The 144,179-nt window shown below is 42.0% G+C and overlaps 1 protein-coding gene and 1 long non-coding RNA gene across 2 annotated transcripts; one reads left to right on the top strand and one right to left on the bottom strand.

Annotated features, from left to right (window-relative positions):
* The first annotated feature begins 55,806 nt into the window (after positions 1 to 55,806).
* Positions 55,807 to 109,195, top strand: STMN2 (stathmin 2). Its single transcript, XM_038392928.2, has 5 exons — positions 55,807 to 56,129; positions 92,029 to 92,124; positions 92,801 to 92,973; positions 105,746 to 105,937; positions 108,979 to 109,195. The coding sequence occupies exons 1-5, from the start codon at positions 56,111 to 56,113 to the stop codon at positions 109,036 to 109,038; spliced, it is 540 nt and encodes a 179-aa protein (XP_038248856.1). The 5' UTR covers positions 55,807 to 56,110; the 3' UTR covers positions 109,039 to 109,195.
* Positions 57,308 to 92,806, bottom strand: LOC122458645. The gene is made up of 3 exons (XR_006278750.1): positions 92,660 to 92,806; positions 78,801 to 78,805; positions 57,308 to 57,357 (listed from the first exon to the last, which is right to left on the bottom strand). It is a non-coding gene; the product is annotated as an uncharacterized LOC122458645 (long non-coding RNA).
* Positions 109,196 to 144,179: the final 34,984 nt, after the last annotated feature.

Genomic DNA, 144,179 nt, shown 5'->3' with positions numbered 1-144,179 from the left:
CTTCCTTAGAGGTTTTTAAGGTCAGGCTTGACAAAGCCCTGGCTGGGATGATTTAACTGGGACTTGGTCCTGCTTTGAGCAGGGGGTTGGACTAGATGACCTTCTGGGGTCCCTTCCAACCCTGATATTCTATGATTCTATGATTCTATGATTCTAAGGCAAGAATCCAGTTGACCCTCAGGGTATGTCTAGACAGCAATTAAACACCCATGGCTGGCTCAGGTCAGCTGACTCTGGCTCATGGGGCTCAAATTGCAGGGCTGTAAAACTGCTATGTAGACTTTCAAACTCGGGCTGGGGCCCAAGCTCTGGGATCCCACAAGGGGGAAGGGTCCCTGAGCCCAAACCTCTACACAGCAATTTTTAGCCCTGCAGCTAAGTCCCATGAGCCAAAGTCAGCTGACTGGGGCCAGCCACAGCCATGTAGTGGGTCTTTCATTCCTATGTAGATGTACCCGCCAAGTCCAGGGTAATTTTACAGAATGGACTTATGGGAAAACCATCCCTTTCTTTGTAAAGTGAGCACATCTGCTGAGAGACATAAGAAATAGGGATTTAGCCAAACCATATTTTAATTTCTCCAATCTACACCTCATGTCCCCATCTGTGAACTGAGAATAAGAATACTTATTCTTACTGCTATGCAGGTCTGTGGTGTAGCTCAATGAATGGATCTTTGTAAAGCTTTGAGATCCTCAGATAGAATCAAACTGATCCTCAGGTTTTGTGTTTCACCCTGAACTAATTAACAGTAAGCTTATTGTGAGGTTCTTCAAAGATTCTTCAAATACTAATTTAGCTTCTAATTATCTTAAATAATCTTTCTCTCACTTAATATACTCCAAATACATTAAGGTACTAATTCAGTAAACTGATGATTCAGTAAGCTGTGCATGCTTAATATAGCTTATATCTTTCTACTAATTTTTAGTCTATTATTCAGACAATATTGGACTAAATTTTAATTCTCTTCCCGCTGTTAACTAGCTATTTCAACAGGGAAAGGTCATGTGACTTAGAAATGTGTGAATTTGACCCACTCTTTCAGCCCATGTCTCTAAGCCCCTAATTTTTAGTTCCACATCATCTCTTTTGAGAGATTCTATCCCATCAGTAGCTTTCTCAGCAAACTCAGTCTTGCTTTGCAGAGCCCCTTAAAGATATACACTATCCACCCAACCCCCAAAACTTAGAGCTCAAGCTGCAATATCCACATTGCTATTTTTAGCATGCAAGCTGGAGCCACACTAGAATGAATCTGTCTACCCCGGCTAGAAGGCTCATTCCCAGCTGCACTGTGGACATACCCTTAATATACAGCAGAGTAACCGGAGTCCAATTCTCTGTTGCTCTGCACCTGTTGTAGTCATTAACACCAGGATACAGTGTAAAGGGGGTGCAAAACCACTACTAGATCAGAACAGTGGTGTTTTCTGCTGCTTTGCACTAGCATAAATGACTATACAAGCAGGGCATTTGAAAATAAGACAGAATTTTGCCGACACAAGTTAGGCTGACGATCAAAACCTCGTATAATAACATCACTTGTACATGTTCACACAATGCTCCTTTTGTAGGCAGAGCGCATCCATGGTTTGGTGCTCTAGCATCGACAGAGAAAGCAGTGCACTGTGCATAGCTATCCCACTGTGCTACTCGGCACCTTCTGCAGCTAGGAGTTTGGGGAAGAAGAGTGGGTCGCAGTGCATTATGGGTGCATGCTCAACATCCCATGATGCAGTTTTTTCCATCCCATCATTTCCAGGGGCTGCATTTTTCAATGGCCCCTGTTTACTGTGTGCCTGCCCTCTCTGTCTGAAAGGACAAGATCCTGCATTGCTCTCTACTGTTGTGGTCACTGTTATGAACACATCATGGCTGGTCATGCTGTATATCATAAGCACCCAATCTGAACAGGAATCAGAGGTGTCTGACCTGCTGCGTCATGGAAAGAAACAACACCAGATTATTTTTAGCATTCACAGAGCAGCTGCACATGCTGGACTTTTGCTTCTAGGCTCAGGAAACAAGCACTGAGTGGTGGGATCACATGGTTATGCAGGTCTGGGATAATGAGTAGTGGCTGCAGAACTTTGGCTGCAGAAAGCCACCTTCCTGGAACTGTGTGCAGAGCTTGCCCCAGCACTGCAGCACAAGGACACCAAAATGAGAGCTGCACTTTTTGTGGAGAAGTGTGTGGTGATCACTGTGTGGAAGCTAGCAACTCCAGACTGCTACTGGTCAGTCGTGAATCAGTTTCGAGTTGGGAAGTCCACCGCTGGGGCTGCGTTAATGCAAGGGTGCAGGGCTATTAATCGCATCCTGCTACAAAGGTCTGTGACTCTTGGAAATGTGAGTAAAATAGTGGATGGCTTTGCAGCAATGGGATTCCGTAACTGTGGTGGAGTGATAGATGGCATGCATATCCCAATTTTGGCCCCAGCCTACCTTGCGACAGAGTACATCAATAGAAAGGGGTACTTCTCTATAGTATTGCAAGTGCTTGTGAATCACTGTGGGCATTTCACTGACATCAACACAGGGTGGTCCGGGAAGGTGTATGATGCACGCATCTTCAGGAACACTGGCCTGTGCAGAAAGCTTCAAGCAGGGACAGTCTTTTCAGACCAGAAGATTCCGGTGGGGAATGTTGAAATGCCCATAGTGCTCCTGGGCAACCCAGCGTACCCCTCACTCCCATGGCTCATGAAGACTTACACAGGAAAGCAGCAAGGAGCTCTTCAATGATAGGCTAAGCAGGTGCAGAATGATCATAGAATATGTCTTTGGCAGATTAAAAGCACGCTGGTGCTGTCTTTATGGCAGGTTAGATCTAAATGAGGAAAATATTCCAGTGGTTATAGCAGCCTGCTGTGCACTCCATAATATTTGTGAGGCTAAGGTGAAAAGTTTCCTCTGGGGTCGAGCACAGAGACAGATCGCCTGGTGGCTGATTTTGAGAAGCCAGATACCAGGGCCATTCGAAGGGCACAACTGGGGACTATTCGAAACAGAGAGGCTTTGAGGCACCATTTTGACAATGAGCTCCAGTAACGTATCTTTCTATATAGCACTCTGCCATGCTTTGTTAATTTGCTGCCTTGTCTGAATATTTTGATGATCCTAAACTGTACTCAGCAAATGATAAAATTGCCACTGTGTATTAATTCTAGCAGCAACCACCATGTGTAGGAGACAAATAAAGATTGGTTATTTTTCAGAGAGTATATTTTTATTAAATACCAATTAACAACACACACAAAAGGCTTGGTTGGAAGGGAGATAACAATGAAGGGCTGTGTGATAGCTCTGTGTAAGTCCAGCTATAATTTTTGAAGCTGTCCAAAGGGATGGAGTGAACAGGGTACTGAGATGGGTGAGGAAGTTGCAAGGAATGTGTGGGAGGGCATGGAAAACAGTTCCATATTGGCTGGGGTGGGAGGGAGCAACCACACATGAATTCAGCTGGCAGTGTAATTAGAGACTTCAACATCTGCGTTTGCTCCTCTATCACTTTTATCATTGGCTCCTGGCCATTAAAATTCACTCCTGGCTCTCTTTTCTGTCCAGACTATCTATTTTATCATTTTATTTTAAAGTCCCTCTCCATGCCCTGCAGTCTTGTTTTTTGGCCTCTGAGGATTGTAGCAAAACATGTCCTCCCTGCTCCTCCTTGTAGGAGCCAATCCACCAGTGTGTAAGGGGGTTCCCCTGAAGGCCACATATGAAGAAGCACAAGAAACAATAAACAGAAGCATGATTGTTAGTGCACACACAGCATTGAATCAATATAATAAAATGCACCTCTTTTTAAATATGAATCAGTTTCTCACTGTCCCTTGGCAAGCATACAACTTGATGAAAGCCTTAAACATGATGAGAACGGCCCATGTGGGGGTTGGGCGCAAAGGGTCAAGGTGTTTTTTAAGGGGATCAGTACAGGCGAGTAGGGACAATATTGTAAATTCTGCCACCATTTTCCAAAGGTGGGGGATCACTGAAGCCGATATCTCACTCCTGAGGGTAAGCAAGGATGCAAGGATGCATTTTCTGCATGTGTGCAGCTTCAGAAAGGATTCCTATGCTGCTCGCCTGTGTGCTGCTTTGGTCCCTGCACAAGTGATTGCTGATTGGCACAGGAAATTCCTACAACGAGGGAAGGAACAAAGCAGTTTTGCCAAGGAACCTTCGGCAGAGGATTGGCGAGTCCCTCTAGGAAAGTTTCCTAGTCTTGTACATTTCTATCCCTTCATCCCCTTCTAGCATATACAAAGCAAAGGACAGCTCTACCTCATATAACTGAGCAGCATCAACTCAAAAAGGTCACTTTCCAGAGCTCTCCTCTCCTGCATCATGCACATCAGAGACAGACTGCTTGGATTGACTAGACCCCTCTGGAGTGGAAAAGAAGTCCTGCCTTGCCATGCCACTGGACAACCCTGCTGTGTCCTCCACATCATTCTCAACTTGACCTCCTCATTAACAACTTCATCCTCGGGGCTGATTGCACTGTCCACTGTCTCCAATCCTGCCAAAGTAACCATGGGGCTCTTGGCAGTGGAGGTGGGGTTGCCGCCACAGATGGCATCCATCCTTTGCCTTCAGGTATGCCTGACTCAGCTCCTTTATTTTCACATGGCACTGATGTGTGTCCTGTTTGTAGCCCTTATCCAACATGCCATGAGAAATCTGACCGAAGGTATGAAAGTTTCTACAGCTGCAGTGGAGCTGGGATTGCTAAGACTCCTCTCCCCACAGTGCCAGCAGATTCAACAACTGTGCTCCAAGTGGGAGAGCGTTTGCTGTGTAGAGATGCCATGGTCAGCTGGGAAGATGAGATGTGAGCTGTCCATGCTGAGCAAACAGGAAGTGGAATTTCAAAAATTCCCAGGCCTTTAAAGGGGGAGGGGGAATGCCTGTGTACCTGGGTGCAGGACAGTGGAATTCAAACTGCTGACCACAGCAGTCTGAATGGGCATTGTGGGACACCTCCTGGAAGCCATTTACAGTGACATAACCAACCATGTTTTCTATACTGACACTTTGACAATCTAACTTTTCTGCAAAAAGCTCTATGCCTCTCATTGAGGGGGTTTTATTCCTTCAGCAAAGCAGGAGAGTTCTGTCAGCGGAAGGATTATTGTAGTATATATATACCTCCACTGTTTTGTCGATGAAAGCTGACTTTTGTCGACAAAACTCTGTAGTATAGACATGGTCTTAGTCTCCAAGGGTGACATCCTGGCTCCATTTAAGTCAGTTGCAAAACTCCTCCTGGCTTCAACAGGATTAGGGTTACCATAATTCAGGTTCCCAAAAAGAGGACACCACCAGGGAGCAGAGGGCTGGAAAGGGGTACAGTTGAGGGTGTTGGAGGGGGTACCTACAGTGGGGGTACTCACTGGAGGTGAGGGGCAATGTCGCTGCCTGTCATGGTGGCAGGGCAGCCAGTGCAAGCCCAGGATGCAGCACCAGCCCATCAGCCAGTACCTTGCTGCAGGACCCCCCTCCCCAGGGCTGTGAGCCAGGGTCGGGGGGGTGGGGGGAGGGATCTGGCAGCTGTGGGAATGGACCAATTAGCTGCAGATGCAGGGGAGGGACCAATCAGGAAGCGGACCAATTGGGGCTCTTTCTGAGCTGTAATGTCTGCTCTGCAGGCCATTTCCTGTTATTTAAAAAATCCCCCCAGACAGAACATGGAGACTCAAAAAAGAGGCAATGTTTGGGAAAACCTAGACATGTGGTAACCCTGAACACTTCACCCCAAGTGTTTAGTGCTAAGATTTTTCACTATATATCCTCTCAGTGCTGCATCCTCCATTACAAGTGATAAATCTGTGTGTGCCAAGGGAAATGGCAATCACAAAGGTTAAAACAGTCTCTTGCAATCAAATTTCAAACTCATTACATTACCTAACGTTGAATTCAATTACTGTGTACAAAACTGAAATTCCAAAGCATCCTACAGAAATTTTACATGAGCCATTTTAATAGAAATTTGAGCCATTAACTTTCAGAGGGGTCTAAAACTCAAGCTGTTATCTGTTATCTGTCAAGAAGCACTGAGGAAGGGAGAGCACAGGTGAGATGAACAATATTGGTAAGTAGGAAATGGATCAGATAGCAAATGGATCACAAATTAAAAATCATGAGAAATGTTGGACAGACTATCCTGCAAAGAGACTGCCCAGAGAGAAGGATTATCTCTAATGAGATTATTCATTTGTGAATTTATGCTGTGAAGGTTAGACCTGAAAGACAATTTTAAAAATAATATAATAAAGGTTAAATTATAGAGATGGGTCTCCTCTCTCTACTTGCTTTTCAGATATTGTAGCGATCAAGAGGGGGTTGGTAAGAAAGTGTTCGTACAAAACAACTGCATCAGAATTCAAAGCAAAGTAGAACCTCAGAGTTATGAATATCAGAGTTACGAACTGACCTGTCAACCATACACCTCATTTGGAACTGGAAGTACACAATCAGGCAGCAGCAGAGACAAATAAAAAAAGCAAATACAGTACAGTACTGTGTTAAATGTAAACTACTAAAAATAGACAGATTTTAACAAAAGATTTGACAAGGTAAGGAAACTGTTTCTGTGCTTGTTTCATTTAAATTAAGATGATTAAAAGTAGCATTTTTCTTCTGCATAGTAAAGTTTCAAAGCTGTATTAAGTCAATGTTCAGTTGTAAACTTCTGAAAAAACAACCGTAACATTTTGTTCAGAGTGATAAACCTTTCACAGTTATGAACAACCTCCATTCCTGAGATATTCAAAACTCTGAGGCTGTACTGTAAACCTACAATTAATTCAAATTTATTATCTTTCTGTTTTCTGAAGACAATTTTTAAAGCTTCCTACCCATCTATAAATGATTTTTTGTGGGATTCACAAAATGACATGAGGTTAGGCTGCAGTTGACAATATTACTAGTTGATCAAACATAGTGACTGTAGTACAGTGTGTTGATCTGATGCATGTGATATAAATAATTACTTTCTTTATTCATTTAGGCCCCAGTTTGGCAAGTTTCTTAAGAACATGCCTAAATGTAAGCATCTGAATAGTTCTGGTGCAGCAATATGCAGAAGGTGTAGCAATCATTTCAAGGTTTAATATACAGCACTTGTGAGAACTTTAGTTTTATATGGCAGGAGAATGCTAGTTCCTCAGAATCAGAAGTAGGTCTTGGACAACAGGTGTCTCAAAGGATTGGCAGCCAATAGTCTAGGGTTTCTCAACCAGCGGGTCGTGACCACCAACAAGGTCATGAAAGGCAATCAGGAGAGTGGGAGGGAGGTCATAAAGCAGTGAAAATGTTATAACCTAAAGCAAAGAAAATTCCACTGCCCACACTCTCTTACCCTTCAAGGTCAATTGTTGTAATTGATATAATTTTTACTCTTACTTTATAGTTAATGTAAGCTGGGGAGGTCACAAAACAGGTTGACTTTGAATAAAAGGTGACCAACCTGAAAAGGTTGAGAAATACTGTTCTACCCAGTGTCTGGCATCAGTATAATCTGATGATCTAAGAACTACCTAGCAAGTCATTACATAGAATAATTTTTTTATAGCTTGGCATTTGTGTTCTCTCATGAACAGAGAGGTTTAGATAGTCTGAATAACATCTTACAATCAACCCACAGCAGCAAGTGTCTTTACAGTATTTTTAAATATAAAATTAAACTATTCCATATTAAACATTGTCACTTCAATAAACACAAATCTTAGTTATAAATCAATTTAGGACCAGATTTCAGAGTACCCACACCTCCTACTGACTTTTGTGTTTATTTGCTTTTACTGTTAAGGAGGACTACCATAAGTAGATTTGTCTATGTAAGTGGTAAATGTCCAGTTTTCAATGCTTTATTCTGTTTGTACAGATATCGTCTCCTTAATCCGCACAACATTTCTGTGAGGTAAGCAGGTATTATTAATGCCATTTCACCCACAGTGAAACCAGGAGAGAAAGGTCAAGCAATTTACCCATGACCACACAGAAATGCACTGGCAGAACCAGGATTAGAAAACAGGACTTCCTCTCTTCCAACCTTGTACTCATTTCTCCAAGCACAGAGCAGGCTAGTGCTCTGCCACCTTCTTCCAGCTAAATGCTAGTGACCCTCATGGGGCCAACTACTCACTGTTTGAGACCTGGGACACTACTTTATAATGGAAACATTATTCTTAGCTGAAACTGTTCAACACACTTTTACTCTGTGTTTATTCTCTGCTACCCATTTTTTACTCTAATCTATAGAAAAAGACGTGCAATTATTTGGCTGATTTGTCTATATTCTGAAATCCAAATCTTGACTCCTTCTACAGGTATATAAAGCTCTAAACACAACAGAAATGGTATGGTTCTACTGGAGGGGAGATCAGAGTTTGGAGAAGTAGTGCAGGGGAACTCCACACTCACTGGAGCAGCACGAATGGGAATTTAAGGGGTGAAACAAAGAGGGGCTGGGTGGGGTCAATGGGTTTGCTGAGATGGGAAGGATCAGTCAAAACTCCGATGAGGGAAGGGATGAGCAGTCATCACATCTGCTACTTCTTATAGGCTGTACTACACATCTGAAGTAACTGCCGGTGTCCCGTGGTCCAACAAGGGAAGGTCAGGCATATTCTTCTAGACCCCATGGAGTTACTATGCTCACCGCCTGTTTATTCTAGTCCTAGAACATATGTGGCTGGGCCATGGGCCAGGTGAGACAGGTTTGTATCTCAGTGAGGGCCATGTGGCTCTGATTCTTGGGTCTTTTGATCTGCCCAGGCATTTGAAGTTTCTGAATGGTTAATCACTCCCTGTTGGTGAGGGGGTAGAGACGAGCAGTGAGGCTTAGTATGTAAGTCAGTTGACAGGTGAACTCATGAGTAGAAACATGAGCAGCAAACTGGGGAGTTTCAGAGAGAGTTCAGATAGGGTATGTGTGACGCTCTCTTTCTATGTACCATTCTACACTTAATACAATGATGGAACAGGGTTGTGTCCTACAACGTATTTCCCATGTTTTCTTTCCTAATGGAAGTCAAAAGGGATTTCCTCTGTATGAAGTGCAAGCTGGTAGCTATGCTTGAAGAAAAGATTCATGGTCTGGAAGGCCAAGTGCAGACATCTCAGAGAATCAGAGAGGCTGAGGAGTTCTTGGACCACCAGATTTGGGAAGCATCACCCTCCCAGATTCAAGAAAGAAAGGAAGGAACTGGCCGCCAAGGGACAAAAGAGCAATTGAAACAGAGAGGAGGCATGGCAAAACATGCTTGGAATTTCTAAAAATTATAGATGACAATTTTCTAACTCAAAGGTGCTGCAACCAATGTGGGGGAACACTATGTTAGACCTCATCTTGAAAGATGAAGAGAAATTGATCACAGAACTATATGGTAGTGCTTGCTTAAGTGCATGGGTGATGTTATCCCCGAGGTGCAACCTGCACTGTGGAACAGCTGATCCCTCTATCTCACCAACTTGGGGCATCCTTCTCACTCTGTGATACTGATGCCAAGCTACAAACTCTGATGGGTGCTGCACTTACACAGCCATCCACAGGCAGGGACACATCCAACTGAGTTACATGAATGCTTTTCCAGCCACTCATGAACCAACATTAGAGAGGCTCCAGCTCCCCAGCCTTGCACCCCAGAACTGTACCGTCTAGCCATGGTCAGAAGCCTGACAAGTGTAAGTTCATTACCCATACCACCCCTTTCTCGATGTACAGTGGACACACACTAGCCTTTGTAAACTGAGCTGAAATTTCCCAAGCACTTCAACCAAAATGTTTTAGGTAAAATATAAAACAGATTTATTATCTACAGAAAGATAGATTATAAGTGATTATAAGTAGCAAGGGTAGAAATCAAAGTTGGGTACCTAAGAAACAAAAATAAATTTACAGTCTGAGTTCTATAAACTAAACAGGATTTGAATCAAGTAGTGTCTCACTCTGACAGATGGTTTAGTTCCTCAGTACACAGGCTGGGACTCTCCACCCTCCCCAGTTCAAGGTCTTTGTCCTCCAGATGGTTCTTTCAGGTGTTGAGTTGGGGGGCAGGGAGAGAGGCCAAATCATAATGTCACTTCCCCTCTTTTATAGTTTCTTCCAACTTCCTTTGAAGATATTTTGCTATGACATGGGTCGAGCAGTCTCCATTGTATTTGTGCTTTCTCTGAGAACTCTCCATTGTATGCTGTTCTGGAAGAGTGGAACATTTCTTTGATGGGTCTTGATGAGCCATTAATGCTGTCTGGCTACTCCATTGTTGTATCTGAAAGGCTGGTTGTGGGTGTTCCCAACCTCACGACATATTTCAGTAATACACACACATAGCAAAACTTTATAACTTGGAATACAATTATAGCACATATAATCCAACAGGATATTAATGTTCAACAGATCAAGACGTTTAAAATAATACCTCACAAGACATACTTTGTACAAAACATATCATAATTATATGATAGTGGTGAATATGGAGATTCCATGGTGCCTTGAGGTACAGAGTGCCACAGTGTGTAATCATGACTTGTTTACATTTGTTGTGTACAAACATAATAAAGTACAAACCAGTAATACTTATAGTTGCTGCTTTAAAAGGGCCAATTTTACAAAGCTGAAAACAATTATGAAAAAAGACAGTTGATAAAAAAAAGACAGTTGATAGCAATGAATATAAATTATAAGCTAAGAATCACAGTAAATTGATAAGGGAAAGAAAAGGACACAAGGAGAACTCAATGGTCAGCAAAGTTAAAGACAATCAGAGGAGGTATGATAAGTATGTTAGACACAAAATGATTTTGTTCCTATTTAAATAGGAGAGGGTTCAGAGAAGAAACTTGAATAATTGAATAATTAAAAGACGGGAAGACATGTCGCATAGTAAAAGACTCAAGGAGCTCAATGTATTTAGCTTATCAAAGATAAGGTTAAATAATTACTTGATCATGGTCTATAAGTACCTACATGGGGAACACAAATTAATAAGAGAGGGCTCTTCAATCTCGCAGACAAAGGTATAACAAGATTGAATGGCTTGAAGTTGAAAGTAGACGGATTCAAATTCAAAATCAGGTGCAAATTTGGGGGTAATTAGCCATTGGAATAATTTACCAGAGGTTGTGATTGATTCTCCATCACTGTACATTTTAAAATCAAGATTAGATGTTTTTCTAAAAGATATGCTCTAGTTCAAACAAGAATGAATTCAGGGATTATCCTGTGACCTGTGCTTACATGGGAGATCAGACTAGATGATGACAGTAGTCCCTTATGACTTTTTAATCTATGAAAGGCTGGTTAGGGTTTTTCCCTAACACACTGTGCCAAAGTTTGTGCAAGGGATTTCAGGATATCATTGTAATCAACTACAAAGATGAGTTCAATTGATTTAAATTTATTTTCTATTATATTACACCACAAATGAGGAAGTAGATTTCCCTTTCAATAAGCTCTTTAGAATAGTTGTTGATATACTCAGGAAACCCAAATGCATTATAAAAAGACTTCTTGAATTTCTTGGAAACTGTACAAAAAATGGCACTCAGGTGTGTTTTTAAAGAGCACACATGAAACCAGCCCATGCTCCAAAGCTAAATTGGAGTAATTGACATCTTACAAAATGGTCACATGTTTACGTTTTGATTAAAACACAATAGGCATGATTTTTCCCAAACTAAGAATGAATGAAGCCCTGAACCAAGGAGATGCTTGGCATTTCCTGTGGCATCCTGAGTATCCACAATTCCCAATGATATTAGCGGTTGCTGAGGACACATAGCGCCTAGCAGCTGGGAGAAAGTCAGCATGCTGCAGGATCAGGTCCTAAATGCAGCACTACGAAAGCAGTAAATGACAGATACTGACTGAAACTCTCTATGATTCAGTGGAGCTACATGTATGAATTTATGCCACCATCCACATCAAAAAGAAAGAAAAAGAGGATAGGGAAACAAAACTTCTGTGTAGGCCCTTGAAAATGTTTCAAAGCAGGTTTGAAAGTAATCTTCAAAGCCTTTTGTTAGGATTACTTTATAAAGTCAACAAAGATGAAATAATGGACACTGTGCTGTCAGATTAACAGAAAAGTCTAAGTACACCAGGGGAATAATGAAAAGATAAGACTAGAATCTGACTGAAAGACGTTCCAATACATGCCTTCTTACACAACCATTTAACAAAGATCACGCTGGCAATGGTAAACTTTAGATTTCCTCCTTTCCTTTGTTACCTCTCTTTCTAACACTTCTTTTGTTTTGCAGCAACAAAGTTGTTATTATTCAAGATCATCTCTATAGCACCATAAATTTACCTTTAAGTTTGCAGTCATAGATAAAGGCACATTCCTTGCCTCAAAGTCAAGCTGAGCAAATCACTGATTTTTTGGTTCTGTGGCTGAACTGAAAAATCTGAAAAAAATCAGTTCACTTTGAACTGAAACTGAATTATTTGTTGGTGGTGTTTTTCTTGCCAAAATGAAAAACTGAAAAAATATTGTCAGATCAAACCAAGTGTTATCAAAAAAAGTCATTTCAAATCAACATTTCAAAAATGTTGTTTTGAAGCAAAATGTTGAAATGTTTCATTTCAATATATGCTCATTTTGATAATACCAGAGGCTCATTTTTCCAGCCACAACTACTTGCTGACTTTGACCTGAATTAGTGCAGTGTTTCAGTGACCCCCAATTCTCAAAATGCATATTTTGGGAAATTTACTATTTGTCAAAAAAAAACAAATCACCCAGCTCTACCTCAAAGATCTTATAGTTTAAGGACCACATACACGAGCGAGGACATCCCTATGTGCACTGTAGAGACAATGGACCAGCTGCTTTGAAAACCTGCCTGTGAATAGGATGGTGCAGGATGAGGGTGGGGTAGTCACAGTGAGAGAAGACAGTGCTAAAAGACCTTGGAATGCAGGCAAAAGTCCAGGGTGAGGTATACTTACCGGAGGAGAAAAAGGAATAATTTACCAAGAGTTTAGTAAATGTCAGGGCTTCAGTGAAAGCCAAAGTTTAACCATAAAAAGCCTTGAAAATTTCTACAAAACACCAGATAAAAAGGATCTGTTTTAAAGAGACTGTAATTGTTCAAAGGAAAAAAAATCGGCTAATGGGATTAATTCTAAATCCAGCAGTCCAAGGGTGAGTCCCAGTAGAATGCAAAAGGAAAGCAATCATGTCAGACTAAAGGCAACTTGTAGGAGAAAAATAATCTGCTGGGTCCCATCAAGCCAATTGTGGACTAATGCACATCTCTCATTTCTGTCAATAATTTAACAAATCAATCATTGTTATTATGTTATCTTTTTTAGAGGAAGGTCGAGCATACAGACAGAGGAAGAATTTGCCATTTTTCTTCTGTGTGATTACTGCTGTGGTGAGTGGAAAAGCTGTTGCCTCTAAATTTGGTTTATAATGTTGTGACTATACTGTTCACTAGACAATTTTTAGCAGTTGGATTTTAGGTACCTGAACAAAATAAAAAAATCAGTTCAGCGAGCCTCAGTCTATATTTATTTATTAAGGACTCTATTCAGCAAGGTACTAAAACACATGTATAACACTGACTGACGTAAAGGGAACAACTCACGTGCTTCAAGTTATGTACAGGTTTATGTATCTTGCTATATCAGGACCTTACTCATTGTTAATTGGAAATAACTATGGCTCCTATGTTACTGTCTCAGGTAAAAATGCAGAAGGGAAAAAACTAGTAAAAACCCCTGTTGTGTTCCATTTCTCCCAACTCCGCACTACACATTATGGACACAGTCTGAAAAAAATCACAGAAGAGCGTAATCTATAAAAAACCCCAATCCCAACTGCATGGCTCCATAGCAAGGCATGAGGATGGTCTTGCCACTCATCCCTCCTGCCTTAAATTCCCCATCTTCTTGCCCCATTTTCAGACATCTTGAATGTTAGGAGTTAAGTATCAGGAATCAGGGGCCAAGGAACAGATCTCCTCAGATACCTGTCATTTGATTATGTCCTATAATGGACACTGTACTGATGGATGTGCCATTGACTACTTAACTATTATTCAGTAATTATTCTGTATTTTTTCAGTCTAAGTCATATTGGACTATTTTGTTGATCTAAATAGCATCAATTAATCTGTTTTTTTCTGTGTGTGTGTCATCACCCCCCCCACACACACATACACATTTTTATTTTAAACAGAGAGGACATTGATGGATGGGAAAATAGCCACACAGCTGTCTTTTCCCCTGCAGCATTTTGCACTGTTTTGCTCCTTTGCATGCCATGAAGTAGGAGGGGAAACACGTAGTCTTGTATCAACATCCTTAAAACAATAGGGGATCTGGATAGGCCTAAAAGTGAATGTGTTTTAATGAGAGTGGCCTTTCCAAGGAAATGTGAGGAAGTAAAATGAGAAAAGGAGTAGGATATGAAAAAGAGAACCAGTTAAAAAATACATACATGAAGTGTACATAATATTTTAACCTCTTTTCATATCTAAAACTAAAAATTTCAGAGCATGATATTAAAAAAATAATGCTGACCGAGCATGTTGCTTGGATGTACATTTCAAATTATTACAATATACTAATTCATTTATGGGGAGATATACCTCAATATGTCAAATAATGTATTCAAGCATAAAATAAATAAATGCTCAGGCTTCCGCTGCCTCCTGCAGTGCAACCTGGAGTATATTACTGTGTATGACAACCCCAATAGTGTATGTGTTATATGTTTTGCAGCAAAATAGTGTAATAAATTTTAGGACACTTAGGACTCCTGGCCTGTTACTATGCTGCATATCACAGCCACTTGTAACTTCCTGGAAACAGGAGGGATAGAACTCAATCTTTCCTTGCCATCCGAGCTACAAAAGAATCTGCTTTATCTCTTTACAGTATAGGGGATATGATATGAAAGATAATGGAGCAAATAATTAAGCAATCAATTTGCAAACACCTAGAAGATAATAACGTGATGAGTAACAGTCAGCATGGATTTGTCAAGAACAAATTGTGACAAACCAACCTAACAGCTTTTTTGACAGGATAGCTAGTCTTTTGGATATTGAGGAAGTGGTAGATGTGGTATAGCTTGAATTTAGTAAGCTTTTGATACTGTCTCACATGATCATCTCATAAACAAAATAGGGAAATAAAACCAAGATGGAGCTACTATAAGGTGGGTGCATAACGTTTTGGAAAACCATTCCCAGAGAGTAGTTATCAGTGGTTCCCAGTCAAACTGGAAGAGCATATCAAGTGGAGTCCCATAGGAATCGGTTCTGTTCAATATCTTCATCAATGATTTAGATAATGGCATAGAGAGTACACTTACAGAGTTTGTGAACGATACTAATCTGGGAAGGGTTACAAGTGCTTTGGATGACAGGATTAAAATTCAAAATGATCTGGACAAACTGGAAAATGATCTGAAGTAAATAGGATGAAATTAAATAAGGACAAATGCAAAGTACTCCACTTAGGAAGGAACAATCAATTGCACATACACAAAATGGGAAATGACTGCCTAGGAAGGAGTACTGTGGAAAGGGATTTGGGGGTCATAGTGGATCACAATCTAAATATGAGTCAACAGTGTAACACTGTTGAAAAAAAAAGCAAACGTAATTCTGGGATGTATTAGCAGGAGTGCTGCAAGCAAGACTCAAGAAGTAATTCTTCCCTTCTACTCCGCGCTGATACGACCTCAAGTGGAGTATTGTATCCAGTACTGGGTGCCACATTTCAGGAAAGATATGGACAAACTGGAGATAGTCTGGAGGAGAATAACAAAAATGATTAAAGCTCTAGAAAACATAATCTATGAGAATCTGGGTTTGTTTAGTTTGGAGATGAGAAGACTGAGGGCTGGTCTACACTACCGTGGTAAATCGATCTAACTTATGGAACTTCAGTTATGTTGAATAACGTAACGGATGTTGACGTAGTTAGATCCACTTACTGCAGTGGCTACACTGTGCTGTGTCAAAAAGAGAGCATCTCCCATCGACTTCCCTTATGCTTCTCAGGGAGGTGGAGTACACAAATCGATGGGAGAGTGCTCTCCCATCAATTTAGCATGTCTTTACCAGACCCGTTACATCGACACTTGCTGCATCGATTGCAGCAGTGCCGATCTCCCGGTAAGTGTAGACATGCCCTGACTGGGGACATGATAACAGTTTTCAGGTACATAAAAGGTTGTTACAAGGAGGAGAGTGAAAAATTATTCTCTTTAACCTCTGAGGCTAGGACAAGAAGCAATGGGTTTACATTGAGGCAAGGGAGGTTTAGATTGGACATTAGGAAAAACTTCCTAACTGTCAGAGTAGTTAAGCACTGGAACACATTGCCTAGGGAGGTTGAGGAATCTCCATCATCGGAGATTTTTAAGAGCATGTTAGACAAACACCTGTCAGGGATGGTCTATATCAGTGGTTCTAAAACCACAGCCCACAGGCTGCTTGCGGCCCAATCAGCAAACAGGTGCAGTCCATGTGACATGCTCAGGGCCATACAGGAAGCATATATATATTGTATGGATCCAGCCCACATAACACATAGAGAGCCACATATGCAGCCCACAATGGTAAGTAGATTGAGAACCACTGATCTAGATAATACTTAGACCTGCCTTGAGTGCTGGGGACTGGACTAGAAGATCTTTCAAGGTCCCTTCCAATCCTACGATTCTATGATACACACTTTTTCAGTTCTGATTCCATTTAATAGGGAGCACCAGACACTCCATTACAATAGATTAACCATGACTAATTATTAAATATAATTAAACATTGGCAGGACCAATCCCCAATTTTTGCCCCAGATCTCTAAATAGCCCCTTCAAGGATTGAATTCACAACCTGGGTTTAGCAGGCCAATGCTCAAACCACTGAGCTATCCCTCCCCTCCAAAGAGGTAGCAATGAAACAAGTAAACTTTGTACAATAAGCATCAGTAATTGCTCACCAACCCAAGGAGGATATAGAACTAATGCCCTACTGTATGATTGTTTTGCCCCAGTGAGATATCACCTCATTGAGTTACAACAATGCGCAAGGCTGTCAATATACAAATCAGTGCACACAATATTATCGTGATTTTGCATTTAAAATAGTCACATTGTTGTATTTTTTTAATTAGGGGGCCCAGTCCCTGCACCAGTTGATGTTTTCACTATTTGCTATTACTTCAAGGATATTTACATAATGGTTTGCTTGAGTTGTACATATTACTGTAGCAGCAGAAGTACTGTATGCCATGGTAACAGAAGCACAATTACTTTTGTAACCCTTGACAGCACTGCAAAAATCACAGGAGAAGCATCATGCCAGAATGGAGAAGAATCAAGTGAACCTCTTTGTGAATAATGTGAGCAGATTTACTGTCAATTTATAGGAGAAAATATGGAGAATGATGGTATAAATACACAGTGTGCTTTTCTGTCTTAAATTCAGAAGCATCAGAGATTAACCATACATTGTAGTAGGTATTTGGAACATGTGAAAACACTGAGTTCGGGACACTGGCAATATGAAAATAGATATTTTTGGCATTACACAGTACACAAAGATGCTACCCTAGCAGAACTGTACTATAAAATGTATCACAAAGGCAGCTTGCTGAGTGCCTCTTGAGAAATGTTAAGTGGCCTCAACTATCATTGAGTCAATGAGAGCAGAACTGACTTCTAAACACCCAATCTGGAAGATGCTGATCACCCTCAACTTCCACTGAAGTTACTTTAACACTCATCTCCCAGACCATCTCAGTCTCCTTGTAGTCCCAGGTTGCTCCTATTAAAGCTAAGACTTATATCAGTGACAAACTCACTGGATTCACTTTGTAGACATTCCTATGAGCATTTTCCTTGGCCCATTCCACCTAGGTTTTCAAATAAACCCAAAATCTCTAAATGAAACTCAGTGGAAATCATTGACTTTCACCCAGTTCTGCATTAAAACGAAGCAAAGCTATGACTCAATGCAAGACCATAAATCAGCCCAGGTGAACATCACAAAAAGTTCACAAATTCAAGCAATCCTTTCAGTGGATCTGTCCAAATTTCAAGTTAGGCATGTTCCACGTGCTTCTGGAAATTAGTGTGAACATTTCACAGCGCTAATATATATCACAGCGGTTTAACTCAAGACTAAAAATACCATAGTCAAATTAAAATCTTTGGTCTAAAACTATGGTAAGTACTAATCATAGGTGTAACATGAGGCCTTACAGCTCAGTCTAACAAAAAGGCTGATGAGGGCATTGAGAAGGCAATGCTAAGCTACCAGTGTAACTGCTGAGCATGGCAATTAATTACTCACAATTCATTAAATTGAGGAGGGAACACTGCAGGCTGGTGAATGCTGGGTTGGCATATCTCATGAGACATTGAACAGCCAACTATGAGGAATGCTGTTGTCTCAGCATCCCCAAACACATTTCCAAGTCAGTGTTGGCCCTCGAGGTTCTTCAAGGTTCATCTCTGAAGCACTGTCAAGTCAGCCATTACCTCTGCTTAGCAACAGGAATCAATTAAAATCTTAACTATGGTCACTACTCACATCATATACAATGAGTGAATTGCATTATGTCCTGGTCACTCCCTATTTCTGCCTCCCATCAGACCCACTGTCACCTGCTCACTAATGTTCATTTCAGTGAGAAGGAAGAGGGTTGCTCAAGTTGCTGATTTCTCTGCACAGAGCAGAAGCCTGGCTCCACATGTGTTCAGCACTAGGGCTATGGCTCTCTGCATTTATTTCAGTGGCCCCCTGCAGGATCGACCCCTCGTATGGGGCTCTTCACTGTCGTTGTGAATAAGGCTCTACAACTAGCCCCACAAGCCCTGGAGTGAGGTGCTATTTGACATGAGTAAGGGCAGCAGAATCAGGAATCATATCCTACTCCCATTGAAGACAATGAATTCAGTGGGAGCAAGAGTGGGCTTCTCCAGAGTAATATTAAAATCAAATTAGAGGAGAAAAAATACTAATATAAGAAAATGCATTGACATGTAGCTCTACATTAGCCTCTATATAACTGTAATGTTACAACAGAGACTATTATTCAAATATGGTTTCACCATAAAAACGATCGTTTTAAGTTGTGTCTTGGATTGTGACATTTGATAACAATGTGATATATTTTATTACATATGTTTTTAATCAGGTGTTAATCTGCAAAACCCCAGGAATGCAACATAATACAATAAAACTTTTGACCTGAGATATTAATTAGGTGATTAAACTGTCATGCAAGGTAAGTTTATCATTTGTAAACTGTTAGTCCAATCCTAACCATTTGTAATTAGAGCAAATCATAAAATAAAAGACTTGCTTCACAAAAACTACCTCTAAGCTTTTGCACGAGGCCCAAGAAGCCATGGAAAATTGATTTATCACAGCTTCTTTAGCTATGAATAGGCTCTGCATTGCAGCAGACTTTTAGTGAGTCAAGCCAAAATTCATAATAAATAAGATCCTCTGTGAAAGATGTGTTTGCTCTGTTTATGTGAAAGGACACATAAAAGGAGGGAGAACACAAAGTTGTTTTAAAAATTTACCACCAAGTAGTAAAATGCTGCCAGGCCTAATCCAACACACACTGAAGTCAAATAGGAAGATTCCCTCTAGTTTCAGTGGTCATTGGATTGGGCCTTAAATTGGACTGGGTCAGTTAATTTTACCAAGTTTTTATAAAAGGAATCTTTTTTAAAAATAAATGGTTATTATTAAAACACAGAATCACAGAAATGTAGAGTTGGAAGTGACCTTGAGAGATCATCTAGTCCAGCCCCCTGTACTGAGGCAGGACCAAGTATACCTAGAACTTCCTTGTCAGTTGTTTGTCTAATCTTTTCCTATAAACCTCCAATAACAGGGATTCCACAGCCTCCCTTGGCAATCTAGTCCAGTACTTAACTATCCTTATAGTTAGAACATTTTTCCCTAATAGCTAACCAAAATCTCCCTTGCATTGGATTAAGCTGATTACTTCTTGTCCTATCTCTAGTGGACATGGAGAATAATCAATCACCATTCTCTTTAGAACATACTTGAAAACTTATCAGGTCCTGCCTCAGTCTTCTTTTCTCAAGACTAAACATGCCCAGTTTTTTAACCTTTTCTCATGGGTCTAGTTTTCTAAACCTTTTATCATTTTTGTTGCTCTCCCCTGGACTCTTCCATTTGTGCACATCTTTCTTAAAGTGTGGCATCTCAAACTGGACACAATTTTCCAGCTGAAGCCTCACCAATAATGAGGAGAGCAGAACAATTACCTCCCCTGTTTTATGGTGTACAGAGTTGAACCTTGCACAAAAAATTAGCAACCTCTCCCCATCTCTCAGAAAAGATTTCACAGCAGATGCAGTAGTGAGATCTCATAGATTCATAGAGTCTAAGACCAGAAGGAACCACTAGCTCATCTGTACATCACAGGCCTTTACAGTTCACTTAAGTTACCCCTGTATTGAGCCCAGTAACTTTTGTTTGATTGAAGCATATGTTGTGTTTGGCTAAGCATTTCTTCCAGAAAGGTATACAATCTTGATCTGAAGACACCAAGAGATGGAAAAATCCACCACTTCCCTTTGTTCCAATGGTCAATCACCCTCTGTTTAAAAATTGTGCCTAATTTCTCATTTTAATTTTTCTGGCTTTGGCATCCAGCCATTCGTTCTTGTTATGTCTCTCTCTGCTAGAACACTTTAGTACCTGGTATTTGCTCCCCAGGAAAGTATTTATGCACTGTAATCAAGTGGCATCTCAATCTTCTTTTTGATAAGATAAACAGATTGAGTTTCTCACTGTAAAGCATTTTTTCCAGCCCTCAGATAATTTTTGTAGTTCTTTTCTGCACCTTCTGGCATGATGCTTCTCCTGTGATTGTTGCAGTGCTGTCAAGGTTACAAAAATAATTGTGCTTCTGTTACCATGGCATACAATACTTTTGATGCTATGATAATACATACAACTCAAGCAAACCATTATCTAAATATCCTTGAAGTAATAGCAAATAGTGAAAACATCAACTGGTGCAGGGACTGGTCCCACTAATTAAAAAAAATACACCAATGTGATTATTTTAAATGCAAAATCACAATAATATTGTGTGCACTGATTTGTATATTGACAGCCTTGCGCATTGTTGTAACTCAATGAGGGGATATCTCACTTGGGCAAAACAATTATTCAGTAGGGCATTAGTTCTATATCCTCCAACCTGCTTCAGTTTCCCCTCTTGGACTCTTCAAATAAAACTTCCATTCAGGCTTTCTCTTGGTCAAAAATACCCCTCCTTGGGGGCTGTAAATAAAACTCACAATCCCAGAATGAAGTCCATTCCTAAATTCACACAACACAAGGTTTCCTTTTCCTCCTCCTAAGCCTTCCTGCTTGGGGCCTTTGCCATCTCTTATCTTCTTGTTTAGGGTCTCTTCCAGGCATCCCTGCCTGGGGCAACTCCCCTGGCTCAGGATCTTCCCTGCAGGAGCCTTTTCTCACTCTCTGCAGACTCTGACACAGTTTCCTGAGCTTCCCATGTAACCACAGCCACCTTCTGCCCTTTATAGGGAATTACCTGACTCAGCCTAGGGTCTGTAATCAAGGCAGGCAAGCCCCAGCCCTCAAAGGATGAGCCACCCTGTTGCCATGACACTGTCTTCTGCATCCCTTGTGATGAGTAACCTCATATTATAGCCACAGAGCCACATTTCCCTTGTCGTTTTATGCTCACTATGTGTGATGAGATGCACATATAGCTTTTCAAAGAACTGCAAGCTTTTTCTGATAGCATGGCAATTCTGTAAGCATAGTCTGTCCATCCAGTGTAAATGATTTTATGGAACGTTATTGAAAGTTTGCTGCTTCTAGTGCAATGTGTTTCACGAATACCAAGAATGTCCATGTGAAAGGACACGTATAGCGTTTGTGGACGATACCCATCTGGGAAGGGTTATAAGTGCTTTGGATGATACAATTAAAATTCAGAATTATCTGGACAAACTGGAAAATGATCTGAAGAAAATGATCTAAAGGATGAAATTCAATACAGACCAATGCAAAAAGGCTATAGCTCTAGTTTCTAGTTCATCAATTAACATTCTGGGATTCATATAGCATTCTCATATTCTATGTTCCAAGGTGCCACAAGTACTCCTTTTCTTTTTGAGTGACACCAGAGATTGAAAACCTGTCAAGAAGAAAAAAAGGAAGTGATTCAAGAACATCTGAAAGCTGAGAATTGCCCTGAGCAGAAAAACAAATACAGACAACTCAACAAGAAACTAAAAAGATTGGTTACAAAGACTAAGAAAGAAAGGCTGAAGACAGAAGGCAAAGCACTTGAACAAAGTGATGTGAGAGTGCTTTTTCAGAAAGTCAGATTACTATCAAAGAATTTCACACCAGTAACAAGTCAGCTACGCAATGCTCAAGGGAACTATATAGCAGATGAAGATCAAATGCTTAAAGGATGGGATGAATATTTTTATTGTCTATTGAACATGAATAGTCAAGTTGACTTAGCTGTCCTTGAGAATATTAACCGAAAAGTCAACCACAGAAAGAAGAAAACCACATAATGGAAACAGAAATTGAAGCTGCAATGAGGTCCCTGAAAAACAAGGCACCTGGCCCAGATGTTATGCTGCTGAAGTGTTAAAACATGGTGGTAGAGGCATGGTCATGCTCCTTTGAAAACTATTTAACCTCATTTGGATGAAGGGTGAAGTCCCTGCAGACTGGCAATGCTCATTCATTGCACCACTCTTTAAGAAAGGTGACCTGACAGATTGTGACAACTACATAGGAATGAGGCTTATAAACATTCCTAGCAAGGTATTCTACAAAGTGATTATCACCTGAATGAAAAGAGTAGAGGAAATCCCTTCTGAGACACAAGCTGGCTTTAGGCCTGGACATTCCACCATAGATCAAATATTTGTTTTTCATTAAATCTTGGAGAAACAAAGTTCTACAAACTCCTATTTTGCACTTTATTGACTTTAAGAAAGCATTCAACTCTTTTAACAGAGAGGCTCTGTGAAAAGTTATCAAGTAGTATGGTTTAGTAACAAGTTGGTTCAAATACTGCAGAGTCTCTATAGGATAGCTTGGCATGGAGTACAAGTCAGTGCTTAGTTAACAGAGTGGTTTGAAGTGAAAACTGGAGTCAAAAAGGGGTGCATACTCAGTCCAATACTTTTTGTTTTATAGTTAGAAAACATCTGGTCTGACTCCCGTAGTAATATTGACGGAGGCTGTATGATACTGGGGCAAATTATAAATCACCTTGACTTTGCAGATGATATCATAATAATAATGTCTATGAAGGAATACGATCAAGAAGCAGCAACTAATCTGTACACAACAGACAGAGAATGGGGATTAAAAATAAATGAGCAAATAACCAAACTAATCAAGAGACAGGCTAAACTAGTCATTAACAATGTAGACAGCAAATAAGTAGATCGTTTCTGCTACTTGGCCTCCATCATAACATATATGACAAGCACTATGAAGATGACATCAACAAGCGGATAGCTACAACCAGCAGAATGTTCATATCCCTGAATAAAAACATTTGGAACCTTAAATCAGTGTCTATGACAGCTAAAACCAGATTATATACAACACTCATTGTACCCACATTACTTTATGGGTACTGATAAAGCATCAGGAGCAAAAGCTGCACATTTTAAATGTGGCACTTGTTCTATATCCTAGGTGTCACAAGGCTAGATAGAAGAAGAAATGACAACATCCATAGAAGACTGAAAGTTCAGTGTGTGACTATAGTCAGCAAAAGGCACCTACTACAAGGGTTTGGTCATGTTGGTAGAATGGCCCCATACCAACTGCCTAAAATTTTTTTCTATGGAAGAGTACTTGGTGAGAGAGACCATGGACATCCAAGAAGACAGTTGTATAATACAGCATATAACAACCCCATCAGGCTGAAATGGCAGTTGCAAACAGACATAGATAGAATCTGCTCATAACTTTAGCCCTACCCAACCTTGGCACTTTGGAAAAAGTAGATGATGATTGAAGGTGTAGTAAACACGGCATTCAACAGTAAGTTTTTAATCAATTCATGGATATTAGTCCAGTAAGGATCATCTAGTCATTATTTATCATGCTATCATTTTTTGTGTCATCTGTGCATTTTACCAACAATGATTTTATATTTTCTTCCATATAATTGGATATTAGATAGAATTGGTCCCAGAACAACTCCCTGTGGGACCCCACGAGAAACACCCCACCACTGGATGATAATACCTCATTTACAATTGCTATCTGAGATCTTTCAGCTAACTAGGTTTTTTATTCATTTAATATGGACTGAACTGATGTAGTATAGTGCTAATTTTGTTTAATCAAAACGTCGTTTGGGTCTAAGTCAAATTACAGACTTACAGAAGTCTAAGTAATAATATTATTACTTAAATTTCTTAGAGATGTTAAAAGTAACAAAAAGGGTTTCTTCAGGTGTGTTAGTAACAAGAGGAAAGTCAAGAAAAGTGTGGGCCCCTTACTGAATGAGGGAGGCAACCTAGTGACAGAGGATGTGGAAAAAGCTAATGTACTAAATGCTTTTTTTGCCTCTGTCTTCACAAACAAGATCAGCACCTAGATTACTGCATTGGGCAGCACAGCATGGGGAGGAGGTGACCAGCCCTTTGTGGAGAAAGAAGTGGTTCAGGACTATTTAGAAAAGCTGGACAAGCACAAGTCCATGTGGCCAGATGTGCTGCATCAGAGAGTGCTAAAGGAGTTGGCGGTTATGATTGCAGAGCCATTGGCCATTATCTTTTAAAACTCATGGTGATCGGGGGAGGTCCTGGATGACTGGAAAAAGGCTAATGTAGTGCCCATCTTTAAAAAAGGGAAGAAGGAGGATCCGGGGAACTACAGGCCAGTCAGCCTCACCTCAGTCCCTGGAAAAATCATGGAGCAGGTCCTCAAGGAATCAATTCTGAAGCACTAGAGGAGAGAAAAGTGATCAGGAACAGTCAGCATGGATTCACCAAGGACAAGTCATGCCTGACTAACGTAATTGCCTTCTTTAATGAGATAACTGGTTCTGTGGATGAGGGGAAAGCAGTGGACATATTATTCCTTGACTTTAGCAAACCTTTTGATATGGTCTCCCACAGTATTCTTGCCAGCAAGTTAAAGAAGTATGGGCTCAATGAATGGACTATAAGGTGGATAGAAAGCTGACAGATCATCGGGCTCAAAGGATAGTGATCAATGGCTCCATGTCTAGTTGGCAGCCAGTATCAAACGGAGTGCCAAGGGTTGGTCCTGGGGCCAGTTTTGTTCAATATCTTCATTAATGATCTGGAGGATGGTGTGGACTGCACCTGCAGCAAGTTTGCAGATGACACTAAACTGGGAGGAGTGCTTGATATGCTGAAGGGTAGGGAGAGGATACAGAGGGACCTAGACAAATTAGAAGATTGGGCCAAAAGAAATCTGATGAGGTTCAACAAGGACAAGTGCAGAGTCCTGCACTTAGGACGGACGAATCCCATGCACCGCTACAGACTAGGGACCGAATGGCTAGACAGCAGTTCCGCAGAAAAGGACCTAGGGATTACAGTGGACGAGACGCTGGATATGAGTCAACAGTGTGCCCTTGTTGCCAAGAAGGCTAATGGCATTTGGGGCTGTATAAGTAGAGGCATTGCCAGCAGATCGAGGAACGTGATCATTCCCCTCTATTCAACATTAGTGAGACCTCATCTGGAGTACTGTGTCCAGTTTTGGGCCCCACACTACAAGAAGAATGTGGAAAAATTGGAAAGAGTCCAGTGGAGGGCAACAAAAATGATTAGGGGACTGGAACACATGACTTATGAGGAGAGGCTGAGGGAACTGGGATTATCTAGTCTGCAGAATAGAAGAATGAGGGGTGAGCTGCTTTCAACTACCTGAAAGGGGGTTCCAAAGAGGATGGATCTAGACTGTTCTCAGTGGTAGAAGATGACAGAACAAGGAGTAATGGTCTCAAGTTGCAGTAGGGGAGGTTTTAGGTTGGATATTAGGAAAAACTTTTTTACTAGGAGGCTGGTGAAGCACTGGAATGCGTTACCTAGGGAGGTGGTGGACTCTCCTTCCTTTGAGGTTTTTAAGGTCAGGCTTGACAAAGCCCTGGCTGGGCTGATTTAGTTGGGAATTGTCCTGCTTTGAGCAGGGGATTGGACTAGATGACCTCCTGAGGTCCCTTCCAACCCTCATATTCTATGGTTCTATGATTATGTCAGCACAGTTACTTTTGTCAACCAAATTTGTAATTTCACTGAAAAATGATAACCAGTTGGTCTAAGAAGACTTGTTTTCCTTAAAACCATGCTGATTGGCACTAATTGGCCTCCTTTAATTCCTAATTGATTACATCCCATACATTTCCATGATTTTGCCCAGGGTCTAATTCTCAAAATTCAACAAATACCATAATTCACAATGGGTCTCCCAGATATTAGTATGGATCAGTGAAGTACTCTTATATTGAAAAAAGAATATTAAACCCAATCTCAGGACCCAATCCAGCAGTTCTTACTCTGACAAATATATTTTACAGGTGGAAGAATTTGAATGGTCTGATAAGATTTCTGAGCAGTGACTGAAATGCAGAATAATTCACTGCTCAGAAAGCACATCTCATTACTTAGAAGTAATCATTTCAAAGTAAATACAGCACTTTTGGAGAGCATAGAATATACTACGTTTCAGTTCAGTAATATATTTTAAATAGCATTATGAAATAGTGGTAATGCATTCTAAAATGAGAATTATGTCAGATCAATGTCTGCAAAGTTTCACTAGGTGTGAATTAATACAACACATGCTGTGTTTTGTCTATGTGCTTAAATACATTGTCCTTATACCAATGGAATAATACAGTTTACCCTGTCTACAAGGCAGTTCTGAGAGCTAAGGATTTGGTTTGTGTAGTTTATGTTATACAGAAGGGAGAGACTATAGTGTAAAATTAAATTTACAGTGAACTCAAATATTATAATTACCTGAATACGTCAAGAATAATGAAAAGCTCTGTTGCTATAGTACTACCAACCATTTTAAGGCATTAATTGCCTCTCTCTCAAGCGTACTGAAGGTTAATTACATTTTGTTTCAATATTACAGATAGGGAGACTGAGGCCAGGAAATTAAATGACTATCCTGAGGCCATAGTCTAACAGTCAGCATGTAGCATGCATGAATTCCTGGCTCTCACTTCTCTCATCTAAAACTCTGTATTTCTGGGATTTTCTTGTTCAATAATTAGGGCCCTACCAAATTCACAGCTATGAAAAACGCATCACGGACCATGAAATATGGTCTTCCCATGTGAAATCTGGTCTTTTGTGTACTTTTGCCCTATATTATACGGATTTCATGGGGGAGACCAGTGGTTCTCAAATTGGGGGTCCTTACCCAAAAGGGAGTAGTGGGGGGGCACAGGGTTATTTTAAGGGGGCACGGTATTGCCACTCTTACTTCTGCACTGCCTTCAGAGATGGGCGGCTGGAGAGCAGTGACCATTGGCCAGGTGCCCATCTCTGAAGGCCGCACCCCACTAGCAGCAGCACAGAAGTAAGGGTGGCAATACCGTACCATGCCACCCTTACTTCTGCACTGCTGCCTTCAGAGCTTAGCAGCCAGAGAGTGGCAGTTGCTGATTGAGGGCCCAGCTCTGCAGGCAGTAGCACAGAAGTAAGGATGGCAAGACAATACCATGCTATCCTTCTGCACTGCTGCTGTCAGTGGCTCTGCCTTCAAGCTGGGATCCCAGCCAGCAGCTGCTGTTCTCCAGAACTAAAGGTAGCAATACCACAACCCCCGCTACAATAACCTTGCAACCCCTCCTCCTGCCACTACTCCTTTTTGGTCAGGACCCCTACCCCAACACCATGAAATTTCAGATTTAAATAGCTGAAATCATGAAATTTACTATTTTTAAAATCCTATGACTGTGAAATTGACCAAAATGGACCATGAATTTGGTAGGGCCCTAACAATAACCTCCAATCCTCTAATTCAAAAACCCCTATACAAAAACCCAGGAGTGGTCAGTTCAGGCATGTAAGTCAGTTCAATCATGAACTGTAAGTTTAGTCATGGCCCTGGACATGGTCAGTGGTAGTGGAAGAAAGGTAAAACGCAGGGGGTGAAATCCTGGTTCCATTGAAGTCCTGAGAGGGGAGTAGCGATGTCTGTATACAGTATTGGGGAGACTGACACTGGAATACTGTTTACAGTTCTGGTGTCCACATTTTTAAAAGGATGTTGAAAAACTGAAGAGCGTGCAGAAAAGAGCCACAGAAATTATTCAAGGGCTTCAGAAAATACCTTACAGTGAGAGATTTAGATGGCTCAATCTGCTTCGTTTATCAAAAAGAAGATTGAGAAGTGACTTGCTTACAGGATATAAATACCTTTGCAGAGAGAAAATAGGAGATACTAACTGCTCGTTAATCTAGCAGAGAAAGGAATAACAAGAACCAATGGCTGGAAGCTGAAGCCAAATTCAATTTGGAAATAAAGCACAAATTTTAACAATGAGGGTGATTAACCTTTGGAACAAACTATCAAGGGAAGTGGTGGATTTTCCATGTCTTGATGTTTTCCATCTATTGATGTTTTCAAATCAAGATTGGAAGCCTTTCTGGAAGATATGCTTTAGCCAAACCCAAGTTATTTGGCCCCATACAGGAGTCAGACTAGATGATCGAATGGTTCCTTCAGGTCTCAAGCTCTTCGAATCTATGATCATCAGCGGGGCCAGGATTTCACCAAGGGAGAATTACAGTTGTCTGAATGAATCTCTTGTGTCAAAAACAGAATGCTGAACAGGTCTGTCAGCTCAATCAGGCATCTAATTAATGACGCATATGAAAAGCAAGCCCACAAGAACATCATTAAGGGCTGGAACTCAATCCCTCCCAGTCTACGGACTCCAGACTGTTAGTCTACCAAGGGTATTATGGCTGACTGAAACTGACAGAAACTGACAGAAGCAAGGAATTTTACAGTTGTCTTCCTGAAACTGTTATTGATATATTTGCAGTGTACTCCCCATATTGCATGATCCCATTTAAGATATGGTGGGCTGCAGTATCTTAATGTAACAGCACCAGTTGAGATGAAGTCAGTCTTCGTTTCCTTGCCTACATCATTTTGAGACGGCACCAAAATGTTAGTTAAATTTTATTTTATGCGTTAAGACCCATGTTGATTGTAAAGGGCCTTGGGAGAATATGATTGTGACAGAATGTTCCCTGTGTCCACAGCCTACACGCTGTTGTAATAATCTTGGTACAAAGTATGCCTCATGAGGTATCAGCTGAAAACTCATAATTTGCTGGTCATTATTGTCCTGGTAAAATATGTGTGGCAACACTGTATATGAAATTATAAGATTTCCCTGAATGATGTTATTAATTCATGTTCCAAACCACAGCCCTACCCAAGCAGAAGTTGGCAACCAGGTCTGTCCTAAACAAAGGAATGTGTACTCTGCTTAACTTGCATTTAAGCAGTAAACAGAGTCAATAAGCCATACAGGGAGACAAAGAAAGCTCAAACAAGTGAGAAAAAAGCAGCAAGGAACATCCTTCCACATAGACTTTTTGTCTCCTGGTATCCAGCTGGAAATGTTTTTTCAAAAGGGGGACTGAAACTATCAAAAACAGGGGCAAACACACCAAGACACCACTTCTTTCTCTCCCTGCCCATCCCATTCATAACACCTTTAGCAACAAAGGAATCATTGGTTGGATTCTGGGAGAAGGGGTCCTGACCTAAGAAGTCTGGTCAGTAAGACTGCTAACAGCATATGGTGAGAAATCTTTGTTTTGAATTTAACATAGTTAGGGCTCCATGACTTCTGCAGTGGCCAGTGTGGCTGACCCCAGGGCCACCCAAGCAGCTGGCCCTGGGGACTGCCTGAGGAGAGGCTAGTGCGACTGGCCCCGGAGACCAGAGCAACCGCTGCTCAGCAGCCCCTGGTAGCTGGTGCCACTGGCACTGCCCCCCCTACCAGTGGGCCACCCTGAGCAGCAGTCGCCCACCCCCCCCTCCAGCAGCAGCCCCCCGGGGTGGCCGGAGCAACCGCTGCTCGGAGCCCCCAGCAGCTGGTGCCGCTGGCTGTGGGCCCCCCACAAGCAGTGCCCCTTCCCAGGGTGACTCCCCAGCAGCACCCCCACTAGATTTAGTCAGGGATATTTATAGTATAAGTCATGGACAGGTCACAAGCCATGAATTTTTGTTTATTGCCTGTGACCTGCACAGGACTTTTACTAAAAATACCCATCACTAGATCGTAGCCTTAAACATAGTTTGTTAAGTTAGGCACCAGTTGCATTTTATCTTTACTTTGCTTGTAATCATTTCTGACTTTTATGCCTCATTACTTGTACTCACTTAAAATCTCTCTCTTTGTAGTCAATAAACTTATTTTACTGTTTTATCTAATCCAGTGTGTTTAAACTGAAATGTTTGGGAAACTCCATTTGGGGTGTCAAGTTGTGTGCAAATTATTTCTATTAAAGAAATAACGGACTTTATATAAACTTGTATAAACCAGTCCAGGAAAGGGCTGGGCACTACATCACACTTTTCTGGAGGGAAATCTAAGACTGGAAGTGTGTTGAGGTCACCCTGCAGGACTATGAGTCAAGGTATTGCTGGATGGCTGCAGCTCACATACAGCTGTGAGTGACTTGCATTCTGGAGGCTATTTGTGAGCTGGAGGCTACAGCAGCATAGCATCATAAAGGCCACCCCACATTAGAAGATCGGGGTGACACAGCTATTCAGTCTAAATTGTACCAAGGCACATAGGTGCCAACTCCTTTATAAACTCTGGGGTTGGAGCACCCATGGGGAAAAATTAGTGGGTGCTCTGCACCCACTGGCAGCCAAGCTTCCCTCTCCATCCCACCTCACCTCACCTCCCCTCCCCTCCGCCTCCTTCCCTGAGCGTGCCGCGTCCTTGCTTCTCCGCCTACCTCCCAGTGCTTGTCGCCGCAAAACAGCTGTTTCGTGGCATAACAAGCTCCAGGAGGGAGGGGGGTGAGCGGGAATGTGGCGCACTCAGGGGAGGAGGAGAGGAAAAGGCGGGGCCAGGGCAGGGATTTGGAGAAGGGGTTGGAATAGGGGCAGGGAGGGGACGGAGTTGAGGTGGGGACTTTGGGGAAGGAGTTGGAATGGGGGAGGGGCAGGGGATGGGGCGGGGTGGAGGCAGGTCGGGGCCGGGGGCAGAGGTGGGGGTCAAGGGGGGGTCGAGCACCCGCCAGTGCCAGCAGAAGTCGGCACCTATGCCATGGCATATCACAGTGATGTCAGTTTATCAACTGTATTTCCTGCTGCATCCCAAAAAGGAATCCAAACATTTTGAGAAATAGGATGCATACCATGTCTTAAATGTTGAAATATAACATTTGGAGGTGATACTTGTATTTCTAAAATATCAGTGTGAATAATGCTATGCAAACAAAAACAACTTTTCTTATGCCAAAATTTTTAAAACTGGGTTAAAGTTAGGCACCCAAGTCCAAGTTTAGGCACCTAAATAAATGGCCTGATTTTCAAGTGTGCTGAACATCAGGTAGTTTCCATTAAAGTCAATGGAAGCACTTTAGAAAATCAGGCCAATTATTTAGGCAGGTAATATGGTTTTAGGAACCTCACATTATGCACCCAAGTTTTTGGAAATCTTGGCCAAATATTTTTCTGAAAACTTATAAATCCAACATTTCATATCACATCAACATGATTAGAGCTGGTTGGAACATTTTTGAGAAAGTGGCTTAGTTTCGTCAAAATATGCTGTTTTGTCAAAGCCAAAACATTTCATGAAAAACTATCGATTTTGGCAAAGTTTTCAACACAAAGGTTTCTGAGATCCAGGGAGGACTCTCCAGTCACTAACAGAGAAAGAGAGAGAGAGAGATCCCAATTGTAAACCTGACTTTTTAAATCCAAAAATGCATGTTTCTACACAATTCGGTTTCATGAAAATGTCCAGAAGGTTTTGCCTTCTTATAGACATAAAGGTCAGAAGGGACCATCCTAATCATCTAGTCCAAGGGTTCTCAAACTGTGGATCGGGACCCCAAATGGGTCACAACCCCATTTTAATGGGGTCACCAGGGCTGGTGTTATACTTGCTAGGGCCAAAACCGAAGCCCAGGCCCCACCATCTGGGGCTTTGGCTTTCCCATACACACACGCTAGGCAGAGGGGTTTGGGCTTTGGCTTTGCTCTCCCCTCCCCGCCCCCCCCAGGGCAGCAGAGCTCGGGCATGTTCACGCTTTGGTCCCCCCTCTTGAGGTCATGTAATAATTTTTGTTGTCAGAAGGGGTTGCAGTGCAATGAAGTGTGAGAACCGATGATCTAGTCTCACCTCGGCACACCACAGGCCATAGAGCTTCATCTATTCATTCCTGTAACAGGCCTATAACCTCTGGCTGAATTACTGCAGTCCTCAAATTTTGATTTAAAGACTTCAAGTTACAGAGAATCTACCATTTACTCTAGTTCGAACCAGCAAATGGCCCACAGTCCATGTTGCAAAGGTGGAAAAACCTTGGCCAATCTGACCTGGGCAGCAAAACAAATTTTGAAACCTTGAAAGTTGCCATGAATTGTCTTCCAGACAGCTCTAAATATGATACAAGGTTTACCTAATATCATAACAGGCCCCTGAGACTCAAAGACCTGGGAAGCCTTCTTGCCTATCAAGCATACTTTTTGTAATTGCTTATGAAATTTGTCAGACTGAGAGTTGGGGAAACTGATGTCTTGCATTCATCCACAGAAAAGGAATGATTCAGGCAACAGAAGTGCAAATTCTTCTTCCAATATGTCTCTTCTTCAGATATGAGCTGGTTCGACTATCTATAAAGGCAATAGGATGCTTCATTCTTCATGCTCATTATGTTCTCAGTCTAGGAGATGTAGACACCTGTTCACTAGGAACTGCTCTGAGACCTCCTCTCTACTTGTGTTCCTATGATAATGACTTTATACTTCTACTGCCCTGAGGTGGATTAGAACCGGTAATCTGTAAATTTCCAATCAATGACCCATCCAGGCATCTATTTTTGCCAGTATCACTGAAGGAGCACAAATAAATTAAATCACAAAAGTCTGTTTTCAGAGAAAATTTAGGATATTACTTGCACCCAGAGAATAAAGTTGCAGAATTCAGAATAAAATTCATGCCTTCCCAACCCCGCTCAGCCAATGAATTGCCAGGATCACCAAGCACATCATCATTTTACAGGTTTGAATGTTACAAGCACCATGGAGTAGATGTTTGAGGAAGGCAGCTTTTGCCCTTTTTACTTTCAGGCTAAAGTCAGAGTGCTTACATGATCAGAATTTAATATTATTTGACTGAATATAAAATCAGAAGTTGATCAGGAATTTTTTAGCACCAGAAAAAGATAAAAGTGAGTTACTGCTTTAATTGGCTTGTTGAATTAGCTCACATGAATAATAGCTCATGATCTTTTCAAGTTCTGTGGTTTAATAAGACTCTCTTTTGCATCTTTTCTGATGATTTACTGGAGCAGGTTCACTCCTTCTGGCCATAAAGATGACACTGATATTCCAGACTTGAATTCTAGATTTCAAAAAGGATGCAGCCATGCAATAGAGAAAACTGTGTACATTATAGGCTGATCGTAACACTGGTCATTCTGGCCACTTCTCCATGGTGGGAAAATTCCATTATGATTCCATTAGGACAGGGGGATAAAAGCAGAATTTGGGGTGAGCACCCATTGTACAGCATGGAGCACAGCTCCATGAGGGAATCATACAGAGCTGCATGCAAAGAATGTTGAGAAATGGGCACAAGGCAGTCAAAAAAAGGGCAGAACAAACACACACCACTAGGCAGGAGCCTTGTCTCTGGATGCCATAGAGTTGTTACACAGACAACATGGGCTACTGCAGGGTCAGAGCTTCACTAGCAGACATGGGATAGCTCTTTCACAGCTCCACCAACTGGGGAGATGGGATGTCTTCCCTCCCTACATAGATAGAACCAGCACACAGCCCACTCCTTGGCACCTAGTGCATGCGATACAGCATTCAAATTGCAATGCAAGCCTTCAATACTTAAAGCAATTACTTTTTGCTTTTGAACAATTATTTGTCAAAATGCAATAAGCCAGTTGCTTTTTTCAGCAATGCTTTGCATATACCTTTCAGGCCAATGACTCCTTGGCACAAATTGCATCCATTGATCAAACAAATTAGAACAACTTGCTCATTTGCACAGAGATGGAATGTTTCCCCAGTAAATATAATTCAGAAATAACATAGTGCTCCAGGGCTTAAGAGAGGAGATCAATCATATTGTTACAGCTTCAACAATAAAAATGTACCTATTTCTTCCCATAGCCAGCTTCTGGAGATCTCCAAAGTCTGTGACTGAAGGCGTCCAATTTGTGTGTGACCCACTAATGTGCAAGACAGGCCTAGGTGGAATGTGAGACTGGAGTGTTATATTACCTTCAGTGGGCTCGAAGCCTTTGAGTCAGGCCTTTAGTGCATTAAATTTAGCTAGCTTTGCCTACTCTTAATGTTATAGACCATCATGGTCATCAGCTTTCTGCCCATGTGACCCTCATCTGGGAGTGTATTACTGAAGGAAATGGGAAAGGAGAGAGGAGATTAAGGGACAAGGAGAATAGATAGGGAGTGCCCCGAAATGCAAAAGCTGGCACTTATGGTCTACATAGCCTCCTCCCAATTTAAATCTGTGTGAAGAGAAGGAAATCTCTATGAGGTTCTCCACACGGAGGTTCCCCTCCATATTGTTCCATCAGGGACTGGAGTTACCTGTCATGGAACAGGCCATTGGATCCTACCCCAATGGCTGCTGGTCCCCATGAATCAGCATGGATCGTGGGGAATCAATGGTAAACCTGTTACCTTCACAGCTGGTATATGCCCCACACCTCACCCCATTAGAGCAGCAATACTAGGCATTCTCCTTGGCCACAGCTATCCCAATAGTACCTCCCTTAAAGGAGAATGCCTACCAGGCATGAGGCTTAGCAGGAAGATAACACAGTCCCAAGATAGTTTGTAATATTTTTCCTTGTAAACTTGGGTGATATAAAGGCCCATCCATCCCGCAACCCAACCACAGGACCCTAAAGCAGTTTAACCACCATCTTCCATGGCCACTAATCAAGCGTAAGGACTCTTTACTCTTCACCAGATACTAGCAGACCACCAGGAGGCAGAGTCTGCTCGGGGCCAATCCCAGGACATGGAATGAGGTCCCATAGGAACTAAGAACCATCACAACCCTCATCACCCTTTTCTCCAAATGCAGCAGCCTTTGTCGCCTCTGCCTTCTCTAATATAAACACATAGCAAGGGGTCCATAAAAAAATTAAATTAAACAAAAACCCTCTGCTAAACCAAAACATTACACATACAGTTCTCCCCCTGGGGAGAGGATGAGAGATAGAATGAAACACATGGGACAAATGTTAGCAAAGTTGCTTAAGGCCCCACTGGAAGGTACTTAGACTTTATCATGATGCGAGCAGTATAAGAACCTATATAGAGCACTACACACAAAAAATGCTTTAAAAGAGCATTTGTCAGGAGTAGTGTAAAGACTCTCTTTGTGGTATGGTCATATCCTGTTAAATAGAGAGATCAGATGATTATATTAGTGTATAATGTTTCTCTAAACAAAAGCTCACTGTGATAATGATTATGATTTTGTCTCTGATATTTGCATGACAAGGATTTGTAAACCCATTAAAACATCCCAAATAAATAAATAGTTTTTTTAAAAAAGCATTGTTAAGGTTGCAAAGTCAAGCACTCAAAAGTTAGGAATAGCCAGAATTAAGGTGAACCTGAATTCCGTCCCTCTGTGTGCATTCATTATGGTACAGTCTTTAATTACACAATCACATACTATTTTTTCCCACAGGACCCACATCTTATTCGGTGCACATGACGGACAGGTCTCACTTAATGGGCAACTACTCAATATTTTGTCTTATCCTTACTGTTCAATATCTGGCCCTATGCTTTATTTACTGCACGCTATTCAAACCCTGATCTGAAGACAGAAGTAATAATTTCCTCCTGGGTGTATATGTGGCAGTCATCACTATAGCATTTACATGATTCACAAACATTAATTAATTTATTTTCACAACACCCCTGTGAAAGAGGGGGCATTATTATCTTCATTTTACACATGGGGAGCTGAAGAACAGCAAAATTAAGGTAAAAAGTCTCCACTACTTCTGGGTGCCCAAGAACCTGAACCTAGAACCTGATTTTTCAGATTACTTAGCATTAGATAGCACTCTCTATATTAAACATATTGCATCCCTTGACTCACTTGCAGTTGTGAGATCTCAGCATTTCTGCAAATCAGGCTCCAGGGTGTCAAGATGGGCACCCAAAAAATGAGGAGCATACAGCTAATGGCCACTTCTGAAAAGTTTGGTGTAACTGATTTGCCTACCATAGCACAGACACTCTGTGGCAAAGGCAAGGATAGAATCCAGCTTTCTGAGGTGGCATTCAACTGCCTTAACTAGGACACCACCCTTTTCTCTTCCTGAAATCCACTGTCTCATTCACTAAACACCTTCTACTTCTTCAACAAATGCTTCAGAGTTCCACAAACAACAACAACCTTTACGACACAACCCTAATTCTACCCCAAGATGGTCCATCTGGTGCACTGAATGAAACAGGTGTAGGTTATGCTCGTGGTAACCATCCAAAAATAAGGGATTTACTTAGACCTCTATTTTGTCCTTTTCAGAAGAATAAAAAGGACAAAAGAGCATTCCTCCTGAGCATTTGCTTAAATAAGACTAAATTCCAAAGTATCTGACTAAAGCAACAAAATTTGCCCTCAGTAAAACATTGCAATCAAATTAAGAGATTAAGGACCAATCCAAAACCCTGTGAAGTCAGTGAGAGTTTTTCAATGGGCTTTGAATCCGGCTTTAAATGAAGAAAACGGAAATGTCATAGGCATACTGGGGATTAAGGGTTACTTGGATAGTATCTTTGAGGATATTCTAAACTCTTAGCTTGGCCCTGAAGAAAAAATATCCCCAAAATAATTTGTTCTATTTCACACTACTACAAGGTGTTAAACCTGAACAATAAGATTGCTGGTTTTCATTTAGAAACCAGAGTTCAAAATGGATGCTCTGAAATAACATGAATGCTTAAAACAATGGAATCTAAAACAATAACTGCTCACTGTCCTGAAATGGAAAAGTTATTTTTCTCGCACAGAAATCATGTTTATGGAAACAGACCTACATATTGAAAATGGCATATAATATATGTGTAGGATCAGCAAATGTGCAGTCAGTTTGAAAGTCTGCCTCACATACCACATGTAGAGACAAATATTCTCATTTTATTGTTAAACCATCATCTCCATATATCCAGAAGAAATAAATAGTAACTGTATAAGACTATTATTCAGCTTCCTGACAGTGTCACTTTTAACTGTATGGAGGCCACTATGTACAACATTGGCAGTATAAAAGCTTAACATGACCCAAATTCCATCCTGCTTTACTAGCGGTTTAATAACAAAACCTCAACATTCCAGCCTCTGACATTAACGCCAAGTGGGACAGCTAATGGTGATACCTTTTGGGGCTGGCTTATCTAACTATCTTCTAGATATAACAGGAAGGTTTTTTGATTCTCTGTGCCAAGTCAAGTGGGTGATTTAAGAAGTGGAGTGATGCTAGTAAAAATATAAAAGCACACAACCATTCCATTGCTGCAATGTTGCATAAGTAAATGAAAGGAGCACATGATTATATTTCCAAAGTCAAACTGTGATCACGGTTCATTTATAACACAGTGTTACGAATGTATTCCTATACTTTCTCCAACCTTAGAAATGCTGACAGCATGCACCTGAGATTTTTACCTCCCTATGTTTGTTATTTGGACAGTAAGGGTTGATTTATCAGGAAAGATGAAAAGAAATTATATATGGACTTAACAATTAGCCCATTTTATTTTATTTATTTATAAAATGAATTCTTCTCTTTTCTTGGTTTTTATGTCTATATTATAGGCAAGACTGGTAAAACAACCTATTATTAAGGTTGCCTCATACTTTCTATGATAAGACCCTGTTTCAAATGCTTATGACTTTAGTCAACTTAGCTGTTTTGGCTGAAATATTTTATAAAAATTCAGACTGAGGAAGACACCTAGCTTGAAAAATTTCAGCCCAAATGTTTCAGCCATTTCTGAGAACAAGTCTTGGGGGAAAAAAGCATTGTTTTGCTCCTCTTAAAAAATTCTGGCATCCTTTACTTATTTTGAAAATCTCTATCACCCATATGCTTTGAAAGAGGAACTTGAAATAGGCATGGGGTGGTCTTTGTGTCATGACTGTACTTTTGTCATTCCTGTGAAAATCTGCCCAAATTTGGTCAAGTTATAAATCTTTGAGAAATCAAAGTTCATACTTGTCCAGTGGTCAATACTTAGATTTTAGTATCTAAATTCCCCCAAGATTCCATCTGCAAAGGGTATGCTCCAGCCTGGGGCTAAAGGAGTGAAGTTGGACTTTCTCTGTAATTACAGCTCCAGGCTGCTGTGGGCTGTGTCAGGGCCAGGCACCTGAACTGACAGCAGGGACTTGTCTCTTCTGTGTTCTCAATGACCTCCCCCACTCCGCTGGGGGCAGGAGGCAAAACAAATCTAATGAGGAGCAAAACAAATCTAATGAGTGAATGGGGAGTGTGACATTCTGCTCAGGACACCCAGAACTGTAAGCCACTGTGTTACCCCTCTGCCTCAGCAAGTGAGAGCTTTGGTGCTGCTACACTGTCATTCCCTGACACTCCAGTTTATCTGCCGTGCCAGAAAACACCTCAAGACTCTGCCAGTCTAAACCTTGCCTTGCAGGTTAACAATCAGACGTCTCTCTGCAGTATCCAGTCCCTCTCACTGGACACTCACAGAAATTAAATTTGCTGCCTCCAAAGAGGGAGAGCACACACCAGACTGCTTGTCTAACTGAGGACTCACACTTATTTCAATATAACAGCACTGAGACGGTTTATGTAAAACTAAGAGTAAGTTCATTAACAAAGAACAGAGATGTAAGTGATACTAAGCAAGAGAAAAATTTACAGGTATGGTTATAAACAAAACAAAAGAAACATGCTTTCTAGTGCCTAAAACTTAATGTGAGCAAGTTACAATCTTTGGCTAAGCAAGTCTCTTACCTACATCAAGTTACTATCATTTCTAGACCTCAGGACTAGAGGATCCAACTTTCACAGTATCAGAGGGTGCTGTACCTTATGTTCCCAAGGTGACAGATAAGTCTTTTTGCTCCCTTTATGTTACCCAAAGTCTACTGTGTCTTCCTCAAGAGCCAGGAAGACTTCCTGGGGTGCAGATTCTGATCCCCTTTGAGCAACCTTAACTCTTTCCTCCATTGCCTGTTAGCTTGATTGTTTTGTTTTCCTTATATGTAACTGTGTTTCCATTGTCCTCTGTTTGTAATCAAGCCAGTTAGATAGGGTAATCAACATTCCTGGGTCTAGGGCATGCTCAATGTATGCACTGCTACCTAAACTTATTTTAAGACCATATTTCCAGCACACACACATATAACTCTTTGTGCACAACCTGTACTTACATCATTCAATGATTTTCAGGACCAGTATGTCACCAGTTTACATATGATACCTTACAAGACGTCATTTAGATATATATTATGACAACCATGTGTTGACAGTAGTAAGTGTGTCAGGCCTGATATGAGCTACAGTATAGTGGGCCAGTGCACACTGAGAGGGTCCCAAAGAGAACTGGGACTGGCTGGGCACAGAATCTGGGAACAAGGAGCTGGATCCCAGGGAATAGCTGGACAATGAGACTAAGACTGGAAGTGAAGGAGAGAGAGGAACTTGCTAGACAAGGATACTGGGATTGGGATGAGAATCCTGAGGAGTGGAGACTGGGACTGGCTAGGTGAAGAGAATATGACTGGGACAAGGAGCCATGGATGGGGAAGAGACAGGACTGGGACAAGTTGTGGGGAACAGGGCAGAAGGTATCAAGCACGGGGGCAATGGGCAGAAGAGTCTGTGCCCACTAGAACATACTCCTCTTCAGAGCCTGGAATGGAACTCAAGATTCCTGCATGCCACCATTCTTCTGGTATCAGCAGATATCTGTGAAACCACTGGCAAGGTATCCCATCCCTCTCTATCACCGGTCCATATAGTGGATGACAAACTACTACTACTCTTATCAGTTACTCCATTACCTCAAGTGGCAGAGGTCTGTGCAGTGGATCTAAAGGTTCCAGCCCTGCAGATGCCCCAGGTATCAGTGGGTATCGGTATGATGCCACATGATGGAATTTCTGGGTTTTTTCAGTTTTCTTTTTTTAAAAAGATAGGAAAATACATTTTAAAAAAACAACAAAAGAACATTATTAAGGCTACAAAATCAAGCACTCAAAAGTCAGGAAATGCCAAAATTCAGATTGCCTGTGTGACCTTGTTTTTGGAGAGAGCAAATTGAGCAGCAGAGTACCTTATAGGTCTGGCCACTTCACGTCATCTCTCTTCTAGGTCTAACTGAGTTGAGTTTGTTGAGCTAAGTGGTAATGTAGGTTTCTGTAACAGCTTTGTTTTTGTTTTTTTATTTTTAACAGGAATGGGTCATTAGCCCACTCCCACCCCTAACAGGAGGACCAGTGGACTGCCTTTGGTCTGGCTCCTACACTTTGACATGTCTGGTATGCTTGGTCCTAATATTTATACTCCAGTAAGCACAGCTCCAGCACAGGGTCATGACAGCACACAAACTTTCCCATCACATAAAGGTACAGTCCATGGGGAAGGATAAATGAATGAATTTGCTCTCTCCTAAATCCATAACTAAAATTGATATGTGGAATGTGCAGACACTACATGAGTCTGGTAAAATGACCCAAGTAACAAAAAAAATGGACAGATATAAACTAGATACACTAGGCCAATATGAAGTAAGATGAGTAACAACAGAACAAATAATTTTGTCAGCTGGACACATCCTATTATACTCTGGGCTAATAAATGTCAGTGATGTACACAGAAAGGGTGTGGGCACAGCTAAAATTTGATAGGATGGGCACCAGTTTTGAAATGGATTATAATGGCATGATTTACATCCAAGTTCCAGAAAATGTCCATTATTCAGTGCTATGCCCTAACAAATCAATCTCACCAAGAGGAAAAGAAAACTATGAACAGCTATAAAGAGTAGTAGACAAAGTCCCAAAAAGGGATGTCCTCCTATTAACTGCAGACATGAATTCTCAAGTATGAAGCAATCGCACTGGCAGGAAAATAATTATGGGGAAACAAGGCCTCAGTAAAATGAATGAAAATGGTGAAATGTTTACTGATTTTTGTGGAATCAATGACCTATTCATTGGAGGAACAATCTTCCCTCACCATACTATTCACCAGATAACTTGGAGGTCACCAGATCACAGAACCAAATTGATTGTGTTACAATTTGGCACAAATGGAGAAGAACTTTAGAGAATGTAAGTAGCAGAAATATGGCAGATGTGGGAATGGCCCATGAATTAGTGGTATCTTAAGTGAGAATAAAAATAAGAACAAAAAAGAAAGCTGAACAACAGAGATGCCCACATTAGATTATCATCAAGCTAAAACAGATGACAACATAACAAGAGTTTAGAATTGCACAAACAGATACTAGGCACTTGAAGATGTAGAAAATGGACCAGTAGAAGGCAAATGGAAATGTGGAAAGGAAACTTGCATCAAAACCTGCAAAGTGGTGATTCAGAAAAAAACACCACAATGAATGGTTGTCTGAGGATACATTGCAGAAAATAGAAGACATAAAACTAACTCTGTCCAGAACAAGAACAGCGATCTGAGGAGGATTATGCCACAAAGAACAAGAAGATCAAAAAAGTGAAAGGAAAGACAAACAAGATTCTATAGATAAAATGGCAACATATGCACAGAGTTCTGCAGCACAAAATGACATGAAGACACTATACAACATCACTAGACAGTTGTCAGAAAAAGAACAAACACAAGTCCATTACAATGAGGATAATTTAACAGCAAAGACAACAGAACAAATATATGAAATAGTATTTAAGTCAGTTACTGAGCCAGTGGACAACACTCCAGACATAGAGGAAAAAGAATATCTGGATGTTGAATTAGGACCTATCACTAGAGTAGAAGTAGAGAGGGCAGTCAATTGGTTAAAAAGTGGAATGGCACCAGATCCAGACCAAATCCCAATGTAGGACTTTAAGGCAGACTCAAACAACATTGTAGGCATTTTGGTAGGCCTCTTACAAAAGTTATGGGAAAAAGAAATTACTAAATGAGTGGGGAAATGGTCATATAGTGAAACTGCCAAACAAAGAAGACTAAAGAGACATGGTGGATGTGGTAATATCTTTTATTGGACCAACTTATGTTGGTGAGACAGACAAGCAGTCAGTGAAAAAATTGGGAAGTCAATTGCTGTCCATCCCAAGCAAAATACTTATATTCTTTACCCTAGACAAACTAAAGAAAGCAGTAGATTGAAGGCTACAACAAGAACAGGCAGAGTTCAGACCGAAGAAATCATGTATAGATTTAATAGTAACCCTAAGTGTCATCATAGAACTGTCAATCAAATTTTAATCACCACTGTACATGAATTTCATAGATTTCCAAAAAGCCTTTCACACAGTGACTAGAACAGTCTTATTAGAGAGGTGGGTGAGATAATATATTTTATTAGACCAAATATAGTGAGTCTCTAGTATCCTGGGACCAACACAGCTACAAGAACACTGCAAAGAACAGTCTTCTGGAAGTTGCTACACCACTGTGGAATCCCCCCAAAATGTATGAATATTATTCAAAGCATCTATGAAAATATAACATGCCAAGTAATACATAACAGTGAACTGACTAAACCATTCAAAGAACCTACTGGCATCAGACAAGGATGTCTTAAGTCACCCATAAATTCCTCCTGGTAAAGGATTGGGTAATGAGAAAGACCACACAACATCCATATACAATGGACTTCCACACAAAAGCTAGAAGATCTCAACTTTTCAGACAACATGAACCAGCTGTCCCATACCCACAAAGATATGCAAGATAAAACAAATGATCTCCAGAACTAGGTACAGTTAGCAGGGTTGAAAATCAACACTGAAAAAACTAAAACCATGAGAATTATGAAACTAAAACAATGAGAAACGTCAATAACACTTTCTGGAATTGGCATAGAAAAGCTCCAACACTTCCTATATCTTGGCAGCATCATAACCAAAACAAGTGGAACAGTCAAAGACAGTGAGTCAGAACACTAAAAGCCAGACATGCCTTTGCAACCCTACAGCCAATGTGGAGAAACAGAAACCTTGCTCTCCAAACTAAACTTTGAATATTTAACACCATTGTAAAGTTAGTCTTACTATATGGTACTAAAACTTGGAGATTTATAAATACTTTATTATCCAAACTCCATTTTATTTTTTAATAAACAGCTGCTTTAAACAAATCCTCAGCATCAGGTGGCCAGAAAAAAATTACCAATAAAAAGCTTTGGTGGAGGATGAAATAAAAACACATAGGACAGGAAATTTTGGAATGAAAATGGAGATGGCTAGGACACACATGCAGGAAAGAATTGAATGATATAACAAGCCAGAAGTTGGATTGGAATCCCTGAGAGTCAGGGGGAGGCCCCTTTAGAAAGCAATAATTTATGTGAAGGACTAATCCCAGGGGAGAAAAGAAAGAAATCATGGCTGTGTTACAAAGCTAAAAAAGGGGGGGGGGGAATGTTGTTTAACAAACCTGGTCTAACTCAAGAGATCCCCTGAAAGTGGAAGCTATTTTGAATGGGCCTGTTCCTAAAACATGTCCAACCTCTCATAGGTTTCATAGCAAATTTGTGGGAGGTTTCAGTGACATTATCGTTTCTATCGGCAGACTATGCCAGAAAACAAAACCAGAAAAAGAGTTTTGGTCAGATGCCTGTCAAAAGGGCGATGACAGAGTGAAGCAAATTTCAAACTCTCATAATTATTTTATGTGCTAACGAAAATCCTTTTTACATTTCGTATCAATTTATTTAGTACCCTGTATCTATGCAAACTAAAACGTTAATTGTCCTTCAATTGAACATAATGGGTAAACGAAAATTGAAATCAGTAATGGAATGTGTGTGACCTTTTAACCCTGCTTTTTACTCTGACTTTACTAATATAGTCCAAGTGTCCAGGGAAAAGACCCCTCCAACTAATGAAAAATATCTATACATGTATGTTATAAACAAAATTAGGTGATTGACAAGGGATACTTATTACTGCAGATGGGTTCTGAAAAGGATGAAATAATAACCCATTGAAAGATGTTTTAACTCATTAAGAACTGTCAGTTGCCACAGATGTTAGTAATAAAGACCAGATTAGAGATTCCTTTTTGCTTATCAATCAAGTAAACTGAGAACTACAAAAGAAATTCTATTATTAATTAGGAAAACAGAACACTTGGTAAAATTGATCATGGAAAAGTATTTTTCCCTCCAAAAAGGAGTTTCTTCAAGAAAAGATATATGGGAATTGGAAAAGGTACAGAAATGGACAACAAAAATTATTAGGGGGTCTGGAACAGCTTCCATATGAGGAGAGATTAATAAGATTGGGACTTTTCAGCTTGGAAAAGAGACAACTAAGGGGGGATATGCTAGAGGTCTATGAAATCATGACTTGTGTGGAAAAAGTAAATAAGGAAGTGTTATTTACTCCTTCTCATAACACAAGAACTAGGGGTCACCAAATGAAATTAATAGGCAGCAGGTTGAAAACAAACAAAAGGGAGTATTTCTTCACACAAAGCACGGTCAACCTGTGGAACTCTTTGCCAGAAGATATTGTGAAGGCCAACACTATAATAGAGTTCAAAAAGAACTAGATAAGTTCATGAAGGGTAGGTCCATCAATGACTATTAGCCAGGATGGGCAGGGATACAAAACCATGCTCTGAAGTGTCCTTGGTCTCTGTTTGTCAGACACTGGGAATGGGCAATGGGATGGATCACTTCATGATTACCTGTTCTATTTATTCCCTCTGAAGCAGCTGGCATTGGCCACTGTCAGAAAACAGGATACTGGGCTAGATGGACTATTGGTCTGACCCAGTATGATCGTTCTTATGTTCTTATATTCTTTGTCTCATGCCCTATAAAAGGACAGGAAAGTTTGTAAATTATTTTGGGGAGTGCAGGGTTCCAGCATCCTGCCAGTTACAGAGAAGAGATACAGAGCCCAGCTCTTTACCTTACACAAAGGGTGATAATGTATCTATTCTTTCTGTATTCTGTATAGTGCTATATTACTCTCTGATTGACAATCTTTGATTAAATAATTCCATTCAAGTTTGTTATTTGACAATCTCAAATCATTATTAAATTCAAACAAGTTACAACACTGAGACAAATCGAAATTGAAAAGCACATCAAATCAGGAAGGAATTTCTCTACTTTGATCAACAATGAGTCATGCTGTACTGAGAGGGAGAAAAAGGAAAAAGCCAGCAGACTCGGAATTGACTTTGTTTTTAATCCAGAAGTTGGGAGGCAGTCTTGAGACAGGAGGCTACCATGAATGTTGGATCCCTCCTATCACTAAGGGGTGTGCTGCGATACTGATTAAGGCAATAGGTATCTCTTATAGAAAAGGGATGTTATCTAATATGAAAGTGTAATGGTTGTGCTTTATGGGGGTTTTTTGTGTAACTTGTATGTGTTTGCTTTCCTTACTATTTAGTCTTTGAATCTGTTTTTTTCTCAATTAAATACACTTTTTTGTTTATTTTTATCCCACAGAGATCTGTAGTGTGCACACTATACTATCTGTAGTGTGAAAACTATGTGGAGTGTATATGCCAAAATAAGCTGCTTTTACAGCTCTGGGGATGATGAACTGGAAGGGTCCGAGTGTCTGTTAATCAAGAACTCAAGGAGGCTGTATTTGGGGAGACTCAGAATGGCCAGGTCTGTTTGTGTTACCCTGCAAGGTGTAACTAGGCTGATGAGAGCCAGGGTGAGATCCTATGCTTGCAGGCAGGTTACTGGTGTTGGGGAATTGAACCACAACTGCACAGCATTAAGGCCTCCAATGTAACAGGGCAGGTGGTGACAGAACCCTTTACTGGTCTGGGTGGACCCCAAAACATTACACAGACAAATGAGAACATGGAAACACACAACAGAAGCAGAACTGAAAGCCGTTAAAATGATATGGGAAGAAGCTAAGACTACAGCAAGAGACCAACAAAGATGGTAGGCAGTGATGAAGGCTCTGTATGGAATAGAGTCAAGTAAAGTGCTATCTTGTGTGTACACATTATGATACACTTTTAAATGCACGATCACACACTGGTTTTTCCACAGGACCCCTGCCTCATTCAGTGCTCTGGGGAGGAAAGACTGCAGAAATTGGAAGAATGAATGATACAGGCGATTGTGGGAAGAGAAAGGACAGTTTCATAATGAAAGCAGTTGAATGCTGACCTGGAGAATTGGATTCTAGCCCCCCACCGAGATCCTATGTGAAGGTGGGCAAGACACTTAAACCATACTTTTAAGACATAATCACTACTTGTATGCTTTTAATTTTCTAGATGCCTACTTGAGGTGCTGGGGTCTGATTTGTAGAAGTGCTGAGCACTCATAGCTGCAAATGAAGTCAATGAGAGTTGCGCTTTGAACATATAAAGTTCTATCTAATGTTAAGTATTGTGAAAAATCAGGACCTAGACATCTGAGATTTTGTGTCCAAAATGAGTGGATGCTTTTGACCTTAATCTTTCTGTGCCTTAGTTCAGTTAGGGATAACACTCCTTCCCCTTACCTCACAGAGGTGTTGTGAAAATAAATTCAGTGTGAAGTAAGTGATGAGTGCCAAAGAAAAGCCCATGAGAAAATTATTAATTCTGTCCTCAGAATAGGTTTGAATGGTCTGCAGCAAATAAAGCCTGGGGCCACACATGGGGAGAAAACAAAATATTGAAAAGCTGCTCATTAAGTGAGCACTGTCCATCCTATGCACTGAAGCAGGCAGGGGTCCTGTGGGAAAAAATAGCATGTGATCACATAATGAAAGACTGTATCATAGTGCATATGCACAAGGGAATTGAATTAAAGCTGTACTAGCAAACTTAATTCTGGCATCTCCTATCTTTTGAGTTTTTGACTTTTCAACTTTTACAATGTTCTTTTAACTTCATTGTGTGTATAACATATAAATGAGGAGGGAGTCTCCCGTTGAGTTTGACAGATGAGCTACAGTCACTTATTGGGGGTCCTGAGATGAGACCAAAGACCAATTTTGAATCTGCAATCCTGTTGTGATGCTGTATAATTGAAAATGACCATTTGTGTCAATTATACCACTGTTATACAATTGCAACAAATGTTATACAAAGCACATCATGTAAGGTGTGGATGGAAAAGTTACAATCTATCACGTATGATTATCCTAGTTAAAATCATGTATCTTCTAAGTATCTGAAGTGATGGATATTGGCTATGTATCTGTATCTCAAACATATGTTTTATGCCAGGGTGACACCCCCCAGATAGTTTTACATCAGAGCTAGACAGCTATGTGATGATGGCCCATTAAGGACTCTCAGCTCACAATAGGCCATAGATGCCTCAGAAAGAATAAGGGCAATGGCTGCCCTTGTGAGTCAGCAAAGTATGTAAGGACATGGGGTAAGAACATGTGACCCTAGATTCCATCTTGGGTCAGTAACTTTCCATAGACAGGAACTAGTGGCTTTGTTTGGGACAGTAAATTTCCATGCACATGGCAAAGGATGTAAAAGACACGTGAGACATCTCCATTTTGCCTCTTTCCTGCTCCAATTTGCTGGACTATGGATTTACAACCAAAAGGAGTTTTTTGAACTATGGACAGAGGACCTTTCAATCATCTGGAAGTTACCAGAGAAACATTTGAAAGCCAACAGTCTATTCCATCACTGCTATGATCCAGATCTATGAACACTGAAAATCACTTATATGTATATGATTCCTTAACCATTCAAGAACTCTCTAGTTTTCTTTTATTAATAAATCTTTAGTTAGTTTATTAAGGATTGGCTGACAGCATAATATTTGGGTAAGATCTGAGATACATATTGAGCTGGGGGTAAGTGTCTGATCGTTTGGGATTAGTAGAACCTCACATATGGTGAATTGGGTTTTCAGTATAAAATTAGATTGAATATATATTATTAGACCTGTTTGTCTGGATTGGAGCCAAGGGCTGGAATGCCTAAAGGGTACTGTGTTAAGCTTCTAGGTGCTGCAGAAGCTATTTTGTTTGGTTTGGTGAATCTAATTATAGAATAAATCACCAGTTTGGGGGGATTGTCTGCCCTGTCTCTTGCAGTCTGCCCTGAGGTGGCATTTTCAGTGTAGTCCATCCCAGGCACCCAGTTACACCTGTCCACAAAGGCCACAGGTTAACAAAATTGTAGATGGATGTGCACTGCTTTTAGCTGTACACCTCACATATCTCTCCTTGATTATAGCAATCCATGAGCTCTCAAAGTCTCTCAAACTGAGCTGACAGAGCTTGTCATGACCTTGTCATGGGCTAGGAGCTCCCAGGTGTTGAGGTTAATATCACAAGAATGGAAGTTGGCCTTGAGAGTGTCTTTATAATGTTTTCTTGATTTAATGACTGCACAAGGGGGGAAGCAATTCTTGATTTAGTCCTAAGTGGTGCACAGAATCTGATCCAAGAGATGAATATAGCTGAACCACTCAGTAATAGCAACCATAATGTACTTAAATTTAAAAATTTTTGTACAGGAGGAAATACCAAAGAAACCCACCACTATAGCATTTAACTTCAAAGGGGGGAACTACACAAAAATGAGGAAGCTAGTTAAACAGAAATTAAGAGAAACAGTCACAATTGTGAAATGTCTGTAAGCTACACAGAAACTTTTTTAAAACACCATAAGAAGGGGTATACCTTTAGTTTGAGCCTAACCAAAAAAAAAACAGACCAAAAAATGCCACCATTGCTAAACAGTGTAAAAGAGGCTGTTAGAGGCAAAAAGGCATCCTTTAAAAACTGGAAGACAAATCCTGCTGAGGAAAATAGAAAGAAGCATAAACTCTGCAAGTCATGTGTAAAAATAATTAGACAGGCCAAAAAGAATTTGAAGAGCAACTAGTTTAAGACAAAGAGTCCTGTGGCACCTTATAGCTCTCTGAAAACATCCGATCAGTGTGCAGTGGCTGTCAAAAGAGTGAACAGAATGTTAGGAGACATTAGGAAATGGATGGATAAGAAGACACAAAAACATCATAATGCCACTATATAAATCCCTGGTGCATAGGCCCCAACTTCTTCTGGTGCCAGTGAGTGCTTGAACCCACTCTTCCCCAGTCCCGCCCCGACTCCACCCCTGCCCCCCCCCTCCTGCCCCCATTCCACCTCCTTCCCCAAAGTCCCCACCCCAATTTCACCCCCTTCCTGCCCCTATTTGACTCCTATTCAAATCCCCACCCCGGCCCCACCTCTTCCCTGAGCTCACCACGTTCCCACTCCTACCCCGTCCCTCCCAGAGCTTGCTACAGCTGTTTGGCAGCAGCAAGTGCTGGGAGGAAGGGAGGAGCAGAGACGCGGCATGCTCAGGGAAGGAGGTGAAGGTGGAGGAGGAGGTGAGGTGAGGCAGGGGGCGGGGAACTTGGCTGCTGGGAGGTGCAGAGCACCCACTAATTTTTCCCTGTGAGTGCTCCAGCCCCAGAACACCCCCAGAGTAAGCACCTATGCCATGGTGTGACAAAACCTGGAATATTGCATGCAGTTCTGGTCACCCCATTTCAAAAAGGGTATATTAGAATTGGAAAAGGTATGGAGAAGGGCATCAAAACTGATGAGGGGGATGGAACAGGTTCATCTTAGAAAAGAGACAACTAAAGGAGGTTATGATAGAAGTCTATAAAATCATGAATGGTGTGGAGTAACAGTCTTATTTACCTCTTCACAAGAACCAGGGTCACCCAGCGACATTATTTCTTCACACAAAGCATAGTTAACCTGTGGAATTTATTGCCAGAGGGTGTTGTGAAGGCCAAAAGTACAACTGAGTTCAAAAAAGGATTAGATAAGTTCATGAAGGATAGGTTCATCAATGGCTATTAGCAACCCCATGCTCTGGGGGCCCCTAAATCTCTGATTGCCCAAAGTTGGAACTGGATGACAAAGGATGGATCACTCAATAATTGCCCTGTCCTGTTCATTCCCTCTGAAGCATTTGGCACTGGCCACTGTTGGAAGACAGGATACTGTTTTAGATGGATCATTGGTCTGACCCATTCTTATGTTCTTATACCCCTGAGCTCTACTCTGCATTTTTCTGTAAAAGATGGCATTCAGTGTTCTGTCAGGCATATGGACCACATGATCACATAATCTCAGCTGTGCTCTCACTATAAAAACTTCAATGCCTTTGATGTTGCAGCACTCAAGGACCTCATTTTTGGAACCAAATATTGCCATTTAATTTCCGTTATCTGTCACAGACATCATAGATGGAATTGGTCCATGGTTTTATGTGGTATCAATAAGTAGTCAATATACTGCAGCCATAGAGCAATGTGGTGATGACGACAGCATGGTAAACATCAATTTTTGTTTGCAATTTGACACCCTGCTTGTTCCAGAAACAACACTGGAGTTTTCCTAAGGCATCACTGGCTGCACCAATGTGCTTCATATTGTCATTGTCAAACACTGCATCTTGAGAAATGACACTGCCTAGGTAGCAAAACTTGTCAACAATCTTGAGTGGTTTATTATTAATGGACACAACTGGAGTAGTTGCACTACTTCCTGTCTTCTTTAGTCTGATCATTAAGCCAAAATGTTTTGCTGCACATTCAAAGCAGTCAGTGAATGTCCCTGAGGTTATGGGCCAATAAAGCACAATCATCAGCAAACAGTAATTCGCTAATAATTGTCTTCATAACTCCTGTCATCACATGCTGATGATGCAGCCTCAAGACATCTTCATCCATACAATACTGCATATAAATGCTACAGTCAATGTTTCTGAATGCATCAATTAGAAAGCTGCAACATGATGCTAACTAATGCCAGAGCAAGAACACAGCCTTGTTGGTGAGAGAAAAGGGAACTGAGAAGCAGCCTTGGTCAAGGACACAAACCTGTGATAATTAATTAATAATAATGTTCTGATATCAATTAGATATAAAAACCATGAAGAGAGAATTATTGGTTGGAGTTGTCAAAGGGCTTGGAAGTGGCCAAAGGTAAATTTAAAATGTTTTAAATGAGGCCTAACACATTTTCTACTGGTGATGCCTATTAGGCTGTATAAAAGTCTTCTAAAAGTATGTAGTGGGAGTCCCAGATTTGGAGTTATTTAAACTAGGTGAGGAAACTCTGAAGAATATGCCACAGGGAATCACCAAGCACTGGCAGGACAATGGACAGGATGCCCTAATATAAGTCTCTTCCATTTCTTAGCACTTCTCTAGCACCAATATTCTTCAAAGTGCTGTGTAAACATTCACCCGCTCAACACCACCCAGGGGCACAATTACTATTAGTGCAGCTGACAACTGGGGAAACTGAGGCAAGAGGTTCAAAGACTTGGCCAAGGTCACAGAAGAACCAGGACCAGAGTTCCTCCTTCAGCCCATGCCTCTCCAGCCATTTGGAGGTAATTAAGAATAACAATGTACACTCGGAAATCAAGATGCAGGCATAGTTTCAAACAACACACTCATATGCTGCAACGTCAAACAAGAGCTTTAGAAATCCACAACCTTTGGCCCACATATGAGAGAAATTTCCCGACAGAGAAGGACAAGCTTGGCTTTGCTAGGAAAATCCCATTTTCCTCTAAAATGCATGCTGAACTCACCATAAAAGGGCTTTGGATCCGAAATGATATATGGAGTGTCTGATCACTACTCCCCAGGGATAATTGTCTTGTCAAGTGCTAGAGGTGACATTGATTGTCATGTAATTTCTTGGGCCACTTTCTGGGCAAAGAAATCTCTTTAGGGCCCAGTGCCCAACCCCCTGTCCTCTGGGGAGAGCCAGCTTTCCTCCCCTGCCTGACAGCACAATAAGGGGACCTGCTATTCTGCAACATGTATTGGCTCAGAAATAGAAAGGGGGAGAAAAAGCTTCCCCGATTTGGCTCCGGTCTCCTCATCTCTCCCTGTCAGGTGTTGGGGGGTGGGGGAAGGGGAGCGGCAGGGGCTGTCTCTGAGCTCTCTCGCTCTGTCTCCCCTGATGGTGGCCGGAGAAGAAAAGAGACCAGCAGCCCCACCCTCAGACAGACGCAGGAGTGTCCGTGATTCCGCCCGTTCGGGCAGCCTGCCCAGCTGCCCATCAGCTGCACGACTCAGCGCCTCCTTTGCAAGTCACAGCGCGGGGGGGTCGCTCTCTTCTGGGAGCGGCGCGGGGGGAAGCTTTGGGGTGCGGATGGACTAGGGGCAGCAGACAGGGTTCCCCCGGGTGTGTCCATTGCAGCCTGGAGTCACTGGGGCGGGAGGGGGCTGTCTGGAAGGGAAAGCGGCTTCCAAGCGGCACGGTAACAAGCCAGCGGCAATCGGATGATCGCTGCTGTCCTTGGTAGGAGGACTGCAAGAAAAAGCCTCCGCCCGAAGCCCAGACACTGGCAGCTCCTCTGAGGAGCCATTAACCTTCCGTTTTCCCCTTACAAACGAGAACTCCCCTTCCCCCTGCTCTGCTTGGTGACCCGGCTGCTCTGCTTAAAAACAAAAATAAAAACCCTTTTCTGGGAATGGGAAAGGGTCAGGCTATTGCAAAACGCAAGCGGAGCTTGTTTTCGGATGCTGTGCGGACCGCCCAGGGGTTGCTGGGTGCTGCAAGCCGGGGGCAGTTCATTAGAGTCAAGGTGCATCAGGGCAATGCAGCCCCCAGCCCTTCCACCCCAGCTGAGCATTGGAGACAACACCCCGGGCTCCCTGCTGCAGCCAGAGAGCTGAGAGCGGCTGGATGCCCTGGCTGGGGGGCGGGAGTAGGCTGCAGGCTTATCCCAGCACGCATGTGACCTAGGGGGTGCCTCGCTATTGCTTCTTAATTATAATTATAAAATGACAATAGGAAGAAGCAAATCCAGATTTATCCGGGCCCCCTATTCAGCATCCGTTCGCTCTGGGACTGTCCCCGCTGTGGTGACACGGGCGCTTTTAGGGCAGGAGCTGCTAACCAGCGTGGGGATCTGCAGAGCGCCCTGCCTTTCCTCCCTCCCCGTTGGACAGAGCGGGTCGGAACTGCGCTGGTTCTAGCGGTCTCTGTAATATGGGGGGGAAGGGGAGAGGTTGCCAGGGGCTATTCCACAGTCCTTTCGAGGCCTAGGGAAGTTTCAGCACCCAGGAGAGCTCCATCCGGGAAAAAGAAAAGGGGGACTTGTGGCACCTTAGAGACTAACCAATTTATTTGAGCCTAAGCTTTCGTGAGCTACAGCTCACTTCATGGGATGCATTCAGTGGAAAATACAGTGGGGAGATTTTATATACACAGAGAACATGAAACAATGGGTGTCACCATACACACTGTAACCAGAGTGATCACTTAAGGTGAGCTATTACCAGCCAGGGGAGGGGGGGACCTTTTGTAGTGATAAAGGGGTTTCTATAGGAAACAGCTCGTTGATGGCCCAGTTGAAGGCCTCGAAGAATACAAAATAAGCCCCTGCAGACTAGAACTAGACACGGCTGCATTAGTACTGCGCGGGGGGGGCCTGCCCTGTGGGAAGCTAAAGCGGGAGTGTCTGGCTTTCTGGGTAGGTCCCTCCATGAGTTTCTACAGCTCAGGACAGCGCCCTTCCCCTAACTCCAGCCCTCCCAGGCCCTCCGTAGGAGCAGCAACCCCGGGCAGACCAATCCCAGCTTCTCCTCACCCCAGCAGCACCCCCGATTTCACTCACTACCCGCCCCCACCAATTCTCCCCACCTCCCAAGACCGCCCCCTGCCTTCTAAATGCCTCAACCCACCTCATAACGGAAAAGATGGCCCTCTGACCCAAACCTCTGCACTCACAGAGGATGGTTGGCCCTGGGAGCCTAGGGACCGTTTTCCTACCATATGTGTGGTTGAGTGGTCCTGGATCTGGCACGCTGGGAAATAAGCTCTTCACCACATCCCAGCAAGCTACCTCATCTTCCCACCATCAGTAGGCTAATAGACTAACGCTGTCTTGACAGCTCACCTCAAACAGCCCTGACGCTGCAATATGTCCACACTGAGGAGTTTATATACAACTCACACCCTTCAGCCTGTATTTTTCTACCCGTGGGAGGTTTCCTCTCCCCCAGCCTACTTCCAGCCTTCTGCTTTCATTAACAAAAACCAACCACCCTGCAGATCGAAACTGACAAATGCGAGGACAAGGGGGAAAGTGGCCACAGCTTCACCTCACCCTATGAGCCAGAGGGGATGCTGCATTTCTTAGCATAATCAACCGCACTGAATAATGACACGGGGCTATTGTCCAGCACAAGGAACACCACTAAGCTGTGGCAAATGTGATAGTGAACGGTACATCTGGAGGAAAGAGAAGAGTGCTGTTGGCCCAAACATGTTCTGGAACCCTATAGAGAGAGAGAGAGACTTTGGTCCTTCCTCCCCAAAATTCGTTACCCCAACTAGAAATTTTCCAGGTGCCTACATCTATGTATGCCAGTGCTGTAATACTTACCACTGTTATTTTCTTATGCTGGGTAGAGCTGAGGATACATAAGTGCAGTAAAGGATGATGGGACAACCTAACCGTCACTTAATCCCATACCATACTTTGTTCACTGTTTATACCTGGACAGTGACTTTCTCCCAACTAAAACATATATTAAGGTTACACCTTATTTCCATCCATAGCTTCAGATCACTACCCAGATTTTTCTTAAATTGTTTGTAGACACATCACTGGCTTTCCCCTGAATACAATGAAGGAAAACGTTTTCCCCTTTGATTCTTTCTTTTCCTCCCTCTCCCTTGCCCACAAAACAGGTTTTTCTTCATCATGTTCCAAAACTGATAAATATCTTATAATTTCTCAAATCCCAGGAAATCCTCTTTCAGGTGATGTTTTTAAACATTCACTCATATTCCACACTCTTTTCCCAAGCTGGTCAGGTTACCCAAATTTCCATTGTTGTTTTGATGGTACGTCAAGGAGGTGGCTAGTGCGATACTGAAATAATAATAATTTTCACATTGAGACAGCTTTGCATTTTCTAGAGCACTTTGCAGACATTAATTAGTATCCCTGCCGTCCTGTAGGTTATGCACTGAATGCATAATTGATGGATGAGCCTGGGAAACATAAAATAAATATTGAAAAGCAAGAACTTGCAGGACAAGCATTTGTGTGTGTTGCAACAGCCAATATACAGTAATGCAATGTACAGAGGTAAAATAATGTAAACCACTGTTATTGCTGAAACGGCTCAGAAAACCTTTGAATTATTTCTCCCTTTGTCATATCAGTGTTCAATTGTGTTAAAAATGCATGTGTGCGTATTTTCCAGATAGCAACAGGAGAGCTTTCAACCCCAATAGGCTTTTCATGTAAGACATAAAACATTTGACATGGACTGTACTATTAAAACTAAAAAGAGGGGGGGAGAGGCATTCAAGGACTGATTTCCATTTCAAACTCCATTCTAGCACTTTGTACTCCAGCACCATTGGTGGATCAATATTTAATGCTTGGAGATTCTAGCTCCGCAGGAGTCATGTCAGGGGACCTCTAGAGCCAATCTGCTTGGGTAGAGGAGTGATAATTATTCATGGGCTCCTGCCTCTTGCTCCTTCTCTTGCACAGCCCCACGCTGCTGACTCAGTGCCTTATTCAGTCTTCTCTCTCCCTCTCCACTGCTGTAGCTGGACCCCTTTGCCTTCACAGCCTCTGAGAATCTGCACATCCATCCCACCATGGCTAAAACAGCAATGGGTAAGAAATCGCGTCTCTTTTTCTTCAGCCAATGCAACAGCCGCCATATCCTAGGACCACCGGCTCTCCTGGGCGCTCCCTTAAGAGGCCTTAATGTTTAGAAAAAGCCAAGACCATGTTAAATCTTTTTGTTTAGTTTTTTTTTTAAATCAAAAAGCAGGGAAGAGGGTTGGGAGCCCGGGGTTCTTTGGAAATCTTAGCCTGAGATCTGATGGCAGATTGCTCTTGGGTGATTAAGGCAAATAAGTTGAACACTCATTTCCAGGAGATATATTTGGTTTTAAAGGGAGTTTTTTGTGAGTGGCACCCAAAAACGTGCCCTTACCTATTCTGAAATGTAGCGTGTGCGTGTTTTTATAACGCCCCTTATCGCCAGGTCTCAAGATACCGCTCGCTCTTCATTTCAGCTATTTCTTAGCGATGATCTGTTACAAGCAAAACACTTGCACGATGAAACTGATCAGTTTCGTGGCTGAAAATGAAAGACACCTTCATCTCCCCAGCGCCGGGATTTAGAGGGGGACTTTTCTCTTGTGCTAATTCGATACATAGCCCGATCGCCTTGCAAAGAGCAGGGTCCGCCCTTTGTTTTAAGGAGGGAGGGGGTGGGGGGCTGACATTGGGTTTCTTTGTGTACCGCTCTGCGCCGCTCCTCCCGGAGATCCTGAGGCGAGGGTACCTGCAGAGCCCAGCCCCACAGACTCCAGCTGCCCAGCACAATGCGGGCAGACAGACCCCACCCATACGGCTGCTGCAGCCGTCTCCTCCCCGGCACGCCCAGCGGCCAGTCACCTCCCCGGGCCCCGGTAGACGTTGAGAAGTGGGGCGGAGGGAGGGACAGCAACGCAAAGGCTGGGTGCACAAACCCAAACTGCTGTGGAAAGAGCCACCTCGCTCCTGCTCCAGAGCCTGGGATCTTGTACCCCTGCAGTCTGACTGCTCACACAAAAAGTAGGTCATTGGATAAGAAAGGGTATCCTCCTACCGGGAGGGTTTTTTTTTTTTTCCTAGATAACGCAGCAGCTTCTCTCTCCACCCCCGTCCTGTTTTGTCGGGAGTGACCTGCTTTATTTATTTATTTCACTTTACTTGGTCGCACTAGAGCGAACGCAAACTGTGTGTATGGACTCAGCAGCCCCGCCCCATCCATCCCCACTCACTCCTTCGGGGTGTGGGTGTGGGTGTGGGGTGTAGCTAGCGCGCGTGGCTTTGCCTAATCTCTGCTTCCCTTTGGAAGGCGAGATGTCCAATGATCGCAGGGGCTCGGAGCCACGATTGCGGGTTTATTTAACCTTCTGGGGAATCGCCACGGTCTAGGGCTAAAATTCAGAGGCCCAAGCAGGACATCCTCCCCCGACTCCTTTTGTTTCACTGACTGCGGTTAAGTGCTTTGTGGTGCGAATGGGTGGAAACCGAGGTCGCAGTGGAGGGAGTGGAAAGGAGCGAAATGCATTAGCCACCAGACCAGTCTTTTAAAGGATCTCCATTATCATCAAATTCCTTTCTGCTTCCTTTGGAAAGGGGGAACATGTGGGTGATGCCTTAGAAATCAAAGTGTTTCAAAATACTTCCCTATCAAACTCCCCCCACGCTCACAACAGCCACCCAGAATAAGGAAAGCAAGGTTTAAACGCCGTTATCTGGTTCTCAGAAAGAAACTAAGCCCACGTACTCATTACTGAATTTCTGTGGCAATAATAATCCTGTTTCATTCTTGATCATTTGTCCAAAGTTAACATGAATCCTCCAGACACTAGCTCTGCATTTAAAAACAACACTGGGGTTCTCTTTCTTTGATCTGAGAAATGATCCCTGTGGGTGGAAACCATTCTAACCTGGCATTGTCACCTGTAGGGAAAAGGCATGAGACAGCTGTATATGCAAACAGACGGAGACACAAGCTGTGGGAGTCTGGCCAGCCCTGCAGTGCTGAGCAAGCCATCCCCTCCCCATTGCAGCAAACTGGTAATCAGTATTGATAATTTGTAGTCAGTTGGAGACTAATCACTGCAGAAGGCCCCTGTTAAGAATTCTGTCGCCATAGAAGAAAGGGCTCTTCAGTCTTTGATTAATGATCTTGGCCTTCTTCAACTATAAAGGTTTCTGCAGCAGGTTGAAATCATTAGATTTACCCAGAGACAGACTGACTGACTAAATCTCCCCAGCTTGCCTATTAATTAGGTCCCGATTAGCAAGCCTCTTATTTGCTCTCCTAAAGATATATAGCTACATATTTTTAAAAACTTCTTTAAAATATTAATTGCATTGCAATCTTTGAAGAGTTGGTTTTTTAACTATTTGATTAAGGATTAAATAGCTTCTTTCTATAAACTCCCAAAGGAGTAATGGCTCTATTGTCCACTTCTCTAGTCTTTACTTTTACAGAGATTTGACTTTAGAAGGTACTTCAAGTGCTAAAATATAACAGGACCTTTTTGTCTATTCCAAGGCTTTGCTTCTATAGAAATGTAATGAAAAAAGAATGTGTTTTCTTCAGAAAATAAGCTTTAGTTCTACCTGGGGAAAAAAAGGGTTATTTCCAATCTTGCAAATCTCCCATTGCTGGTTAAATAAGCCACATTGGTTCTGGACCAGCACATGTCGCTTTTACTCACTTGTCCATTGAGGGGAATCACAGTGGTTTAATTCATTTCCTACTGTACACTGTATTATTACAAAGCACTAAATAAGGGTTAGATCATGTCAGCACTGGAGTCAATAGCAAAACTCTCATCAACTTAAGTTGTGCAGGATCAGGCTCCCCATAATGCTTATGGCCTGAGTCCAGCAAAGTATTTAATCACATGCCTAATTTTAAGCATGTGAATAGTCCTATTGACTTCAATGGAATTAAACATGCTCAGATAGACACATGCTTAATATTCTGCAACATTCAAGTAACACAGGGCCTAAATCTGAACTTCTTATTCAAGCAAAATTTCCTTTAGACTTCAACAGGGATTTTGTCAGAATGAAAAATCTAGGCCTCAATATGCTTTTATTAATGGCCAATTAGGTTTTAGTTGTTGTTTTTGTTCTATATGTGTGTGCATTATTCACTAGATTTCATATAACCTGACTGCACATGGGATTGCCATTTTTTTAAATTTTACCCGAAATCTTCTGAGTTTCTGTGCAGTATGTGCCTCAGGTGGCACATGACCAGGATTCATCACCGGATTTGGTCCGCTGGTTGGATCACTGTCTTCCCTGGCTTGAGCTGGATACTGATGGGGAGTGCAACATGAAAGCTGATCCATGCCCCCCTTTACTCTAAATGATACATAACTTTTGACATTTTGTTCTAAATAAAATCTGAATACATTTGATGTGTTTATTCATATACCCACAATTCATTATATATATCTGAATGACCAGGGTGGAGGAGACACCAGAGAAACAATGGACTATCCATATCCCACAGTTCTTCTGGCATCCTGGTAATGAGAGGTTGAAGCTCAGGTGGTGTGTAATGTCATTAGAACTCAGAAATGAGTTTGAAAAGCCTAATCTAGTTTCCCTATATTATGTCTTGTACATTTAAAGGCTATTTTAACATGAAAACATGTTCAGACAAAAATCTTACACAAAACTGTCCTTTTATCCCAGTCCTCCTATCTGCTTAATTTCGATAAGATTCTGTCTAATAGAACTACACTGACAAATTGTATATAATACTTTAAAGTATTGTTCAGTTTAATTTCAAGATTGTATTGAACAGTGGAAGGGTGACAGGAAAGGTGGGCAGGATTGTGAAGCTCAACCAATCATACTTTAGCTCATTTGCATATTATAGTCTTATTGATTAAAATGCAATAAAAGTGGTTCAGAGTTTTTCTTCTATTAAAAAAAAACCTAATTTCTTAGCTATTGACTCAGAATTGGATAGACATCCTGAAGAATATATAATAGCTGTTAAATATGTGTTCCCCAAATACCAGCATACAGCATTATTGTTATATCCAGTAAATAAATATAGATGTGAAGCTATTAATCTGTGTATTGTTATTTAATGTAACTGTTTACATCATATTGTATAACATTTTAATAACTAAGTGTTTGATCCTACAAAGTGCTGAGCACTGTGGCCCTCAGCCAGCAAAGCACTTAAGTGGGTGCTTAACTCTAAGCATGAGTAGTCCTATTGATGTAAATGGGACTATTTATGTGTATAAAGTTAGATATGTGGTTAAGTACCATGCTGAACTAGAGCCAAAGATATGTTCCTATCCATTATTATTCAGCTTCAGATTGTACAAACCTACTAAACCTTCATGTTCTTCTTCCTTCTTATAAAAGTGAATCCAACTTTTTAATAACCTTTAATGTCAGAAAATTAAAATTAATGTTCAAAGTAGCAGATCAAGTCAATGGGAAATTACCTTTAAATAGTAAGAAAAATAAGAGAGCCTAGGGTCTAGTGAAGTTAAGCGTTTAGCTTGAATTGGGCAGGAGCAGATCCTATGATTCTAAACTTTTGTTGAAGTCCAGCATTAGAAACACTTTCAAGTTCTATTATTATCAGAATCAAATTAGTGGAGATTTTTGGTCACCAATAGCACAGACTGAGATTTTAAAAATCCCATTTTATATGGAAACTTGGATTCAGGATATTCCATAGGATATTTTAAACAAAAGACTTCCCATCAGTTTGGGGAAAAAAAGAAAAAAGATTAGTTTGGATGCTTGCGTACACTTCCAACTGTCATATGTAAGTGGTATATTTAAGTGATAAAATATATGTATTATTATTATTTAATAATTGTATTTTAAATGTGTATGCCAGAAGAAAATAATTAATGACACATTATAGCAGACTATGGCAGCTAGTGAAGGCCACAGTTGAGTCTTTACTTACACCTGGTCTACCCTAAGTTTTGGTCACCAAAAATCTGCTGCCAAACACTAGTCATTAGAGAAATGAAGACTTCATATTGTTTATATTCACTTCCTGTTTTTAAAAAGTAGGTGAGTCTTACTTTTCATGAAAATTCAGTTGACAATTTAAAAAAAACCAGCTCATATAATCAAGAAATTACTGAGTTTCATACTACTTGACAGCACTTCTTCACCTGCCACCTGATGCTTCTGGGCATGAGTGTGACCTCATATATTACATCATCTTATGCATGACATCACATTATTTTCTGAGAAAATAAACACAACGTGCAAAAGAGTAAAAACTTCTAAAATGTCCATCCATCTCCCAGCTTTTATACCAAAGGCTTTTCATTCATCTATATATAATTCACTTTTATCAATTTTGGCAATTAACATCTTTTTCACTAGCAACTAATTTAGGATTTCATTTTTTGCTCATTTCTTTGTGTTTGCAGTTTAATGCTACACTTCACTAGATTTAGTTTTACACAGATATTCTTTATTATTAAGATGATGACTGCATTGATAGTATAGTATAGTGCAAAGCTGCTAGAATATAATTATTTTCCTATAGTAATCAGCCTCTAGGTGGCTTAAAATTGGCAGCCAGAAATAGTCATCCAAATTTAGTAAACACACTAGAAAATATTTTTCCTAAATGACCTGCCAAAGACCAAACAGCACGTTAGTGATAGATCCACATTTAGAACCCAGGAGAACTGAGATCTGACCACTAGGCAATTGCCCTTTGGAATCAAAGAGCCCAGATAGGATTATTTTTTCACACAGAGGTACCCCCCAAGTCCCCTTGAATGATGAGTATTTTGCCTTCTGACCTACATTTCTTCAGTATTTTGAATGCTGACATTCCCAGAAGCTTTGCCTCCAAAACAAATGCTTCCTGGAAGATCAAACATCACATCATCAATCAGTGTTACAAGCTGCTTCTGTGATATCTATCTTCATAAAAACTAAAGCCAACTGCTCATACAAATAATACTATAAAGAAAAACTGTTCCACTGCTATTATCCGATGTTATATATGAATTATATATATATGTAAAAGGTTGACTGAGGAGCTCTCTCAACCATTAGCGATTATCTTCAAAAACTCATGAAAGGCGGGAGAGATTCCAAAGGACGGGAAGAGGGCAATTATAGTACCAATCTACAAAAAGGGGAATAAGGACAACTCTAAGAATTATAGGCCAGTCATCTTAACTTCAGTACCCAGAAAAATAGAGGCGCAAATAATCAAGCAATCAATTTGCAGACACCTAGAAGAATAATAAGGTGATAAGTCAACATGGATTTGTCAAGAATAAATCATGTCAAACCAACTTAATAGATTTCTTTGAGAGGGTAACAAGCCTGGTGGACATATGGGAAGTGGTAGATGTGGTGTGTCTTGACTTTACTAAGGCTTTTGTCTCTCATGACCTCATAAACAAACTAGGGAAATACAACCTCGATGGAGCTACTATAAAGTGGGTTCTTAACTGGTTGAAAAATGATTCCAAAAGAGTAATCATCAGTAGTTCACAGTCAAGCATATCAAGCGGAGTGCTGAACGGATTGGTCCTGAGTCTGGTTCTGTTCAATATCTTCATAAATTATTTAGATAATGCATAAAGTTTGCAGATGATACCAAATTGGGAGAGGTTTCAAGTGCTTTGGAGGATAGGATTAAAATTCAAAAATACCTGGACAAACTGGAGAAATGGTCTGAAGAAATAGGATGAAATTCAATATCAGCAAATGTAAAGTACTCCACTTAGGAAGGAACAATGAATTGCACGCATACAATATGGGAAATGACTGCCTAGGAAGGAGTACTGCGGAAAGGGATCTGGGCTTTATAGTGGATCACAAGTTAAATATGAGTCAACAGTGTAACACTGTTGCAAAAAGAGCAAACATCATTCTGGGATGGATTAGCAGGAGTGTTATAAGCAAGACACTGTGATGCTAAGGTCTCAGCTGCAGTATTGTGTCCAGCTCTGGGTGCCACATTTTAGGAAGGATATGGACAAATTGAAGAAAATCCAGAGAAGAACAACAAAAATAAATAAATAAAAATAAATTAAATTAAAATAAACTAAAAATAAATTTGTTAGTCTCTAAGGTGCCACAAGTACTCCTTTTCTTTTAACAAAAATGAGGAAAGATTGAAAATATTGGGTTTATTTAGTCTGTAGAAGAGAAGACTAAGGGGGGACATGATAACATTTTTCAAGTACATAAAATGTTACAAGGAGCTAGGGTGAAAAATTATTCTCGTTAATCTCTGAAAATAGGACAAGAAGCAATGGGCTTAAATTGCAGCTAGGGAGGCTTAGGTTGGACATTAGGAAAATCTTCCTGTCAGGGTATTTAAGCCCTGAAACACATTGCCTAGGGAGTTTTGGAATCTCCATCACTGAAGGTTTTAAAAACAGGTTAGACAAACACCTGTCAGGGATGGTCTAGTTATTACTTAGTCCTGCCTTGAGTGCAGGGGAAAAGACTAGATGACCTCTTGAGATCCCTTCCAGTCCTACACTGCTATTATTCCAGTATAAAGAAAATGTATTCTACTACTTTATCAATTAAATGGATGACTGAGGATTCAGCTTGGGGGATGTGTACTCTCCAAACTAAGGAACAGACCCTGCATCCATGGGAGTCAGTTGAAGCTCTGCTACTGAACTCAACATGAGCAGGATTGAGTCTTTCCCTCAGGTGTATGGGTCCACTGAAACCAGGTAGTTGCTTTCACAGGATCTGCTGCATTTCATACACACGTATCTGAGGGTAGGACTGAGCCCTAAGGCTCTTTGATACTTTGATATTCCTTTGATACTGTCTAAACTGTTGTTCTTTCTTCGATTTATAAACGCTAATCCAAGAGCAAGTATTCCTCTCTCAATAGACAGGAGCCAACATTTTCATATTTACAGGTATACAGTCATCCTCAAATCCATATTTAAGAACCTGAAAAATAGTGGCCTGATTTTAAGAGATACTGAGCACCCACAACTCACCCTGGAGTTAATGGAGTTATAATTACTCAGCATCTTTGAATCTCAGGACAATTCTATTTAGATGCCTGCATATGGATCTAGGAGCCTAACTATAGGAACCCATCTTAGAAAATGGTGATCTGTTGAAACAGAATATACTTCAAAATGTTGTGTGTCTGAGCAGTACCCAACATGTGTATCTGTTTTGTGATTATGTCATTCTTTGTTACATCTGTGTGCTTTCCCTTTCCTGTCTGCAATCTGGTAATAATATTAGTTAATGAGTGAAAGTAAATTTAAGCTACCCTTAGAGGCCTGTGCAATTAAACTGGTACATAGCATTAACATCAAGTATTAGGCTTTATTGAACAATTTTTTTCATTGTTAGAGTATCACTCTAATCTCTGGCATGTATATATACAAAATAAATAATTATTCAAATGTGAAGAATCTGTAATTACAATAAACTTATTTTGTAGAGAAAGGATGGTCTTGTGGTTAAGCCACATAACTGTGAGTCATAGGACCTGGGTTTTGTTCTCAGTTCTGCCACAGGCATCTTGTTTAATTTGGGCAAGTTGCTTAATTGCTTTGTACCTCCATTTCCTCATCAAAAAGATGTGGATAGTGCTATTCATTTACCTCTGAGATGTGATGTGAAATTCAATTTCTTAGGGCATGGAAGTGCTCTGAAATCCTCTGATGTTATACAAGTTTAAAAAACAAAACAAAAACAACCCCAGTGATCAGAGCAAGAAATCTGGCAACTTCCTTCCTGAAGCTATATTAGTGTTATATTGCCTAAAGGGGTCTTTAAATTCCTTAGGATAGCTTGTGGTTGAAAAAGTATACATCTCTCTCTCTCTCTCTCTCTCTCTCTCTCTCTTTCATGTACATACTAAAAGACTTGTTCATGTTAATATATAAATTTAGAACTTCTATATACATTCCCAGCGGTGACCCCATGGCTATCGCTTTCCATCTCAACCCAATTTTCCACCCTTTCTAAATTTATTTAAAAAATAAAATGTCCTTTTGGCCTAAGATTTCTCCATATACATTTATTCTATTCCTCTTCCTATGTACACTGGGCCCATTCCTGCAGTTCTTATACTGACAAAACTCCCATAAGTATCTAATGTTATTATTGGGAGTTATTACTTACATTTAAATTACAGAAACACTTACAGACCTCAGCCAGGTCAGAGCTCCAGTAAATGACACTCTGCCCGTTAAGGACTCGGCATTGCAGTACCCAACATGCATGCATGAAAAAGCGAAATCTGTGTATTTAAAAATACACAGAAATATTTAAAATTAAAATGTAATACATGAATCAGACCCTATTACAGGAGTGGCCAAACTGCGGCTCATGAGCCACATGTGGCTCTTTTACCATTAAAGTGCGGCTCGCAATCCTCCTTCTCCGCCCCCTCCCCCTTCTCCACTTACCAGACTGGGAGCGGGGAGCTCAGGACCTCTGCCTTGCAGTGGGGTGATGGGGTAGGAGCTTCTGTCCAGCGGGAAGGGGGGTCTAGGGGCTTCAGCCCTGCTGGACGCACCTGCTGGGGCTGAGGGCTTCAGCCACAGTGGGGCTGAAACCCCAATCTCTAGTTCCTGGAAGGTGTGCCCCAACTCTCAAACTTCTGAAGATTGAGAGATGCGGCTTGGAGGCCCAGTAAGTTTGGCCAGCCCTTCCCTATTAATTCTCAAAGAGATTTTGTGGCAGTACCCTTTACAACCCATTTTTATTAGGCCTCATTAAAGATCACAAGTAGCTATTTTGTGTGTATTTGTTTTCCTCAAACCTTTCATATGAATCATAGAATATTAGGGTTGGAAGGGACCTCAGGAGGTCATCTAGTCCAACCCTCTGCTCAAAGCAGGACTAATCCCCAAATAAATCAAGCAGAAAGATGAGCAGAAAGATGAACTGACACCATTCAGCATTTTCAGTGTCACTAGAAAAACAGTTTCTCTCTAGGAACTCACATTGGAATAAGACACTATGCAGAAGTCTGCACGTGACACTCCAAAGATTACATTGAAAAGATGTAACACAAAAGATTACATTTCTAATTGAGCAGATACCTTTCCTGATACCTTTAGATAATTTTTTGCTGTCAAGATTGCCGTCTGACAGTTTGCAGTATCATAGTCTGGTGGGGTTTTTTTTTTAATAAAAATAAGTAGGTAATTACAACCCACACTCATTGTGGTTTATAAAGTGATTCTTCAGCATTTATTGAAGACCTACATATTTCCAAGGAGAATGACTTTTTGCCAGGAAAGCAAGATACTACATTTAAAAAATTAATGCATGCAATATTAATAATTCATTCTTGAAAAACATTAATAGTAAGATATTCATTTTAAATCTGAATGTAATTAGGGATTCAAGTTACTCCCTAATAAACTGGAATTCAGTTTATTCACTATTAAAATGTCAGGAAGGCCAGGAGCTTATTTGGTGAACTTTAATATGCACTGCAGTGAACTCCTAGCATAAATGACTTTGCCTCTAGTGGCAGGAGGCCTGAATAGTAAATATACTAGTGAGAGTCAAATGCACTGAAGATACTGTGAGTGCTGTACAAATGTATTACCTATACATCTTGTCAATGGTGCACCAGAATTTTAAACCACAAAGCTCTGGGCCTCTCCTACACAAAGAATATACTGCCAAGATGTGAGTGATGTTTGAACAACAACCTAAAAAAATGCCCAGCCACTGAACACAAGACACTGCACAAAACAGTTAAAGTAAGTCTGCAATAAAATGTTTTAATATAATAATACATTAAAAAACAACAACAACAAAAATCAAACCTACATTCAATGTTGTTTTTGAATGTCATTACCTAGGGTGTTTTTTTTAAAAAAAAAGAACACTGAAAAAACAGCTCCATTCAGGTTCTAGAAAGAAGTGTGCTTTCATGGTCACAGATGCTTCTGTCCTTGTACCCCTAAGCGTGACCCCCTTCTTTTCATCCTCTTCAATTTATCCCTGTTCTGGTCCTGTCTGCCCAAACCCCAATAACTCCTGGTTCCTCGTCCCAGTCTCCTTGCCCAACCAGTCCCAGACGTTTCCTCAAAGCTCCCGATCAGAGTCCCAATCCCTCTCTTACCTCAGCTCCCAATCACAGTCCATATCCCGGATTTCCCATCCTAGTATCCTCATCCCAATCTGCTTGCTCATCCAGTGTGTCTCAACCACACCCCTCGTCCCATCTCAGTCTTTTCACACTCCCCAGCTGGCTCCCACTGCCCTCTGCCCTCATTTTCCCCAACAGTGCCCAGTCGTTCCCCCTATTACTAGCTCCCAGTCCCCATCTCCCCTCTTTGCCCCCCCACCCCAGGATGCTCCTTGTCCAAATCTACTCTATCTGCTGCCACTTAGGTGCAGCTATTGTTCCCTTTGCATTTCAGGAAGGCTGCTTCCACCTCCTTCATGCTGGCTGGGTGACAGCAAGGGGAGAACGCAAGATAGCCTGTCTGCACTCAGTTCTTGAGCTTGGCACTGCTGTGTCCCCCAGAAGCTGGGAGGAGCTGTGCAGGAAAAGTCCTGCTTGGTCCCTGCAGCCCTGGGCTGGAGAATACTCAATACATAGTCAGAGAATGTAGCCAAATGTTAACACATTTCTACTCAGCATGTGTGGAGATTGAGATGAGATTTTTCAAAGGTTTATAACTTGGCCAAATTTGTGAAGCAAAAGGCACATTTCTGACACAACAGCCACCTCCCTGCCAACTATCAAGCCCTGGTACCAAAGCATGGCGGTGCTATTCCTTCTCTGCTAAAGGGTTGCAAAAATTTTAAAATGGGCAAAACAACATATGTTTCCCTAGGCTTATTCTCAGAAATGGCTGAACTGTTTTTGCTGAAACTTTCCCAGAAAGTTCAAGCCCGAGGCAGACACCTAGCATAGAATATTGCAGCCCAAATGGTTGAAGTTTGGCAATGTTATAAGCAATGAAAAACAGCCTTATAAATGAAAACCTGCAAGACTCCATATTTTCTGATGTGGTGGCAGAGAAAAATAAATAGTGTTAGTCTTTGAAAAATGTAAATTGTTTCAGTACTGGGTACACATTTTAATATCTGAAATGTATTAAGAAATAAATACTTTGGCCAGATCTTTAGACGGTGTAAATTGACTTAAATGATTTATACCAGCTGAGGTTTAGCCACATTAATCATTAGATACTAAAATAATCATTGGGCCAGAGAAAGGGAAAGAGAGCAAGGGAATGACACCCACCTAGCAAGTGAGTGAGCCAGAGTCCAGTCCCCCTGTTCCAATCACTTTCATTATTTATCCACACGGGAACAGCTTCACCAGGAGAGACAGAGGGACCACAACATGAGAATACACTGTAGCTCAGTAGTTGGCGCACTCACCTGAGAGTGTTCATGTCCTTTCTCCCTCTCTGGCAGAGAGGGGGAATTTGAATCTGGGTCTCCCATGTCTTAGGTGAGTGCTCTAAATGCTATACAGAGGGACCCATTACTACCACCTCCTCCTCAGCTTTGTGGACCACTGCGTTCCTGTGATTTCTTAGGTTCCTAAAATGTAGGCATTCTGACGTTCAGCCTTCCAACGATTCTGTCCTTTTGTGGATCCCATCCTCAGTAACTCCACCTCTGTGCCAGTGTGGAGCTCCATTCAAGTCAATTGAACCCAAGGGCCTGGGTGCAGGGATCCATCCATGCAGAGTCATCTTCATATGGGTACCTTTACATACATGGGTAGTCTCACTGAACTCGACAGAAGAACTCATATGCATAAGTGTTTCCAGGATCAGAGCCTTAGGGATGATCACTAATTTTAAATAATCAAAAAGAAAAGGAGTACTTGTGGCACCTTAGAGACTAACAAATTTATTAGAGCATAAACTTTCGTGAGCTACAGCTCACTTCATCGGATGCATTTCGAAAGCTTATGCTCAAATAAATTTGTTAGTCTCTAAGGTGCCACAAGTACTCCTTTTTGCGAATACAGACTAACACGGCTGCTACTCTGAAACCTTTAAATAATCAGAAATCCATTTCTCAATGCAGTCTTTAAGATTAGGATTGATCTATAGATATGACATATAGTCTGTGAAGGAAGGCAGAAAGATACCATGAAAGCCATGGTTAAGAATTGCCACCAAATTTAAAAAGTACAGTATGCATGAATTGTAACAGCTCATACATTTATGCATTGATTTGAGATCTGCAGAAAATCATTGCAGTTCTATTATGTAAATCTGACCAAAGCTATTTGTAATGCAGGAAGCTTCTTCCAGACAGTTGCCCTTATTCTAGTTTTATTACAGTAATGTTACAATTGAAGGTATCTCTCCAGCACTCACTTGTCTTCTAGTCAATTAAATACATTTGTTTGCTCTACCAGCTAATCAGGATTCGAGCAAAATCTTGTCATAAGGGAAAATCAATCTTTTTCCCCTAAAATTTTTCATATTTTTTCATATTTTCTGGTGAAAGAATTCAATAATGTTTCTAATGTTTCTGGTTCTTATTACTGATACATTCTAGCAATATACTATTGAATTAGTTTCTTAACAGTGGCAATCAAAATACTTCATGTATTTATAAAGAACTGGGAGAATGCACTAGTTGAAACATAAATCAAGAAATTATTATTAATAAAGCATTACTTTGGTTTTAAATCCTACAGAAAGAAGTGGAAGCCAAAGAATGACATTAACATTAGAAATAGGTCTTAAATGTCACATTAGCATTGCCTCCTACTATGTTTTCCAGTACATTGATTAAATATTGGGTGAAATCCAAGACTCAAAGTCAATGGGAGTTTTGCAATTGAATATAATAACTCAGTTTTAGGAGTTAGAAAAATTCAGACCTGTTTTTATAGGAATGAGGATGAATTTGTGATAGTAGAATAGCGCAGGACATTGGCCACATCAGGTAGATGGACTTGTTATTTGTGGTCCACACCCTGATGGAAGCTTCTTTCCTGACACTCTTAATCTCGTCATATACTTTAACTGAATTGCATTACTACAGCTTTCATATACTACAATCCTCCCCAGAGTAACAGATGCAAAGGATTTAACCTTTTCATCAGTATCACTCACTTCCAGGAAAATCCTTAAAACAACCACCACCATTTCTTTGCCAGATTCCGTTTGATACTGAAGGATTCCAGTGGCTCCATTTGCTCCAGATCTAGTTTCCTTCTCAAATAGCATAATAAAGGTGTGACACACAGGAGTGGTAGTAGGAGACAAGCCTTTATTTTCTGGCCCAGTCACCTGACATGGGTCAAGGTTACTGAAATTTAGACCAATCACATGGCAGGGTAAGCACCTACTCATGACAGTGACTATGGTTACTCCCAGTATTCTGAAATTGCCAGCTTTACTAAACAAAGAAAAATAAGTTCAACATGCAAATAAAATCACTCCGATTTTCGTTTGAATTTGTTTTCAAGTTTGGTCCATGTAGACATTTCCAAATATACTAAGCCCTGGTTCACACGTTTGCTCTAAAATCTGCACACCCTGCTTCCAGTACTATCTCACGTTTTTGTTCAATAGCAGGATCCATTCAGCTACACCAGCTGAGGAATGGGCCCTGTGTTTTATTTGTGACTCTTCCCAAGCAGTTTCTCTCAGCTGACCTGAAGGCATCTGATCCACTAGAGTGTTCACACTCTTCCGGTTTACTTCCACTAAGTATGTTACTGGGCCAATACTTACAAAGACTGTTACAATTATTCTCTTTACTACCCTTGTAAATATTTTCCTCTATCTCCTCCTCCCCTCCACTCTTCAAGCAGTATAGCTGGCTTCATTAGCAAGGGCACTCAGATGTTTGGACATCTCTAGGCAATCTTGAAAGTGTGCCCACCTGACTATATTCCAAAGATGCCTTACAGTGAATAGAGAAGATGCATGTTCTTAAATGCCTCCTCACTGGGAACACAACTAACATTGAAGTTCCAGGTGGATGCTCAGTTTTCAATCTGACAAAAGAACCAAAAGTTAAGATTTTGATGGCTTTGCTGTCTGGTTATTCTCATGTTTTCCTTAGAAGTACCTGTGTTTCCCTGAGAACAGAATCTACTCTGTAGATATGTGGTGGGACTTGACTGTATGTACATCTTTGCATACTTTGTACTGTGCTTTCAAAGTTATTCAAAATAGCAAGAGTTTTGCACCAAAAGTAATTTCCCCTATTGTTAAATATAAGCATGTGCTTAAGGGTTTTCCTTAGTTAAGATGCTTTCCTGAATCAGGGCCTCAAATTGTCTACCCCCAAAAGTTGTACTGCTTTAACTATACCTTACTGTTAAAGCAGTATCACCCCACTCCACCCAGTGGGGATGCAGAAACATCAGTATAAAAGTATTTATACTACTCGAGCTATTCCTGTACAGGAAGGAGAATAACCTATGCTTGTAATAACGCCCCTTTATACCAATATAACTGCATCCATATCAGGGGTTGTAATAATAGTAATAAAAATCACACCCCTAACCAACATAGTTCTATCAGTACAAAAACTTAGGGTAGACCAGGTGTAAGTAAAAACTCAACTGTGGCCTTCACTAGCTGCCATAGTCTGCTATAATGTATCATTAATTATTTTCTTCTGGCATACACATTTAAAATACAATTATTAATTAACACGCAATAATACATATCTTTTATCACTTAAACACACCACATACATGTGACAGTTGGAAGTGTACACAAGCATCCAAACTAATATTTTTTCTTTTTTTCCCCAAACTGATAGGAAGTCTTTTGTTTAAAATATCCTATGGAATATCCTGAATCCAAGTTTCCATACAAAATGGGATTTTTAAAATCTCAGCCTATGCTACCTATTGCATTCTGATATTTAGTCAGCAGTGGGGGAAAAACACAATATTAATCGTGGAGTACAAAAGAGGAAAGGGTTACACATATTTGGCTTTTGGATAAAGTATGTTTCATGCAGAATGCTGAAAATTATACTAATCAAAATTATGTCAGATAACAGAAATCATTTTCTGAAAATAACAAGATCCTGCGTGGTAACTGTGCTTTTTTAAGACACTCTAAAATAGGAGTTTCTTTAGATGACATATCTAGGTTAACCTGAGGCATTGCTTTCACAGCTCTTACAGCAATATATTATCTTTAAAATGGATTCTCAAGGTAATTATAATGTGAGATTAACAGCAATAGGTTTGGCCCTCATTGTAATGGTTCAGTAAGCACTGAACATCTCTAATTATGCAAAAATAAAAATCAAGAGCTTGCCTGTATTGCAATTTATAATGTCTACATATTAATAGAAATTTCTATTTAGCTGATTTCACTTAGGGCTAAATTTGTCTAAAACAAACAGAGAAATACACCATATAATTTAATTTAGGAGCTCATTTTCCGTGCCTGATGTTATGATGGAGTTGAACTCTTGCAATGGTGCCTTCAAAGCACAATTTAAAAAGTACTAAAAAGCAGACTAAGATATTTTAAAATATATTCTTAAGAGTGGAATATGGTGTGTATTAATAAGAAATTTGATACACCTATTCATCATACGACATCCATTCTCGTTATCAGAAACTCATTTTCTATACCTGTTGTGACGGGGCAAGGCCAGATGGCTATAGAAATAGAGATAGATATATTAGCTCCATAAACAAATCCCTGGTACCAGGTTAAGTGAAATGGAAGCTGCTCCAGGTCAATTAAGACACGTGGGGCCAATTAAGAACTTTCCAGAAGGCAGGGAGAAGGCTCAGTTGATGGGGACACCTGAAGCCAATCAGGGGCTGGCTGAAACTAGTTAAAAGCCTTCCATCCAGTCAGGTGGGTGTGCATGTCAGGAGCTGTGGGAAGAAGTTGCGCGGTTGGAGAGGCTGAGTAGTACACACCATATCAGGCACAAGGAAGGAGGCCCTGAGTTAAGGGTGAAGTGGAGCTTGAGGAAGTGAGGGCTGCTGTGGGGGAAGTAGCCCCGGGAATTGTACATGTCATGTTTCTAAAAGGTCAGCTACCATAGCTGATACTATTAGGGTCCCTGGGCTGGAGCCTGGAGTAGAGGATGGGCCTGGGCTTCCCCCCTCCACACACACCTTTGCCCCCTGTTTAATCACTGAGACTGGGAGACAACAGAAACTATGCAAGGAAGGATAACTTCTCCTCACCTCCCTCACTGGTTTATGATGAAAATGGCTCAGTAGACTGTGACCCTTGTCTCTAGAGAAAGAAGGGTTACATGGAGGGTCATAGTGAGCCTCTGAGGCTAGCAAAATCTGCCAGGAAACGCGGGACCCATGGAGGCAAGGACAGAGCTTTGTCACAACATGTTCCAGTTACAGATCAACTAAAAGCAACTATTTGGATCTGTTTTCTGACCCAGATCCTCAGCTGCTGTAAAATGGCCTGGCTTCATCAATGGAGTTATGACAATTTGATTGAACTATGCCAGTTTACACCAGTTAAGGATGTGGCCCTACAGTTTGAGAATAGCAATTGAGCAAGAACAGTATTATTATTACTTAGTAGTATTATTTATTTATATTGCAATAGCACCTAGGAGCCCTGCTCATGGACCAGGAGCTCATTGCGCTAGGCACTGTCCAAACACAGAACAAAAAGCTGATCATATTTCACAATATTTTGGTAATACAGCTAATTTCATGCCCTCTTGAGAAGGGCCACAGAGTGATTTCAGTGATTTGATAGTAATGTCAATGCAAGTATTGCTGAGAATGTAAACAGAGATATCAATTCAAATAAAAAAGATGCTATGATGCCAAGATGAAATCAAACAACAGTGTAAGTCTTTGGAATCCAGATTATAATGGCAAGACAACCAGTATATCAGGATTACATCACTACAGTCTAGTCAAGGCATTGCTCTGTCAACATGAAATAAAATGACATCAGTTTGTCAATGGTCCACACAAGATCAAGTGATGAATCATCAGAGAAAGTCTGTCCAGACCACATTAAGATATCAGGGTGATCCCAAATGGAAGACAATGTCATTATCAAAAATAAAATTACCATAATATTACCCTTCCAAAATACATGATGCTGAAGTTGAGATGTAAGTCTAGAAAAGCAAAGAAATTCTGAGTTAAGTCTTACACAATGTCCAATGCCATCAATATAGTCCTGTTGTGCTAAGACATTGCATACAATCATCCAGGCCTCAGGACAATAATTTATCCCACAGCAAAGGTATTGTTTTAACCAAAAATGGGTTCATTAGATAGGCAATAACAATTATACTTTAGTTAACTTTAATCTGCAGGAGCATCGTGTTGAACAGTATTTGGCCAACCAGAATGCATAACATCCCACTATGTTATAAGCGAGGCAGTATGGTTGTTGAACTGGGAGTCAGGAGACCTGTGCTCTACATCCAGTTTTGCACTCATGTGCTTTGTGACCCAGGCAAGTCACTTCACCTCTCTGTTTCCCCTCTCAGCCTTTGTCTGTGTCTTCTGCTTAGACTGTAAACATTTTAGCACAGGGACTTCATGGGCAAAGGGAGTCCATGGACCTGACTCTTTACTGCCTTGCACTTTGCTTTGTCATTAACACTGGAACAAAGTGATTGCAAAATGCTAGCCCCTCAGAATTCTCCACTCAGTTCACCAGTGGCGGCAGTTTACACCTCTTGTGAATTCATTTTGCACAGATGTAAATCACTGCACAAGAGGCAAGACAATGGAGAAGCAGATGAAGCTTAGATGGTTTCATAGACACTATACAGCCACTGCTGGGGACAAGATAGAAACCTCAGGATGAGAGTTTGTCTGTGCAGTTGTGGCAGTCCTGAAGATTCCACACTATATAGGCACCTTGGGGAGGAATTTGAGATTTTTGACACAGGGTAACATATAGTACAGTGCCTAGGTACAACAGGGTTGAGGTAAGTGTGCTGTGAAAACTTGTTGAGAATCCATTTGCTTTCACATCTTAAATTACTTTAAGATACTTTATATACTATGTAGAGGTTAAGATTCTGGTTGCAGGCTGATTATCTTCAAAGCCTGTATTTTCCACCAAATGCATCTAATGAAGTGAGCTGTAGCTCACGAAAGCTTATGCTCTAATAAATTTGTTAGTCTCTAAAGTGCCACAAGTACTCCTTTTCTTTTTGCGAATACAGACTAACATGGCTGCTACTCTGAAAAAAGCCACATTAGTAACTACATTCTGACACTGGAAATGCTGGAGTGAACTGTTTGGCTTTAAGCAAATTTTTAGTAAGTTGTCTGTACATATTGCATTAGATTACCGATAGTTTCAAAAAGCTTTTAAGTCAGAGCTAATTATTTCTTGATTTGACTTTTATTTACCAAGTCACATTTAGGGTACATCACACATGGGGAACTAGTCTACCAAATACTGCAGTGTCAGTGTTATTCTGTACTTCACATATTACCTTATGCTTTTTCAAGACCAATATTTTGGCTGCTGTGTGCGATTTGTATAAGATGCTGAGTCTCATTTTTGTTGGGACTTCAACCAGCTCCTATTTATGTACCCACAACTTTGCATGCACACTGTTGCAGTACTAACACCTGTCACAGAGGTGGCAGATTCTAACTCATGTGTGCAGGTGAAAGAATTTGAAAGCACAAAAATTATTTGAACAAACAATATGAAGGATACGCCTTAAAAACAATGACATTTTGGGAGGGCTGCAAATCCATCTATTCAAAAATCCAACCCATCTATTAAGACATGATCCTACAATCCTTGTTTTTGAAACTCCCATTAGCTTCCATGAGGGTTTGCCTGAGAACAGAGTAATCAGGTCCATGTTGATATATATTTCCAACTCAAGCACTTGCAGGTTTGCACAACAATATAAAAATAAAGTTATGTGGCAGAACGGATGCAAAGACTGCCACAGTAACAGGGCTCTGTTTCTTCTCAGAGTGCCGTAATCTAATAAAAGCCCCATTTAGCTAAAACCTCAGGCAGCTAAAGCAATCTCAGAATGAATGTCATTGCATTAGAACTACACTGAGTAGAGCTTTTAAATTGTGGGCTCCGTTTTTATTTTCTAAAACATAAAAGAAGAAAAGTATCTGGCTTTCTTACATAAAATCAGAGGCTGGCCTGAAAGAGTCTGTAGCAGTTGAGAATGTGAATGGAAGCTACTCCGCTAATTTCTGAGCTTCTCTGCAATTCTCATTCAACGGGGTATGACCCAAAAGTGGGTGGCAATGGGGTACTCAGTGCTTTGCGTCCCTCAGCTGAGAGCTGTAAAATCTCTGGGTCTCTAAGGCCTTATTATATTATGGTACTATGAGAAGAAACAGAGTCTGTTACTGTGGAGGTTGGAAGTAGAGGAAGGAAGCTCACGCTTTCCTCCTGCTGCAGCCTCTGCCCACGCTCCACCTCTTCCTACCCAGCACCCTACTCAAAAGTAGCTCTTCCATCCCCTCCCCATGCACAGTATTCAGCACCAACCCTCAGAGCAGAGTGTTTTACAGGTGGCCAGAAACCCCAAGAGCACCTTCCTCACCTCAGCAGCACACACCCCCAAATCCTTTTTGGATCTGTCACTCATATCCCATAACCCATTCCCACAGTCCTTTGCCACATAAGGGAGTGAGTGATATGGTGGGTTGTAGGGCAATATTTTGTGGCTATTTTCTGGGCTGTGAACCCAAAAAGGCTGTGAACCACTGATGCAGAACTAAAACACACAACCGCCTTGCACCATGTTTGTCCATTAAAGATGGTCTAAAAGAGTGGGGGTGACCTCCTGTGAAGTGAGACGAGTATCCTAAACATGAACATCCCCCTCAGTCTTCTACAGGGCGGCATTAGTAACATTCACTTTCCTAGAGGCACCAGTGACAGGCAACTATAAACTATCATTAAAGGGGAATGCTGGGAGCACAGGTAGTTGGAAAGGAAATACAACCACTATAGGAACACTGAATCTTTGAATTCACTCCCCATTTTAAAAGGCACCTCTGGCTCTCTCTTTACATAGTCCATTGCAATGGCTCAGATCAGACTTTTCTGTGTGAGGGGAATCTGTAGGAGGAAAGCTCCAAGAGGATCCTCTTGCAGAGATAACCACCTAAAGTACTGCTAGGGAGGGAAAGGAGTACTTGTGGCACCTTAGAGACTAACAAATTTATTAGAGCATAAGCTTTCGTGAGCTACAGCTCACTTCATCGGATTCATCAATGCATCCGATGAAGTGAGCTGTAGCTCACGAAAGCTTATGCTCTAATAAATTTGTTAGTCTCTAAGGTGCCACAAGTACTCCTTTTCTTTTTGCGAATACAGACTAACATGGCTGCTACTCTGAAACCTGCTAGGGAGGGAGGCAGGGTTTGCTCCCTCCAAAGAAAAAGCTTTGGAGCCTATCCCAGATATCTGGCAGATTTCCTGGGATCTGAATGGATGCTAGGGATCCACAAGAAACCTCGACGACTGTGCATCAGCTTTGGCACCCATTAGAGTCCCCTCAGTCCTACTGGAGTTGAGCTACCAGAAGCTTCTCTTGCCGGGTGGCCCATAGGATACCTGGAAGGGCTAAGCAGAGGAGAGAATACAGGTTGTGGCTTATATTATTTTAATTGCTGAGGTTTTGCAGAGCTGGCAAGGGAGAAGATGCATCTCCCCCAACCCCATCCTGCCCCCTCCTATTCTGTCATATCCATATCTCCCCCAGCTTGGCCCTTATATCACACTGAGGCCCCCATGAGGTTTAGGGTGGGGACAACGTTGTGGAGACAATAGAGTCCCTCTTCCACACAGGTGAGAGATTAGTACATGGAGTGTCCCCTTCCCATGCACAGAGTTAGGAGCCCACAGTTAGTAATATCCCAACTCCCAGTGGCTTTTTATAACTGCTTTGATCTAAAGCCTGGACAGCATATGCATTTCTGTTCTCAAATGCACTGTGAACCACTATATGATTTTTTTTCTTCTGGGACAAGAAAACAGTATTAAAATATCATTTTGACAATATGGTTTCATTAGATCAACAAAATAACCCCATTAACTCGTGTCACAAGTGACCATAACTATCAGGATTCTACAAATTGGCTTTTCATAGCTTCACCAAGGAGAATTATGTAAACAAAAATAATGTAAACTGGTAAGTTAACGACTTCCAGAGCATTAACCTTGTGGTATCAGAAATAAAATGATCAGGAATATTTGAATCCTACTATGCACCTTAAATACAAATCATACCATTGCCATATAAAGTAATTAATTTGATGAGAATGCCCATTGAAGTGATCATTGATTAATTTGAACATTATGGGTAAATTTTCAGTTAAGTCTGTCGCCACCCTTTGTATTTACATGCTCAAAATTAATTATGCACATATTTGTGCCTACATTTTGCAGATGCAAAAAAACAAGACATTTGTGTGCACCCTTTAAATAGTCTAACAGCTGTTTGTACAGGGCTCCAAATGGGTTTTTTGGGTCCATATGCTATGCTGCTGTATACTGGTGGCATACTGCAAAGCTACCCAATTCAGGGGAAAAACTGGGCTTGCACTTAAAGGGTATAGTTATGTGCAGGTGCCATTTTGCACATGCACAGGTCAAGGCTGAGGGCTAAAACCTGGTCCTTAACATTAACTGTAATAGTTTCCAGTGCTTTGGGGAAGTATTCCATGATGCTTATTGATTGCACTACCATTCTGGGTTAACTTATGAAGAACATTTGACATTAATGCTTGATTCCATTAAAATGAGTTTGGTTTTTTTTTTAAAAAAAAACAACCTCTTTGGAGATAGAAAACATCACAAATACTTCTGCTCAAGCCTCCATAACTTTATTGATCTCGACATAGCCTCCAAAAGGAGCTGCAAAATTGCAAACAAATATTAAATCAAAAACTTTAATTGGCATGAGAATAGATTAGATTTGTACCATTTACTTTTTTCGCACTGGGCTGGATGTCTGCTATGCAATTCCGCATTCTTATTAGAATTATTGTCCAGAAAAGACAATCAGAATTGTAATGCTTCATATATTTTCTAAACAGAATGAGCAGTTTTTCTGGATTGCCTTTTCTTCATTTTCCCTCTTTAGGTTTATTCTTCAGTAACGCCAAAGGTGTTTGTCATCATCATTTTGTCCTGCAATAATCAGGCCATGAAGTTTGCATATGAATTCAGCAATTCATACAGGGTCCTTTGTAAAGGCTTGATCCCTGGTGTCCAATCCAAAAACCTTCCCTTATTTCACAATAGCTTCCCTGGGTAGACAAGTCCTTAATTACACTTGGTTCATATTTCTGTGATTTTCTTTTCAACTATAACAGCTAGAAGCTTACTCATTTTTTAAATGAAAGCTGAGATTCTGGAGAACTAGGTAGTGGTTTCAGAGAGGTGCTTGTAGGGCGTCTGGTGCATACCAGTTGCTTCCAAGCCCCGGTCATTGGATATTGGAATTCTGGTGTCTAATGTCCAAGCCAAACAAAGCTGGTAGAAAATGAATTCGTTCGAATTATGACTGATTTTCCCACACACAGGATTCACAGAGAGTCCAATATAAAAATCAGTGAGCCAAATCTTGAAGTGAGAGAGCGTGGAATCTCTGTACGAAGTGTGAAAATTTTCTCTGTGTGAAAAAGGAGTAGGGATTTCAGCAGTTAGTCAAATAGTTTTTTGTTGTTGTTGTTGTTATAAGACTACAAGTAGCACAATATTGCACACAAAAGAATGTGTGGGTGGTAAAACCTGCTCCCAACACATCTTTCAGAATGGATATATCTTGGTCCCATCTCTACTGATTTTCATTCCTGCAGTATGCCATCTACAATACCAAATGTTATTTTCGAAGATGCTTGTGATATGAATCAGAAGAATCATCTTTTTACCATTTATTTCAGCTAATATTTCCCTTGATAGGGAATCAATATCCTCAACTGTTGTCATTCCAACCTGAGTTTCTGATCTTTCAATTTTGGCAGGTCATCAGTTACCTTGCCTATGTATACACCAATGTGTGATGGATTCCTTAAAAACTTCACCTTATTGCCTTGTTTTCTGATCCTCTGAGCCTGCTTATAAATTGCACCATTGATAGCATTCTGGTTTCTTCAAAAGCAACTGAGGATCACTGCCTGAGAGTCAACAAAACGTATACAAATTAATGGTGTTACTCCTGTGGTCTACAAAAATTCATTCAGAAAACAAGGAGAGATTCTCCCCTGCACTGAGCTACTTTGCACTATGCTACACTGAATGGCAGTTGTAAAGCCAGCAAAGTTGGCCATAGTGTGGCTCCTATGCCATCTCTCCCAGCAGCCAGAACAGGGGACATTCCTAGGAGCAAAGGGGGCATAGCCAATGCTTTCCTGCATACTACTGAACTCTGTGTACCATACCAGAACCTTCAGGCCACTGGCAGTGAGCATAATTTAGAGCAGTCTTTAGGCTGATCTAATTTACGATGGAGAAACCAGTCCAGTACACAGATAGCCCAGGAGTGTGGTAGTGCAAAAGTGGCTTAAAGTGACCTTTGTGCTCACAACACTCCATCCTGAGTTGTGCTATGCATTCAGTCACAGCCCAGGCTAAGATTGCATAGATCAGTGCTACTCAAAGTGGTGGTCCGCGAGCCATCAGCTGCCGGTCTGAGAGCACATTGGAAAAAAAAATTGCCGGTCACCTACATCAGATAGCTTGAGAAGCACTGGTATAGGGGGAAAGGTGATGGCATTCTTCCACACTTCACCTACAATAAAAGGTCTGTGTGTGAGTCACCAAAACTGGATGCTGGTTACTATAGATGGCTCAGATATAATAGTGTGTGCTCCCCCTCACTGGGACTTCAATAAGTCTGTGACTTTCCTAAACTCTCTAGCTTGGCTTCTTCTTGATTGGGGGAAAAATTAGTAGTATTTCCCAAATGCCATCCACCTGTGGCATCCAAGTGAGCTGTCATTCACAGTACACCATGCAGCTCTGTGAGCCTCCCTTTAATTTCTTGCACAAGGAATGAAATAGTTAACTGTTGACATTTCAATTACATGGTTGGGAAGCTGAGTTAATGAATGGGACAAGTCACACTTCTCAATCAAAGCTAGTGTTCCAGGCTCGCTCCAGATTCAAGCATACTTCTCTGTATCAGGGCTTATTTACACTGGGAAATAACCTGTAACTGCTAAGTGTGCAGTGATTATTAATTATTTTTATTAATAAGTATGGTTTATAATACTTATGTGTAATTATTAATTAATTAATTTTAATTATTGTAGAAAAGCTATTCTACACTAGCTCTTCATGTGAACACGAAGAGTGCCTTTGCGTGGTTTAGTTTAATCCATTTTGGATTAAGTGCAGAATAAGTGTCCTCATGGAGAGCTAGTGCAGAATAACCATTCCACTTTAAATCCACACCCTACCTTATTTCACAATTACTTCCCTGTGTAAACAAGTCCTTAGTTACACTTGGTTCATATTTATGGGGTTTTTCTTTTCAACTATAACAAGAGTAGAAGCTTACTCTTTTTTTAAATGAAAAAAAGTTTTAAAAGTTTTTTAAAAAGCTGAGATTCTGGAGAACAAAGTAGTGGTTTCATAGAGGTATTGTATGGCATTCGGTGAGTACTGCTTGTTTTCAAGCCCTGGGCATTGGATATTAGAATTTTGGTGTCTAATACTCAAGTTAAACAAAGCTGGTAGAAAATGAATTCATTCTCATTCTAACTGATTTTCCCCACACACAGAACTCATAGAGAGTCCAGTATAAAAGTCAATGAGCCAAACCCTGAATGTGGAGTGAGCTTAGTCTGAATAAAGTCTGAGTAAAACATAAGTAGGGATTTCACGAGTTGGCCAAATTGATTTTGTTTTGTTTTGCTTTAATAGTTTCAAGACTACAGAGATTACATATTACTTCAGCCCTGTGTCAATACTTGTCACCAGAGTGAATACACTACAAACAGCACCCATTCTCATTACAGTTAGAGGAGAATACATTGGATGCAATCTATGGGCTTCAATTCATTGTCCAGCCCTGTCTCCACAGCTTCATCCCCACAAATATTTGTTCATCTAGGCCCCAATCCTGCAAATGTTTATGCATATGATAACTTTATTTCCATGAGTTGAAATCAATGGGGCTATTCATGACAGCAAACAAGTGTTTGCATGATCAGGGCCTTCAATTTAATTTACCCTAAAAACTCACTTCTGCAGCATCATCTACAAAAACAAAAAAGTACATTTACACACAAAAAAGCAAAGCCAAAATCTTTCAGCCACCAAGGCAGATGCAGAAAGCCCACATAGCGGTATTTCCGGTATCTGTTGTGACCCCAGGACCTCCTAATGCCAACTGGCAAGGGGGTGCAGAGGGGTTTCAGTAATCTCCTGAGTCTTTGGTGAACTAGGATGTACACACCAGAGAGTCAGGTGATGTCTCAAAATCTAGTGTGTCACCGGTCATCAATATCATTGCCCAGTGCATATACAGGTGTTGTGTAAGGAGCCATGCATATATACTGCAAATATGTTCTCAAAGTCTGCATCTTGGGGGGCTGGTCACCAGCAAAGGTGAAAAACAGGTTTTCTGTCTGACAAGAGATATCTATCCATCTAGCTGTTTACATGTAAATTGAGTATTGTCTCGTTCACAGTGGGTCTTCTATCACCAGTCTGAATTGAATGCAAATAAAGGCTTGTAAGACCTTCAAAAAGAAAGTAACTGGAAAAGAAAATAGTGGGAGGGGAGAACCTGATCTTGAGGTGCCCTTCAAAGGCTTTTTTGACTGTTTGGCGGGCAGAGCAGGCACCCAGGCATCCCTCACCTAGAAAGTAAAAGGACAGTGGATTTGCTTCATGAACATGAGATCTCAGCTAGGCTTGGTTGAAAATGCTGGAGAGAACTTTGGATGATATAGGCTTCTTTAGACAGTAGGTTAACCTGTTAGCTAAGTTTAGTCTCTATAAAGCATGCTATGATTAGTTGTATATGTAACCATTTGTTTCTAATATTCTTACTCATTATAACCTGCATCTCTATTCTTTGATAATACACTTAGACTTATAGTGGAAAAAAAAGAATATCTAAGTGCTGTGGTGCTAAGCAAAGTCCTGGTCCTGAGTTGACTCTTACAAGCTGGTGTGTACTGTTGCCTTGGGGGGAACCTGGTAATTCAGTGGGCAAGGGGCTGAACACTACAGGGATAGCTCAAAGTATTCAGGGGTTGGTGTGGGCCTGTTGCTAGCTGTACAAACAGAGCTAGGCCTGCAGGGTCAGGAAGATAGTGCCTATGTTGCCAGAGGGTGGTGGTTTCAGGGAGCTGATCCATAGTAGGCACAGACAAGACTGCTTCACGCTAAGGGGAAGGTAGTGGTGAGATGTCACACCACCTTGAGTACCATCACACCACATCCTTCTTCTTCCCTTTTCATTCCTGGTGGATGTTATGTCTCATTTCTCTGTCAAGTCCATTATTTACACAGGGAGATCTGAAGCACTGAAACCAGTCTCTTGTGCTCTCTTTCCAATACCAAGCACACTTTCAGATGCTATAAAACAATGAATAATGATGCTAAGGAAATAGTCCCTTAAAAATCACTGGGGATTTTTATAAACGACCTATGATATAATATCATATATATTGCCTATAATATTGCCTAAAAGAATGAGAAAACACAAAATGTGAGCCAAATACAGATATTAACCTTTCCACGTGCCTCTTGTATGTTTAAATCCATCAGAAATCAATTACAATTATGATCAATAATCTCTGTTTCATTTGACAATAAGGATGCAGCACATTTCTGTGGATTACAAAAAGAATTACCAGCTAAAAGATGACTCTGAGTTTGGCATTCAAAGGAATAATACAGCCCTCACCCTGACAGTATTTCTGTTACAAAGCAAAAGGGCCCAGCACATCAAAGTCAGTATAAACAAAGTTAACCTTCAGAATGTAACAGTGTTTTTGTCAGTGAAGTCCCTGAGAAATCAATATAAATGTGGTTATAGTATACCACAGTGATACGAACCTTGTGTATCTTGCATTTCATGCTTCATCTAATCTGATCTCTTACCTTTCTGCCTAGCAGTCTTTTCCAAAGCAGACAATAAAATTGGATTCAGGTTCAATAACTAGAATTCATCCCGGAAGGCTGACGATTTGACAACAAGCTGGAGAGCAGAGATGCAGGGAAGGAAATGGACTGTGTTAGGAGTTGTGCTTTGTGACAATTAAGAAATAGCACAGTAGTAGTGCATCAGTCTTTGTCCCTTGGAGACATACAGTACCACGGGGCACTGATTAACTGACTGGGGTGTGAAGGAAGAATTTGGTCAAGGTCCCTGATGGGTTATTATTTATGGACCAGATTCAGCAAAGGGCCAATGAAAAGATATATTTTCATTTGTCAAATGTCAATGAATAAATAGCATTTATATTCCTTATTAGTCTGCTTTCAAATGTAAACAAATAGCCCAAATAACTAATAGGAAACTTTCTGTGGTCTATGTTGTGACATAACAATCTGCCCTGACTATAGGGCAATGAGCATGCAATGAATTGCGACTTTGTCCTAAATTGTTCCCTGCTTTCTCTGCTTTCTCCAGACAGGCAGTAATCTGTTGCTGGTTTATACCAGTAGCCAATTATTTATTCCTCCACGTCAGTTCACAGCACTGGCTGGTGCGCTGTGAGGAGGAGGGTGACAGAGCCATTCCTCCCCTCTTCACAAATCCCACCACCACCTGCACAGAACAGAAGGCCCCCATGGAGGCCCACACTGTGATCTGAAATGCAAGGAACTTTTCAACCTTCTTCACATAACCATGCAGGTCAAGAATTCTGTATTAATAGAAAGTCCTCATATATGCATGTAACAGCCCACTTTGAGAAAACAGACAGTGTACACTATATTATATTCAGAACATTTCAAAAGCTGATAAATGGATACCATTTAATCACTGAGTCTAGGATTTTTGAAGGAGTCTGTGGGAGTTAGGTTTCAGAGTAGCAGCCGTGTTAGTCTGTATTCTCAAAAAGAAAAGGAGTACTTGTGGCACCTTAGAGACTAACAAATTTACTTGAGCATAAGCTTTGATGAGCTACAGAGCTGTAGCTCACAAAAGCTTATGCTCAAATACATTTGTTAGTCTGTAAGGTGCCACAAGTACTCCCTTTCTTTTTATGGGAGTTAGGCACACCATTCCCACTGAGCTTCCAGGGAATTTAGGCAACCAAGTCCCTTAGGTTCCTTTGAAATTCCCAGCATATTTTTTATTTTCATATTTATCCCTTTAATTAACGTAACCCAATGGTCCAAAGAAACTGCACTCCATTAGATACATGTCTGTAGTGACCAGGACAGTCATGTCTAAGAGTTAGAATCAGGAACCAGAAGCAGAGTCGGGTGCCAAATCAGTCAGCATCATGGGTAGGAGCCGGGACCTGGAGAGAAGCAGCAAAGCAGGATCGGGGAACAGACATGGGTCTGAGATAAGGAGGACAGGAACAGGCTGGAAGGCAGGGCTCTGTAGTCAGGCAGGGTCCATAGTAGCCCTCCAGGGATTCACCTAGTTGTTCCATTTCCCGAGTCTCTTTCTGGCTTAAGTAGGGTGTCCCAGCCAATTGATGGGAGCGGGAAGGGGAGAAGCTGGACATCTCCACTAATCAGGAACTTCATGAGCAAGGCCCTTTGTTAGCTAGTGCTTCACTAGCCCCCTTCTCGAAGAATTTGACTGTGCTGCTGGGTAGCAACAGTCTATGCATAGCCTGGAAACCCACAGACCTAGGTTCAAGGCTTCTGAGCCCTCACACTGCCTTAGTAAAGTACATTAAAATATGCTATTTTCAACATTCATTTTGAATTGTACCATTATCCAAGTGATTTCCCAGCCCTTCAATATTGCTTCATTAGCAAATATCTTTTAACAGCAAAATTGACTATCCTATTCATTTTAACCTATTTTCAGCATTGTCAATGACAAACATTCAAAGGCTCCCAGAAATCATGAAATTAGCTTAAAAATGAGATTTTTTTTAAATGTAATAATTGTCTGGTTTCTCTGCCCTGAGTGTACCCTTGGGTTCATGTTTACAAGCTTTTCTCCATAACCCTGAGGGCTAGAAATTACTTTCGTTTAAAATGAAAGGTGAGTGAGTCTCATGTAATCCCATGACTCCCGGTCCTGGGGACTGAAGAAAAAACTCCAAATATCATGAAACTCCCAAGTAAATCAGAAGAGCTGGAACACTGCTATTTTTTTTCTAATACATTGACTGATTTCTGAAGCATCTGTTTCTTGGCAGAGTGTCCAGAAAGCTCAAAAATATTGAAAGTAAAATTAAATTGTACCTCAGCCTAGAGATACTAGACATTTTCCTAAACAAACTAGACAAAAGGGAATAATCCAAAGAGGAAGAGCTGGTGGGAAAGAGATATAGCAGAATGGGGGGAGATATAGCAACCTAAATAGAAGCAGCTTGGGGGCAGTAATGGAGGGATTCTTCACTGAGGGAATTCCATAGATACGATTCCTGATCCAAGGTAATTTTGCTGATGGTCCAGTTGAGCTACAGCCTCGGAATTCAAGAACAGTTTATTTCATGTCAGTTGCCTGACATGCCTGAGAGGGAAACAGAGTGAGATGAGTATACAAGTAACTCAGACTCAAACAGTGGTTAAAGCAAACTGAAACCGGATGGGAAGTTCTCACTGTACTAGTCCAGAAGAAGGGGGATCAGTCCAGGAAGTTGTTTACCTGAGCCAGGGAGAGGAGGGGGCGTTTCCAGTATTGCCAACCCCAAGTGCTCAAAATGATGAGTCAAGCCCACAAAATCAAGAAATTGACTTTAAATGATTTTTTTAAATAATAATAATAAATTTGGCAATAAATTTTAGTTGTTTTCTGAGACTTCAGGTTCCACACAGGTCATGTTTTCTCTACAACCATGAGAACGAGAAACTTACTTTTTAAAAAGAAAATTGAAAGCTGGGATTCTGATATATTCACATGATTCCAGGAGCCAGGGCATTAAGAAATACACTATCACAAGACTCCCAGTCAAATTGTAAGAATTGGCAAGGCTGAGCTCCCCTCTGCTTTTAGCCAATGGGTAGCACCAGTGCACCCCTGCTTCCTCCCCTCCCCCCACCGACTTTAATACTAGATCTAGAAATTAAAGACTTTATATACTGTAATTGAAACTATAAGACTGAGAAGGTTCTATTTCCCTCATTAGTCAATATCATCTTTTTTACTAGTCATTTCCTTATCAAAGATTATTGTAATCTCAAGATTAACATCATTTACTACAGAAGTAGTTAACACAGTTATGTGCACAATATACAACTGAATGAGGATCTGCACAATTAGCAAAGCCAGTTGTAAAACTGACCCTGGAAAATACACCTCGTTATAATCATGATTTTCTTTACAAGTTTTAAACGGAATCAACAAAAAGAGCCATCACTTTTGTGTATATATATTTCAGTGAACACATTATTTTAAATGATAAAATGAGATAGCTGAAAATCTTAACCAAATGTAGATAGCTAATCACGGTCATTATGATGAATGGAGGAAGATAATTGATATTCATACATGATACAGCGCATGAATGAGTGGATGTCACTTGCAGTATCATATTCTTCTGTGATCGGAATTTAGAAAGTGGTTGTAGGAAGGGAGGATTCATTCACCGACTTGAATGCAAACAGGAAAAGCATCTTACTGGGAGAGTGAGTATATGAAATTAGCTCTCACCACCCAAACGTTGCCCACGCAGCAATTTTTTAGCTGTAGTTAAAGAAAAGGCTAAACATAATGGTCCCTCTCAATTACGATAGCTCATAAAAAAATGCATATAAAAGCTGAAAGTACAATACTATTAAGATAGTATTAACACTTTTTCAGTGCTTCTCCCCCTCCCCCGCCTCTTTTCCACAAAGGGCATTTTGCATTGTGACACATTACATCAATTTATGTTCTTATCTAATCTGTGAAATATAAAATTGATGAGACATTAGGCACAGAAAAGCTTAGTTATCCAATTGTCTGAGCCTAGTCCAAAGTCAATGAAAAAGGTCCTGTGGACTTTAAATTATGCCCATCTTCCTTCCCATCTCCTTCGATTTCAAAATTCAGAACAAATAAAATGAAATTTAAAAAATCCCTCCCCCAACTTTTGAGTTTGCACCTGCCCCATTGCTAAAATATGCTCATTGGCTTTACTCTAATTCTTATAAATTGTCATGATCAGTATCATCTACCACTTAAAGCATTGTGTAGGGTTTTCCACTAAACTGAATCACTATTATTATTGAACCTCTTCCTTCTCCTTCACTAAATTAAAGGATGGTTCTTAAATTCTATACCTGGTGTGGACTGCCAGAGTAGTTTATTAAAAAAAAACAAAAACAAACAAAAACAAAACAAAACACAAGCCACAGGGTTTTGGCAAATACATGTTAAATAGGTTCCTGATTTGAATTTAATGGAGAGGGATCAAAAAGGGTTTGCTACATGGCATTTCACCTGAAAAATAAAGTGAGTTATTGTTCCTTACACTGTCATAAACATTGTGTCTCCAAATATATGGTTTTACCAAAATGTTCTTTGAATTAAAATAACTGCTTTTCCATGAAGGATGGCTCAATGGCAAGGCAGCTAACCTAAGACTTAGGAGACTCAGGTACAATTCTCTGCTTTGCCACAAACATCCCATGTGACTTGAGCAAGTCACTTAGGTTACATCTATACTATGAGCTAAGGGTGTGATTCCCCTTCTCGCATACACGTACTCACCCTAGCTCTCATCAAGCTAGCGTGAGTGGTGGCAGTGGAGGCATGGCTGAGCTGTGTCAAATAGAGATCCACTGTTTTCGGGTGGGTCTGTATTCGGTCCAGGTTATCTGTGCTTTTGTTGCTTCTACCCATGCTACTGTGTCTACTGCTATTTATACTTCCGCTAGCCCAATGACAGCTTGTGCAAGTAGGTATACACAAGCGTGGGAATTACATCCTTAGCTCATAGAGTAGACATAGCTGGAGGGCCTATACACACTCACACTTACTTCAGTATAACTTAACTTGCTCAGGGGTGTGAAAAAGCCACCCACTTAGCAGCGTAAATTACACCCTCTAAGCACCAGTGTGGACAGCACTATGTCGTGGGAGAAGCTCTCCCTCTGTCATAGCTACTGCCACTTGGGGAGGTGGAGTAATGATGCCAACGGGAGAGCTCTCTCCCATGGGCATAAAGTGTCTGCACTAGCAGCGCTATAGTGACACAGCTACATCGGTACAGCTGCACCGCTGTAGCGATTCTAGTGTAGACTAGCCCTTAGTCTCTCTGTCCCTCAGTTCCCTATCTGTATAATAGCACTTCTTGAGTCTAATAGCACTTCCCTACCTCACAGAGTTGTTGGTGTGAGGGTGGATACATTTAAGAGGTTGTGAGGAGCTCAGATACTATAGTAATGCTGGCCATCAAAGTACCTGAAATAGAACAACCTTCCCTGTAATATGCTATATTATCTGTATGTTCGGCTGATGCTGCTGTAGTGGCCTCTAGGATCTGGATTATTCAGCCAATTTACGACTCTGGTTGAAGGTATTTTTAGGGCAAAGAGTGACTAAATCAATACAAAACAGAGCATGGTACTTATATAGCTGGCAAATCATCTGAATTCTGTCACTGCCCAGGATGAAAAAGGAGAACCATCCCCAAGGTGCTTTAAGTGCAGCTACAGTAGTAACAGGAATGAGATCAGAGCACAATGTTCTTATCTTTCAAGCCATGTTCTGTAGATGACAAGCTGGAAAGACAAAGACTTTTTCTGACTGTTTTAAATGCTTTTAGAAAATGCAAATATCAAATACCTAGCAAAGTTAAAAAACAAGAGTCAAGATTGCTAGGAGACCTAATTCATACACACATATACAATGATATTTTGTAGCCCTGATCCAGCAAACCACTTCAGAGTGCTTAACTTTTAACATGTGAATTGTCAATGAGACAAGTGATTTCACTGTAAATGTCATTTGAATATAAAAAATTCCTTTTCAGATGTGAATGTCATAATGATGGAATGTTCCCAACGACTGCCATAATTCCCAAGATTCCTCCCAGTGCAAGATAGTTACTTTAACAGCAGCAGTGCAAAAAATGTTTCTAGAGTTCTTTTTTGTGCCTTGAAAATCTTAATACTGTTTGGTTTAAATATTGATTGGAATCCAGTCAATGTTGTTCTTGTTTTTACAGTTTTTTCTACATAACTGAATTCTTTCACCATCTATAAACAGAACCACAAAGACTTGCCAACCTCAGCAGGCAGTCAGCTAGATCTCTTGGTGCAACTTTGTGCTGGGGTATTTGGCGATCAGTATTGGTTAATATGAGGCATACAGTAGGTCATGTGTGCTCTGGGCGGATTGATTGGTGTCCCAGGATCAAGATCTATAAGTTGCCCCAAGCAGTAGTCTACAGAATGCTGATTTAAGACCTTGCCCTGAAAACTGCTGAACTTGTGCATCCCTAATTGCCATTGCCTTTCATGAGAGATGAGGGCTTTCAGCCCATCGCAGCAAATGCTCAAACTGCTTGAGTACAAAATGTCAGAAAGAGCAAGCAACATGCATATGAAGGACTGAATGGATATTTTATATATCTATTGATTTCTATTAATTATTTTAAACTTAATATGTCAAATCCATCACTGATATAGCTTTATTGATTGATTCAGTGACATCCAGATTGAATTTGTGCTTATGTCACTTATAACAACATCAGTAATAATTATATTTTAGGGCATGTTTTCATAGTCCAGAGGCTAACTTGTACCTGCCTCTGTGTGCAATTAGATAATTTCTCATTCTAAGAGGCACTTCTCTGTGCGAATGTGGGTTTTGAAGAGACACGTGCATGCATGCACTTTTTGAAGGTACATGTGTGCAGGCACTTTTTGTATGGATGGGAGGCAAATTTTCAAACCCTGGAGGCTCAGCATTTGCCTCCCATCCACTCTTACAGGATACATTTGTATAGTATGGCTATAGCACTGGACTACTATTCAGAACATGTGGATTCTATTCCTGGCTTTGCTACTGGCCTGCTGGGTAACCTTGAGCAAGCCACTTAACCCTCTCTGTGTCTCTACTTCCTCATTCATAAATTGTGGATAATGATATTTACCTGCTTCCTAAAGTGTTTTAAAATGTATGGATGAAAAGCACTATATAACAATATACAATATATATTATTATTATTATTAGCCCAAATTGGCTGCAATCCCTGACTGGGGTCTATAAGCCCTACTGTAATACAAATGATAAATAATGGTAATTACTGTGTATTTGGTATATAGATTGGTTTACAATGGAACTGGATGTGGAAGCTAACTAATCAATTCAATAGGACAGCAGGTTAAAACCTTTTAGGTTTTGCATATTAAGGATATTATTTCTAAGCGTTTTGCTGAGAATCTTGTTACAAATTTATCCATATTTCTGGGTTTTTTTAATAATTATTTGGATGACATTTGCATTTGTATCAGACAACGCCTTTAGTATCTGCCAGTGGCAATCCATGAACCAGAACTTCAGAGATCTTGATGAGAGTTGCATTTGGAGGAACTGTAAAGTTTGTGAGAGTGTCACTTGCCTCTGGCTGCAGAGAGAGAGAGAGAGAGAGACTGGATTATGGCACGATTCCAATAATAAAATACATTGCTGGTCAGCCATCCTCAGCTCATATAAGTCAGAGAGACCCAGAGGGCATTGGATCTGAAGTTAAGACCATGTTTTAGGAGACATGGGGGTCAGAAGCAGTCTGTGCAGTATAGGGTGTCTGACATTTGCATACTATTAAAGATTCCCATATTCAGAAGGAATGGCCAAAGGCAAACATTTCGGAGAAATCTTTCAGGCTGGGATTCAGATGTTCTATCAGGCATATAGCTAACTATTGTAATTATGATCTAAATTAAAAACTCACGGTACAAAATTTGGGAAACTGATGTAAACTCACACTCTCTTATTTCAGCCTATAAGGAAAAGATGAAGGAGCTGTCCATGCTGTCTCTGATCTGCTCTTGTTTTTATCCTGAACCTCGCAACATGAATATCTATACATATGATGGTGAGTAACCTTCACTGGAAATCATCCTACTTGTTAAATAATTTGGCAGTGCTGGGATATGACTCATTTCACTTTCACAGTTTCTAATATTTAGTCAATACTTTGCTGATTTAACAATTCACTTGCTATTTCTGGCTGTTAGTTCTTACCAATTGCCTATTGCTCATTGTGGTGATTGTTTGGCCCTAATAACAACATATTAAAATCTCATTTTAAAAAGTCCATGGCTGGCTATTTTATAATTAGCTATACTGTACTTAGTACCCCAAGAACTGCTACTCATCCAGGAATTGCAGATATTCACGGCTGATGTAATTCTCAGGAAAGTCAAGAAAATATGCTTTCATTTTCATGAAGCAACTACCAAACATGGCAAGGGCTAGTGAAAGACAATTTTTCACACCAGCTTTACACATTTATTTGTCCATATAAAGCTTTCTTTACTACCGTATAAATCCCCACATACACATATACACATGCTTTTATAGCCTTCCAAAATGACATGCATATTTATCTTTATAGGATGAATTTGTACTTACACTGTTACTAACAAATGGGAATGTACCTCTCACGAGAGCTGTTTTCAACACATGCTCGGCTGTTTTCCTTACATTGCCAAAATATGCTATTTCTCTCCTCCGATGGTGGGTTTAGCATTTTTCATTTTATTTCCTAGATATGGAAGTGAAACAAATCAACAAACGTGCCTCTGGCCAGGCCTTTGAACTGATCTTAAAGCCGCCATCTCCTGTCTCAGAAGCACCAAGGACTTTAGCCTCTCCAAAGAAGAAAGAACTGTCACGTGAGGAGATCCAGAAAAAGCTGGAAGCTGCTGAGGAAAGGAGAAAGGTATCTTTGCTTTTTAGAAGAAATTAGTAGCTGTGCCTTGCCTTATGCAATTGCAACAGTTTCCTATCATTTCTGATGAAAAATCATCTTGCAGTGAGGATACATCTTGAGCATTATAATAATAATACTGGTATTATTTCCACTGACATTTATGGCTGACAGTACATTCATTGCAAGATGATTTTTCATCAGAAATGTGAAAAAATGAAAAATGTTGAATGAAACAAACTGTTTTTTTTTCTTTCTACCTTTTAGCCAGCCTCCACCGCCCCCCAAATTCAACCAGCTCTAATGGGCAGAAAGTATGTGTTATATAATTAAGGTATCTCTGGACAGGAAGCCTTATGGAGCTTTAAATTCACAATCTTTGCTCCATGCTTATAGTGCTAGAACTATGTAGGCCCCTGTATGGAATAAAGCTGTTCCCCTTTATGACTTTATTCAGCATTTCAGACTTCCATGTGTGTTCATTGTGTACATTCTACAAAGATGTCAGACCTTCTAGCAATAAAAAAAGACAAATGCAGGGTACTTAGAGCAAGCAGACAGAACTATACCTCAGCTCTCCAGCTTCTACCCTGATTGATGGTCCAAAGAAGTCTTCCCTTGTCAAACATTTTCAAGGACAGATTTAGCTATTCTATAAATTTAAGATTAGGTCAGATTATAATTTACTATGTATATTTTAGGTCATATTAAAACAGGATAAAAGGCCAGATTCTCAGCTCTGGTCAATGTGCATAAGTCAGGGGATGGGTACAAAGTGATTTAAAGCTCATCTTTGCATGCCTGTGGCACTTAGGGCTGCTCTGTGGAGGACTAATAAGACTTATGCTATGTTGGAGCATTCTCAGGGCTGCTCTAAATTATGCCAAGCTGCAATGACAACAGGAGGCTGAAAATGCAGTGGAAGACTGGAGATAGTACTGGCCACTCCCCCTTTCCTCCTGCCAGGCTGTCTTTTCCCTGCCACACAGAAGGAGAGTGGAGTAAGAGCTTCTAACCTCTATGCCACCAAATGATCTATGTTATCTTGGGGTGATCTTGCCCGGGCCAGTTAAGCTGGCATTAGACTCACATTTCACTGGTGAGTTGATGCAAAGTGGCTACATCTCACAGAGAATCTGAGGTGTTGTTTTTCCTCATGGGGGAGGGATAGCTCAGTGGTTTGAGCGTTGGCCTGTTAAACCCAGGGTTGTGAGTTTGATCCTTGGGGGGCCATTTAGGGATCTGGGGCAAAAATTGGGGATTGGTCCTGCTTTGAGCAGGGGGTTGGATTAGATGACCTCCTGAGGTCCCTTCCAACCCTGATATTCTATGATTCTAAGATGCCTGAAAAGTAAAACAAGCTCAGCTGTCTCTGAGCCTTTAGTCCATCTCTTGAATCTTATCATTTGTTATAAATTAAGAGCACAGTTTGTAGATTTTTTTTGTCAAAAGGTGGAAGAAAATAAGCAAAGAAATTAAGGAGCTCATGCTGCAGCCTGGAACCACATGCAGCAACTTCCAGACTGTTTCTTTTCAGAAGAATGAAATTAAAAAAAAAAAAAAACACCTCTCCCCTCTTCCCCTTCTCCACGCAGTTACTGACTAGTCTAAATCAGGAGTAACTCCCCATCCAAGTGAATGGAGTGGGAGGAGAATCAGACTCATTAAACTCAATGCAACTAGGCTGATTTACACCACCTGAGGATCTGAGCCTTATTTCAATCCATTTAGAACATTGCTGACTTAGAGAGACAGAAATGGGGATGAAATAGCAGCAGTTAAGAAACTTGATAATTTGTGCATATTTTACTGTGAAAACTAAACCTTTGTGGCCAATTTATTTTACTGATCAGAGTGTGTATTTCTTCCAATATAAAACCTAATAATGTAATTAGACTGGAAATTGGCTTAAGAGTTGCCAACACTAATGTCTTCTTTTCCCCTCCCAATATGTTCATTTTGAATGATGATCTCCACATATCCTTTCTAGCTGGGTTATTGTAACCTATGAGATCCACAGGATCCGCATCATCCTTTTCTACCCACGCACTACCGTTGTCAGGCATAATCATTCTAGATCATGTCTTTTGGGCACAGTTTTAAATAAAATCAAGTACAACTAATTGATTGCTTTTAACAAAAGCCATTAATTGATTTCACACCATTTTGGAGTTAGAGTGGACTATGTTAATTTGATTAGTGTTCATTAATAAATTGTCAAATTTATGTGAAAAAGCCTACAGCGATGCATACATTTCAATGACTCCTTATATGTGCTCTAGGTTCCCTAGTTTTTTAATTATCACTCTTTTTATCACTGTATACTCATCCCTTTATCATTTTCCTTCCTTTCTTCTCCTGCTTTTCGTCCCCTCCTGTGGGCCCTACCAGAATACAAATTATAATTAACATGTATTGCCATTTCAGGAATTTTTTAAAAACATACTGCATCTCAAAGTGAGATGCACTTTGGATAGCAATGGAGTTCTCCATTCCATGTATAGACTCCTCCTTACTGCATTCCATTATTATCCCAATATTTTAATGGGGGGGTGCTGTGTTTTCCTCCCCAAGTAGGTAATCAGAAAGATCTCATCATCCTTTCCAATTAAGAAATGAGAGCTCATTATCTCTGTGAGAAGCAGAAGTTTATTTCTTAGCAGTATGGAAAGCTCAACCAAATCTCTAACATGAGGCAACAATTTATACCCATTGGCCTTGGAATATTTAGCTATCACACCAGATTTCTATGCTTGAAAAGCCCTAGGTTGAATTATACATTGTGATCACCATTAATCAGCATGAAAATTAGACTCTAAAGGGATTTCTACTAGTTTTAGGATTAGAGTAGAGAACTCATATGTAATTAAATCCTTTTAATGGCTTTGTATTTGGATGGAAATTAATTGCACTAGTCCCTAATGCATAACCCCACAGCGGATACAGAATAATGGTCATATTTTCTAGCATTCATGCTGTCAATTATACAGTAAAGCCAATGTGTCTTTTTAATACTATTATTATTAATGTTGAAGGATAAGCTCCCATCCAGGCATCACAGCCTGGGCAGTGTCTACCCCTTGTATAGAGTAGCCGGTTTTCCTAGATTTGCCTCTCTATCTGCTAACACCATTGCAGTACTCACCATCTGGCTGTGGGAGTGGAACACATTACCTCCTTTCAGGTCATCTTTCATGCTGCTTCATTCATTGGCAAAAGGCATTTGATCCTCCTCTTCTCTGGCAGTATCACTAGAGACAAAGGCACCTGTTTTCCACTCCACTGCATGCCACAAAGACAAGCAAAGCCTTTTTAGACATGCTGCCAAGGACACAAACCTCAAAGGAGGCGGCAAATAGAAGCTGGAGACTACTACTCTCCTTCTGTGCTAGGCCAATGGAAGCCCCTCCACCTCTCACATGAGTAGTTTGGGGAATTCAGGGTGATTGGCCAGTTGAAGTGGTAAATGAAGCCAGGTGGCAGCCCACTGTGCAGCATGTTTCCTTGCCAAAGCTGGAGATTTTATTGTGAATTTCCCCTTGGGAATTATTTTGTTCTCCTTGTAGCAGCCTTAACTTTCAAACCATGGCTTCCACTTTCTTAGGAGGAGGTGCAGAGGTTAGTTTCACCCAACTGAGTAAGGCTTATTAGCACTAGGGCCACACAATCAGCAATGCTGTCATGGGGGAATGAGACTGGGAAGCACTGCGGAGGAAACGCCAAACAGTGAGGAGGTGGGGGATATGACAGAGACAAGGATTCTGCATGGATTCTTGCATTATTCCTCGTGTCTAAGAGGTCATGCCCTTGCCCTTCCACACAGCCACTCACCCCATATCCTGAAGGGCTAATGAAATCTCTTTAATTTTTTGCAGCTTTGAAGCTACATACATGTTGCGCTGGTTTGGCCCCTTCCAAATGCTTTTGCATGCAATAGCATGGGAGGTCAGTGCCAGAAGCTACCTTTTGCAAACAGTAACTCAAAGACAAACTGTGATACTAAACAAAATTCAATGGCCGGAACCTGACTCTAGACAAACAGACTAGAAATAAAGGGCATTTTTTTAACAATGAGGGTAATTAATAGTTGGAATAACTTACCTAGGGAGTTGGTGGATTCTGTTACTTCAAGTCTTCAAAGATAGGATGTGGTTGAAATTATTCTTAATTTATTAATACAGGATATTGCCTGACACTAATTCAACCACAAATTCCTTTATTCAATCCAAAAATCAAATGATATTTATACAATTGCTTTAAACATGCCTAAAAAGTCTAAATAATAAGCACTTATTACACCCACACAGTAACAAATATTCATAAGCATTTGATCAGAGTACTCATGAAAGGGCTAGACAGAGGAGTGCTTAAACTCATGTTGGCTGGCTCCAACTGGCCAGGCAGGTATTAGTATTGAACCTTTAAAAGTTCATCTTTTTAAACTCTTTAACAAACAAATGGTGTCACTTCCAATTGCTAACTGTAGCTTAGAACCAGTTTTGGGCAGTGTGATACTGGGTCCCTTTCTCCAATATAAACACTGGTATGTCAGAGTTCACCACAGAACTTTTAACCAAATTGTCACCATCTTCTATAATTTAGAGGCTTTTTTCAAGGACTTTTCCTCCTATCTTATCAGCATCCTTTTAGGTCCTGTTTTTCCCGTCAATCCACATTCCAAGCTTTGCATTCTCCCCAAAACTTGTCTTGTTAGATGTCACATTCCTTCCCACTTTTTAAGCTATTTTTTTCAAGGCCATGTTACATATTTTTCCTTTATTTTCAAAGGCTTTCTATGGCTGATAAACCCCCTTTATTTTACTTACACTACAAAACACATATGTTCCTTCCCTCTGACAGATGTCTTTCTAAAATATATGCTATAGCTCAACCACAAGCTATAGTAGCAGTTTCCAAACTATAGGTTGCAATCCCAAATGGGGTTGCATCATCAGCAGATGGAGTTACAGTGATCTCTACTATGGGAGAAAGCCAGCTTGTTCCACACAATGTGACCTCACACATACGATGTGTGCAAGGACACAATGCATGGAGGATGTGATTTTGCTCTACAAAATGGCATCCTCCACACAGCGTGACCTCACATGCATCATATGTATGAGGTCATACTGTATAGAGGAAGCCATTTGGTAGAGCACGTATGATGCGTGCGAGGTCACACTGTCATGGAGGATGCCATTTTGTTCTTCTAAATGGCATCTTCCATGCTGTTTGGGGCCCTCACAGGAAATACTTCATTAAAATGGGGTTGTGCCAGCAAAAAAAAGTTTGGGAACCCCTGCGTTATGGTCTTGATAAAGCAATCACTGGTGAAATTCAGTAGCCTGTGTTATATCGGAGGTCAAACTAGATGATCATTATGGTCCCTTTTGGCTTTAAAATCTAGGAATGTATGAATCAAGACACAGGAGTCCCAAGGTTATTCCTGAGCTCAGATCTCCAGCTATCAGTTTATTATGACTGGCACAACATGAAGTCTGACAGCATGACTATTAATTATTAAAATTATTCCTATGGGGAAAATATAATTTGTGAATAAACAAATGCAAAAGGGGGCCTCTCTATTGAATGTGTGTGAAATAGGGTTTTGCTTTTTTTCAGTTAAACAATTCTGATGCCAAGAGCTTGGAAAATAATGGAAAATTAAAGATTTGCACTACATCCACAAAGAGAGATAATAAAATACCAAGACAGCTTAGCTAATTGATTGCGTGTGCAACGTTGGGGCCTGAAATACTCCCTTTCCCAGAGATCTCCAAGGAGTAAGAGGCTACATTTGTTTTCCACTTACAAATTTTTAGAAAGGTCAGTAGGGAGAGAAATCGGAAAGCAAACAGTGGGCACATAGACAGTCTCAGCATTTGCCACTTCTCTCCCCCATCTAGCTAGTTTTCCTTTCTGTTTTGCTTCCTTTTGTTTAAAAATCTTTACTGTCCTTTTGGCTGCTCTGCATGGCAGCTGTGTTTGTTTGGAGATAGAATACAAAATGAAGGGCAGTTCTTTTACAGAATGAGCCCTGCAGTGTAATGAGTAATATAGCTCCCACTTATGGTGCATCTATACAAGTTACAGCACATTCTAGTGCACTGTTCTCCCATCTGCTGTTAATAAAGTCCGTTGACAATAACTCTGTGTATGCCTCACACAGCAGTTTCTCCCCAAGAAAGCATAAGGAATAAAGGTGTTAGAGGTCTGCCTATTGGAAGAGGTATGTTATTTACAGGGTGGAGCTTGGGCACTAGATATAAAGTTCTGACTGAGAGTCAGACATCTGAGTTAGCTCTGGAAGAGAGGAGAGCTGGATAAAGCCATTTTTCATTTTTGTTATATTTCATATATCATTATTTCATTGTAGTCTTACTCACACTCTGATCCCAAGCCCACTAGAAATATGAGGCCCTAGAACCATATTTTGCATGAAAATTATCCCAAACACAGTGTGGTATACTCAGAAATAGGATGTTGTTCTTTAGTATCCTCCCCTTCACCACCAAACACTGACACCTTGGCTTGTAAAAGGAGTCGAACAACAAGAAGGAAAACTGGAGTCTTAAAATTGAACTTCTGTTGAAATAGTTGTGGAAAGAGCTTTATTTTTTTCAAAATAGCAATACGTTTAACCTGGGCCCTTTATTCGGAATAGGGCTACATGGCCATGTGAAATCAGAAGCAGCCTATAAGTCCACTGTATCTATGCTATTTTGAGGACAACAATGCTGACAATGCTGTCCTATATACTCCTAAATGTTGCATGCCGTGGGAAGACAAAAACATTGTTCTGCACACACATAAAAATCCAAACTGAGGCGAAAGAGCACCTTAACTGAGAAATCCTGTCCTCACATCTCAAAGGGAAATCAGCTAATTTCAAGCACAACTGTATTTTGTAGCATTTGAATGTATCAAACTCCATGGCTTCTTATGACATTTCTTTTCATATTATAATTGCCCCACCCAAAGGGCTTAGGCAATGCCATTCTGCTAAGAAAAGAGTTGTCACTGACTGCAGTAACTACTCTAGGCCTTCACCCTGCAATGGGATGCATGTGGATGACCCCTTATGCACTATGAAGTCCCATTGACTCTATAAGGGTTATATTGGTATTTAAGCTTTAAAAAAATAACAAATATTTAATTACAGACAAAAATATGTGTACATTAAAGGATGAGTACACCCAATTCCTATACATTTCTAGTGAAAACTGGACATCTAAATCCCTTAGCTTTGAAAAACTCAGCCTCAAAATATATTGAATTCCCTCCAAGTGTGACATTTCTCTTTTGACTTAAAATTAATGCTAAGAGCTATTTACCATTTACTTAGGGTACCAGGGAATAGCCTTTAATTTTCTTCAGTAATGTGGTATTAGAGGAAGAAGTAGGTTATATCAACATATCATGGCAAAATATTTTCCCTTAAAGCACATTAAATGAAAAGGTAGATATATGAATCCAGTTAAGTCCAAAATTATTCCCTACAGTGTTCTAAAATAGGGGCAATCAAAAATGAAATGTAAGGGACTCAGATTTAGTAAAGCTCCTGGTTAGCTGTATATTATCTGTGCCAGTCTAGAAAACAATTAACTCAAATACCACACAATCAAATAGTCAGTTACAGAGAAGCCAGTAGAAAACTCACAAAAAAATGAAATTGCACTTTCAAAACTCATGTATACCAGCAAGTCTATTCTCATCCCCATACACATGATTAATGTTAATGGAAGGTCTATGCATTTTGTCTAGTCCCTGAGATGCTTCATGGAAGGGACACGGTTGTCAAACTGCTAACCCACATTTTACATTAATATACCAGACATCAAGTTTGCTTTAAAAAGAAAAATTTCAGACCAGATTCAGACACTTTATTATGCCAGTTGTAATCAGATCCAGCCAATCAGTGAGCTAGATGGATAGCATTTAATTATCAGTATAAAACAAAATTGGAGTAATTAGAAACAGACTTATTCAGAAAGATGCATTAAATACTGAAAATAGAATACTATGGCTCAAGGACTTAGTAAATGAGCTATGGAGCTTTTGATATCTAGGTGGTTGGTTCAATCAATGATTAAATGTTGTTAACATCAGACAATTGGTTCATGGCCTCCATGAAATGTGCTGGTGGCCTCAAAACAGTTCCCAAAAAAACAGCTGTCTCCATTGTAAAAACTACCTGCTGTCAGCGCTAACTGTTCTGCCCCCACCACTGTCTTTTGCTAGAGAGGAAAGGATTGAATAGGCCTGGAGACTGTCCCATGCTCTCAGTGCTAGAAATAATCACTCCAGGATTAGGCTGAGGTGAACTGGTGGGGTTGGAGAATTTTGCATTGCCATTACCAATGGTGTGCGACTGTTTTTTTAACAGAGAACTCCTGGCTTCTGGGTGGTAAATCCAGCTCCTTTCACAAATCTTCATTCACTAGTACAAATCTAGAGGGGAAAATAGTAGGAATTTTATTATTATTGTTTAAAATAGCTAAAGAAGAAACAAGCCTCATTCTGAGTCCATCAAATACAGATGTTCACAATTTACAGAGCCAGATTTTCAGTGCATGGCCTCTCTTTGTGACTGTGCAGCATTGGGAACACAGCCATATGCATGTATTCACTTAATGTATGTGAGCTAATTATAGACCTGACATGCACAAAGCCCAAAAGCATGCATAAGCTCTGTGCAAATGTCTTTCACACATATCAATTATATGCAAGAACTGTTCGTAAAGCTACATGAGAGCAAATGATAGTCTCAACAAGACACCTCTGAAAATTTCTCCACATTGCAAAGCCATGACACAGTTTAGCACTGCTGGCTCAACAGGGGATACAGACTGGAAAACAGATGCCAGAAAGGGTGTGCACTACTGAGATGGGCACTAGACAAGGCCTCAGTAAACAAAAGATGAAAAGTGGGCCACTTAAGTCATTGGGAATTTTGCCTTTGACTTCAACAGAGGAAGGATTTCATCCATGGATTCCACCGCTAGCTCTTCCACTGATCTATTGCGTGACCAAGTCACTTCACTACACTGCATTTGTTTCCCCTCCCACTTTTTGTCCATTTTATCTATATAGATTATAATTTCTTCAGGACAGGGGCTGTATCTCACAGTGTGTTTGTACAGTGTCTACCGCAGTGGGGTTTCTATCGCAGCTGGGGCATCTAGACTCTATAGCAATACACATCATAATTCATACTGTGTCCCATGTGAGGAATGAGATGTACTGGCAACGATCTATGAAGAACCAGTGCTGTGCAAGCCAGCATGGTGTCTACTTCTACCCCATTCCCTCACTTCGATGTGCAACAGCAAGAAAACACCTAAATTCATTTCCCCTGAAAATGTCATTCCTTGACCTCAATGTTGTTTTTCTATAAATGCTTGGTCTTTACTTTGGCATTTACACTGCAGGAGGAGACCTTTATCCTGTCTTAACATTCTATTCTATTAACATTATCTTTTCAATATACAAATACTCTGAGATACACCAAAGTTAATGCAATTCCCACTGAATGTGTTAATAAAAAAAATCCAGCAACTGGATTAATTTTGCAGCATCAGAGTGAACCTTTCATAATTGGAACTTGCTCCCATATATCCTTAAAACTAATATGGTCATGGTGTGCATTCAAGTGCAAATTTCAATTTTAAAAGGAATTGTTCTCCTAGTTCACTTCCTGCTATTTGAGTAATCCTTTCTTTTTCTCTCTACAGACCCAATTTAATATATTTTTGGATATGCTTGTCACAGGAAAGTAGATAAATCTGGGAAAATAGAAAATCCTTGTATATACACACACCTGAACCCAATTTTCAACTTGAATGTCTTAAAAAGTCACACCTCCATAGTCTGCATTTGCAAGCTCTACAGGCACTTTGACATTTAAAATGGGCATTTAGTTGACTATATGTCTATGTAAGCATCCAAATGTGGGATTTGGAGCTCCTATTAAATCACCCCTTAAAAACTGGGGTCACAGTTAATTTTTATAACATCCACTAAAAAAAAAATGAAGGTCATAAACAACTTTGCTGCATTGGCCCTTTTTCAGCATACTTGAATATCAGCATGAGTTGAAGGATCTGCGTCTAGAGTGCCTTACAACATTTGTAAGCAGATGTTGTGAGGTAAAATAATGTTGCAAGTCGAAAAAGTGAACAGAATGTTAGCAACCATTAGGCAAGGGATAAATAATAAGACAGAAAATATCATAATGCCACTATCTAAATCTATGGTGTGCTCACACCTGGAATACTGAGTGCAGTTCTGGTCTCACCATCTCAAAAAAGATACGTCAGGACTGGAAAAAGTACAGAGAAGGGCAACACAAATGATGTGAGGTTTGGAACAGCTTCTAGATGAGGAGAGATTAAAAAGATTGGGACTGTTCATCTTGGAAAAGAGATGACTGAGAGGCGCTATGATCGAGGTCTATAAAATCAAAAATGGTGTGGAGACAGTAAATAAGGAAGTGTTATTTACCCCTTCACATAGCACAAGAACTAGGGGGTCACCCAACAAAATTAATAGGCACCACTTATAAAACAAACAGAAGGAAGGACTTTTCCAACACACAGTCCACCTGTGGAATGCATTGCCTGGGGATGTTGTGAAGGCCAAAAGTAGAACTGGGTTCAGAAGAGAATTACACAAGTTCATGGAGGATAAGTCCATTAATGGCTAGTAGCCAAGATGATCAGGGATCCCCATGCTCTGGGTGTCCCTAAACCTCTGACTGCCAGAAACTGGGACAGGATGACCGGGAGGCTAACATAATTATTGCCCTGTTCACTCTCTCTGAAACATCTGGCACCAGCCACAGTTGGAAGACAGGATACTGGGCTAGCTGGACCATTAGTCTGACCCAGAATGATCATCTGATGATATTTATAAGTGTGAAAGAAAGTTGTTTCTGCTCTAGCGTGGAATGTTACGTCTAGGAATTAATAACCAGATCATTGCCAAAAAGTTTGCACAGTAGTACATACAGGAAGAGACAAAGTATGTAAACTATAGACTTTCTGCTTCTGTTGGAATTATATGCATGTTACTTTTGGAGCCCCTGAATTCCAACAGAAATAACAAAGGAGCTAGTTTGCTAATCACAGTCATATTAGTAGTAATCACTCTTTAGCTCAGTGGTGGGCAAGCTGTAGCACCCAGCCCATCAGGGTAATCCGCTGGCAGGCTGCGAGACAGTTTGTTTTCATTGACCATCCGCAGGCACAGTTGCCCGCAGCTCCCCAGTGGCTGCGGTTCGCCGTTCCAGCCAATGGGAGCTGCAGGAAGCAGCAGCCTGCATGTCCCTGCCCACCACTGCCTTAGCTCCTTCAACATGTGCTGCAGACTTTAATCAGACATGGAGGAAATGTTCTTTTTCCATATGTTTTTGAGGCAGATCCCATTCCACCACTACAGTGCAAAAAACAATTTGGCTTCCCTCCAAGTCTTGCTTTATTAGGCTATGATGGCGATCGGACCATTGAAGGCCAGATTCACAGCTGTGGTAAAACTGAAGTCAATGGAAAAATTTACATTAGCTGAGGCTCTACCCCTGGTTCTTTTCCATTTATTTTGCACCAGCCACTTCATGTAGCTTGACTAGTGTTCATCTCACAATGGAAATCGTCCATTCAAATTCCTGTCCCATTCCAGGTTGCTAAACCCTGGGGTATTTATGGAAGAGTTTATAAACATACCCAGGCCATTTATATTGAGAGATCAGAACTCTTCATAATGTACAATATATGGCAAATACCCAGACTAACAAGTTATCAATATAAGGCCCTGTATATACTGTATCTCCTGGGACGGTTTTAAGATTGCAACCTCGTTGACTTGCATCAGAAGATCAGTGGTTTCATTTTGTTTTAAGTGAACTTCAGTGTCCTAAACGTAATTCTAAACTAACAGCAAAGCTCATGTTTCTGGCAATTGTGTTCATGAGTGAGGGTAATAGAATTCAGGGTGCAGATTGCATGCATTTAAGATCCTCTATAGATTTCATGGTCTTTGCAGAATTTAAGCTTTTGATTAAAAAAATTGTTTTAGGCCTTTTGTTTGGAAAAATAACCTTCTTCCTGTTAACAGAAACAAAATGGAGCCAGATCAAATCTGAACTTCCTCCAGTCATTTTAAGGAAATGTTAACTTTAAAGCCTATATGTGACCATTTCAACATGTACTTCTAAAGATAGCTTGAGGAAAACAAAAAAATTCATAGCTCTTGTTTCTGAAGCCCAATTATAAAAGAGTATATCTTTTTAGACTGAAATCTCATATCATTTTGAAATAAAATGCTCATGCATAAATGACTGCATCTCTTACCACTGAAATATTTAAGGCAGGTACAGTATCACATGGTAGCCTTCCTAATCCAGAATTCTCAAATATTCTCCTTCAGAGGTTTCCTTATTTTAATTCCTCACACATGTTCAGTATCTTCATACCTCAGTTATTGAAATGGGCCTTGCTTATAATGGATGTGGGAGGAAACAGTTTTTCCAGAATATCCCTCAGATCTATTGCCACTATTAATAAATGTATTAATTTCTTACTCTACATATATTTTATTAACTTAGTTTTACCAAGCATTTCGAGAAAAAACAAAACAGCAGATCTCACAAAAATCCAGACTCAGTGCATTTGCCCTTTCTAATCAAAGACTTGCTTATTAATGTTTTTTATTTACTCAGATTGCCTTATCCACTGTCTTCTGACATTCCCTAGACTATTGCCTCAGCATGATGTGTCTTTTTTCCCAGTCCCAGGAGGCCCAGGTGCTGAAACATCTGGCAGAAAAGAGAGAACATGAGCGAGAAGTCCTTCAGAAGGCTTTGGAGGAGAACAATAACTTCAGCAAAATGGCAGAGGAAAAGCTGATACTGAAAATGGAACAGATCAAAGAAAATCGTGAAGCTAATTTAGCCGCTCTTATTGAACGTCTCCAAGAAAAGGTAATCAGGACATGACTACACACCACAGCCTGCAGCAAGAATTTTGGTCAAAATTTTCAAAAGTGACTGGTGATTTTGGGTGACTCCATTTTTAGATCCCTTAACTTGAGGCACCTCAAAGGGGGCCGATCTTCAGAGGATGAGTATTCAGGGCTTTCTGAAAACCATGTCCCATTAAGATGTCCCATTAAGATAGCTCAGACATAGGTGAGGTTTTTCGTAGGAGTGGGTGGGTGAGATTCTGTGGCCTGCGCTGTGCAGGAGGTTGGACTAGATGATCAGAATGGTCCCTTCTGACCTTAGTATCTATGAATATATGAATCTATGACAAGCTGAGCACTCAAAATCCCTAATCGCTTTTGAAAAATCTTGGCCTCCTTCTCAGACTATACCAGCTAGTTCTCTACTATCCCCAATTCTGATATGCTTTCAGTCCTGTTTATCTGTTCCCTTTTCTGACTAAGAGTGTGTTTTTGAAATCAAAGGCCCCAAGTTAAAAGAGAAAAAATGCCAAAGAAAGTTTGTTTGGGTTTAATTTCTGGCTTCTAAGCGGGATTTATGAACAATGTGGAATAAATCATGCATCTCATATTTAATCACATACATCCATAATGGACTGTGTTGCAATCACTCTCCTAATTGAGGGAGATTAGATCTATTTTTGGACCCCTTCAATAGACATCCCCAGGGGCTGAGCATATTTCCCATTCCTAATGCAACCCTCCCAGCCTGGAGAGCAAAAGCACAGGGAAAGGAACCAGATGTGATAAAGTCCTTTTAACTTGTTCTGCAGAGAATGTTAACTTTTCTCTGTCGGGATTCAATACGAGCTGCTATTTTGAAGCATCTAATATGTCAGCAGACCAGTATATATACCTCTCAATTGTCCCTGATGAAGAGGGATGTCTATTGTAGATCTACGCTTTTCTCCATCTTACACTCATCTTACGCCATCTCACCTTGTTAACTGTCGATAATTGGCATCAGAGATGTCAAATCAGGAAGCAGAGCTGGACAAGAAAGAGAGGGCAGCATCCTGTGTTATACCCTAAAGGAGGACGTAACAGGCTGTTTCAATCAAGTCTCTGGGAGCCCCAGGATTGTGCCTATCCTCCTTGACAGTGTTGTTTTAAATAAGTTAGACTACAAAAACAATCAAGGTACCTCACACTATTTTCATTTACTTCCTATTACTTAGAGGAGGAGGATGAAAAAAAATGAAAAAAACGGGGGCGGGAGGAGATAAGATAGAATTCTTTTTCTTGGCTGGGTCCCAAAAATGAAGCTGAGCACGGGGCCCCACTAACTCTAAATCCACCACTGGCTCAACCTCATCTTTGGAATACTCAGATTGCCCCTTCTTGGTGATTTCACCGATTTCAATATAAGAGCTATCCCATGCCTATGTCAGCTGTAAAGCCTCTTGTCCTTCAGATAGCGTTCTTTGTGGTCTCCTTCAGAGTGATGAGGCATGTCTGAATCCCCAGCTCTTCTAAAGAGGGTGGGCATTAACTCACTAACAGTTAGTATCAGTTGTGAGTGGGAACTCTCAATTCCCATATCCCTCTGAACCCTGAGGAGTTTCATACCTGGATACTGCCCTGGCATAATGGTGGTCTCTGAAAGTTATAGAAACTAAAGCACAGACTGCAGAGGAGGTGGCTGGGTGTCTGTCCCCTGCAGCAGCATCTCGTTTGGTACAAAGACTTATTCTAGGCATATAGAAGATACGTTATTGTCCCCAGCCATAGGACAGAGAACCATTCTCTTCAAGAAACTCTCCTGTTGAAATGTTTTGGCTAATGTGCAGTCTGATTCATCCAGATGACTGCTTCAGTCTGTCAGCAGCTCCTTTGGATGAGACCACAATGAGTTGTGACCTTGGAGACTATAGTAAAGTCTCTCCTTGCCTTTTGACTGTGAAAGTTGCAAGCTAGTTATGGAGTGCATTTATGACTGGTGTCTTGTTTCTGACAAGGATGTCCACGGTTCTCAGAAGCTCACTAATGCAGATCTGATTCATGTCCATTTGGGGTTGTTCTGATTCTTTTCCAGTGTGGCTCTGCTACCCCTACTGACAGGCATTGTCACCATGCGACATTCTGCCTGCATCCTGCCCAGATGCCTTCGTGGAGGGATTCTTAAGTCCTTTTCCTCACACTGCATCTGCATAGAATTTAGCCCTAAATTAGAATTGTTCCCTTTTTACTCCAAGTCTTCCACGAGTTCAGTGTCTGGATAGTACCTTGTCAGGCTGTTGATCCTGGCGTTTACTTTGCCAGTGAGGGCAACCTCAATTGCTTGCTTGTCCACTTCTCCCTCAATCACCTCCGTGCTTCCTCACATGCCATCCCCGTGCATTGGAACATCTCCACATAAGTATAAATTAAACTGTCAACTTATCCTTAAAAGCTACCTCTGAAATGATGCCTATAAATTTCTCCTGCTGGCACCAGTTAGGGTAAATGATGATCTGCGATTTCTGCTTTTCTGTTCAATTCTGCTCATTTCATTACTCATTCCCACAATCTTCCCCATCATATAGGTCTAGTTTTCCTCCCGTTGTGTCCTGTCATCTAGATTATGAGCTCTCTGGCTATTTTGATGGAGTCATGATCCTTAACTGCAGCTCCTACGTACGACTGTAATACGAACAGTAATAATAACCACCTCTCACATAAGATATGGTAACCTGCTAGCAAGAAGGTAATTACCTAGAGCCAATTCACCTCGGCAGAGATTAAATTTAGGGTGAAATTCCCTCCTATGCAGAGGGCATGCCACAGGGGTTATGTCACTCTTAAATCCTATTTAAGACCTCAAAATAGGACTTAAGTTGAATTTAAGTAGTGAATAGGCCTTGTGCTGGCCTGGTGGAATTTCATCCTTTATGAGCAGTACCCTCTAAAGATTGTTTTTCTACTGAGGCTATCTATGCACAGGGGACCTGTGCACAGAGAGCAAGGGGTTTCCATTAAGAATCTTCCTGGACAGGTGCAGCAAAGAAGAGGTTTGACCTTTCCTTTCTTGATGTTTTCCAGGAGAGGCATGCTGCAGAGGTCCGTAGAAACAAGGAGCTCCAGGTGGAACTGTCTGGCTGAAAAAAGCAACGGTGGATGAGACACCTCCCCACCATTAGTAAACTCCCCTGCCTATATTATTACGGATCATGCGATATCAGTATGGGAAATGTATGACATGGTTTAAAAAAAATCAAGAACTCAATAAAAAACAAAACAAAAACAAAAATAAAAACAATATGGTCTCTCTGCAGAATGATTTGCTTGATGTTTAAAAAAACTTGGATCTTATTTTGTAAATACTTACATTTTTGTTAAAAAATACAAGTATTGCATTATGCAAGTTATTTCATAATCTTACATGTCCTGTAACAGGCTTTTGATGTTGTCTATTTCCACTCAGTTGAATTTGCTAGGTCTGTTCATTTGAAGCAGCCCATGTCCAATTCCATTCCCTGCCATTTTAATTCTAACCATCCAATGAGGTCAATAGTAAGTCTATGGTGCTAGAGACCAATCATCGCCTAATAACCCAGAAGGCTTTGTAATCAATAAGCTCTGTTAAAACAATAACTAGATCACAGGTATTGTGACTCCACATGAAGCAGTCCAGATAAAAAGCTCTTAAAACATTGTGTGTTCATAATTTATTTACACCTATCCTTGGTAGCATTAAAATGAACCGGAGATTAAACTGTTATTTGCAATGTTTATTTTGTCTGCCTTCATCAGATCAGAGGCAACAAATATTGCTTTTTTAATAAGAGTTACTGATAAGAAGGCAAGTGACATCAATCTGAGCCAAAGTTAGGAAGCAGAGTATCATAAACAGCTAGCTATGAAAAATCCTAAATGGTACACAATAGCCATAAAAAATCCTAATTATCTCACAGGCTTAATTCACCAGTTGAAGATTTATTGATGGAGCAATTAATCAACATCAAGTGGCTTTATCTGTAGATGCCATGATCTATGATATTCATTTGAAGCTACTGTGTTACATGTGTAAAAATACAAGAGGCTTCTGAATATTTCCACCTGGAACCCATGAACTGGCTGTTGTATTTTTTTTTTTTAACACTGCTGATTTCCACTCAACATGACCTCTCCTCTTCAGTGTTAGTCAACCTGACCTACTTTAAAGACATCTAGAAAAAAAGAGGGCTGATGCGGCAGGAATAATTAGACAGGGTGCTTGGGCCAAGTACGGTATCACCAAACCTAACATAACCCCTGAAAGAGCTGTCGTTTTGAAGTTGTCCCTACCCCCTGGAGGTTGCTGCCTGCATATCCTACTCTTCATTAGTGCTATTTTCCTGTATGTCATTGTGAGCAAGCTGTGATTAATAAAGAATTGGGGTTCTGTGAACTGAAAAAGGGTTTGTCTGTTCTCTCGCTCCATCACTTCTCTTACACATGCCACCGTGAAGTTAAAGTCCACTGACTTCATAACATATTATTACCTGTCTCCGAGGCTGAGATATAATGCAATACTGAAGGGTGACTTTACAGAGCACAGAATGTAATAAAAAAAAAAAAAAGAAGCCACCAGTAAAAAGTCAAGTGGGGATGCAAGCTTACCAATACGGTCATATCCCACAACAAGCACATATCATGGCCCAACACTTGCTATCTGTTAACACATTGATATTAGAGCCTAAGGAAACTCACTTCCAGGCTTAAATGAACAAGGCAAAATAGCTAGAGATGGTGGTGAGCAGCAGGGTTTGGCTGTAGCACTGGTTCTGGACTCTCACCATGTAGAGTCACAGGTTTGGTCAATCAAGAATAATTATTTTCAAAAAGTTTCTGATTTAAATCCGGGAAAGCAAAGCTACTGAGAGAGGTTCCTGAAGATTCGTGATGTGACGGAGAGACTGCCGAGACTCATCAAGCCCTCGGATCGCTACCCCTTCCTGCTTCTCCACGTGGGCACCAATGATACTGCCAAGAATGACCTTGAGCGGATCACTGCGGACTACGTGGCTCTGGGAAGAAGGATAAAGGAGTTGGAGGCGCAAGTGGTGTTCTCGTCCATCCTCCCCGTGGAAGGAAAAGGCCTGGGTAGGGACCGTCAAATCGTGGAGGTCAACGAATGGCTACGCAGGTGGTGTCGGAGAGAAGGCTTTGGATTCTTTGACCATGGGATGGAGTTCCATGAAGGAGGAGTGCTGGGCAGAGACGGGCTCCATCTTACGAAGAGAGGGAAGAACATCTTTGCCAACAGGCTGGCTAACCTAGTGAGGAGGGCTTTAAACTAGGTTCACCGGGGGAAGGAGACCAAAGCCCTGAGGTAAGTGGGAAAGCGGGATACCGGGAGGAAGCACAGGCAGGAATGTCTGTGAGGGGAGGGCTCCTGCCTCATACTGGGAATGAGGGGCGATCAACAGGTTATCTCAAGTGCTTATATACAAATGCACAAAGCCTTGGAAACAAGCAGGGAGAACTGGAGGTCCTGGTGATGTCAAGGAATTATGACGTGATTGGAATAACAGAGACTTGGTGGGATAACTCACATGACTGGAGTACAGTCATGGATGGTTATAAACTGTTCAGGAAGGACAGGCAGGGCAGAAAAGGTGGGGGAGTAGCACTATATGTAAGGGAGCAGTATGACTGCTCAGAGCTCCGGTACGAAACTGTGGAAAAACCTGAGTGTCTCTGGATTAAGTTTAGAAGTGTGTGCAACAAGAGTGATGTCATGGTGGGAGTCTGCTATAGACCACCGGACCAGGGGGATGAGGTGGATGAGGCTTTCTTCCGGCAACTCACGGAAGCTACTAGATCGCATGCCCTGATTCTCATGGGTGACTTTAATTTTCCTGATATCTGCTGGGAGAGCAATACAGCGGTGCATAGACAATCCAGGAAGTTTTTGGAAAGCGTAGGGGACAATTTCCTGGTGCAAGTGCTAGGGGAGCCAACTAGGGGGAGCGCTTTTCTTGACCTGCTGCTCACAAACCGGGTAGAATTAGTGGGGGAAGCAAAAGTGGATGGGAATCTGGGAGGCAGTGACCATGAGTTGGTTGAGTTCAGGATCCTGACGCAGGGAAGAAAGGTAAGCAGCAGGATACGGACCCTGGACTTCAGGAAAGCAGACTTTGACTCCCTCAGGGAACAGATGGCCAGGATCCCCTGGGGGACTAACATGAAAGGGAAGGGAGTCCAGGAGAGCTGGCTGTATTTCAAGGAATCCCTGTTGAGGTTACAGGGACAAACCATCCCGATGAGTCGAAAGAATAGTAAATATGGCAGGCGACCAGCTTGGCTTAATGGTGAAATCTTAGCGGATCTTAAACATAAAAAAGAAGCTTACAAGAAGTGGAAGGTTGGACATATGACCAGGGAAGAGTATAAAAATATTGCTCGGGCATGTAGGAAAGATATCAGGAGGGCCAAATCGCACCTGGAGCTGCAGCTAGCAAGAGATGTCAAGAGTAACAAGAAGGGTTTCTTCAGGTATGTTGGCAACAAGAAGAAAGCCAAGGAAAGTGTGGGCCCCTTACTGAATGAGGGAGGCAAGCTAGTGACAGAGGATGTGGAAAAAGCTAATGTACTCAATGCTTTTTTTGCCTCTGTTTTCACTAACAAGGTCAGCTCCCAGACTGCTGTGCTGGGCATCACAAAATGGGGAAGAGATGGCCAGCCCTCTGTAGAGATAGAGGTGGTTAGGGACTATTTAGAAAAGCTGGACGTGCACAAGTCCATGGGGCCGGACGAATTGCATCCGAGAGTGCTGAGGGAATTGGCGGCTGTGATTGCAGAGCCCTTGGCCATTATCTTTGAAAACTCGTGGCGAACGGGGGAAGTCCCGGATGACTGGAAAAAGGCTAATGTAGTGCCCATCTTTAAAAAAGGGAAGAAGGAGGATCCTGGGAACTACAGGCCGGTCAGCCTCACCTCAGTCCCTGGAAAAATCATGGAGCAGGTCCTCAAAGAATCAATCCTGAAGCACTTAGAGGAGAGGAAAGTGATCAGGAACAGTCAGCATGGATTCACCAAGGGAAGGTCATGCCTGACTAATCTAATCGCCTTTTATGATGAGATTACTGGTTCTGTGGATGAAGGGAAAGCAGTGGATGTATTGTTTCTTGACTTTAGCAAAGCTTTTGACACGGTCTCCCACAGCATTCTTGTCAGCAAGTTAAGGAAGTATGGGCTGGATGAATGCACTATAAGGTGGGTAGAAAGCTGGCTAGATTGTCGGGCTCAACGGGTAGTGATCAATGGCTCCATGTCTAGTTGGCAGCCGGTGTCAAGTGGAGTGCCCCAGGGGTCGGTCCTGGGGCCCGTTTTGTTCAATATCTTCATAAATGATCTGGAGGATGGTGTGGATTGCACTCTCAGCAAATTTGCGGATGATACTAAACTGGGAGGAGTGGTAGATACGCTGGAGGGGAGGGATAGGATACAGAAGGACCTAGACAAATTGGAAGATTGGGCCAAAAGAAATCTAATGAGGTTCAATAAGGATAAGTGCAGGGTCCTGCACTTAGGATGGAAGAATCCAATGCACCGCTACAGACTAGGGACCGAATGGCTCGGCAGCAGTTCTGCGGAAAAGGACCTAGGGGTGACAGTGGACGAGAAGCTGGATATGAGTCAGCAGTGTGCCCTTGTTGCCAAGAAGGCCAATGGCATTTTGGGATGTATAAGTAGGGGCATAGCGAGCAGATCGAGGGACGTGATCGTTCCCCTCTATTCGACACTGGTGAGGCCTCATCTGGAGTACTGTGTCCAGTTTTGGGCCCCACACTACAAGAAGGATGTGGATAAATTGGAAAGAGTACAGCGAAGGGCAACAAAAATGATTAGGGGTCTAGAGCACATGACTTACGAGGAGAGGCTGAGGGAGCTGGGATTGTTTAGTCTGCAGAAGAGAAGAATGAGGGGGGATTTGATAGCTGCTTTCAACTACCTGAAAGGGGGTTTCAAAGAGGATGGCTCTAGACTGTTCTCAATGGTAGCAGATGACAGAACGAGGAGTAATGGTCTCAAGTTGCAATGGGGGAGGTTTAGATTGGATATTAGGAAAAACTTTTTCACTAAGAGGGTGGTGAAACACTGGAATGCGTTACCTAGGGAGGTGGTAGAATCTCCTTCCTTAGAGGTTTTTAAGGTCAGGCTTGACAAAGCCCTGGCTAGGATGATTTAACTGGGACTTGGTCCTGCTTTGAGCAGGGGGTTGGACTAGATGACCTTCTGGGGTCCCTTCCAACCCTGATATTCTATGATTCTATGATTCTATGATTCTAAGAAAGTTGGGCCAAGACAAATATTTATGCTAAATTCCTTGAATTTGGGGGGTTCCAAGCCCCCAAATCTGAACCAGCTCAGGATTTGGTTTTGCAAAACCAGAATCCACCAAACAAACGCAGTCCGTGCAGCGCTTTTGGCTCATTTCTCAGACAATCAGCAAATGCCCACGCAGGCACAAGGACATGAGAAAAATAACAGATTTGATGACATATGCACCACATAACAATAGGAAGGATTAAGCCCTTCACAAAAAAATTGTTTTTGTTGTTTAAATTCCTCTGTTTTTATGGCAGCAATAATAAAAGAGGAAATGGAAAACACTAGGGACTGGTTCAAATAGCAAACTTTGGATCTGGATTTCATACGCCCCAAAGTTGGCAAGTGTTTGGATTTGGCATTTGGGTTGTACCCATTATAAATATTCATAGATTCCAAGGCCAGAAGGGACCATTGTGATCATCTAGTCTGACCTCCTGCATAGTACAGGCCATTGAACTTCCCCACATAATTCGTAGAACAGATCTTTTAGAAAACCATCCGGGAGCTTACCTACGTTCAGAGGGGTTCAGATCGACAGGTTTGGTGTGAGCATGTCTCAAGCAAAGGTAATATACTGGCACCTGAGGATCCTTCAGAACCAAATTACTGCCATGTCAATTGGCTAGTAAGATTTGGCACCACTTTAGCACCATTCCTATTACGCCATCACTGTATACTTTCTAGCTGATCCCCATTTATATATTTGGTGTAATGGATCTATAAAATGGGGTTGCAGATTAAAGATCTTCCTGAAAAGTAAGAACACTCAGAACACCCATTTTTAAAGCCTTTCTATCCCAGCCATTTTAAATATTTGAGCTTTTTGAAATTCGGTGGGATCTGTGGGTGTGCAGCACCTTCAACAATTAGGCCACTTCCTTAGGTGACTAACCATAGATTTGGTTGCCTAACTATATCTCCAGACAGATGTGAACATTTTTAGCCTAAGCACTGAAACTGAACTAACTGAAATTGCTGGTAGAGCCTTAAACAGTGCAGAGCATACAGGGGATACTGGAATACCAGAGCAAATGCTGGCCATCTCAATGAGAGTTATAACTACATAACTGCAGAGCTGAGATGTGCCAAAACCCTCCAAGAGGCACTGTTTTCTTTGCATGCCCACAGCTAACCCCAGTTTGCAGGTACACACACGCCCCTTTAGATGTTGCTGTGTTTTAAGTTAGTTTATCAGTTAATTCGGTCAAGGCTATTAGAAGGACAATGCTTGAGCAACCAGAAATGAAGTTTGTGTTCCAACCTAAACTTGACCCTCCTAACCTGCAGTGCTGTTTGTGGATCCCAAGTCTGGGTTCATCTCTAGTCCATACCTTAAAACTTTTTTCCCCTTTGTTATCACATTTAAAGGGGTTTTTTTTAATAAATGAAACAAAACTGTAACAATACTTAACTTCCATAGCAACTTGTATCCCTTCCTTCAATCAAGAGTCACAAAGCACTTTACAAACCAACGAACTCACAGCAATGGCTGCATGGGTTATGGTATGTGTTCTGGGCCACAGTGCTCGAAGCACCACAGGCCTGGCAGGAGTACTCTGAGAAAAAACTAGGCTTACACACAGCTGTGAGTTATTGGCTTTATTGAAGGTTAGTGACCCACCCACAACAGGGACTCCGAGCATTGCAGTCACGGAGGCAGGGAACCCAGCACACCGGAGCTCTGCCTGGGATGGAGTCCCCGTTGTGGGTGGGTCACTAACCTTCAATAAAGCCAATAACTCACAGCTGTGTGTTTTACTCGTTTTTCTCAGAGTACTCTAGTTGGACCTGTGGTGCTTTGAGCACCATGATCAGGAACATTTGGCGCAGCGAGCAGGGTACTCTGAGAAGCGATGCCACTTTGGCCGAAGGTAGGGGAAGTGGGGAAGCCATCGCTGTCCCTACAGCGCATACCAGGATGGCCACCGACGGAGCGCTGGGGGCCGGGAGCGCGGGTTATGGCCGGGTGGGCTGCCCCGGCGGACTGGCCGGAGTTCCAATTGGCTGCAGGGGTCATACCCGTGCAGCTGGTTGAGGGATTACACCGGTTGCGAGCGAACCGGCGCTCTGGGACGGAGCGGCGGGCGATGGGGGAGCTATGGTCCTCCTGACCGCCATCCGGGCCCAGGACGAGGAGGTGCTCCGCTTACAGCAGGCATTGGAAGGGAAGACTCAGGAATGCACGGCGCAGGCGGAGGCCGGGCCGTGGCTCAAGACGTTGTCACCTCCCCGGCGGAGCGCACCCAGAAGCTGACACGACGCTGCGAAGTGTTGGTTGCCCGGGTAGCGAATAAAAGACGCCTCAGGCACGGGAGGCAGCCGGTCACCATCGCCCAGGTGCGTGCGGTGACCGCTGCCCCCTTCTGGGACCCCGAGACTTGGGATGGGAACATTTGGGACTCCTCATCCTCGAGCGAGTGTGGGGAGGAGTCCCCTGCCGTGGCTCTGGTGCGCCCGGTCCAGGAGTTGCGGGTGCAAGGAGGCGCCCTACAACCAGAAGTTGTCCACACGTTTAAAACGCGTGAGTTGCAGGAAATTGTGCAGAGGTTCCGCCAGGAGCCTGGGGAGAGCGTCCTGCAGTGGCTCGTGAGGGTCTGGGACAATGCAGGTAACACGGTGTTGCTGCTCCCTTATGAATTTCAACAGTTGGGGGTCCTATCACAAGACTCTCAGGTACGTGCACAATTGGCAAACCCGCCATGGCCGCAGGCCAGGGGGCAAGACATCGAAAGCCCCACGTTGTACCGCTAGCTGGCGGCTGCAGTGGAGGCTGCCTACCCCTCGGTGGGGGAGTTGGAGGCACAGGCACGCCCCTGGAAGACCGTTCCAGAAAGCGTGCAAGCCCTCCGTCAATTGAGAATGGCCTGGGCTGCCTCCACGGGCGGGGAGATGGGGCCAGACGATGTACCGGTGACAAAATCAATTAAAGCCACAGTGTTACACCTGGCCCCTGAGGAGTTAAAACCTTCCCTCCTCGCAGTCGTCATGGCAGAGAATGGGCACATAGGAGACTTGGCAGCCACCCTTATGCAATTGGAAGCCACCTTGGCGGGTGCTAGGCCAAGAGCTATATGGGATGCAAAGGGACAGCAAGGTGGAGAACAGGAGAAAGTGGAGTTGCGGGTGCCCCAGAAGACCTTGTGGCTAGATCTCTTGCAGGCTGGTGTCCTTCACGAGGAAATCAATAGAAAGCCGATGGCGGACTTATACAAACGGTGGATGCAGCTGCCCCCTACCAAACGTAGTGCTGGAGGAAAAGGGGAGAAGAGTGTGGAGCGAACCAAGCCCACGGAGCCTTCTGCTCCGCCAGCCGAGTGGAAACTGCCAGGCCCATATTGAGGGCATGGCAGGTCCTCCGTTCCATGTGTTGTGGCGACCACACAAGGGAGGGAGGCGGGGGACTGACTCCCCTATGTACCCCTAGCGATTCGCTGGCCGAGGGGAGGAGTCCAACACGTGTTGGCGTTGATAGATACGGGTACTGAGGTCACCATCTTGCACTCCGCGCAGACCCAGGGCCGAGCCACTGTCGTTAAAGGCCTCGGAGGAGTGGAGACCCCAGCATATGAGGTTACTGTGACTCTGACCCTGGGGAAGGCTCGCCCGTTCCGGGCCACTGTTTTGGTGGCCGCTATTGGAGAATACATACTGGGCATTGACGTCCTGCGGGGTCACTCTGTGGATACCCAGTACAGCCTCTTCGTGTTTGGACATCCCCGGTATGTAAGTGCACCTCGGGTATGGTGGTATGGGTATTGACAATCCTACGGGGCTCCCCTCATTGGGAGCGTGTGGTGTTGCCTCTCCCAACTGCTGTAGTATCTACATGACAGTATCGCCTACCTGGAGGGGAGAAGGAGATCACCCAGACAATCAGGGCGTTGTTAGAGGCCAAGATTATTCAGCCCACCTTAAGCCCGTACAATAGTCCCCTTTGGCCAGTGCGGAAACTGGATGGGACTTGGCGTACGACGGTAGATTATCACGAGTTGAACAGGGTCACCCCTCCACTGATGGCAGTTGTGCCAGATATGGTGACCCTGATTGAGCACATCGCGGCAGCTGCCTTGCCCTGGCATTCCATAATTGACCTCGCAAATGCCTTCTTTTCTATCACCATCGCCCCTGAGAGTCAGGAATAGTTTGCCTTTTCGTGGCAGGCCCGCCAATATACTTTCTGTGTTCTGCCTCAGGGCCGGAAGCACTCCCCAACTATTTGCCACCAGTTGGTGAGTGCTGACCTTGCCCAAATACAGCTGGCGGGCATGACCCATTGTTACCATTACATTGACGACGTGATGGTATCCGGCCCCTCCCACGAACTGGTGGCGGATGCGTTACACGCAGTCATTACTGGCTTGGAGGCGCGCAGATGGACTCTGAACCAGCAGAAAATACAGGGCCCCGCTCAGATGGTAGTCTATCTAGGTATTATGTGGGTGAGACCAGATCGGCAAATTCCTCGGAAGGTGCAACAAACGGTGCAGGGTTATCCCCCACCCCAGACGAAGAAAGAGTTGCATGCTTTCCTCGGTCTACTTGAGTTCTGGCGTGCCTTCATTCCTCATCTAGCCTTCCTTATGCGGCCTTTGCAGGCCTTAGTACGAAAGGCGGCACTCTGGCAATGGCATCGGAGCCATCAAACTGCCTTTGACCTGTGTAAAGAGGCCCTGTTCGCTCATGCTTGGCTCCACGCTCCACAGCCTGGGGTCCCCTTTGAGCTCGAGGTCACCACAGTGGCGGACGTGGCCTCTTGGGGGCTATGGCAGCAGATAGGGGTCCAGCAAAAGGAACCGATTGGGTTCTGGTCCCGTACGTTGAAGGGGGCTGAACCCGGATAACCCCCCTGGAAAAGCAGATCCTGGCGGTGGTCTGGGCGTTGCAGGATACTGAGCGCAGGATACAGGGGCACTGGGTACGGGCAGAATCAGCCCAAACGCAGACAGGGGTTGCACAGACCGCAACCCACTTTAAGTGGAAGCATTACCTGCAACAGCGCATGCTGCTGGGCCAGCCCTCCCTTCTACCCCACATGCCCTGTTACTGGGGGCCATCGCATTCAAGCATGTGCCCTCCCTCACGGAGGAGCTACCCCTGGTAGAAGACCCCGTGCCCGCCTCTCCAATAGAGAAGACCCCCTCAATGGACCAACTGTCCACCGAGGAGCAGGAACATGTATGGTTCATAGACGGGTCAGCTTCCTATACAGCGCAGGGAGCCAGGCAATGACGGGCCATAGCCTATGCCCCCTATGCAGATGTCGTGGCAATGGCTTGGGGGACAGCCGGCTCCAGCCAGTGGGCTGAATTGTGGGCCGCCACCCTAGCAATTGAGGGCACCCCACCGCGGGTTTACCTTAATACGGACAGCTGGGTATTATACAAGGGCCTCTGGACCTGGATAACTGCGTGGGAGGTGAAGGGTTGGGAACTTGCAGGCCGACCTCTATGGGGAGCGTTGCTCTGGCAGCAGCTCCTGCGCTACGCCCGATGGGCCCCTCTGGCCGTGTGACATGTAGACGCCCACACAAAGGCTAAAACCTCCGAGGCCCATTGGAATGCGGTGGCCGATGCCATGGCGCGGGGGGAGGTCTTGCAGCTGGCGGAATGGTACCATGTGGAAGGAGGCCACCAAGGAGCCCGAGCAACGCAAATCACGGCCCTACACCAAGGCGCCTCCCTGCCCTTGGCAGCCTGTCAGATGGTTCATGCCAGTTGTCTGGTTTGCTCCCGCTTGGCGCCCATTGCCCTCCTGGGACCAACCGGCAGAATTTCTCAGGTGGCAGGTCCCTGTCAGGATTGGCAACTGGACTATATTGGCCCCTTGCCTCAAGTGCGGCACTGGCAGTATGCCTTTACAGCTGTGGATACATATACTGGCCTGCTGTTTGTATATCCCAGCGCCACCGCGGCCGCAGCTATTACGTTGGCTGTGCTACAGCAACTGTGTTCCCGCTATGGAACTCCACGCACTCTACAGAGCGACCAGGGAACCCACTTTACGGCCCAGGTCGTATGGACCTGAGCTGCAGACGTGGCAGTGGACTGGCACTACCATCTTCCGTATACGCCTACAGCGAGCGGCCTTATTGAGTGCCTGAACGGGCTCTTGAAGGATCAGATCCGTCGCCTCACCCCCACCCATACGCTCCGCGGGTGGTCTGGGTGCTGGAGCAGGCTGTCTGGCTACTGAACAATTGTTCGCTGGGTGGCCAGACGCCCTTCCAGCATCTGCCGTACATGCTATGGGTGAGTCTCATACAGGCACCGCGTGTGATCGACCCCGCACAAGGCGTAATTACCTTTTACGTACCACACCCTTATGCCCTGCAGCCCAGACAGGAAGTGAACCCCTGGTCCGCCCAGTCGCATCTCCAATGTGAGCCACCATGCTTATTTTTCATCACACCATTGATTTCAGGCTTATGATTCTATCCCTCGTATTGGTTAAGTTCGGACCGCTCATTGGCGCCCTCTCTTGCAACAGTGCTGCAACAGAGCCACTGCAATGGAAGAGAGGGGAGACCGTGTAACCTGTTTCCTTTACCTCCCGCAGGCCTAGAAACCAGCGCCCCGAGTGAGACCGAGTGGCACATATTGTCCAACAGTACCGCAGCGAGAATCGCAAGCCACTGTAGTCCTTACCACCGGGGAAGGATGGGCATACATACTCCCGGAGGGGAAGACTATCCTCGCATGGTCTCACTCTCCCGCTTGTCATGGCGCTCCTTATGAGCCTCACCGCTGAAGGAGCTGCCACCTCCTCCGTGAATGCCTGGTTGGTGTTAGCCCAAAGTGCTGTTAATGCAATATCGTTTTGCTTACCGCGTATGTATGCTGTGGATGCCATGATGGAGACCTGTTTCATCGGTGTCTGCACCGACCTGATCCTCGTCCAGCACTATTCCTTACTGAAGACAATTGATAAGACTATTACATGTATGGATTTGTATGCTTTGGGTCCCGCCCAATATAATCTAGACGCATCTATGTATTCATTTCATTTGGCCAATGTAACTGTTGCCTCCTTTTGTATGTTCTTTGTAAATGCCAGGCACGTTGGGGCAAATCACACCAATGTGGAGTTAACCTGTAATGAAAGCACTGAGGTTTAATTTGCATACGGGCATATGAAATTGCTCACAGGATGGTTTCTCTTATGTGGCAGGACCGCTTATTCTTTCATTCCAGCCAATAGTTCATGGGGCCCCTGCGCCCTTGGCCGTGTGGCCCCCCTTATTTTTCCTCATCTTTCACAAGTCTCTGCCCGTCACCGGAGAGACACCATCCCTCTTGACTCCACCTGTAAAGCCAATGTGACATTATTTTCTGAGGCCGAAGCTATGGCCCTTGCTTTTTTGTTGATTGGCATTCCTGGGTTGGTGGTGCATAATCATCATGCGGTGGGACACCTTGTGTGTGCTGTCGTGAAAACCCTCAACCTAACCTCTACGGTCCTCGCACTCCTTTCACATGAGTTGGGCGAGGTACGCCAGGGAATGCTGCAAAATAGGCTAGCTATTGATTATTTGTTACTCCGACATGGCCATCCGTGCCAGGAGTTTGCTGGTATGTGCTGCTTTAATGTGACGGATGCCAGGCCCTCCATTGAGGCCGATTTACAACGACTCCATCAGTTGGCGGTGGGGATCCGCCAACAGCAAGGGGACACCTGGCTTTGGTTCTGGCTCTTCACATTACGGGGTTGGGCCGCCCATCTTGTTCAAGGCCTACTTATTGGCCTTATTTGCCTTATTGGCTTATATTTTTGCTGCCTTTGTGGTCGTGGCCTAGTCTCCCAGTGTTGTGTGCGGTTTTTCCTCTGCACTGCATCCTCATGGTCCTTATTGTCGCTCGAAAAAGCGAGGGGAGGAGTGTAAGGGACTGCGGAAGACTTTGTTATGGCCTAGCCGGAGAACTTCCGCTTTCTCGAGCCGAGAGGTTACTGTGGGACATAGATAGCTGCTTCGTTATTGTGGGATAGAGATAGTTCTTGAAAGGACACAGCTGCTTTGCATGGCCCTTTGCCAGGTAGTAAAAGGCCCCCTTTAAGAAGCACCTAACTTTATATTCATGAGCTGTTTTTGTGTAATGCTTATTAATGCTGACTGTCTGCCCCTCCGTCAGACTCCATCCCAGGCAAAGCTCCGGTGTGCTGGGTTCCCCGCCTCTGTGACTGCAATGCTTGGAGTCCCCGTTGTGGATGGGTCACTAACCTTCAATAAAGCCAATAACTCACAGCTGTGTGTAAGCCTCGTTTTTCTCAGAGTACTCCTGCCAGGCCTGTGGTGCTTTGAGCACCTTGGCCCAGAACAGTATGGTATGTCCAAACAGTTGGTATGGTATGTCCAAACAGTTACCCCCACTTACCTACTTCTTACTGATCCTTTTAGAGGGAAAGCCACTGGGATCAGCTGTCTCCTGAAGATGTGAAGAGGTGACAGCCTGAAAGGGGGTTTACTCGCTTCACCCAAAGTTACCTGTTGAAGTTCTTTCCTCTCCTAAAGGCTGCGTGAATAGAAGAAGGGGAATGACTGGACAGATCTTACCACTAAACTGCCCTTGTAGTGAAATAAAGATTTTCACCTCCTCAGGCTTTCAGGAGGAGGACAGGGAGACAGCCCCGGTGCAGTCAAACCCCTTCTTCTCAAACTTTTGGGAGGAAGGAAATGGCGACTCTATCCCTCTTCAGGAAAGTGTAGTGAAGTTTGTCTCTATGGCCTCTTTGCTATTGGATAGCTCTCAGACTACTGTATACAACAAAAAACAGAGCATGTCTTACAATGGAGAGGCACTGTTTACTTAAAGTTTTAAGTGTATCACTCATTCCAAGTGTATTTCAGCAATGAGGGAGCAGTGGGAAAAATCTGTTTTGTTTAGAAGCAGCAATTCACCCCATTAGGGATATAGCCAAGAAAGATAGAATCCTGAAAATCTTATATGTTTACCCTACCATCTCAGAAATATTGGTGCAGTGGCGCCATGCAGTGGTCAGTTTTTATTTTGTTGCACTACATGCTGTAGAGATTCTCCCGAATGGAGGCCAAGCTCTTCTATCAAAGGGTTTTCATTGAATCAGCATTATGCTTTCACTATTACACGTGTAATACATTTGATAGCTTTGGAGACCAGTCACTTTAGCTCATGACTGTTTCACTGCACTGCGGTGTGAGTGACACAAAATCATATCCAACTGCAGAACTGGAAGCAGTCCGTTTATTCATAGATTTGTAGTTTCCAAGGCCAGAAGAGACCATTGTGATCTGATGTCCTCTATAACACAGGCCACAGAACTTCCCCCAAAATAATTCCTAGTGCATAGATATTAGAAAAACATCCAATTCTTTATTTAAAAATGGTCAGTGATGAAATATCCACCACGACCCTTGGTATATTGTTCCAAAAGTTAATTACTGTCACTGTTAGAAATGTATGCCTTATTTCCCATCCAAATTTATCTAGCTTCACATTCCAGCCATTGGATTATGTTATACCTTTTTCTGCTAAAGTGAAGAGCCCATTATTAAATATTTGTTCCCCATGGGGGTACTTATAGACTGAAATCAAATCAATCCTTAACTTTCTCTTTGTTAAGCTAAATAGATAGAGCTCCTTGAGTCTATCATTATAAGATGTTTTCTAATCCTTTAATAATTCTCAAGGCTCTTTACTGAACCCTCTCCAATTTATCAACATCCTTCATGAACTGTGGGCACCAGAACTGGACACAGTATACCATCTCACTTCAGTGCCAAATATAGAGCTAGAATAACTTCTCTACTCCTCCTCCTCAAGATTCTTGTTTATGCATCCAAGCATCGCATTAGCCCGTTTGGCCACAGAGTCACACAGGGAACACATGTTCAGCTGATTATCCTCCATGATGCCCAAATCTTTTTTAGAGTCTTTGCTGCCCAGGATAGATTCCCCCAGCCCCTAAGTCCGGTCTATATTCTTTGTTCCTAGGCATATGCATTTACATCTGGTATATTAAAATGCATCTTATTTGCTTGATCCTATCTTATCAAGCGATCCAGATCACTTTGTATCGGTAACCTGTTGTCTTCATTATTTACCACTCCCCCCAATTTGTGTGTCACCTGCACATTTTATCAGTGATTATTTTATACATGACAACAAAGTATTCTAACTACAGAGCAGGAAGGGGCCAGAATTATTTGCTATGCTGCCCAGAATCCTCATTAACTAAAAGAACAACTAGTCTAACGTGACTTTAGACAAGCCTAGCATTGTCAGAGTCCTAGGAGGCAACCAATGATACACAGCAAGCAGCTCAGAAGAAAAACCAAGGAACAGATAGGAGCAATTGCAGAAAGATAGGGAACAGAGAACGACACTAGCATGGATGCTCAGTAACAGATCATGTGGGCTAGACAAACAAAGAAATAACTCTTGCACTTAAAATATAGTCCTAGCATTACAGCAGATGAAAGAGACTGCTTAGCCTTGAATTCACCCTTCTACAAAGGTGCATAGCCACAGAAGGTTTAGAATGGGGGATAACCAGAACACATTACAAGTAGACATAAAAATCCAGCCCACAGCACCTGTAAAGGTAAAAACTACGTCTAGTATCAGAACTCCCCTCATCATTGTATGGCACAGAAAATAAGAAAAATAATCTAAAATTGGTTTCTATGTCCATAACAATAGTTCTTTGTGCACACATAGCTCACTGGAGACAGAAGACAACCTGAAAGCAGCCTCAAAGCCAAGATACAGAACAAGAGAGTGGGAGGTGTCTGTTAACTAAGGAAAGAGCCATGCCACAGCTTTTCAGACAGGAACATACTTCACGGTATTATGGAAACACAGAGCCCTATTTTAAAAGGCATTCAGAATTCATATTATAATAAAATTTACTTTAGGAATATAACCCCTAAATTATTAAAATATCAAATTTGTACAACGATAATGTTAAAAATGATTTTTATATGTTCTATTTGCTTTCACACAAGGTTTTAAAAAACAAGGTAAAATCATGCATGACCAGCAGGGGGCAATACATTATTATTAGTGAACGTGTGACTAAGATCACTTTACACTTCAAATGTGGCAATCTGTGCATTACACTAAGCCTGGCACATAGGTGCTGGACCTAGGGGTCTTCTGGGTGCTACCGCACTCCCTGGCTTGAAGTGGTTTCCTCACATACAGGATTTACAGTTTGGTTCAATGGCGCTCAGCACCCCCACTATACAAATTGTTCCAGGTCCCCTGCCCTGCTATGGAGTATTGCAAAGTATGACATCCTGTTGCTTGACCAGAGATCTGGATTTTAGTTTGACTCATAAAATGTGTTATCCTTTGAGTGGGGAAACCCCACTGCTTTGGCTGGATTCCTTTATAGAAAAGTCGTACACAACTTGAGGACGAACCCAATGGAGTCCAGTGGAGATTTCATATGGTTCTGTACAAGTTATTTTAAAAACTTATAGAACATAAGAAAGATCTCCTGCTGTTCATTTTTTAAACCATCCTAAAGAAATTTCTATGGCATGGATAGAATTATCTATAAAATTCTATAGGATAGTTCAGAAAGATTAATATTTTCTCTTAGTTTTTAAAAGGACCTCTCCAGAAGTGTTGAAAGCAAGAAAGAAAACCTGCAGTAATAGATTGGATGTTATCTTCTCAGCTCATAGCATCTCTATGGCCTAACACTATTCCATTTCCTAATTATACAGATTCTACTCCTATTGCTAGTTTACAGTTATTACTTGTATTCAGTCCCTCCCTATCAGGGATGTAGCAACATTTTTATCTGGGGGAGGGGGACTAGAGTTTAAAAAAAATAATGAGCTTGCTATTGAATATCATTTTTACACTATATGATTATTGAAGCAGGGACCCTGGATAACTCACAATCTGTTCTGTTCAACCCAGCAAGGGGATAGATCTCTGATGGCTTTGGCTTCGTCAAGTCCCTGTCTTTTTCCTCTTGATAGTCAAAGCCAGGTTGAAAGTCTCTCCTAGAGCAAAGATTCTCTGGCTCCTTTCTTCCTTGACTGGAAAATAGCTCAGTAAACAGAGTCTCCCGCTCTTGCGAAGGGGAATTCTATGTGCCTGGATGAAGCTTACTGGTCTGTGATTCTCCCACCCTTTCTACAGCCAGACTGTCTGTTTCCCTCCTTCTCTCATGAAGGCTACCTGTTCTCTTTCTCGCTCCCTGTGCACAAGGAATTCTGATCCCCTCTCTCTAGGGAAACCTGGGATAGGCCCCCCATCAGCTGCCACTCCTCTGGGGCTGACTCCTAGAGCCTCTTGATTGAAATTGGGGGGGGGGGGAGAAGGAGAAGGCAAGAGCCAAAGTTCCATATGCTCTTTTGACAAAGGATGATGGAAGGCAAGACATTAAGGAGCCCATGGGACTAACTGTATTCAATATTTTTTACTAATGAACTTGGCAAAAAAGTAGGAATGCGCTAATGAAATTTGCTGATAATACAAAGTTGGGAGATATCGTCAGTATAGAGGAGGATTGGAATATATTATACAGGAAGATAGATGTGGATGACTTTGAAGACTGGAGTGACAGAAGTAGGAGGAGATTCAACATTACAAAGTGCAAGGTCATGCACTTAGGGTCTAATAATAAGAATTTCTGCTACAAGCTCTGGGCTTATCAGCTGGGCAGTAACAGAAGCAGAGACACCCCTGGGTCTATAAGTCAATCACAGGATGACTATGAGCCACCAATGTGATGCAGCTGTGAAAAACACAAATGCGATTCTATGATGTATTAGGAAAGGCATTTTCAGTAGAGATAGGGGAGTATTAATGCCATTATACTATACACTAGTAAGACCTCATCTGGAATACCATGTATAATTCTGGCCACTCCTACGCAAGAAAGCTGAATTCCAACTGGAACAGGTGTAGAGAAATGCTACTACGATGACCAGAGGAGTGGAGGGCCTATCTTATGACAGGAGACTGGAAGACCTTGTCTCATTTAGCTTAGCAAAAAGAAGACTGAGAAGGTATGATTGCTCTCTATAAATACATTAGGGAGGTAAATACCAGGGAAGGTGACAAGCTATTTAAGCTAAAGGCCAACGCTGGCACTAGAGCAAATTAATATAAACTGGCCATGAACAAACGAGGCTGAAAATGAAAAGGTTTCTAACCATCAGAGGGATGAGGTTCTGGAACAGCCTCCCAATAGGAGCTGTGGGGGCAAACAACTTAATTAGTTTTAAGTGATAGCTGGACACATTTATGGAGTGCAAATGTGTGACATGGTTGCTTATGATGGTGGGGACAGTGCTTAATAGCCCCGGGGCTCATTTCCAGTTTATAGCATATGTTCCTAAAGTTAATGCTTCAGGGTTTCAGTCAGCCACCAGCAGGGGGTCAGGAAGGGATTTCCCCCCAATATATTCTAGGAGGGGTTTCTTATCTCCTTCCTCCGAAGCATCAGGGATAGTCCTGCTGGAGATGGGACATTGGACAGGCTGGCCAGGGTTCTGAAGTGGCACTGAGCATTGTCCATCTCAGATGCTTGAGCTAGCTTGTTCTCACTCATATGCTCAATGGCTAACTGATGTCCATATGTGGAGTCAGACAGGAATTTTTCTCCAGGTCAGATTGACAGTCATCTTGGGGGTATTTCACCTTCTTCTGCAGCGTGTGGCTGCAGGTCATACCCAGATAATCCTGGAAAGTATCTCATTTAATCACTTCCCTCCCATTGCAGGGGCCTCAAGTACTGGTGCACCTCAGTCCCTCTTCTTCTCTGCCTGTGGCACATAATAGTCTAGTCTCCTGTGGACTGTAATATTTTAGTCTCTTTTCAGTTGTTGAGTTTAGTGTCTGAGCACTGGTTGGTGCTGGTGGCCTGTGATATACCAGAGGTCACACCAGATGATCTAGTGCAGTGGTTTTCAAACTGCAGGTCACAACCCAGTATTGGGTCACAGAAAGGAAGGCACTGGATTGCGGCATCTCTGGTCAGCACCGCCAACCAGGCCATTAAAAGTCCCATCAGCAGTGCTGCCCGGCTCAGGCAAGCTAGTCGCTATCTGTTCTGACAGAGTGCTGTACCTGGGAAGTGGCCAGCAGCAGGTCTGGCTCCTAGGCAGGGGAGGGCCACGGGGATCTGCACACTGCCCCCACCCCGAGCACTGGCTCCGCACGCCCATTGGCCGGATCATGGCCAATGGGTGCTGTGAGGCGGTGCCTGTGGGCAAGATCTGCACGGAGCTGCTTGCGCGCCTCCACCTAGGAGCCAGACCTGCTGCTGGCTGTTTCCAGGGTGCAATGCTGTCTGCGGTGCCAGGACAGGCAGGAAGCCTGCCTTAGCACCCCTGGGGCACCGCTGACCGGGACCCCCCCCGAGGTAAGCCCAAGCCCTGAGCCCCACCAAACCCAGAGCCCCTCTTGCACCCCAAGCCCCTCATCCCCCACCCCACCTCAGAGCCTGCATCCCCAGCCCAGAGCCATGACCCTCCCCCACACACACCCTAACCCCCTGCCCCAGCCCAGAGCTCCCTCCCATACCCTGAACCCCTCACCCCCACCTTGCAGCCCTCACCCCCACATCCCAACCCTCTGCCCCAGTGCTGAGCCCCTCCCACACCCCAAACCTCTCATCCCCAGCTCCGTTGGATCATGGGCATCAATAATTTTCTTCAACTGCATCGCCAGAAAAAACATTTGAAAACCACTGATCTAGTAGTCCCTTCTGGCCTTGAGCTCTATGATTCTTTGGCAGTCCGTTTGCAGCCTCCGATTCCAATCCCATCATGTCTGGCTGTCAAAGGGTCTCTAGCTGCCATCTTTTTCTTGTCAGAGACTCTGGGTGAGAGAGGAACCCAGTGAATTAGATAAGCATAACATAAAAACAATGCATCTGATGAAGTGAGCTGTAGCTCACAAAAGCTTATGCTCAAATAAATTTGTTAGTCTCTAAGGTGCCACACGCACTCCTTTTCTTTTTATAAAAACAATGGTTTTCCAGTGTAATCAACAAATCAGGTGTAGATAGTCCCTTTTCTTCATTCTGCCACATTCTCTACTGTTCTCCAACGTACATGGTGACTATATAAAAGCAAGAGGCCACCTCAATGTTTCAGTTTGCCAGAGAGTATTGTGCGTGCTTTTTAATCCTGCAATCCCACACCACTCTTACTGAACAGTGATTGAGAGAAGTACCAACATAATGGGTATATTTTCAAAGGGCTAAAATGAAATCACTTAAAATATGGCTGATTTTTAAAAAGGAGGAAGCTACACTTCCCATAACAAGCGGATCAAATACCGCTGGTTGCAGTACCGAGTTGTCTCCGCCATTGCCTGCAACAGGAATCAAATGCCAGTTGCCTGATACCAGTAGCATTTCTGAGACATCTCATCAACTATGACTTAAGTCTTTCCTTGTGCATAACTCTAGAAAATAAGGGTGTTATTTCTGCTTATCTGGTTTGATGGTTTTCATTGGTTTCCTTATTCTGAAGCTAGTGAGGGTGTACTTGTTTCTACTGTTGTACAGCATTTGGAACACTCTACTTTTGACTAAATACACAGATGAAGCTTTCACAGTCTGGATTCTCTAATTGGAAAAAGGCTTGAGACAAATTTAGGAGGCGCCAAGCTTCTTCATATCACCACAAAGCAACTTATATTCTTCAAAAGACCACAAAGAATGGTGGTAACATGCTAAGTTTTCAGTACTCTCAGAAGAAAACAGGAAGATCCTAATAAAAATGCTAAATAGTATATGTTATCTTTCCCAACAAGAATTTGCACTGTGAGGCTAAATGATACTAAACAAGCTGAAAATATGCCCTTAAAGTGGAAAGGTTGACTGTAACTTTATTCAGTTGCTTTGTTTGTAGGAAGAATATGTTCAAAGTGGCTGAAACAGAGTCAAGACAAATTCACAAGACAGTTGTTCAAAATGAAATAATAGAAATCATGGCTCTTAAAATTGTGAGGGATATTTCTGAGAAAGGTTCTGCTTTCGTAGTATACCACTTTCCAGATGAAACAGACTTCTCCAACACAGAACAAGTGGTTTTATGCCTGCAGTCTGTGGGTGATTACAGGAATGGTTTTGGAGAGTCCATTGGATTGTACAATGGGCCCTATACATCAGCAGAGATAATCGTATCAGTAATTAAAGATATATTACTGCATAAAAAAATCTGAGAATCAACAACTCTTGTGGACAGTGCTATGATGGTGCCCCTATTATGGCAGGCTTAGTATCAAGTGCAGAAACAAAACTGCAACAGGAAGAACCACGAGCTACATATACTCATTGTTATGAGCATGCTGTGAATTGGACATGCCAGGACGCTATTAAAAATAATACTATCCTAAGAGATACTCTTGAAGCTGTTTACAAAATATCAAAAAAAATTTAAAACGTTACCAAATGAGATGCTATATTTCAGGACATTAAATATGAACTGTTAAATACCTCACCAGACATCCTGTCTGTGTCCAGTAAGATGGACTTTCTGTGAAAAAGCATTGGCTTCAATTTCTGAGAACTACTTTGCGCTGTGTGCAACTTGCAAAGAATGTAAAGAAAGATCCTGAAATGAGAGCTCCATAGCAGCATAGCAGCTCAAATGGAAATGTTTAATTTCCTCTTTGGGATTGAATTTAGTCAGAAAAGTCCTAAACAATCCTAGACAATCTGTCCAAAACTCTGCAACAGTCAGACATTTCAGCAATAGAAGGCCACTCTCTTATGAAAATGATACCCAATTCATTTCAGTCCATCCAATCAGATGAAAGTTAAAACCTATTCTGGGAGAAAATGCATCAGGAAAGTTGAACAGAAACAGAATGCATAAGCGTCCAAGAAAGAGAAAAGTTGTCAAGAAAATGCAAATACATATAGGTGAACCCAGCTATCCAAATTCAGCAAAGGAATTTTATAAGCGTATCTACTTTTAAATATTTGATTTTAGTGTCCAGTATTCATTTAAGATTGGAACAGACAGGCTACAAAATTATTCAAAAGCTTGAAACTCCCATAACTCCAAATGTAACAGAAACACAAGTTCAAGACATGCTTCAAGTGTATGGCTCCAATTTAAACCATGATTGACTGATTTCTCAGCTTCATCCCTTGCAAGCCAACTGTCAGTTTACAGAAAGATCATGGCAGTCATTTGCTGAATATCTTACTTTACTCACCCAAAACTCACATCAGCTGTTTTCCAAAGTAGTGAAACTGATAAAATTGATTGTGGTGGTAACCACTGCTATGAGCGTACTTTCAGTGTTCTACATCAGATTCAAACATGGCTTTGATCCACAACGAGACAATCACGACTCAACTGTTGTTTGATTTTACATGTTCACAAGGACCAAACTGATGACTTACAGCTTGCAGATGTTGCTGAAGAATTCAAGAAACCCAGGGTGAAGATCACTGTTTGGAAGTCTTACAGATTTGAAAACTGTTCTTTTTACTCATGTTTTAAAAAGTAATGCTGTCTTGTGCAGTTTTGTTTCATGACTAAATTTGTCCACTTTAATAAAGTGGTATAAACTGTTTCAAACTCAGTGTTTCCTACATGCTATCCCTAAAATTTTGGGGAGAAGCTACAGCCCACTCCAGACTTTAGCTGTTTATGCCCATGCCTGTTCACAGAATGAATATCCTGGTCAGAGAGAAAGACCAGAAATCAAACCTAGGCCTCCGGCAACTTACACGTTTCACTTTTATAACACCTCCTACCCAAGGCTCTCAGTGCACTTTACAAACATGAATCAAGTTTGTTTCTCAGCCTAGCTGTGAGGCAAGAGTTAATAGTTTCATGTTACAAATGAGGAACCCTGAGGCCCAGAGAGGTTAAGTGACATGACCAAAATCACACAGGAAGCCTGTGGCAGAGCTCCGAGTAGGATGCAGCCCTCCTGACCTGTCTGCCGTGCTTTACCCACAAGACTATCCTTCCTGGCTGGGGGCCTTTCACAGTAGTACAGAATGAAACACTGGGCTACCCAGTTCAAACATACCCCATTGCAGTAGTTATCATTTAACAGAGCACCATCTTTTAGACTGTGAGACTCATTCTGCAGACCCCTGACTCTCACAGGAGTAAGAAAGACTACCTCTGTGTGTGCTGGTGGCATGGACCCTTTATTTTGTAGAGCAGCAATAAAGTGTATTAATTTACATAGTCTTGAAGTGTTGCTGATCAGCCTTTCAGAAAGGATTTCCTTTATAACAAAGCAGTTAAGATCACCTGGGAGAAGCGGGTCTTAGGGGCCAAAACACAGAGATAATAAAGAAAGGAAAAGGTTGGCAGTTTCCAGAGTGTGTATTTTTACCCCTGTATTTGTCTGTAGACTCAGATAATATGGTAATGCTTTAGAGCACTGGTAGGACTAGTTCATGACAGAAGCAGTTCTTCCTTTGGGAATTCCACTAGGGGATAAAGCAACATAAATAACCAGGTAACACTTCATTTTAAGTATTTGGCTGGCATTATTTCATGTGATACCCCTTGGAACAGCACTGTACTTACCCTGTGAAAACTTGTTTAAGTCACACACAAGAAATTGTACAGAAGCCAGTTCTTGTTGTTAAATTGATTTAAGTGTTTTATGTGCCACTTTTTGAAAAATAAACTGCAATACACACAGACCAGATGAAGAGCTGTAGAATTACTTGGGTTTGAGGATGGGGGAGGAGGGGGGCGCGGTTTCATCTAGAGCTGCACAAGTCTTGATTACATAGCACCTGGTTTTCCAGCTCAGATCATGTAATGGGTCATTAAAGTGGTAGAGGGATCACTATGAAATGGCTGGGGCATTCTGCACACAAACGGCATTTTCTGACTGGTTTTTGGCAGTCGTTGAAAGGGGGTGATTTATACTGTCTTAGCACTTTGGTTTTGATCATTCACCCTCCCTTCCCCCCCAAGGAAATCTGATTATTTTCAATTTTGATATACTATAGTGATTTAGAATATTGTAAAGGCATACAATTACTATGGTATAGGAATAATGAGATAAACCAAGGCCAACAGATACAATGCTTTCACTTACTATTTAAACCTTAGACAGTGTCTTGATTGTGTTTTTTAAAAAACATAACTGAAAACTAACTATATCCTTCAAGCAAAATACAGCAACATAAAAAATCAAGGGCCAGTGCACAGGGCTATGATAATTGCATGCACAGATTTGGCTCCTGCTGCAGCATTCATTGAGATTGTCCATTGACTTTATCATGTTCTGGACCAGGCCCTGTGTGATTGTTCAATTTCTTGTACTTGAGGAGGTGGATAGTTGGTTCCAGTCAAATGGAAGTATTTTGGTCACTTTCAGCTGCTAATATTAAAAGAATGTGCAAAGCTGGGGGCATTAGAAAGGGAGTTAGGGTCCTTCAAATCTATTTTTTTATCTGAATGTTCCCTTAAAATGATGTAGCCCACTTCACAATCTCCCCAATAATGAAAAGTATTTTGCTGCCAATCAGGCATTCGGGAATTATTACAACCATTCACAGAGAATTGACGATTGGTCATGTGCATTATAACAATATCCCTGTTTCTTGTCTCCACTTGCATAGAATCATAGAATCATAGAATATCAGGGTTGGAAGGGACCCCAGAAGGTCATCTAGTCCAACCCCCTGCTCAAAGCAGGACCAAGTCCCAGTTAAATCATCCTAGCCAGGGCTTTGTCAAGCCTGACCTTAAAAACCTCTAAGGAAGGAGATTCTACCACCTCCCTAGGTAACGCATTCCAGTGTTTCACCACCCTCTTAGTGAAAAAGTTTTTCCTAATATCCAATCTAAACCTCCCCCATTGCAACTTGAGACCATTACTCCTCGTTCTGTCATCTGCTACCATTGAGAACAGTCTAGAGCCATCCTTTTTGAAACCCCCTTTCAGGTAGTTGAAAGCAGCTATCAAATTATGCACATTAAAGCAAGGAAACAATCATGCCAAAGAAGGGAAGCAAAGGGCTGCCTGTACAAGAGGAGCCAAAAGTTTGCATAGGCAGTATTAAGGAAGAAAAAAGCCACGGAGGCTCTTTGAATAAGGGCTAGCTGGCAACGTGCTATGGAGGGTCACAGCCCACACTGCTACCATCATGTTAGACACTCAGACACATGATTCTTCAAGAGTAAGCACTCAGATTAGAGGTAGCTGGAAAATGGAAAGGAGGGTAACTTGAAAAAAATTTACTTGCGGGGCGGAGGGAGGAAACACAAACCAAAATATATTGGCTGAAAAAGAAAATATTTTTATTTAGAAATGCTGCCATGGTGCCTCAAGGGAGTTGTAGTTCAGATACCTCATAATCTCATTGTCCACAATAGGCTGGGTTACCCAGTGAGACTACATCTCCTATAACACACCATGTTCTCTCTAGTGTCTAACCTCCTTTCTTTAACCTGGCTAATGGACAAGGTACAGCAAACAACATTCTCCAATGGTCAGAATCCAGGATCTTTCTCAGTCAAGTTTCCAACCAGCAAGTGGTATAGAGCAGACTGGTACTCACAGCTTTAGGAGGAAACATCTTGTACCTGATACAATCAACAAATACTCTTGTATCACTTCTACAATGATACATTGTTGACAAAAATACTCTGAAAAATGACTGAAGCCCTTCCACTCAGGCCGGACCAAGAGAACTATTAGGGACACCTGTTCCTCTACCTCCAAAGCCCTCATCTGCAGAAAAACTCACTATTCTCCTGAAAGTTGTTAATGATTTATAGAAAGACATTGGGAGAGCTAATGTAGTGAAACAATATGGGCTAAAGCAGCAGAGTGAATGAAAATTAATGTTTTTTTTTTTTAAAAAAAAACACAAACCCTGACTTTGCTGATATTTAAACTGGATTTTTTTATTTAAATTAAATACAGGCTTAGTTAAAAAAAAACAATTTAAAATTGAATTTGAAATTATTACAATGTTAAAGCCTAAATGTATAATACTAAAATCATTTATATTAATTTTAAATAATATTAAGCAGTACATGTGTGCTGCCAAACTTTAAAGAAAGTCAAAGCACTGAACTGGTAGAAGTCACTCGCTAAGCACCTGGAAGCAGGGTTTGCTGAAGTGCTAAACCAGTTTTTGACAGCAGTAGCATCTTTTGCAAGTATAACAAGAATATTTTCTTCATTTCAGTTTATTCAGCCAGTTCAATTCAATGACTGTTCTTTCAAAGGTGAGAAACCAATTGAGAGCTGAAAAAGCAGGAAAGCTTGTTTTCCTCTTCCAATCTATGAATAAAAACTTGATGTGAGAGGATGAGATCTAAAATCTCAAGTTCTAAAATCTTGAAGGACATGGTGATCAGAAGCAATCAGCTTGATCCGCTAATTACAGAGAATACTTCCTTTATTTAATAATTTGTTTAGTTTTAAATGCAAAACAAGTGTTTTTCCTATGTATCCAGCACATTTAAGGTAGTTTATTTAACTAAATTTAAAAGAAAATTAAAATGCAAGTTTTGGGCTTATTTTTAATTGGAATTTTAATTTATTCAAATAGAGCTTGGCACAAATCAAAAGTAAAAAATTGATCATCATCTAGTAAATACAAATGTTATCATTCCCCATTTTCTAACAGCAAAAAAATGTAAAAATTAAGAATCTGAATACTATATATCAACATAATTGCTTAAATGATGTGTATGTATTTAGTATGTCCTTCTAGATAGCAAAAGAAGCACCAAATTTAGTATGAAGGTTTTATTTGGTTGCAAATCAACATGTTTTAATGGTTACCAACCAATGAGAAACAACCTTTCTTTAGGATAATAAAAAGTATATATGCAAAACAAGATTAAAATCAATTATTTAAATCAAGGATTCCTGCTTGCCGACTTAAATCATTATGCAAATCAGTTATTTAAATCACTTTGATGTAAATCAGTCCACCCTGCCCAGCCGTAAATACACAGACATCACCAAGCTATTCCAGTTTTTTTGTGTCTCCGATAAGTGGTGCCATCTACCAACTTTCTCAATGTTCGGCAAAATCAGCACCTGGCTGAAGCTGAACCAGGTTGGACTAAGGTGATGCTTGTAGGAAGAGAAAATGCACTGAAGAACTTACTTGCTCTGTAATAACCTCCAAGCACAAGGCCATCTGCCTGAAGTGGTTGAATTGGTCCACAGCCTTGGTTTCCTACTGGTCTCCTCATGTTACTGGACAACCATAGCAGCAATACATACCATCTTCCATCTGTAACTGGTCAGAAAATTGTGCCACACACTAATCTAGCCACACTGCTCCATGTATTCATGACCACTAGGCTTCATAACTGAAGCTCATTATATCTAGTATAGAAGAGACATGCCCTGAAAAATCTCCAGATGCTACAAAATGCAGAAGCCCATATAGTCGGCAACACAGGTCACCATGAACAACCCAGAACACAGCTCTGTGCACTGGCTCCTTACTGAATATAGAGTCCAGTTCAAACTCTTCATCCTGTTATTCAAAGGCCTTCAAGGAACTTGCTCTAGCTACCTGAAAGAGCTCCACTTCCTCCTGGGCCATGACTTCCCACAACTATATTCCAGTGGAACAATGCAAAAAGGGGGAAGTCACTGAATATGGGAGATAGAACTTTCACAGGGACTGGATCTAGACTATGGAACCCACAAGAGATAAGAACAACCATAACCTTCACCCCTCTAAGAACTACATATAAAACGTATTTCTTTGACTTAGTTTTCCTTCAGCAATGTTTACACATATAGATGGGATCAAACCAGAACTCTGCATCCAAAGAACCTTGAAAGTAGGATTCGAATCTGAATCCAAACCCAAATGTCACACCTCTATCTCTATGTTGGGAAAATAAAAAAATCCTATCATTTGGCTTTGTTTGAAATACAGATCAAAATATTGCAGCATAGTCCCTTTTCTAAATTTTCATTGAATAACCCTGTAATGTTTGATGTGTCTGAACCCAAAATTTAAATCACAACTCAAGCAGACAGGGTGTGTGTTGGAACCCAAGTGGACAGAAACCAAAGAAAATACTCATATATACCCCTATGGAGTGAAACCTCCATGTTTTACACAATTCCCATTAGCACCCATTTTGGAGGGATTGGTGAATGAGTTTTAAAAATAATCTATGTTTAACAGTTTAATATACTGATATGTCTTTTAAATACTTTGAGATGCTCCTCATGGTCAGTTACTGAGACCCTTTGATCAAATGATTAGCTATGGAGTTAAGAGACTGAGCCTAGACTGAAGGGATACTCTAGTGGCTGGGGTACTAGGCTAGGAATCAGGAGTCCCTATGTTCGGTTCCCTTCTCTACTATAGTGTTTCCTGGGCAAATTATGCCCTCTCTCTTATGCCTTATTTCCGTCTGTAAAATGGGGATAATAGCCCTTCCCTACCTCACAGGGGTGTTGTGATGACAAATACATCTTTCTTAAATTGTGAAACATTCAGATATTATGGTAATGGGAGCCATATAAGTACCACAGACTGAAATAAGTAGAAGCTGCTGTATCAGGAATTTGATCAAATAAGGGGCTGGGAGGGTCAAACTAATATTTGTTTATTAGAATCCAGTCAAATTCAGGAAGTTTTAAAGACAATGACAGGGGGAGTTGAGGCTTCTCTGAGTGGCACTGTTCTGTCAGCTAAACACCAAGTGAGCTCACATTATACCAACTCAGCATCTCTTCCAGGCCTTTTGAAATAGCTGTTTTGTCACTTAGGAGGAGGCTAGAGCAGTAGTGCTAAACCAAGAGACTTAAAGTCAGGGCCTTCCAAGTCTCTGAATGGAAATAGTTTTCATGTTAGAATGAAGTAAGTGTCAAACATCAGGCTCTGTTGTCATTTCTCCCTGCCCAGAAGGGGGAAATTTATACTTTGTGGTAAAGGCAAAGCATGGTCTGATGATGTATACTATGAAGTTTGACTCCAGTACAAATAAACTGTTACAAATTTAGTAAGACTATCTCACCTTAACACAAGGTATTTTAGCAACACTTTACAAAAGGATGAAAAAAAATAAAATCTTCCATCCAATATAACTTACCAACCTTTCAATAACAGGAAGCAATATTTTTTTAAAGCCCCTGTGAAATACTGCCCACAATTGGTAGCTGTGGTGACTAATCGCAAGCGTTTTGTTTTACAAAAAAAGATCATGCAATAGGAAAACTACAGCTCAGCCTAATTTTTCCTCACATTTTATGCCAAATGTATGTGATGATTGACAATTTGTGGTAGTAGCCAAAGTTTGGCTTTTTTAAATAACTGAAGCTTCTTTTCCTTTCCGTCTTATGGGAAGTGTTGGGCAACTTCTGCCTATTACAAGACCACATTTCTAGTTGCATATATCTTTGCCAAACTTTAATCATTTGGGCTGAAATTTTCCAAGACAGGGTCTGCCTCAGACTGACTCTTCTTGGAAAATTTTAGCCAAAATGGTTCATAAGACTCTGAGATTGAGGATGGGGGAAAAAAAACATGTTACAATTCTGGGGACCTAATCTTTGAACAGCTCTAGCACCCTCTATGCTTTGGAGCAGGGACTGGAAATTTACCGGGACGGTGGCCTTTGTGTCAGGGATGTGCTTTTTGCTATTCCCATGAAAATCCTCCCAAGTTTGGCCAAGTTACAAGTCTTTGAAAAATTGCTGTTCACAAATGCTCAGTAGCAACTTCTTAGATTTTAGCATGGGGTGGGCAAACTTTTTGGCCTGGGGATCGCATCTGGGTATGGAAATTGTATGGCGGGCCATGAATGCTCACAAAGTTGGGAGTAGGGATGCAGGAGGGGGTGAGGGCTCCGGCTGGGGGGTGTGAGCTCTGGGGTGGGGCCAGAAATTTGGAGTTCAGGGTGTGGGAGGGGGCTCCAGGTTGGGGTGTGGGGGGGAGTGAAGGCTCTGGGGTGGTGCTGGGAGGTTTGGGGTGCAGGAGGGAGCTCCAGGCTGGGACTGAGGGGTTTGGAGAGCGGGGGGGGGGAATCAAGGTTGGGGCAGGGGGTTGAGGTATGGGGGAGGAGTGTGAGGGCTCCGGCTGTGGGTGCGGGCTCTGGGGTGGGGCTGAATGAGGGGTTTGGGATGCAGGAGGATGCTCCAGGCTCAGACCAATGGGTTCAGAGGGCAAGAGAGGGATCAGGGATGGGGCAGGATGTTGGGGAATGGGGGGGTGAGGGGTCTGGCTAGGGGCGGGTGGGCTCTGGGGTGGGGCTGGGGATGAGGGGGTTGGGTATAAGAGGGGGCTCTGGGCTGAGATTGAGGGGTGCAAAGGGCAGGAGGGGGATCAGGGCTGTGGCAGGGGGTTGGGGCACAGGGGAGGCTCAGGGGTGTAGGCTCCGGGTGGTGCTTATTGCAAGCAGCTCCCGGAAGCAGCAGCATGTCCACCCTCCAGCTCCAAGGCACGGCCAGGCGGCTCTGTGAGCTGCCCTGTCCATAGGTGCCACCCCTGCAGCTCCCTTTGGCTGGGAACTGTGGTCAATGGGAGCTCCGGGGGCAGTGCCTGTAGATGGGGCATCATGCAGAGCTGCCTGGCCATGCCTCCATGTACTACATAGAAGCCAGAGGAGGGTCATACTGGCTGCTTCCTGGGAGCCGCGCGGAGCTGGGTAAGCCCCCGACCCACTCCCTGGCTGGAGCCGAGGGCCAAATTAAATGGTCTGACGGGCCGGATGTGGCCCGCAGGCCGCAGTTTGCCTACCCCTGTTTTAGCAACTAAAATCTCCAACAATTCCATGCTGAGTGAGCATGCTTCATACCCTCACAGCTCCAACTTGCGATGGGACTGAGCATGTTCCAGCCCACAGCTACAGGGGCAAAGCTGGACTTGCCCTGTAATATATGTTCAAGTTTGGGCTGGGGCCAGGCATCAGAATGAAGAATGAGAACCTGTCTCTCCTATGCTCTCCCTGGCACACGGTGCTGCTGGCAGCCAGGTAGTGTGGGCAAGGAAGCCATACAATACAAATGCAGAGGGAACAAAACCTGGATCACAGGAAGGGAAAGGATAGACCTAGAAAGGAGTCTGGTGAGAGAAGCTGGGACTAGAAACTGAGAACGGTGGGGGAGAAAAGTCTGGAACTGATTGGCAAAGGAGGCTGGGACTGGGAGCCAGATCGGGGGGCAGGGGAAACAGGAGACACTGAGATGGGATGAAGACCCTGAGTTGGAGACTAGAACTGGGAGTCAGTGGGCATAGGGAGGAGAGACACAAGGGGGTTGGGAGTAGGAAACTGGAACTGGCTGGGCAAAGATCGTGGGGACAAGGAGTAGCAGCAGACGATGGAACTAGGACTTGCTAGAAAAGAGATTGGGATGAGAAGCCTGACGAGTGGAGGCTGGAGCTAGATAGAGAGGATAGGATTAGGAGAAGGAGACAGGAGTGGGGAAGAGACAGTGACAGGTGGAAGGGATGGGCAGAAGGGATCAAACTGTGGGGGATAGAGGAAGAGAACCAGGCAGAAGAATCTGTGCCCATTAGAGAACACTCCTCTCCAGAGCCTGGAATGGAACCCATGATTCCTGAGTCTCCCCATTGCTCTGCTACAAGCATCTGTGAAACCACTGGCACAATGTAGCTCTCATCCCCCTCTAGTACTGATACACATAGAGGATGACAACCATTACTGCTCTCAGTTACGCCGTTAGCTCAAGTGGTAGATGTCAGTTTGGTGGATCTAACAGACACACACACACACACAATGTTAAAACAATGTTAAGGCTGCCAAATCAAGCGCTTAAAAGTTAGGAAATGCCAAAATTTAGGTTGCCTGTACAAACCTAAATTAGCCCTCTTGTGTATCTGCATTGTGATGATAATACAATTATAATACAATACAATACAATTTTTAACTATAAGGTCCAAGCCTTATTCAGTGCACATGATGGACCTGCTCTAGGGATGAATCAGGGTTGCGTACCTATTGCCGTTCCAGGAACATGGCAGGCCTAAGCCTTAGCCAGGGGAAGGGAGGGGCCAGTGAACCCAGGCCACAGCTGAATATTGAGGGCAACAAATGAAAAATAGGGATCGGAGTTAAGGTCATAGGACAAAAATCAGGGAATCAGAAGGGGACACTGAGCAGAGAACTCCCAACAGTGCCCATTGCTCTTCAAAGACATCTAAGGAGCCAGACAGTGGACACTGCCCAGAGGACGTTTGCTTGGGGGCATGACTTCACAAGGGATGAGAAGTAGGCCCCACAGTCAAAGAGCACTCCCTCCCGAACATCCATCTTCCCCCTGGAGTGATGGCTGGCCATCTTGGCTGGCACCAAGAGGAGGTCAGCAAGGAGATCTTGCAACTTTGTGGAGCCAGAGATGGGGTGTGCATAAATGAGGCGTGTGGGGAGAAATGCAGTCAGAATTTCGGTATGAGGTTGTGGAGGAGCCAGAAGAGGGGCTGAAGTCTGATGCACCCAACATAGATGCATGCCAGTGTATCCCTCTCACTGTAGAAAGGACAGGTGTCAGGGGACTTTGTGAACTGCACCAGATATATTCCTGTTCTCACAGCTCCATGGAGGAGCCACCAGCTGAGATTCCCTATGGGCCATGGACCCAGAGTGGAGTAAAGGCTGGCCCACCAGGGTTCCTCACCCTCCTAAGGTGGCAGCAGGTTCTGCCACTTGGTGACAGGGCAGGACACGAGGGTGAGGAAGTGGATGTTATGAAGCATGAGCACATACAGATGTTTTCTGGGTGTGGTTCAGTGATGGAGAGGCTGGATGTCACTCAGCCAACTTAGGTTGCATGTTGGGGGTGGCCAGGGAGGCTTGTGAGGCAGGGGACTGATGACAAGTTCTAGAGAGACTGGAATGAGGGGTGAGCAAGGAGCACCCTCCTGCAGGACCCCTCAAGAAAAGCAAGAGAAGTGGTAGGCAAGACTGCCCACACCTCCTGGAGCACACAACAGGGGACACACAGCGTGGACAGACCCATGTACTGGTCTAGCATCTGTGGTCCATGCTGTCCCTCCAATCGTAATCCAGGAGGACTCAGTCTGGTGGCACTAGCCAGGACCACCTCTGGCACACAAGAGTGACTCCACCATGTGCATACATAAATGAGGGTTGTGTAGCAGGGGTTCTACAATGAGATCCTCCCCTATCAGTGGCCACTATGGACTTGGTCACTGAGACTAGCTTACAGATCCTGAGGAGGTCCTGGTAAAGATCAGCAGCTCAGAGAGGTCTCAGAGGAGACCTCTTGGGTGGAGGTAAAAGAGCTGTTGATAGTATCAGAGCCCTTGGGAGCAGCAGAGGAAGGCATGCACCAGCATGCTCCACGCCAGACTACCTGCTCTGTAAAGGAGCTGTGTGTTTGACCTTAGATCCCGGTGTCTGATATGCAGAAGAGCTGAGCACTCACAACTGTAGAGGAATGCAATGAAAGCTAACTTTGAACATGAGTGCTGTATAATGCTAACTACTCTGAAAAATCAGGTCCTAGATGTCTCAAATTGAGCACCTAAAATTAATGTATACTTTTGATCTTAATCTGTGCCTCAGTTCCCCATCTGTACAATGGAATTACCACCACCACCATACCTCACAGGACTATCGTGAAGACATTAATTCATGTGTGTGAAGCATCAGATACTGTAGTGAGGAGCACCAGAGGAAAGATCATCAGGAAATGAATAACTCTGTATTCAGAATAGGATTTGAAAAAATGTGCAGTAAAAAACACACAGGGATCCACATGGAGCAATGAGGATAAACCAATTATTGCATAACTGCGCATTCTGAGACCACTAGCCACCCTGTGCACTGAATGTGCACATGATGCACAGTGGGGCCAAACTGAAATTGTACCTGCAACTCCAGCATCTTCTAACTTTTCAGTGCTTGACTTTGCAACCTTCCTAATGTTTTCTGAATGTATTTTTGTGATTATATTATCTACCACTATTATCACCTCCTCTTCAGAGGTATACTACCAAGCACTTTCACTCTATAGCTCTTCTAGGGCAGGCCAGGAGAATGAGAAACAAAGATGAGAATTGAAGTCTATGGGGCTGTTAAAGCACATGGAACTATGTTTTGTTCATGTGGGTGTGTCAAATACAATCAAATAAAAATCTCTCCATGGACCAAAGTTTTGGAAGATAAGAGTTAGGGTGACCAGATGTCCCAATTTTATAGGGACAGTCCTCATTTTTGGATCTTTTTCTTAGATAGGCTCCTATTACCCCCCACCTCAATTCCGATTTTTCACACTTGCTGTCTGGTCACCCTAATAAGAGTTAACCTAATGCAGTAGCGTAGCTTCACCGCCTGGTGACTCCACTATTAAAGGAAATCATTGTATGAAGTTTGAATCATGGATCTCTCCGTAGCTATTCAGTGCAGCCTGGGTATGTCTGTTGTGCAGGGCACTGAAAGAAAATGACTGCCTTACATAGCACATGAACTAGAAACAAAAGTTTCATCAATGAAGATTAAATAAGTGTCTCATCACAGCCGACTTATTGCTTGATGGATGCATAAAATGAGACCAGTGGCACAACAGAAAGACATTAGAAAAATTCCTGTTCTTTACTTCTTTAAGTGGAAATTTGGCCCAACACTTCATCTCAGTATGCCATCTTTATCTCTGGCGACAGAGTAAAGACCAACACAGTCTAGGAATTCCCTAGTATTAGGTTCCTCTGGTTGCCCACTAACTCTACCACTGCAGCAAGCATGTCATTTGACTGCTGCATAGCGAATAAGTGAAACTGAGGTTTGGTAACTGGCAGAATCACAAAGATGGGGCCCTTTCTGGATTGTACAAGATACTAGCCAGGCTATACTTTGTAGCCAACACCAATAAGCAGGCAGCCTGGCCAACTGCCAAATGGGAAGATAGAAATCTGACAAATAAAAGTGAAAAAGATTGTTAAAGGTACCTAGGAGACCTAATTTCATAGTGAGCTTCCTTTAATAGCTATTTCATTCTAGAATC

This window comes from Dermochelys coriacea, chromosome 2 (genome assembly GCF_009764565.3).
Source record: "Dermochelys coriacea isolate rDerCor1 chromosome 2, rDerCor1.pri.v4, whole genome shotgun sequence".
In the NCBI taxonomy this organism is placed as follows: domain Eukaryota; kingdom Metazoa; phylum Chordata; order Testudines; family Dermochelyidae; genus Dermochelys; species Dermochelys coriacea.
Note: the sequence above shows the minus strand (reverse complement) of the source record. Positions and strands in the feature narration are given on the sequence as shown.

Excerpts from the sequence above, each read along its gene's own strand:
- STMN2 (XM_038392928.2), top strand. Across the intron at positions 92,974-105,745 it reads CTGCTGAGGAAAGGAGAAAG|TCCCAGGAGGCCCAGGTGCT; the intron begins GTATCTTTGCTT and ends CTTTTTTCCCAG. Across the intron at positions 105,938-108,978 it reads TTGAACGTCTCCAAGAAAAG|GAGAGGCATGCTGCAGAGGT; the intron begins GTAATCAGGACA and ends GATGTTTTCCAG.